The sequence below is a fragment of the Crocodylus siamensis genome, chromosome 6 (genome assembly GCF_052110815.1).
Source record: "Crocodylus siamensis isolate JL-2025a chromosome 6, ASM5211081v1, whole genome shotgun sequence".
Classification (NCBI taxonomy): Eukaryota; Metazoa; Chordata; order Crocodylia; family Crocodylidae; genus Crocodylus; species Crocodylus siamensis.
The window spans coordinates 12609134-12744067 of NC_143400.1; the positions used below are offsets into that span (position 1 = coordinate 12609134).

A 134934-nucleotide genomic window follows, 5' to 3' on the forward strand; every position below is an offset into this window, starting at 1 on the left:
CATCCTGTCACACTGCCCTGGGCCTCTTCTCACACTTCCCCTGCTGCTGGGTGATGGAGCCGCAGCCCAGCCCCGCCCAGACCACCTCTCCCTGCTTTATGCAGCGTTGCTTGCACTCGTGGGGTGCTCAGGGCCTGCAGGACTGACCGCTCAAGGGGGACGTCAGCCTGCTTCCTCCTTATTCATCATTTCTCAATCTGACTTCTTCAGCCTGGCCACAGAGCCTTGCTCTGCACCGCCTGGTCTGCACTCGCCTGCCCTGCGCTGCTCAGCCGGGATGAAGGGGGCTCTCGGCCCCCTCCTGCTCTCCCTCCTTCTGCTCCTCCAAGCTGGAGGTGAGTGACAAGGGGCTGCTCTTGCCCCGGGTGCAGCCTGGGGCGAGCTCACGCACGGGAGAGGGGGGTCTTTGGAGCAGAGACTGTCTTAGGGAGCTGTGTTTGTGCCCTGCTTTGCAGAGGGCAGCCCTGGGCTAGGACGAGGGTTATCATAAAGCCGCAGGAGCATCCAGGGCGATGCATCTTTTCTACTTGTTCTGTAAAAAGGCAAGACACGGCTTGCCTCTAAGTGCCCTTAGCACTGGAGAGAAGTGTGCGGCAGCCAGTTTTTCCCAAAGGAGCTGAGGAGTCTGCGAACCCTTCTCTCCCCCTTGCCCTTCTGCACCCCCAGGTTGTCAAGAAGTAAAAGTGTTTGCTGCTGTTGGAGACACGGTTCAGCTGCAGCCCAAGACACGGCCGTCGTCCTGGGTGGCAATCACCTGGAAAGTGAAACTGCGTTCAGAGAGCTACTGGATCCTCAGACACGATCAGAACGGCACCTCCTCGCTCCATTACTGGCCCTTTGGTGACAGAGTCTCTTTCCACCCTGGGAATCTCTCGCTGCAGATTAACTCCGTCACGGAGAAAGAAAGCGGCCTCTACACCATGGACCTGACGCTGGGGGATGGCTCTGCAATCACCAGTAATTTTCGGCTGTTTGTGCTTGGTGAGTTTGGGGGTGCCGCCTCCCCCCCGTGTTCACCCCCGGGGGAACCCAGCCCCTCTCACTGGGACTTTTGCTTCCAGACCGTGTCCGGCAGCCCAAGATCAAGGCATCTACTACCCAGGAGCGTGGACGCTGCTACATTACCCTGTCCTGCTCGTGCCCAGAGATGCCTGGGTCACCTACAGCTGGTCTCGGGGCGTATCTTCAAGTCCAGCCCCAGACGACCATCAGCTCCCAGAGGATGTACCCGATCTGCAGTTGGAGATCACTAAAAGCGGCAGCGACACCTTCTATCACTGCAATGTCAGCAATCCCGTCAGCTCGGGCGTGGCCACCATCGATGTCGAACCTCTGTGCAACTCCACAAGTAAGTGCCCCCTTTGCACCAGACATGTGAGGGGGGACAGGGATGTTTAGCATCTTCCTGGGTCCTGCGGAGCTGGTTCATGAGCCTGGCCTGAATGAAACCAGGGGAAGGGGCCGAGCGTCCCTGAGGATGCTCTAGCTGCCCCGGCCTCCATCCCGCTCCGGCTCCTCTGGGAGCCTGGCACACTGCTGGGGCCGGGGCTCCGGCCTCCGGCACCCTGGTGGGAAGCCGCAGAGCTGGGAGCACCGTTGTGCCAGCGCTGTGGCAGTCCCCCTGGGTGGGCTGCCCCAGAGCCAGGGACCTGAAGCCAGGGGTCCCCAGCCGTGGCATTCTCCCAGTGGGGCTGCCCCGGGGCCAGGCACGTGGCTGGTCTGCCTGGAGGTCTACACCCTCTCCCAGCCGCCCAAGGGCACCACCCAAGCACGTCCTGCCTCCCCCTCCCCCCGCACACGCCAAGCCCAGATGGACGCAGCAAAGCCGTGCGCCAGAGCAGTGGCGTGGGGGCGCCCTCGGCACGGCCTCGCTGCCTCCTTCCCAGGCTGGGCCATGCGGGGGGAGCAGGAGTAGGTTGTGCTGGAGCATGGGGCCATGGGGCCTGCTGGGAAAGGGCGTAGATGTGGCTCTAATGTCACCAATAATTTTCGGCTGTTTGTGCTTGGTGAGTTGCAGGGTGCTGCTGTCCCGCCCCCTGCCCCCTCCCCCCATGCTCAGCCCCCAGGGCACCCAGCCCCTCTCCCCGGCTCTGACCCACTGCCTTGCTCTAGTTCCAGCCTCCTCGCTGTCCTACTGCCGGGCCAAGGGGCTCGTCCTGCTGGTGGTGCTGGGGGCGCTGATCACCGGGACCGTGGCAGTGCATGTCATGGCTGGCAACCAAGAGAAACGGGACTGAGCAGGGCCCAGCCCACATGGACCCTGCTTCCCTCTGGGACCGAAAGCCTGGGGGAGGCTGCAGCACAGAGCAGAAGCAGGCTCTGGGTCTGCAGGGTCCATCTCTGAGTGTCAGAGGCCAGTCCCTAATGGAGTGCCCAGCACTACAGGCCCATGGGCACCCTCTGCAGCCTCTAAACAAACCTTTTCTCCTCTGTACTGCTTCTGCCTCTGAACCCTGTCAGGGGCAATGCTCCCCCCACCCTTGCCAGAGCCCTAGGGGCTGCCCCACAGCCCTCAGGGCACGCTCAGCCATCAGCATTGCCCATGTCACAGTCCCTGCATGCCAGGCTCTCCACTGGCAGGGCTAGTGCCCACAATCCACCCCTTACCCCACCCGTACCATTTCCCCTTTGCAGTGAACCCAGCCCAATCCACCCGTGGCAGAGGGGAGCTCCTGGCCAGCCTTGCCCCCTGCCCCTGCATTTCTTTCCCCTCTTGGATGCCTGCCCTGGGCACATGCCCTCCCAGGTGCCTGGCCTGGTCCCTGCTTCTGCTCCTCTACCCAGCCAGGACACTGCTGGGCCAGGGGACTCGTCCTGCTGCTCCTGCAGACACCGGCTCTGGGGCCTATATGGAGGCTTTACACAGGCTTGGACCCAGGAGCAGGGACCCCGCAGGGTGCTGTGTTGGGACCCAGAGGCCTTCAGGCCCAGGTTTTGATCTTTGTGCTTAGCTTAAGCTGCATGTTTAGCTTGTGGTTGAGACAAGCATCCAGGGAAAGGAGCAGATGGAACAATACTGTCCCTGGCTTAAAACAAATTGGAGAGTTGGCAAACTAAATTGAATAAATATAGCCTGGGCAAAATATAGCTTGAGCAAAAGAGGAACAGTGAGAGCAAACCTACCCCCACCTCGCAATGAAAAGATGACCTTGGAATAGAGACTCCCCATTAAACCGCAACCACATTTAGCAAAGCAGCCGGTACCAAGAGCAGTGCCTCAGGGGTCGGTCGTGGAGCCGGTTTTGTTCAAGGTCTTCATCAACAACCGGGAGGATGGGATGCAGCGCACCCTCAGCAAGATTGCAGATGACACCAAGCTGGGAGGAGCAGTAGATACTCTGGAGGTAGGGCTAGGATTCAGAGTGACCTAGACACATCGGCGGACCGGGCCTCCCATGAGGTTCAACAAGGACAAGTGCAAAGTCCTGCACTTAGGACGGAGCAATCCCATGAGGCAGGACAGGCCAGGGCCGACTGGCTGGGCAGCAGCTACACAGAAAAGGACCTGGGGTGACGGTGGGCAAGAAGACGGATATAAGTCAGCAGTGAGCCCTTGTTGCCAAGAAGGCTAACGGCACCCTGGGCTGCACTGGTAGGAGCGTTGCCGGCAGGTCAAGGGAAGTGATTCTTCCCTCTATTCAGCACTGGGCAGGCCACACCTGGAGTCCTGTGTCCAGTTTTGGGCCCCCCACTACAGAAAGGACGTGGACACGTTGGAGAGTGCAGCACATGACAACAAAAGTGGTTGGGGGGCTGGAGCACAGGACTTTTGAGGAGAGGCTGAGGGAAATGGGCATGTTTAGTCTAGAGAAGAGAAGACTGAGGCGGGGGTGTTGAATAGACTTCAGCTCCCTGCAGGGGGTTGCAAAGAGGCTGGAGCTGGGCTGATCTCAGTGGGGGCAGATGACAGGACAAGGAGCAACGGGCTCAAGCTGCAGCAGGGGAAGTTGAGGTTAGATTAAGATCTTTGTCATGAGGAGGCTGGTGAAACACTGAGACATATTACCCAGAAAAGTGGTGCAATCTCCGTCCAGGGAGGTTTTCAAGATCCAGGTAAACAAAGCCTTGGCTGGGATGATCTAGTCCGGGCTGGTCCTCCTTTGAGCAGGGGGTTGGACTAGATGTGACCCCCCAAGGTCCCTTCCCACCCCCATTGTCTGTGATTGCATGACTGTTAATATGCATTGGAGGGAAGGCTTGGGTTGATTTTCTGTATTAAGAAATGCAAGCGATCTGGTATGTAGAGGAGGGGAGGGTGCGCGCACTTCTGCACCTCGTCCTGGTCTCTCCGGTCGCGGATCTAACACCCATGTCGCAGACAAAAGTCGGGAGCTCGTGGATTGGCCATGCAGCGACGTCACCTCCGGTCAGGCTTGGGCTGGTCGCATCTTTTCTCGCCTTGCGCACACCGCAGCTCTATAATTACAACCGCTGAAAATGCTTCATTATTCATTTCGGGTTGTGTCCGACAGGGTGCAATAAACTTGCTTCTCATTTAGGACACCCGTGCCGTAGTCTCTGTACCTGGTACAAGACCCAGCACAGCCCCGTCGGACACAACAGCCCCCGCCACCCCCCTCGCAAACAGTCCAGCCAGCAATGTCTAATCTCTCCCCTGCCAGACCCGCCTGGCAGAGGGACACCTGGCACAGGCGCCGTCAGGACCCGGGGAAGGGAAGGGGCAGCGAAGCGGAGGTGGAGACCACCCCAGCGGGGACAGCGACGAGGACAGCAGCAGTGTCCGCCGCGGTGGGTCCTCCTGCGCAGGGGACAGCGAATGACCCGAGCGTGAGACCCCGCGCCCAGGGCCTGGGCTGAGGCGGGGCTGGAGGGAGACGGTGCCGCAGCGGGAACGGTGCCAGGCGTTGTAGAGTGACCACAAGGTGTGTCTAGACATCCCTTCATGTCTGTGCGTGGGAGACTTTTACAGCAAACCGTGAAACAAGCTGCGGCCTCGGAGCACCTCCCCCCGCAGGTCCGTGTCTGACCCGGCTAGGACCGACCCCCGCAGACCTGCGGGCCCCCAACCGCCCCGTGAGCCGGCTCGGCCCCCCGGCAGGCAGCCCGGGCGGGTGCTCGGCGCTGTGTGCCCGGCAGCCCCGGGCCCGCGCCGCCCCTGCCGCGGGGGGGGCAGGGCGAGCCCCGCAGCGGCGGGGGGGGGGGGGCGGTGTCCGCACGGAGCGGGGCCCGGGGCCCCCTCCCCCTGGCGCCGGGCCGGGGCCGGGGCCTGTCGGGCAGCCCGGAGCCGCTCCCGCTTCCCCGGCCGAGACCAGGGCGCGCAGCTGCGGGGACAGGCTGCCCGGGGCCGGCACCAGGCCCCTGAGTGCCAGGGCTTCAAGCTGCGTGCTGGCGGGGCAGGTCCTAGGTGCTGGGCTGCTCCGACCTGCCCACCCAAGCAGCATCAGCCAGTGCCGAGGGTGGAAAGGGGCAGGCGCCTGCAGCTTGGGGGCCAGTCTTGCATCCAGCAAGCAGCTGAATTCCTGGGTCCCGAGGGCTCGCTGCGCTGTGCCACTGCGCTGGATGAGGGGCCAAGCAGGGGCTGCCCCTGGGCAGCGCTGGTTTATGCCGCCCGCGTCGTAGCCCTTAGGGTTCGGAGGGACCTAAATGGCACGGGCCAGCTGGGCACTGTGAGCGTATCTATTTACTTGCAGGCTGGCTGGGTGCTGCCACTGTATCAGCCACTGGGCTGTTTGGTTCAGGATGGAGGAGGCAGAGTTGGGAGAGATGCAAAGGCAAATTTATTATAGCTGACACACACAACAGTTAACAGAAAGATAAATGCAATAAGCAGATAATGCAGTATTAAAGAGCTAAACTTGATCTGAGCCTTGAAGAGGCCGAGAAGCGATAATAATAACATCATGAATAATAACAGATAATAATAACAGACAAATGGATTAATCTGTCACAGGCCAGCTGGGCACTGCAAGGGTATCAGCCGCCAGGCTGTTTAAAACAACAAATAGACAGGCATGGATTGGCAATTTATTGGTAGTCCCTCAATGCCAGGGGCTCGCCAAGTGATTCCAGCAAAGGCAGGCGTCCCTGATTGAGGCTGTCGGAGGGATTACCAGGGAAGGTCCCTTGATCAGGATCCGATCCTCACTCACACCGGGAATTCGGAGTCGGGTGTGGAAAAGTAATGACCGTCCTGTTCCCTCCTTCCTGCTGGTCACCTGACACATGCACTTTTTGTACCTAGTTTTATGCTAATCTCTTGGCTTTAGAGCCACTCACAATCGTGCCCTATAACTGTTACCCTATGGGATTAAAAGGTGTTAAAAATTATTATAAAAGGTTACTACCCAGACTCGGGTTTATCCAATAAACAAATTACATTGCAGCATTTTTAGATTTGAAATTACCATTATTCAACCCCTTTTTGGTTTTCTCTGACTACACTTTCTTGAGACGTGCTTTCCTGGAATGTGCCGGGTGTGCCAGGCAGTTGAATCCAGTTTTTATCATCAAGGCTGAACTCTGAGCAAAAAACATTAGGTCAGCTAATCTTGCAGCTATAGCTTTGCCTTTGGGCCTAGTCAGTTCCACAAACAATTGGTTTTATCATTTTGGTTAAACTTATGACAGGCAAGTTACATTTGCGGGTTACAAACTTACAAGCTTTATATTAGACAAAAATTCCAAATGCCTCCAAGAAGCACATATTTATTGCTTATTAATTTCTTTGGTTCTGTCTGTCACACCTAAACAGGTCATCAGGTCCAACCCCCTGCCCCGGACAGGAACAGGTGCCGGGATCATATCACCCCAGCCAAACATCTGTCCAGCCTGCTCTTGAAGACCTCCAAAGTAGGAGAGAGCACCACCTCCCTGGGGAGCCCCTTCCAGAGCCTGGCAGCCCTCTGTGGCAGGCCAGTAGGGGGCGCTCCTGCATTGAGCTGGCCACCTCCCTGCGCCCGACCACCTGCCAGACTCCAAATGCCTCCCTAGGGGCGCCTTATGCTTGGCCGACCCCTCTCCCAGAGCACACTCGCTAGTCTGGGGGTAACGTTGCCACCACCACCCCGAGAAGGGACTGTCTCGGCCCTGTGTCCTCGGGGAAACACAGGCCTAGTAGTCCGACAGGTACTTGACCCAGTACAGGCACTTGGGGCACTTCCCCAAGTCGGGGGCCAAAAAGTAAAGTCTCCTTTAGTCCACAGACCTAAGGGGTCTCTTAGGCATAATTTAGACCCACCCTGCAATAAGTCTCCCACACCGGTCACAAAGGAGAACTTTATTGATTACAAGGGGTAGGGGAAACTAGGGTACAGGGTTGAGCAATATCTTAGAAATCCTAGAGAGCAAACAGTGTGGCTGAGGTAGCCTTTTGATCACACATCTGTGTTACTGCCAGCTAGATATCTAATCCGATTGAGTAGCTTCCTCACAAGCATCTTCCAGAGTTCTCCAGTTTCCCCTCTGGAGTCTGGGGGTGAGAGAGAGAGCTAGGTCCCGATGGTAAGGCTCCTCTGTCTCCCCTGCTTGGCTGCTGCTTCACCTCATGGCCGAAGAGAGCGAGCCTCCTCCCCCCCACAACCTATATAGCCCCTGTGACCTCATTCACCTGGGCCAGTGGAGGTCAGCCCCAGTTGGCTGTCAGCCAACCAATTTATATCACATCACCTGTTACCAGGCAGGTTCCAGCTCCCCAGGTAGATGCCCCTCACCCAGGTGGCGGATGCCAGTCACGTAGGCAGAGGGAGCAGGTTTCCCCCCTCCCTCAGGACTGCAGCCAGCTCAGGTTACCTAGAGAATGGCTGAGGTGTGACTCCTCTGCTGGCCCATCTAATCACATAGTCACAGGGCAGAGATTTTGGGGAGAAACCAAGGTGGCTTTCTGCCACACCATCACCATACAGTAATGTCTCCTGATGTCCAGCCCGAACCTGCTCCAACAATTTGTGGCTGTAATTCCTAGTAACCCCAGGTGGTGCTCGGGGGAACAGAGCCTCCCCCAATTCCCACTGGTCCCCCCCAGGTGAGTTTGTAAATGGCCACCCCCTCTGCCTTCTCTTGTGGAAGCTGGATAGATTAAGGCCCTTTAGCCTCTCTTCATAGGCCTGCCCTGCTGCCCCTTGACCGTGCAAGTGGCCTTTCTCTGGACCCTCTCAATGCTAGCCACATCCCTCCTGAAGTGCGGCGCCCAGAACTGGACGCGGTACTCCAAGTGCAGTCTGACCAATGCTGCATAAAGGGGAAGGATCACTTCCCTAGACCAGCTTGTGATGCATCTGTGGATGCACGACATGGTGCGGCTAGCCTTACTAACCACATCCTCACACTGGCGGCTCATGTTCGTCCTGGAGTCAGCAATGACTCCAAGATCCCTTTCTGCCACTGTGTTGACAAGAGGGGTGATCCCAGCCCATAGCTGTGTTGCTGGTTCCTTCTCACTAGGTGCAGCTCCTTACACTTGTCTGCATTGAACTCCATCCTATTCTCATCCACCCACCTCCATAACCTGTCTAGATCTAGCTGGATGCTGTCCCTCCCCTTCAGCGTGCCCACCTCGCCCCACATCTTGGTGTTGTCAGTGAATTTGGACAGCGTGCTTTCCGCACCCACATCCAGATCGCTGATAAAGATGTTGAACAGTAGAGACCCCAGGACCCAGCCCTGGGGGACCCCACGGCCCACATCCCTCCAGGTCGACAAAGACCTGTCCACCACCACTCTCTGGGTGTGACCATCCAGCCAATTTGCCACACATCTGCCTGTGTAAGCATCAATGCCGCAGTCACCAAGTTTTTGAAGAGAACGTGGTGGGAAACCATGTCAAAGGCCTTCTTGAAGTCCGGGAAGACGACATCCACCCCAACACCCATGTCCAGGGACTTCGTGACCTGATCATAAAAAGAAACCAGGATAGTCTGGAAGGACCTGCCCTCAATGAACCTGTGTTGGTTGTCCCTGAGCATTACCTGCCGTGCTGGGCCCTTGCAGATGTGCTCCTTGACAATTTTCTCAAAGGTCTTCCCAAGGACCGAGGCAGGACTGACTGGCCTATAATTGCCAGGGTCCTCTTTTCTCCCCTTCTTGTAAATGGGGACCACATCGGCCCTTTTCCAACCCTCTGATACCTGGCCAGTGCCCCACTATGCAAGTATTTTTCAAGCGCTCATAGAGCCATGCCAGGGGCCCCACTATGACCCCCACCAATTCCCACAGCACCCTCGGGTGAAGAGCATCTGGACCTACTGATTTAAACAAGTCCAGCCCCTCCAAAAATTCCCTAAATAAGTTGTCCCTGACCCTAGGCATCGCAGTGCCTCCCCTCGGTCCGTCTGTAACCCTGCTCAGGAATATGGAGGCAAAGAATTAGTTAAAGAGGTCAGCTTTTTTGTTTGCTGCAAGCACCAGATTGCCAAGCCTATCCTGTACGGGCCCCACACTACCTGGTGCCTTCTTCTTACTTCTTATGTTTTTGAAAAAGGACTTTTTATTAGCCTTAATTCTGGTCGCTAGCCCTAGCTCCAGCTCTGCCTTGGTCTTCCTAACAGCGTCCCTGCAATCCTGAGCAATGGAGGTGTAATCCTCCTTGGTGATAGACCCTTGCTTCCGCAGCTCTCAGCCTCTCATCATAAGGCCTGTTTTCCTGCCCTCTGATCATGCGCATGGCTCTCCTCTCGACTCTCTCAAGCTTCTTCACATCCTTTTTAAAGTGTGGACTCCAGAACTGGATGCAGTACTCCAGCTGCAGCCTAACCAAGGCCGAGTACAGCGGGAGGATGACATCTTGGGATTTCTTGGAGAAGCGTCTATGGATGCAAGACAGAGTTTTGCTCGCTTTGCTGGCTGCAACATCACATTCATGGCTCATATTCATCTTGTGGTCAGTCATGACCCCCACGTCCCTTTCGGCCATGGTGCTAGCAAGCGTAGCACTGTCGAGCTTATAAGCTTGCTGCACTTTTTTCTTCCCAAGGCAGAGTACCTTGCATTTTTCGGAGCTGAAGGCCATCAACATCAGAGTTGCCTCAGGTATCACCAAGCATGTGTCCTTCACTCACGTGCTCGTGGTGCAGGATAGTTTCTGCATTTTCTCTGGACTGCACACCTTGCTGGCACTTCTGTCTTGCTTTATGCTGTTTAATTGTATAGCTTCAAACCATTTTTCTTTGATGGTTCGCCGATTAAAGTCTGAACTAAGCAGAGAGGAAAGGAGTGAGCATCACATTACAATTGTTTAATTGGCTGGCTCCTGTTTTTGGAGAGTGCTGATACCAGTAGAAGTGCCTATGTGGCTGCAGCTCCCAGGAGTTCCCGTGCTGGGGCAGCACCAGAATGAACAGCACCATGGCAAGGCCAGAAACCATCCATGCTTTGTAGAAACAAGCAGCCTGTGTTCACCCCCAGGTTTCCCAGAGAGGTGGTGCAGTCTCCATCCTAGTGGTTTTTAAGGTCCAGGTAGACAAAGCTGTGGCTGGGATGATCTAGCTGGGGCTGGTCCTGCTTTGAGCAGGGGGTTGGACTCATTGAGCTCCTGAGGTCCCTTCTCACCCTCATTTTCTGTGGTTCTGTGACTTCTTCTGGCTGGACCAGGGCTAAATGCAGCCCCTGGGCACTTCCCCTGAGCTTGGAAATGCAGGAGGAGGCACAGCAGAAAGGGACAAAGAGCTTCTTCCATCATGGCAGGCATCTGAAGGGTGAGCAGGCAGGAGGGAGTGAAACTGGAAGGAGTCAGACAGAGACTTGAGTTAGAAGGAACCAGGCCAACATCTCCATGGAGAAGTGTGAGAACAGAGCCTTCTTCCTCCCCAGAACAGGCGTGGTGGTTGCAAGTGGGGACTCCCCACAGGCAGCCGCGGTGACGTCAGTGGCAAGAGTGGGCTGAGTGGGGGCCACCCACAGGTGGCCGCGGAGGTGTCAGTGGCAAGTGCGGAGTGGCGAGCAGGGACCACCTGCAGACACCGGCAGCAGTGTCAGCAGTGACCAATCTCCAGGGGTGCATGTACCCTCCCTATACATCACCTGCGACATTAGTGCATCCAGCAGGGAGGACATTAGTAGAAAGCAAAATTGCTCCCGGTGAGACTGACCCACACAGATGCCCTGCTAAGAACAGGAGACCTGAGTCAGGAGGATGTGATTACAAGCCAGGAGAGGTCTGAAATACAGTGGATTTTCAGCGGGGGCCTCTGCCCTTGCCCTGGTACAGTGGGAGCTTGCAGAGACATGACTGAGTGGCATCTTCCACGCTGCAGACACTTCCACACCAGGGCCATGTGCTTCCTGCCTCAAGCTGCTTCTCCTCTGCGGTCTGGCACTGGCCGAACAGGGTGCAGGGCGCTCATGGCAGGGTCAAGAGATAGATTCATAGTTTCATAGTTGTGAAACATAGATGTGCACAGCTGCAGAGGAGAAAACCTCATACTGGTTCTGTCACCTCTGTAGCACGAAGTACCGGCACAGAGACAGGAGTGGAGGTGGGTGGTGGGTATTTCTGCACGACCCGGGTCCGGGTACTCCCCCGCCAAGAAAGTGCTGCTCCCCTAGGAGGAAACCCGCCGGCCTGGGCACAGCATTTCCCTGCTAGGCGAGGTCAGGAGGAACAGGAGACGGCGCAGGGCCCCGGGCATCCTGGGCTGGTGGCAGGGCCGGGGCCTGGAGGCGGCGGGGCAGGGACACCGCTCCCGGGTGCACATGGAGGCCCCTGGCACGGACTGCCCACAGGGAAGGTGGCGGCACTGAGGGCAGGAGCTGCCTTCGCGGGGGGGGCAGTGCGGAGCCCCACGGGCCACGTCCAGTGTCTGGCCCCCAGCTCTGCCGGTGCCTCTGCCCTGCAGCCCCAGCCTGGACCGGGCACTGAGCGCGTCTCAGCCGGAGCAGCCGTGTCCAGGGTGCAGAGGACCCACAAGGCAGCCGGTGCCCCCGGGGGTTGCCATAGGAGGCACCAGGCAGCGCAGCCTGGACAGAGGTGGGCACGGCTGCGTGCCGGGGGCATCTCTGCTGAGCTGGGGGCAGGGAGGCAGGAGTTAGGCAGGGGCGGGGATGCCGGCTGAGGGCCCTGGGGCTGTGCCAGGCAGCGATGTAGTGCCCACCCTGCTGGCACTAGGCCGGGCTCTGCTGGGGGGTCCCCAGGACTGGCAACTGCTGTCTGAGTGCCAGGCAGGGGCCAGAGGAGCTTGAGGCAGGAGCCATCCTCCTCCTGGGGACAGCATCAGTCCCCTCTAGTCCAAACTGGTCTGGACGCAGGGACAGCAGTGCCCCGGGTGACACGAGTGCGCGGGGGGGGGCGGGGAGGCTGTTGCATCCAGTGACACTGTATTGAGACTTGTACCAGGTACAGATACACAGGTTTCCTAAATGAGAAGCAAGTTTATTGAACCCTTACAGATACAACCCGAAATTAAAAATGAACTGTATTTTCAACAGTTACAAACTATAGTAAATCCAAAGCAATAAAGTGTGTGTTGGGGGTGGGGGCGAGGTGCATGGGCATTAGCCCTGCCAGTGCAGAGCCTGCTTCCCCGGGACGTTGGCACCCACAGTACTGATGGCTGAACAAGTCCCGGGGGCCACGGGGCAACCTCATGGGGCTCTTGGGGAGCGGGGGCAGGACTGACCCTGAGGGTTCAGACACAGACAGTGCGGAGGAGGGAAGGTCGGTTTTGAGGCTGCAGCTGCCCCCGGGACAGCGGTGTGGTGTCTTGCCCGTGTCTGCGGGCCCTGAGCCCAGCCGGTTACTGCCCTGCAGCCTGGGGGCCGTGGGCTGTCGCCCGCGCCGGGCAGGGGAGGAGGCAGCGATGGGGTGGCACTTCTCCAGGGCGCCCGTGCCGCTTTAGGAACTGGTCTCCGACACGTGGAGTTGGACCCTGCAGCCCACCGGCTGCTTCTCCTCCGCGCTGCAGCCTCCCCTCGTCCTTCCCTCCCGGAGCGGAGCAGGGCTGGGGTGGGCTGGGCCCTGCTCAGTCCTGTTTCCGCTGCTTGCCAGCCATGATGTGCACCGCCACGGTGCCGGTGATCAGCGCCCCCAGCACCACCAGCAGGACGAGCCCCTTGGCCCGGCAGTAGGACAGCGATGAGGCCTGGGCAGACATGTATGCTGGAACTAGAGCAAGGCAGAGGGTCAGAGCCAGGGGGGAGTGACTGGTGCTGCCCCGCGCTGTTTGCCCTGGGGGGCAGCAGGGATAGGGCCAGCCCCTGGGGTCCCTCTAGAGTCTGGAGGAGCCCTGCAGGGAGCTCCAGGGCTGAGTACTCCCTGCACAGAGATGGTGCATGTGGCTCCCTGGGTAGCAGGGTCAGAGCAAATCTGCAGGGGAGGGATTTGGGGGGGAGAGCGGTGCAGCATCTGCCCAGAGTCAGATGTCTTGAGGCCCCCCAACACCCTGCACCCCGAGGCCCATTCTCCCCAGGTGCAGGCCGCGTGGCGCCGCCCCACAGGGCATGTTACCTGCACAAAGGGCCTTGACCGAGGCCGTCGTGGAGTTGTTGCTGGCGGGGTTGTGCGCTGTGCATGTGACGTTCACTGGAAGATCTGGGTGAGAGATGACCGCGGTGGATCCTTGAGGGGTCGTACTGGGGGGTTGTGGGGGGCTCCAGCTGTAGGTCATGTTGTTGCCTCCTCTGGGGATGGTGCAGCTGAGGGTGGTGTTACAGAGCCCATTCGCACAGCTCTGGGCATCGCAGTAAATCCTGGGCTGGGGCAGCCGCTCTGCAGGTAGAAGAAAGGAACTGTAAATGGGAGGATACAGGTGTGAAGGAAAGTAAATAGCACCCTGCTGTCCTGCAAGCAATTACCTGAGACACTTCCAGGAGAGCAGAGCACCTGAGACACCAGGTGACAGAGAAGAAAAGATAAAGGTCTATTAGCGCCCCCCCAGGCGATGTTGGATGCTCCCTGTAGGAGGCTCTGGGGGTGGAAGACCCCCGCAGGGATGTGTCCCGTGTGAGATACCCCTGAGGACTAAGATTTCTATCCAAGGGTCCTTGCTCAGAAATATCCACATTTGTGTGCTATTAGAGTGGAGGTGACAAGGGCGCTGCACAATGTGTCTTTATTCCAGCTGCAGCTGTAATGCTCAGAGCCTGGATCTGTCCAGTGCCCCCCTCTTGGCAGATGTAGGGAAAGCAGAGACTGCTGCCCCGAACTGGGCACAAGGACGAGTGCTCATCCTGCCCCTTCCAGGGAGGGGGATTCACATCCCCTGAGGGTATCCATACCCATTCCCGTGCCCTTCCAGACCTTTATATTAACTAGGCTGTTGCATTTCAACTGCAGAGGAGAGACTGGTGCAGGAGCTTGCTGGGCAGGGACTCTTTAACTCCTGCATTGTCAGTGTTACTTTTGGTACACAATAAAATAAGCTAGCACTCACCATAGATGTCCAGTGTGAAAAGCCTGGTGAATAGGCTTTTATCTGTGTTGACTTTAACTGTGTAGGACCCTGCGTCCTCCGGCCTCGTGTCCATGATGTGCAGTGAAAGGCCATCACTGGGGACATGCAGGCGGCCCCTATAGCGCCTGTCTGCGACATCAACACTCGGGGGGTCTCCTGGTAGCACCGTTGCTAGACTCTCTGTGCCAATCATCCAGGCAGCGTTATCTAATGTCTCCCCTGCCGGGATCTCGAAAGGAAACGTGACCGTGTCTCCCCAACTCCTGACCAGCTCTGTTGGGGCGGCGTCTCCACCTGCTCCAGACCACCCTGCATTTGACGGGGAACAACACAGATTGAGGGCAGCGGTGCTGGATCCCATGCACACGGGCATTGCCTTTCCCAGCCCAAGGCACCCCTGACTGCAGTGCCCAGGACTTTGCCAGCTGCCAGGAGCAGGAAGAGATGCGGGACCCCAAGGCCGGAGCCCCAGCCCCACCTGTGTGCCAGGCTCCCGGAGGAGCCGGAGCAGGATGGAGGCTGGGGCAGCTAGAGCATCCTCAGGGACGCTGGGCCCCTTCCCCTGGTTTCATTCAGGCCAGGCTCACGAACCAGCTCCGCAGGACCCAGGAAGATGCTAAACATCCCTGTCCCCCCTCACATGTCTGGTGCAAAGGGGGCACTTACCTGTGGAGTTGCACAGCGGTTTGACATTGATGGTGGCCATGCCCCAGCTGATGAGATTGCTGACATTGCAGTGATAGAAGGTGTCACTGCCACTTTTAGTGATCTCCAACTGCAGATCGGCATGCTCTTGGAGCCAATGGTCCTCTGGGGCTGGACTTGAAGAGACGCCCCGAGACCAGCTGTAGGTGACCCAGGCAGCTCTGGGCACGAAGCAGGACAGGGTAATGTAGCAGCGTCCACGCTCCTGGGAAGTAGATGCCTTGATCTTGGGCTGCCGAACACGGTCTGGAAGCAAAAGTCCCAGTGAGAGGGGCTGGGTGCCCCGGGGGTGAACACGGGGGGAAAGTGGCACCCCCAAACTCACCAAGCACAAACAGCCGAAAATTACTGGTGATTGCAGAGCCATCCCTCAGCGTCAGGTTCATGGTGTAGAGGCCGCTTTCTTTTTCCGTGACGGAGTTAATCTGCAGCGAGAGATTCCCAGGGTGGAAAGAGACTCTGTCACCAAAGGGCTGGTACGGAGCGAGGAAGGTGCCGTTCTGATCGTGTCTGAGGATCCAGTAGTGCTCTGAACGCAGTTTCACTTTCCAGTTGATTGCCACCCAGGACGACGGCCGTGTCTTGGGCTGCAGCTGAACCGTGTCCCCAACAGCAGCCACCACTTTTACTTCTTGACAACCTGGGGGTGCAGAAGGGCAAGGGGGAGAGAAGGGTTCGCAGACTCCTCAGCTCCTTTGGGAAAAACTGGCTGCCGCACACTTCTCTCCAGAGCAAAGGGCACTTAGAGGCCCAAATGTCTTGCATTTTTTACAGAGCAAGTAGAAAAGATGCATCGCCTTGGAAACTCCTACTACTTTATGATAACCCTCGTCCTAGCCCAGGGCTGCCCTCTGCAAAGCAGGGCACAAACACAGCTCCCACAGACAATCTCTGCTCCAAAGACCCCCCTCTCCCGTGCTTGAGCTCGCCCCAGGCTGCACCCGGGGCAAGAGCAGCCCCTTGTCACTCACCTCCAGCTTGGAGGAGCAGAAGGAGGGAGAGCAGGAGGGGGCCGAGAGCCCCCTTCATCCCGGCTGAGCAGCGCAGGGCAGGCGAGTGCAGACCAGGCAGTGCAGAGCAAGGCTATGTGGCCCGGCTGAAGAAGTCAGATGGAGAAATGATGAATAAGGAGGAAGCAGGCTGACTTCTCCCTTGAGCGGTGAATCCTGCAGGTCCTGAGCACCCCACAATTGGAAGCAACACTGCATAAAGCAGGGGAAAGTTGGCTTGAGCAGCGCTGGGCTGCGGCTCCATCGCCCAGCAGCAGAGGACGTGTGAGAAGAGGCCCAGGGCAGTGTGATGAGATACTGGGTCTCCCTTCCAGCACCCTCACAGCCTGATCCTGCTGGGGCTTGGCAAAACCCTGACTCAGCAGTGCCACGTCCAGCATAGAAACTCCCCCCCAGAACCCAGCCCGCTGCCACTTCCGCCTGGTTCCTTCATAGCTGCACAAAGGGGGAACAGGCAGAGAAGTGCAGTGACAGAGTGAAACCTTGTGGAGCAGATTTCTTTATTGGAGATTCACTGCCCAGGAATAAGGAAGGGGGCAGGTTGGGCGATGGGAGCGGTTAACGGAGGGCAGGGGGGTTAATACTGCCATCCCCAGGCAGCTCAGCCAGGGTCCATGGGGCTGCCCACCCTTCCCCTCTCCCTCGCTCCGCTCCATGCTGGGACAGGAGCCAGCCTCAGCCCCGGCATAGCCAAGAGCTTCCTGCGCTGAGCTGGTGCAGTACAGGCTATTCCTGTTGTTACCTGCATGACGGCCCCCGGGCCAGGTCGGCCAGTGCCACAGAGGCAGGAAACAGGTTGCAGCCCAACTGTCCACCGGTTGCACCAGATGCGTGAGATGAACACGGATCCAGGGGCTGATCTTACGTCAAAGTGCCACTGCTCGTGCTTGCCAGTACATTGAGGATGAGGTATGTACTGGCCATGGGATGTCTGGCTTCCCCTCACCAGGTCCACCTCCCTCATTGGCTCGAAAGAGCAAATCCTGCTTGGCCGGCTGAACCATCTCAGTGTTTTCAGGATCCCACGGCTCTAATCCACACTGGGTCCTGTGTGCACGGGGAAGCTGCAGGTTGGCATCCGAGTGAAACCGCCCGGAGGATTCCCCGTCCCCTGGCTCACTGACTTGAAATGCCCCTTGTTACCCCCACAAACGTGCTGCCCCATTACACTTGTGCGCTAAATGCTGAGCAGTTGGGCTGAGACTGCTTCCCATGAATGCACAGCTGCAAAACCATGGCACTGAAACCATGCAAGGAGGCTAAGCTCACTTCTAATTTTTTTTTTTAAACTAATTCTGTTTCCAGGCCAAATCTGTTCTGAATTAAGTTCCAAATTTCCAATGAGCAGAGCTCAATGTTGCCAGTTTAAGTGGTGCTACCACCAGCCTGTCTCATCCCTCCCAGGCTCTTCACCCTGGGTCTTCAGATACTTCCATAACCCATGGCAGGCTCCTGCATGCAAGCTCCAAGCCTGGAGGCCTTGGGCTTCAGATGCCTCCTCATCTCGCTTGCACTGAGCCAGAAGGGGGAAGCTAGAGGGCGAGCCTCACAGCAACCCCTCATCACTATGAACTGTGTAGACAAAATCCTTGCCTGGGAGGCATTTCTAGACTCTTGCAGGGCTGCCACCCCACGGTGCAAGGGACAGGCCTCCACCCTCAACAACAGCTTACAATCAGAGGATCATAGAAAAGGAGGGTGTGAAGGGACCTCAGGAGGTCACATCTAATCCCACCCCCTGCTCAAAGCCAGAACAGCCCCAGCTGCATCGTCCCAACCAAGGCTTTGTCTAGCTGGGTCTTAAACACTTCCAAGGATGGAGATTTCACAACCTCTCTGGGAAAACTATTCCAGTGCTTCACCACCCTGCCAGTGAGAGAGCTTTTCCTAATGTCTAACTTAAACCTCTGTTGCTGCAGCTGGAGCCCATTGCTCCTTGTCCTGTCATCTGTCACCACTGAGATGAGCCCAGCTGCATCCTTTTTGCAACCATCCTGCAGGGAGTTAAAGGCTGCTATTAAATCCCCTCTCAATCTTCTCTTCTGCTGACTAAATAAGCCCAGTGCCCTCAACCTCACTTTACAAGTCGTGTCCCCCAGCCCCTGAACTATTTTCATTGCTCTCCGCTGGACTTTCTCCAGTGTGTCCACCACCTTTCCATAGTGGGGAGCCAAAACTAATGCAGCAGACTATGGCATTAGCCATCTTGGCACCAAGGGGACACTGCTGGATCATATTCATTTCCTTTTCCCCAGGTCCTTGTCTCTGCAGCTGCTGCGCAGCCAGTCTGCCCCGGCCTGTATCGCCGCATGGGATTGCTCCGTCCTAAGTGCAGGACTTTGCACTTGTCCTTGTTGAACCTCATGGCACTCCTTTTGGCCCAGTCCTCCAATTTGTCGAGGTCACTCTGAATCCTAGCCCTACCATCCTGTGTATCTACTACTCCCCGCAGCTTGATGTCATCGGTGAACTTGCTGAGGGTGCATCACATCCCATCCTCCAGGTCGATGATGAAGACACTGAACAAAACCGGCCCGAGGCCCCATGCATGGGGCACTGCTCTTGATACCAGCTGCTTCTGTTTGTCAGATGTGGTTACCTTTAACTGGGAGTCTCTATTCCAAGTTCATCTTTTCCTTCTTAGGTGGGGGTAGGTTTCCCCTCACTGTTCCTCTTTTGCTCAGGCTATGTTTATTCAATGTTGTTAGCCAACTTCCTATCAAGTTTTAAGGCAGGGACAGTATTTTTCCATCTGTTCCTTTCACCAGATGCTTGTCTTGACCACAATTCAAGCTAGGCAAGCAGTTTGAGCTAAGCACAAAAGTGAAACCAGCCCTGAAGGCCTCTGGGTCCAAACATAGCACCCTGCAGGGTCCTTGCTCCTGGGTCCCAGCCTATGTAAAGCCTTCCCCTGGGCACCAGGGCTGGTAGCAGCAGGATGAGCCTCTTGGCCCAGCAGTAGGGCACTGCCCTGCCTGCATGAGAGAGCAGAAGCAGGGGCCAAGCCAGGCACCTGGGAGGGCACATCCCCAGGGCAGTTGTCCGAGAAGGGACAGAAGTGCAGGGGCAGGTGGGAAGGCTGGCTAGGAGCTCCCCCCTGTCGGGGCTGGACTGGGCTGGGCCGGGCTGGGCTCACAGGAAAGGGGAAATAGTGTGGGGGGACCTGGGGCACTATCCCTGCCAGTGGAGACCCTGTGCCCTGTTTAGTCCCGTTTCCACTACTCATCAGCCACGATGGTCCTAGCGATCGGCGCCCGCAGCAGGACGAGCCCCTTGGCCTGGCAGCAGGACAGCGATGAGGTGCGGGTGGGCGGTTGTGCTGGCACTAGAGCAAGGCAGCAGGTCAGAGCCGGGGGGAGCAGCTGGTGCTGCCCTGTGGTGTTTGCCCTGCGGGGCAGTGGGGTTGGAGCCAGCCCCTGGGGTGCTACTAGGGGGAGGAAGAGCCCCACAGGGAGGTCAGGGCTGGGCCCTCCCTGCACAGAGATGGTGCGTGTCACTCCCTCTCTAGCAGGGTCAGTGGAGATTTGTAGCACAGAGATTTGGGGTGGGGAAGGGGCAGCATCTAGAGTCAGGTGCTTCCTAGCAGCAAACGTGTGGGCCTGATGCTTGTTCTCCCCAGGTGAGGGCTGCACAGAGCTTCCCCGTGAAACATGTTACCTGTGCAGACGGCACTGACAGAGGCGGCCGTCATGGAGTTGTTGCTGGCGGGGTTGTGCGCTGTGCACGTGACATTGACTGGAAGATCTGGGTGAAAGATGCTCACGGTGGATCCTAGAGCGGTCATACTGGGGGTCTGGAGCGCTTCAGCTGTAGGTCACGTTGTTGCCTCCGTTGGGGATGGTGCAGCTCAGGCTGGTGTTACAGAGCCCATTTACACAGCTCTGGGCATCGCAGCGAATCGTGGGTTGGGGCAGCCGCTCTGCAGGGGGAGGGAAGGAACCGTACATGGGAGGGTACAGGTGTGAAGGGAAGTAAGCAGCACCCTGCCGTCCTGCCAGCATCTCCCTGAGACACTCCCTGGAGAGCAGAGCCCCTGAGAGCACCAGGCGCCAGCAGACAGGAAAAAGACCTATGAGCCCCACCTTGGGCGATGCTGGGTCCATGCAGGAGGCTCCCGGGGCTGGAAGACCCCCGCAGGGATGTGTCCCTGTGAGATGTGTCTGCTGACTGATATTTCTATGCAGGCTCCTTGCTCACAAATATCCACACTCGTGAGCTCTTAGAGCAGGGGTGACAAGGGCGCTGCACAACACGCCTTCGCTCCGGCTGTGTGGTGAAAGCAGAGACTGCTCCCTCGGCCCGGGGCATAGAAACAGCCATGCAAATCCTGCCTCGTCCACACAGTGGGATTCACATCCCTACCAGTGTATCCATCACTGTTCCTGTGCGCTTCTAGGAATTTTTCTCTAATTCGACTGTTGCAATGGGAGGGGAAAGATTGTCTTTGAGGCTCGGTGGGCAGAGACTGTCTAACTCCTGTCAAGTTAGACTAATTGTCACGTTATTTTTGCTGCAGAGTTAAAGAAAACTGCCCTCACCATAGAGGCGCAGTGTGAAGAACCTGGTGAATTCCCTCTTGTCTGTGAGGACTTAGCTGTGTAGGACCCCGCGTCCTCCAGCCTCAGGTCGGTGATTTGCAGTGAGAGGCCGTCGTTGGGGATGTGCAGGCGGCCCCTGTAGCGCTTCTCTGACACAAGGGCACTCGAGGGGTCTCCTGGTGCCATGCTCGCTCGACTGCCTGTGCCAACAGTCCAGCCAGCAATGTCTACTCTCTCCCCTGCTGGGGTCACAAGGACAGAGGTGACCATCTCCCCCAGGGTCCCGATCAGCTCCATGGGGGCTGCATCTGCACCTGCTCTGGACCCTCCTGCACCTTGAAAGGGAACAACATAGCTTCAGAGCGATGGAGCTGGACCTCACCACACACACGGCCGCTGTCCTGCCCAGCCCCGGCATCTCTGCCCGCAGAGCCCCAGATGCTGGCTGATGAGAGGGCCCTGTCCCTGCCTTGTCTGTGGGGCCGTGGCACAGCACCCCCAACCCCGGGCACTCATGCCTGCTTCTAGCTTGGTGCCAGGACCACAGGGTTCAAGGCCCCTATCTCACAGCCAGGGAGGAGCAGCTCTGGGGCTCTTGTGCCTCCTGTCCCGGCCTTTACTCCCCGCCTGGCTCCCCTGAGCTGCCGGCCTCGACTGGCCCCACTGAACTCTCCCTCACCTGTTTCCCCCAGTTTCTTCCTCTCCCTGCCCCTGCTGCGGGGCTTGGACCACCCAAGACCTTGGGGCTGCCCGCACCCTTCCTGCAGCCCTACCCTTGCCCAGGCAGCACCAGGATCCTCCTCACCTTCCTTCACCTTTGCCCAGCCCAGGAGCAGGGAGCATCGCAGCCAAAGTCCCCCTGGGCCCAGGCTGAAGGCAGCAGCACCGGGGGCAGGACCTCCCCACAGCCACCCTGCGCCTTCCCCATGCCTGGGATCACCCTGGAGCCGAATGGGCCACGTCTAGCACCAAGCACTGGGACTTCCCTCAGCTCCAAGAGCCCGGTCTGGCCCCGAGCTCTGCCGGTGCCTCTCCCCTGCAGCCCACAGCTCCCCCCACCCAGCCCCAGCCCTCCAGGGCTGCTGTTTGCCCCCTGGCCTGGGCCATTCCTGGACAGGTCCCCTTAGGGCAGCACCTTCTGCACAGACCTGGGAAGGGAGGCAAGGGGTGGCAGCTCTCAGGATGCAGGAGTTGGTATCCCCATCCGGATCTGCTGGGCACATGGCACCAGGAACTGAAACAGCCGATAGTACGCATCCCAGCCCCCAGTGCCATGACTGAGGCTGCTTGAAAAGGGAACTGGGGGGTCATCTGGCAGCGGAAAGCCTGGCACAAAGGGAGTTGGGCATGGGCAGTGTGGATGGCTGAGCGGGCACTGAGGGCTCCTCACCTGGGAGAGGAGCAATGCCAGATCGGCAGGGGAACGCCAGCAGCAGGAAGAACACAAGCTGCCTGCATCAGGCACCTGCCCCAAAGCAGTGCAAAGAGGAGCCCAGTTCCCTGCGCCACCTCCTGCTCCAGCCTTCAAAGCATCTGTGCTGATACGGGGCCAGGAGGACGGGGTGTGACCCCTGCAGACACACCGGCAGCTGGGACACAAACCCCTTGTAAGCTGCAGGCACAGGCCCACCCTCCCAGGTCCCCTGTGGCGCACATCCCTACCAGGGTATCCATCCCCATTCCTGTGCCCTTCCAGACCTTTTGATTAATTAGCCGGTTGCATTTCAACCATAGGGGAGAGACTGCCATGGTGGCGTGGTGGGCAGAGACTGTTAACTCCTACATTAATGAGTTAACTTTGAGACAGGTTTAAAAAATAGCACTCACCATAGATGTGCAGTGTGAAGAGCCTGGTGAACTGGCTTCTATCTATATTGATTTGAAAAATTTTCCTTTTAGAGGAAACATCAGTCTTATTATTTTATGGCTGGCATCTTGTATTAGGTGCCTGAAGCGTCACAGTCTGTAGCCTTAATGGGTTGCGGCCACGGTGGAGACTTGGGTTTTTCCCCCTTGTGGCAGTCTTGTCACTACAGCCATCTTGCCTCAGCCACTGCCTTGCATTTTTCCGCAAGAGACACTGTCCAAACTTTTACTGCCAGCACCCATGGCATGAGAGCAACCCTGAGGGACCTGCCCTGCAAAACTTTCTCATTGGGCCTTATTGCCCATGCACTGCATCAGGATACGGCCTCAGGCACTGGGACTTGCCCCCCCGCAGACCCATCAGCTGCTTCTCTGGGATGCCGCTGGGACAGGAAGCCCTTGAAAGCTGCAGGCAAATGCCTCCCTCAATCCCCCTCTCCCAGAGGGGTGCAGGGACAGTTTGCTGGGCCCCATTCAGTCCCTTTTCGGCTGCTTGCCAGCCACGACATGCACCACCACAGTCCCGATGATCAGCAGCCCCAGCACCAGCAGCACGACGAGCCCCTTGGCCTGGCAGTAGGACAGCGATGAGGCTGGAACAGAGCAAGGCAGCGGGTCAGAGCTGGGGGAGCAATCAGCCCGTGGCAGGGCTGGGGTCCCTCCCCGGCTGCACCTGGGCAGGAGCGGGCAGTACCGGGGAGTGGGGAGCCCTGGGCTGTGAACGTGGGCCAGAGTGGGACGCACCTGTTGGGGCCGGGCCCAGAGTGGGGCAGTCCCGGTGCGCGATGCCAGGTCTCTCACAGCACCGCTCGGAGCAGAGGAAACGCCCTTTACTGTAACTGCAGTGAGGGTGAGCCTAGGCCTCAGTTTCTATGGGGCAATGGAGAAGTGGTGCTCAAGCAGCAGCTCAGCTGGCCACCGTGGGGCCAAGGAGTCACGGCACAGCTGGGCCACCTCCTTATGTATCCAGCTGTTTTCAAGCTGCTCCTGCTGCCAGGACCAGGGCTAGAAGGCAACCCTGTGCCTTCCTCTGTGGCTGTGTTAAAGGTCCGCTCAGTGCATCCCTATGGTAGGTTGACCTGTAGCCTGGGGAGCCATGCCTGGTGTACAGGTCAACCCAATGAATTCTTATTGTGGGTCAACCTGTTGTCCAACACTATCCAAATCAATATGGGTTATCACTTGACAGCATTTAGGTGCCTAATGCTCTTTATATCCACAAAAGGAAAGTGTCTAAATACCCCCCAAAGGCCCAGCCCTAAGTGTCTGGCCCATGAGCATGCAAAGCTTGGGAGCAGGGAGGTGCAAGTCTCCAGCGAATATTGTTCTCTGGGTTTCCAGAAACAAGAACTTGCTTCCAACGGGAAGCTCATTTCTGCTTCTGGGGTGACTCAAAGGGGCTCTTAGGCTAGGCAGGGACAGCCCTTAGTCAGGTTCCTGCTAAGGGACATTTACCCGTGGCTGGGAAGTGGCACACTGTTTTGACATCGATGGTGGCCGTGCCCCAGCTGGCTGCATTGCTGGCATTGCAGTGATAGAAAGTGTCATTGCTGCCCACAGTGATCTCCAGCTGCAGCTGGGACTGATGCCCCGGGAGCTGCTGGTCCCCTGTGGCTGGACTCCAGGATGCACCTCGGGACCAGCTGTAGGTGACTCTGTCAGCACCCTGCACCTGGCAGGACAGGGTCACATTGCATCGTCCGAGGTCTGGGTGAGCAGAGAGTGCTGTGAGGTTGGGCTGCTGGACTCGGTCTGGAAGGAGAAGTCATGGTGAGAGGGGCTGAGGGTGGCAGGTGCCCCCAAACAGGTGAGACTGGGGGGAAGCAGGGCCCAGATACTCACCAAACACAGACACACGGAAGCAGATGGTATCGAGACTGCCGGATGCAAATGTCACATCCATGAAGTAGACACCGCTGTCCAACTTGTTAACCAGCTCAATCTGCAGCGAGAGATTCCCAGGGTGGAAGGCGATTCTCCTGACTAGCGGGGAGGCTGTGTTGAGGTCCACATAATTGTTGTTCTTAACAAGTGTCCCAATCCGATACTGCCTTCCAGAGCTGAGTCTCACTCTCCAGGTGATTTCTTCCCAATCCAACAGTCGATTCTCTGGCACTAACAGCATGGTTTTCTCTGTAACTGCAGCCACTTCCACTTCTCTACAACCGAGTGCTTCAGAAAAGACAGGCAGCAAGGTGTTAACACACCCCTGTGCACAGCTGGGCACCGTGGGGTGTAGCAGGGATGTTCCACGCTCTCAGCAGAGGCTACCACCCTTGCACGTTTCATCCAAATCAGACAAAAAACAACAAAGTTATAGGTATTTCATTGATTCCCTATTATACCCTATGGCTGGATCTCCAAGGTGGCTCTGAAGCTTTGGAGCGGCATCGGCCTGATCAAAGCAGAAACCCGGTCCGGAGCTCTGGACTGGATCCCTGCCAGCAGAAGCGGCCGGATCCAAAGCCAGATCCAATAGCACAGGCCTGGCAACCACCTCTCGGGGCTGAGACAGTCCTTGATGAGCAACGGCCAGGTAACTCCACAGAGCACAGTCCGATTTAAATACCAGCTGCCCAGCCCAGGGCTGATGGTGCTGCTCAGTGGCATGTATGAGGGGCTTTTAACTTTCTGACTTCTGTCCTAACCCCTCCGTCCCCATGCACCCCACAGACCAAACAAGCAGCCCCTTCTCCCTGCACACTCCTCCTGCCCGGAGACTTCCAAAGCTGCAAAAGCTTCTTTCGAAAATGCACCCTCTCACCCCCACAATTTCCCATTTTGAAGACACCTGAAATCCAGACCTCTTTGACTGAGGTCCAGGAGACATTGAGAACAGAAACTTCCAGGGGACAAGGAGCTGATGTTTCCAAGCCCACTAGGCTGTTTGCAGGCTGCCTGCCTTGGGTGTCTGTGCAGTGCTCGGTGTGATCCCCTCACGGCCTGGTATGAGGGACCGTGCTAATACTCCTGGAAGTGCCCATGCGGCTGCAGCTCCCAGGAGCTCCCGGCTGGGGCAGCGCTGGCGCAAACAGCACCATGGCAAGGCCAGAGACTGTCCATGCTTTGCAGAAGCCAGCAGCCTGCGCTCACCCCAGGGTTACCCAGAGGGGTGGTGCAATCTCCATCCCTGGAGGTTTCTAAGGCCCAGCTCAACAAAGCCTTGGCTGGCATGATTTATCTAGGGCTGGTCCTGCTTTCAGCTGGCGTTTGGACTAGATGTGACCTCCTGAGGTCCCTTCCCACCCCCATGTTCTGTGGTTCTATAACCTCTCCCGGCTTCCACGGGGGTAAATGCAGCCCCTTCCACTTACCCTGAGCGTGGAAACGCAGAAGGAGGCACAGCAGAAAGGGACAGAGAGCTTCCTCCATTACAGCAGGCATGTGAAAGACAAGTATACAGCAGGGAGTGAGGCTGCAATGAGCTGTGGTTACAAGCCAGGACGTATGTGAGGTACAGCCCCTTCTTAGGGAGGGCCCCTGCTCCTCCCTGCTTTGGTAATGGTGGGAGCATGCAGAGACTGGCCGAGAAGCATCCTCTGCGCTGCACACACTCTCACCGCAGCGGCCGTGTGCTTCCTGCCTCACGTTCGTTCTTGTTTGCAGTTGGACACTGGCCATACAGGGTGCAGAGCGAGACATGTGTGAAGCTGCAGAGGAGAAAAGCTCACGCTGATTCTGTCACCCTGTTGCACAAACGGCGGTTCGTTTCCCCGGAGGCGCGCTGAGATCACAGACACACAGCCATCAGTCGGGGAAAAAGGATCTATTTGTTTGCAAACAAAGGTTAGTTTGGTGCTCAGATCACCTCTAACGAACTAATTGTGTTTGCAAGTGGCATTTATCTTCTCTCTCCTGGGCACGTGTGCAGACACAGGAGTTTTTGCAGCCTACTTCCGTTTCATACAAACATACATGTAACTACATCATCACATACATCGCATGTATAATATAATTCGCTATTTGAGTATACGGGGCGGAGAGGTAAATATGCAACAGCTCATTAAGCATGCTCAAAACCACAAGAGTTCATCAAAGGTTCATTCCCCCGCAAGGCCATGGAGTTGAATTATAGCCTAAACTGGTTTTTGTAATCAGCATGTGAAAGGGTAAGGAGGGACTGGGGGACAGAAGCCTTGGACAGTATTTCTTTCTTATCAAGAGTAAGATGCAAGCTGTGCAATTCTAACAACCCCTTCCGCAGAAAATAATAGCACAGAGACAGAGGTGGAGGTGGGAGCTGGGGGGAGCTGGAGGATGGAGATGGACACCCTGTGCCTGCAGCTGCACCATGAGGTGAAGGGGAACACTGCCCTTGGCACCCATGGCATGAGAGCAACCCCGAGGGACCTTCCCTGCAACACCTTCTCCACAGGGCTTATTGCCACTTTCTTGGTGAGGAAGTTTTAAGAGACTCAGCACCCCTGCTGCTTGTTGCACTTATAAAGAGGGTTTTTAAACCTAATATTTTAAGAAGGACACAACACAGAAAGGCTTGCTTTAATAACTACCAACAAGCTAGAAAACTAAATGACAGAAAGACCCTTTCCCACTATGAAATGAGCTATTAGTCCTTGCATTATCTTAGCTACAAGAGATTTTTACCCAAGCAGGCAGGAAGCAGTTGATGGCACCTTTCACCAAGCGTGGGTCCTTCACTCATGTGCTCGTGGTGCAGGATGGCTTCTGCATTTTCTTCGGACTACACACCTTGCTGGCACTTCTGTCTTGCTTTATGCTGTTTAAGTGTGTAGCTTCAAAGCATTTTTCCTTGACAGTTGACTAATTAAAGTCTGAACAAAACAGGGATGAAAAGGGTGACCATCACCTTACAATTCTTAAATTGCTTGGCTCCTGTTTTGAGATTTGTCCAGGTGTGCAGATTTGTGTTTCTTGCAATTAAATAGGATGAGCCTTGAGTGACCAAACAGGATGCTTGGAGGCATTGGTTACCAGACCTGACTTTGGGTATTTGTTTATCAATGGGGCAAATTTGCAATAGCTTGTACCAGGGACGGTCTGCTTACAAAGCTCCAGACATACATTGAACAATTCAGATATTTGTAACACTTTAGACATTGGATGACTGCTGTGAGAAATGCAAGGATGTCACATACAGGACACTTTTCCTGTATTCAATGCACCTTTTACAGGTTTTGCATGAAATGTATATTTAGAGTTTCGTTGCTAGTTCAATTGAAATCTATATGTAGTTTCCTTTTCTTTTCTAGTTACACTGACTCACTCATTCTTTTTCTTGCTCTTTTAGCCTGGATATATGCGTGATGAGTGTATATCCAACTATTTTCCTTTTAGAGTCTTATTATTTTATAGCTCAGGTCTGGTATTGGGTGCCTGAAGCTCTACTGCCTCCAGTGCCTTAATGGGTTGCAGCCATCGTGGAGACATGTCGTTTTTTTTTCCTCTTGTGGCTGTCATGTCACCACAACCCAGTCTAGCCCCCACCACTGCGGGCCCTGCCCTGTAAAGCTTTCTCCATGGGCCCTATTGCCACTCCATTGGTCAGGAAGTTTTAAGAGACTCGGCAGCCACCGCTGCCATGGGGCGATCTGGACCCGGCGTGTGGGCAAGCACTTGGTGGGGCCAGATGGACATCACACAGCCCTGAAATCTCTGCACCGAGCCAGCGGGACACTGGGGAACAGCTGGGCCTGGACCGACGAGGCTGCAGTAACAGCAGTCGTCTGAGCTTGGCGTGTGCCAGGGAGGGGGAGGCAGGACATGCCCGCGTGGTGCCCTTGGGTGCTGGGAGAGGTTGTATAGCCATGCTGAGCCCACTTCCAGGAGGATCAGTCAGTGCCCCTGGCTCTGGGGCAGCCCCGTGGGGACACGGCCAAGGCTGGGGACCCCTGGCTTCATGTCCCTGGCTCTGGGGCAGCCCAGGCAGGGACATGGTGCTCCCAGCTCTGTGGATTCAAACCGGGGTGTCACGGGGCGCGGGGGTGGGGGGCAAGCCCAGGGACCCAACCCCACTGCTCTGCCAGTCTCTCAGATGACCCACGCCAGGGTGGAGGGTGGTGCAGCTGGAGCGTCCTTAGTGCCGGGTGTAAGACACCAGTCCATTGTCGTGCCGCCGCGCCCGCACACTGCCCTGTGCGTCGTATCCTTACGTGTCGGCATATCGCCGCCGACGGCCCTACCAGGCAACGGGCCCGTGCGGCCAGCGTGGAGTCATCGCGTGATTTCAAGTGATTGAGCGCGCCAGTAACTCCCGCACTTTTTAACTGCCGCACTCTTCAGATCAGGCCATGAACACAACGCCTGAAGCTGATCGGGTGAAAGCGCACCGCGGGGCTGCGACGAGCATACACAGCGGTGGTTAACGCCGCTCGGGGAAATCCACCCAGCGTGCGACTTCCACACACCGCAGGGACCGGCCACCCCCGCGCCTCCTGCCATCGCAAACTCCCGGCGTGCCCCTTCCCCGGTGAGCGCCTCGAATCCTACGAGCAGTTCTGCTTCTCGGTAACTAGTGAACGGAAAACGAAGCGAAATCTTTCTAAGAAGTCTGCAGCCTGCACCTCCGATGCGGAGTGTAAGTAAAAATAAACTTGTTTGAAACCATACGAGGGAGCTCTCTGCCTGCCTTGATAAGTCCAGATACCTGACGAGCACGCGCCCCTCTGCGCCCCCATCGGGGAGCAACACCGGGCAGCTCTGCGAGGCCCCTTCCTCTGCTTTCACCCGGGCCAGTCTCAGGAGCCAGCTCCATAGGACCCAGGACGGTGCTGAACACCCCTGTCCCTCCTGGCACGTCTGGTGCGAAGGGGCACTTCCCTGAGGAGGCGCACAGCGGTTTGACACCTGTGGTGGCCGTGCCCCAGCCGGCATCGTCGCCGGCCTCGCAGCGATCGGTGTCGCTGCTGCCGCCGACCATCGCCCGCTGCAGCTGGGCTGGGGAGGCGTGCGCGCAGGTTGGCTAAGCTTTGAGGGGAGCCCCAGGGATTGAGGGCAGTGCCCGCGGGGCCTTCGCTGTGTGCCATGCACAAGCAGGGCATTGCTGTGGGTGCAAGGCAGGCCTCCAGGCCTCGGGTCCGATCCCAGCTCTCTCTGGGAGGACCCGAGTCACCAGGTTGTTCCTGACTCTTCCTGGAAGGGCCCGAGGTCTGTGCTCAGCTCTTCCAGCAAACGCTTTGATAGCCTCCTGGTCCCCAGGAGCTGCACGGGGCCTTGAGGGTCAGGACCCCCCGTGGCTGATCAGCTCGCCTCACCTCACCCACCAGCCGCCGACACGCTCTGAGCCACGTCCCAGGACGAGGCTCCCCTGATCCCCCCAGCCCATGAGCTGCCAGCCCGTAGGGCTCCTGCCCTGGTATAGGCAGGTCTGGCTTCCAATGTGCTTCCTCCCAGTTGGGCCCCACGGGCGGGCCGGCGGACAGCTCCCTGCTCCCAGCTCCCAGCCCAGCCCTTGGGCCTGAGGCAGCCTGCAGCAGCCCCTTGGTGGGACATCAGAGCTGGCAGGAGAGAGCCCCTGGGGAAATGGCGCTGGGAGTGGGGAGCCTGGCATGCAGGGACCTAGACGGGGCGATGCTGACGGCTGAGTGTGCCCTGAGGGGCCACAGAGCTGGGCCTGGACTCCGACACTTGGGATTTGGACCTCAAAGACGCACCAGCTGCTTCTCCTCCATGCTGCATCCTCTGCCAGTCCTTCCCTCCCAGAAGGTGAGTAGGGCCGGGGTGGTCTGGGCCCTGCTCAGTCCCAGCTGACCGTGATGTACACCGCCAGGGCTTCAGCTATCAGAGCCCTGAGCACCACCGGCAGGATGAGCCCCTTGGCCTGGCTATAGGACAGGGATGAAGCCTGGAAGGGCGGTTGTGTTGGATCTAGAGCAAGGCAGGGGGTCAGAGCCGGGGGGAAGCGCCTGGTGCAGCCCGCAATGTTTGCCCTGGGGTGCAGCAGGGACCAGCCAGCCCCCGGGGTACTTCCGGAGGGTTCTGCACCGTGCACATGACATTTATCAGAAGATCTGGGTGAGAGATGATCACAGTGTATCCTTGAGCAGTCGTACTGGGGGGCTTCAGTTGTTGATCACGTTATTGTCTCCACTGGGGATGGTGCAGTTTAGGGTGATGTCACAGGGTCCATCAGTTTGTCTCCCTGGCCCAGTATCAGTACAGCAGCTTCAAAGGTGGAGCAGGAGGAAGTGTAGGGAGCACCCCTGCACTCCCAGCCCTGCAGCCTGTCTCTGCCCAGGCAGGCTCAGTCACCAGCACCAAGAACAGGGCACCGTGCCCTGGGCTCAGAGCTGTGTTCTGGATGGGGCAGGTCCTAGGTCCTGGGCCACTGGGACCTCCCCACCCCCAGCAGCACGAATCTGGGCAGACAGTGGAATGGGGCAACTCCTGCAGTGTTGGGGCCCTTCCTGGATCCACCAAGCAGCTGCACTCCTGGGCCTGAGGCTTCGCTGTGTTGTGCTGGGAAGTGCTGAGCTGAGCTGGACCAGGGGCCAAGCAGGGGCTTCCTCCAGGCACCAGCGCTTTGTACTGCCCATGTCTGTAGGTCTCTGTGCCCGGGCAATCCCTACCCTACAGACTGGGTGCTGTGGTCTGTTGGCCCCACTGGGCAGAGGAGGAGGCAGGTATGGGGGGACCCTCTGCTCCAGGGTATCCACCCTCTGGAAGGGCTGATCGATGATAGGGAGGGGCTGTAGGGGAGCCTTTCTCTTGTCCCCACTTTTGCCCGTCTGTTGGCATGTCTCACACAATCTGTGGTAGTCTGTCACATTATGGGCCAGCCTGGGCTAAGAAAAGTTTGCCTGCAGCTGCTGGCAAGTCCAGTCCCTGGCCATGTGGCCAGCACAAGGTAAATCATGAGCAATTGCTGCCTGAAGTTAAGAGGTACCACGAGCTGGCAACAGGGCTCCCAGGACTCAGCATGGGTCCTAGCACCCACAATCTATAGAGGAGTCCCTGATCCCAGGTTACCTGTTCCCTCTTATTGGGGTGACCTCTGTCTCTTGCTCCTGGCCATCCGCCGGAGTTCCTCCAAGCTGGGGTCAACTAGGACCTCCTGCTTGAACTCCTTCTGCACAGCTAAGCAATAAGCAGGGAGTTTGGGCACTCCTATAAAGAGCGCACCTTCACTCATGCAGATAACCTCTAACTTCTGCCCAAGAATTTCCTCCGCCACTGACTGACTGGGCTTCTCCCTGGGGCTGTCACTTAACCCGACCTTGAGGTTGCCAGTTTCCCCAGTGACTGGCAAATGGCTGCAGCCCGGGGGAGTCCCTCCCTTCTCCTCCTCTGCTTCCACACCCAACTGGGTGACTGGGCCCTGAGAGGTTTCTCCTCCTCCTGCCTTAGCCTGTCTGCTCTGTTCAGGACGCTAGGGCTCAAGGAAGTGGTCCGCCTCTGTCTGCAGGTATTCGAGCTCCATAATATCCTGCCCCACCAAGACGGGGGCAGGAGCCTCTTCCAGCACTCCTAGCTCTATGCACACCCCGCAGTCCCTCCACTGGACGGGGAGACGGACTACTGGTACCTAGAATGACTGGGGCCCCATGCCTTGTAAGGTAAGGGTCCTCCCCGGGGCTATATCCGAGGGTGAAACGAGGTTGGCTTTAATCAATGACACATTGGCCCCTGTGTTCATTTCCTCGATGAGGGTTCTCCCTCGTACCATTATCGCAGTCCAGTGGATGGCCATCATCTCCTCTGGGTTTGTGATCCTGTAGCAACAGGCACGCCCCTCAGAGGGGCTCGGGTCTCCCCCCTCACTGCTTGCTGCTGTGGCATGGGTGACAGGCTTGGCGGTGTTGCTTAGCTTTGGGCAGATAGGCCTGAGGTGGCCAGACTCCCTGCAGTTGTGGCAACTCCTCTTCTTCAAATTGGGTGGCTTGACTGAATCTGGGGCCACCCTGCACTCTGCAGGAGGCGGCCTCCTTTCCCATTTCGGGCTTGGCCCGCTCCTCCCTGCTTTTGGGAACCCTTTCTGTTCCTTCCCGAGGGAGGGAGGCCTTTTGTCCAGCCCCTCTCAATTTATCCAGAGCTGGTCTGCAATTTCGGCAGCCTCTTGGATTGTTTTGGGGTCCCTGTCCTTGACTGTCGATGTCCCTTGGGCATCGGTAATAGAATTGGTCCAGCGCTATGGGGTCCAGCACCTGCTCTCTGGTGGCAGCTTTGGCTCTGTCTGCCCATTTAAGGAGTGAGTCCCACAGCTGGGCCCCAAACTCGTTCATTGACTTTCCCGGCTGTGGGGTGGCATTAGAGAATTTTGTCCGGAAATAATCCGGTCCTAACATAAACCATAAACGCACAGCCGCTTTAAAGGTGTCATAATCATCCACTGACGCAGTGGGCAGGCTGTTCAAGATAACAGACAAGTTGCCCGTTACCTGTGCAGCAATATGTCTCATGAACTCATTCTTTCCCAGCTTCCACCCGCGCGCTTGGTTTTCAAAGTTACTTAAGAACACTTCTGGATCAGCTCCATCTTTGTAGTGAGGAAAGACTGGGGTGCTCAGTCTGGAGGGTGCGTCTTGCACCTGCTGGATCGGATCGAGCGGGACACCGGTGTCTGGCCGCTTCTGAATTAGGTCAAGCGCACGCTCGTTCTTGAACCTTGCCTCTTTGGCTTCATACTCATGCTGTGCTGCCTCCTCCGCTAGCTCTATCCTCTTCACCTCTAGCTCGTGCCTGCACTGGGCCTCCTAAGCTAGCTGCAGCTGGTACCTCCAGAGGTCCCACTCAGAGGGTGACCCCTCGCAGCCCGCAGCAGTTGCTGATTGGAAGCATGGAGGAGATGTTGAGGCCCGATCATTATCGCACAGGACCTTAGGCAGGTCTTCGTTCTTTTGCTCCTTCCTCACTGGAAGGCCAGTCTCTTTCACTGCCTCTCTCAATTCGGCCATGGTCATGTGGTCATTCTCGTCAGCCATCCTAGCTATCTACACTGTCCAGTTGACCCGATGATAAATTAGAAATTGTTTGCTCAAGGGTTTTCAGTGGCTCTATTCCCTACCCCAGATTATGCCTCCATTGGGGCGCCTCACATCTGGCCAACCCCCTTCCTGGAGCACACCCGCTAGCCTGTGGTTAAAACTGCCACCACCCAGGGCTGGGCTTGATTCTGGCTCCGCGTCCCCTGGGTAACGGGGCCTTGTAGCCCTCGAGGGTACTTGTCTCACTTTAAGCACTTGTGGGTGCTTCCCTCAGCCAGAAGCACAAGTAGTGGTCTCCCTTAGTCAGCCGAATCAAGGGGACACCAAGGCATAATCTAGACCCACTCCAAATAAGTCTCCCACACTAGCACCCGCACGGCAGATAACATTCACTCCCGTCCCCGTGCCCTGGTCTGGGCTGCTTGAAAGGGGACCCGGGGCAGGGGCAGCAGAGAGCCCCGCACAGAGGTGGTTGGAGGGACCCTGAGGTTTGTGGTGCAAGCGGGTGTGGCCGTGGGGGGAGGAGGCCCAATCCTAGCAGGGGTCAGACATGGACCTGCAGAGGAGGAAGTTACTTAGAAGCCGCAGCAGCTTTTTTCTTCTTCTTTTATTTTTATTTTTTTGTAAAATTATGTGCTTTATATATATATATATATATATATATATATAAGTTATGTATATACACACCTTGTAGTCCCTCTTCATTACCTCCTTAACCCACCAATAGAAAGTCCAGCACTGTTATAATAGTGGCACCCCAGAATGGCGCTCCCACGCAGGGTCTCGAGGCATCGTCTCCCTGCAGCCCCGTCTCAGCCCAGGCCCTCGGCGCGGGGTCTCACACTCGGGTCATTCGCTGTCCCCTGCGCAGGAGGACCCACCACGGTGGACACTGCTGCTGTCCTCGTCGCTGTGCCCCCTCGGGTGGTCTCCACCTCCGCTTCGCTGCCGCTGCCCATTCCCTTCCCCGGTCCTGACAGCTCCTGTGCCAGGTGTCCCTCTCCCAGGCGGGTCTGGCAGCATCCTCACCGTCCTCTGCTACCAATTTCTAGTAGTAGCACTGAAGTTTACTCAAAGCCATTTTAACACAGTCTACCACCTCGAGGTTCATGTGCCCGTACTTCAGGAGGTGCCTGGACTTCCACCAGCAGCAGGATGAGCCCCTTGGCTTACAAGGGTGTGGGGGACAAGGGGGAGTGACCCGTGCTGCCTGGCGGAGGCTGCTCTGGGAGGACAGGGCCAGCGCCCAGGCTGCGTCCAGAGGGAGATGAAGCCCTGCAGGGAGCTGCTCGGTGGCATGTCTGGGGGGCTTTAACCTTCTGAGGCACCAAGCGCTCTCTTCCCCATCAGCGCTGGATTTAGGTTTAAGCTACTTAAGCTACAGTTTAGGGCAGGGGTGGGCAAAATGCAACCTGGGGGCTGGATGCAGCCCTCCAGGCCATTCTATCTGGCCGGGGGCCCCTAAAAAATTTTTAAAATTAATATTAATCTGCCCTGAGCTGCCTGTCATGCAGCCCTCGATGGCTTGCTGAAACTCAGGAAGCGGCCTTCTGCCCAAAATAATTGCCTGCCCCTGGTTTAGGGCCTCTCAATATGAGGGGCCTCTAAATAAAAAAACCCAGCAAAACTGGACATTTTAATTCTGGCAAAAATATACATATATATGGCTCCACGCTTATTATTCATACTGAGTTCATAAATTTGTGCAGAAATAACAATTATTCATCTTAAAATTTCATGAAAATCCTTTTTTGTGGATTTCATGGATTCTTTTTGTTGTATGGAGTTTCTTAAAATGGGCATAGCTTAGGGCCTCAACATGTCATAATCTGGCATTGCCCCCACACACCCAACAGACCTGAGCAGCAGCCCCCCACCTGCAAAATTCTCCCACAAGGAGATTTCCAAAGTGGCAAAAGCTTCTTTCCAAAATGAAAAGAACTCCCCATCACCATAATTTCCCATTTCAAATCCACATCGAGACCCATCCCTCTTCGACCGAGAACAGAAACCTTCAGGGGACAAGTAGCTGATGCTACCAGGCCTGCTAGGCTGTTTGCAGGCTGCCTGCCTTGGGTGTCTGTGCAGTTCTCGGTGTTATCCCCTCACCCCGGTACAAGGGACAGTGCTAATATGGGTGCAAGTGCCCACGTGGCTGCAGCTCCCCAGAGCAGCCTGCACTCAATTCAGGGATACCCAGAGAGGTGGGGCAATCTCCATCGTTGAAGCTTTTAAAGGCCTGGCCACACAAACCCTTGGCTGGGTAAATGCAGCTCCTTGGCACTTCTCCCGTGTTTCCAAACTCAGGGTAGGGCACAGCAGAAAAGGACAGAGAGCTTCCTCCATCACGGCAGGTGTCTGAAGGGCCAGCAGGTAGCAGGGAGTGAGGCTGGAAGTAGTCAGAAAGAGACATGAGTGAGGAGAAACCAGGCCGACTTCCCCATGGAGGGCCCCATCCGCCGGCCTGGGCATGGCATTTCCCTGCCAGGAGAGGACAGGAGGAGCAGGAGGCCACGTGGGGCCCCGGGCATTCTGGGCACGGCGCTGGGCAGGCGGCAGGCCTGGGACCTGGAGGTGGCAGGACAGGGACACCGCTCTCGGGCACACACGGAGGTGCCCGGCCCAGGCTGCTCATGGGGAAGGCGGTGGCACCGGGGGCAGGAGCTCCCCGCGCGGGGGGCAGCGCTGAGCCCCATGGGCTACATCCTGCACCAAGCACCGGGGCTGCCCTGCTGCCGGCCCAGCGCCCGGCTCCAAGGGCCCGGGATGGCCCCCGGCTCTTCTGGTGCCTCTGCCCTGCAGCCTCGGCCTGGACCGGGCACCGAGCGCGTCTCAGCCAGAGCAGCCGTGTCCAGGGGACGGAGGACGGACAAGGCAGCCGGTGCCCCCAGGGGTTGCCACAGGAGGCACCGGGCAGTGCAGCCTGGACAGAGGTGGGCACGGCTGGGTGCCGGGGGCATTGCTGCTGAGCTGGGGGCAGGGAGGCAGGGGTTAGGCAGGGGCGGGGATGCCGGCTGAGGGCCCTGGGGCTGTGCCAGGCAGCGATGTAGTGCCCACCCTGCTGGCACTAGGCCGGGCTCTGCTGGGGGGTCCCCAGGACTGGCAACTGCTGTCTGAGTACCAGGCAGGGGTAGGAGGAGCTTGAGGCTGGGGCCGTCCTCCTCCTGGGGACAGCATCAGTCCCCTCTACTCCGAACTGGTCTGGACGCAGGGACAGCAGTGCCCCGGGTGACACGAGTGCATGGCGGGGACTGTTGCATCCAGTGATGCTGTACTGGGACTTGTACCAGGTACAGATACACGGGTTTCCTAAATGAGAAGCAAGTTTATTGAACCCTGTCACATACAACACTAAGGGGAAAATGAAGCATTTTCAGCAGTTGCACTTTTAGACCTGTAATTAGTCAAAAGCAAAAAACAAACGCTCCCCACCCCAAGGTTGAACGGAGGCGACGTCACTGGACGGGCAGTCTGTGAGGGTTTGTCCGAGGTTCCCGACTCCTTCGTCTGAGTTCTGGATCTTGGACCAGTGACCGCATCGCTCAGGACTAGGTACAGAAGGGTCCGTGCCCTAATCTTTCTTACATACCAGCTTGCATTTCTTAATACAGAAAATCAACTTAAGCCTTTCTCCTAGTCCAGATTAATAATTTTGCTTGCCTTTGCCAAATATGGCGACCTTCAACTGGGATCCTCTATTCTGAGGTGATGTTTGCATTCTTAGGTGGGGGTAGGGTTGCTCTTTTGTCCAGGCTATATTTATTCAATTTAGTAAGCCAACTTCCCAATGTGTTTTCAGGCAGGGACAGTATTTTTCCACCAGCTCCTTTCACTACATGCTTGTCTCGACCACAATTCAAGCTAAGCACAAAGCTTAAGCTAAGCACCAAGTTCAAAACCCGGCCTGGAGGCCCCTGGCTAATAGCACACCACCAGTCCCAGTGGGGGTGTGGAGACGCAGAGCGGGACTCGAGCCAGCTTCCCCAGGGGGATCTGCCGAGGGGCAGCAGAGACCACCCACCTGCTCCTGTGGCTCTGCCCACACACAAGGTAAAGCAGCTGTGCCAAGAGCTGGCAGAGCTCAGTCTGATGGCGAGGGAGGCAGCATTGTACAGACACCTGACTAAACATCAGGGGACCCCGGCAGCCCCTTTGGACCAGTTCATGTGCTGCATCGGGCATGAACAGCAGTGCCCCCGGCAGCGGGGGGGTGGGGGCACGGCTGCGCTGGCAGCGGGGGAGTGTCGGGAGCTTGGCTGCTGCCAGTGGGGAGCTCCCACAGATGCTGCTGCTGCTGGGGGGGGGCGAGCACCCACCAGGGGCCACCGACCACCTGCAGCCACCGCCAGCACTGTCGGCAGCAGGCAGCGGTGGTCACAGACCGCCCCAAGGTGCCGCCGGCAGTTGGGGGTGCACTGCCACGCTCAGGGGGTGCACATGCACCCACATGCACGCATAAATGTTGCCACTGCCATGCGGGGCCCTGCTCCTGGGGCCAATCCTGTGTAAAGCCTCCCCCGGGTGCCAGGGCCAGTGGCAGCAGGACGACCCCCTTGGCCCAACAGTGGAGCCGTGCCCTGCCTGGGTGGGCGAGCAGGAGCAGGGGCAGGAGCAGGAGCAGGAGCAGGGGCCAGGCCGGGCACCGGGGTGGATGCAGCACAGGCTTTCAAGGAGGGGCAGGAATTGCGGGGGCAGGCAGCAAGGCTTGTTGGGAGCTCCCCCCGATGGGGCTGGGCTGGGTTTGCTGCAAATGGGAAATGGGGGGTGGTAGTGGGGGATGCTTGGGCATTAGCCCTGCCAGTGCAGAGCCTGCTTCCCCGGGATGTTGGCACCCACAGTGCTGATGGCTGAACAAGTCCCGGGGGCCACGGGGCAACCTCATGGGGCTCTTGGGGAGCGAGGGCAGGACTGACCCTGGGGGTTCAGACACAGACAGTGCGGAGGAGGGAAGGTCGGTTTCGAGGCTGCAGCTGCCCCCCGGACAGCGGTGTGGTGTCTTGCCCATGTCTGCGGGCCCTGAGCCCAGCCGGTTACTGCCCTGCAGCCTGGGGGCCGTGGGCTGTCGCCCGCGCCGGCCAGGGGAGGAGGCAGCGATGGGGTGGCACTTCTCCAGGGCGCCCGTGCCGCTTTAGGAACTGGTCTCCGACACGCGGAGTTGGACCCTGCAGCCCACCGGCTGCTTCTCCTCTGCGCTGCAGCCTCCCCTCGTCCTTCCCTCCCGGAGCGGAGCAGGGCTGGGGTGGGCTGGGCCCTGCTCAGTCCTGTTTCGGCTGCTTGCCAGCCATGATGTGCACCGCCACGGTCCCGGTGATCAGCGCCCCCAGCACCACCAGCAGGACGAGCCCCTTGGCCCGGCAGTAGGACAGCGATGAGGCCTGGGCAGACATGTATGCTGGGACAAGAGCAAGGCAGAGGGTCAGAGCCAGGGGGGAGTGACTGGTGCTGCCCCGCGCTGTTTGCCCTGTTTGCCACTTTTATCCGTGTTTATCCCCCAGCTCTGGGCACCGCACTTCAGGAGGGACGTGGCCGGGGGCAGCAGGGCAGGCCCGACGAGGGGCTACAGGACCTGAACCTGTTCAGCCGCCACAAACAAAGGCTGAGGGGGGACCTGGTGGCTGTCTGTAAACTTACTGGGGGGGACCAGCGGGGAATGGGAGAGACCTTTTTCGCCCGAGCAGGTCCCCGACTAACAAGGAATAATGGCCAAAGATTGTTAGACAGTCGCTTCAGACTACACATGAGCAGGCACCGCTTCAGTCAAGGGAAGTGGTGCTGGCTCCTACCCTGGGGGTCTGTAAGAGGAGGCTTGATGCCTACCTAGCCGGGGTCATTGGAGGCCGTTTTCTCAGGGCAGGGGTCGGACTCGGAGATCTGCAAGCTCGCTCCCGACCCCCCCTCTATGCATGTGTGCCTTCAGCTGTGTAGGACCCCGCGTCCTCCGGCCTCAGGGCCGCGATGAGCAGCGGGAGGCGGTCGGGGGGGACACGCAGGCGGCCCCTGTAGCGCCTGTCTGTGACAAGGGCACTCGGGCGTCTCCCGGGAGCACCGCTCCCAGCCTGTCCTTGCCGATCCTCCAGGCAGCGTTACCTCACGGCTCCCGGCCGGGATCCCGAGACCAACCGTGACCGTGCCCCGGGCTCCCGACCCGCTCCGCGGGGCCGCGCGGCACCCGGCCGGGAACAGCGCGGGGGGAGTCGGCGCCCCGGGACACGGGCATTGCCCCCCCCCCGCCCCGCCCCGCCCCCCCCGCCGCTGCGGGGCTCGCCCTGCCGGAGTCGTGGCCCCCCCCCCCCCGCCGCAGCGCCCGGAGCGGCGCGGGGCCCGGATCCCGGCCACGGCCTGCCCGGCGGCTGCGGGGCGGCGGCGGCGGCGCCGGGGACGCTGCTCTCGGCTCCTGTCGGGCAGCCCGGAGCCGCCTCCCTCCCCGGCGGCTCCCACCGGGCGGCCCGAGGCCGGAGCCCCGGCCCAGCAGTGTGCCAGGTCCCGGAGGAGCCGGGGCGGGATGGAGGCCGGGGCAGCTAGAGCATCCTCGGGGTCGCTCGGCCCCTTCCCCTGGTTTCATTCAGGCCAGGCTCACGAACCAGCTCCGCAGGACCCAGGAAGATGCTAAACATCCCTGTCCCCCCTCACGTGTCTGGTGCAAAGGGGGCACTTACCTTCGGAGTTGCACAGCGGTTCGGCATCGATGCTGGCCACGGCCCAGCTGACGGGATTGCTGACTTTGCAGTGATAGAAGGTGTCGCTGCCGCTTTTAGTGATCTCCAGCTGCAGATCGGGTACATCCTCTGGGAGCTGATGGTCCTCTGGGGCTGGATTTGAAGATACACCCCGAGACCAGCTGTAGGTGACCCAGGCATCTCTGGGCACCGAGCAGTTCAGGGTAATGTAGCAGCGTCCATGCTCCTGGGTAGTAGATGCCTTGATCTTGGGCTGCCGGACACGGTCTGGAAGCAAAAGTCCCAGTGAGAGGGGCTGGGTGCCCCGGGGGTGAACACGGGGGGGAGGCGGCACCCCCAAACTCACCAAGCACAACCAGCTGAAAATTACTGGTGATTGCAGAGCCATCCCCCAGCTTCAGGTCCATGGTGTAGAGGCCGCTTTCTTTCTCCGTGACGGAGTTAATCTGCAGCGAGAGATTCCCAGGGTGGAAAGAGACTCTGTCACCAAAGGGCAGTAATGTATTGGGCAAGGTGCTGTTCTCTTTGTGCCTGAGGATCCAGTAGGGCTCTAAAGGCAGTTTCACGTTCCAGTTGACTTCCACCCAGGACGGCGGCCGTGTCTCGGGCTGCAGCTGAACCGTGTCCCCAACAGCAGCCACCACTTTTACTTCTTGACAACCTGGGGGTGCAGAAGGGCAAGGGGGAGAGAAGGGTTCGCAGACTCCTCAGCTCCTTTGGGAAAAACTGGCTGCCGCACACTTCTCTCCAGTGCAAAGGGCACTTAGAGGCAAGCCGTGTCTTGCCTTTTCTACAGAACAAGTAGAAACGAAGCATCGCCCTGGATGCTCCTGCCGCTTTATGATAACCCTCGTCCTAGCCCAGGGCTGCCCTCTGCAAAGCAGGGCACAAACACAGCTCCCACAGACAGTCTCTGCTCCCAAGACCCCCCTCTCCCGTGCCTGAGCTCGCCCCAGGCTGCACCCGGGGCAAGAGCAGCCCCTTGTCACTCACCTCCAGCTTGGAGGAGCAGAAGGAGGGAGAGCAGGAGGGGGCCGAGAGCCCCCTTCATCCCGGCTGGGCTGCGCAGGACAGGCGAGTGCAGACCAGGCGGTGCAGAGCAAGACTATATGGCCCGGCTGAAGAAATCAGATTGAGAAATGATGAACAAAGAGGAAGCAGGCTGACGTCCCCCTTGAGTGCTCAATCCTGCAGGTCCTGAGCACCCCACGAGTGCAAGCAATGCTGCATAAAAAGGGGAAAGTTGGCTCGAGCGGGGCTGGGCTGCGGCTCCATAGCCCAGCAGCAGAGGACGTGTGAGAAGAGGCCCAGGGCAGTGTGACGGGATGCTGGGTCTCCCTTCCAGCACCCTCAGGCCCTGACGGTGCTGGGGCTTGGCCAAACCCTGATTCAGCAGTGCCACGTGCAGCGTGGAAACTCCCCCCCAGAACCCAGCCCGCTGCCACTTCCTCCTGCCTCTTTCGTGGTTGCACAAAGGGGGAACTGGCAGAGAAGTGCAGTGACAGAGTGAAACCTTGTGGAGCAGATTTCTTTATTGGAGATTCACTGCCCAGGAATAAGGAAGGGGGCAGGTTGGGCGATGGGAGCGGTTAACGGAGGGCAGGGGGGTTAATACTGCCATCCCCAGGCAGCTCAGCCAGGGTCCATGGGGCTGCCCACCCTTCCCCTCTCCCTCGCTCCGCTCCATGCTGGGACAGGAGCCAGCCTCAGCCCCGGCATAGCCAAGAGCTTCCTGCGCTGAGCTGGTGCAGTACAGGCTATTCCTGTTGTTACCTGCATGACGGCCCCCGGGCCAGGTCGGCCAGTGCCAGGGGGGCACTGATCACACCCGATGCATGAGACATACAAGGATCCAGGGGCTGATCTTACGTCATAGTGCCACTGCTCGTGCCTGCCAGTACAGTGAGGATGAGATGCGTACCAGCCACGAGATGTCCAAATTCCCCCCATCCAGGCCCACTGCTGGCAACACTTCTACTAATGCAGCCCAGTATGGCATTAGCTGTCTTGGCACATAGGGCACACCGCCGGCTCATATCCATCTTCTTGTCCCCAGGTCCTTTTCTGCATAGCTGGTGCCCAGCTAGTTGGCCCCTGTGGCAGAAATGCCGCCATCTATGTCCCTCCCCAGGAATCTGGCCCTGCCAGCTTGAGACACTGGGGACGAATTCCTGAGGGAGCGGGCATTTTCCTTCCTGCCTCCATGACAAAAGCCTGGTGCCGAGGCTGTGGTCCCTCTGGTCGCCTGAGTGGGGAGGAGGGAAAAGCCCCTGCTCACCTGCCCAGTTCACCAGTGATGCTTTTCAAATTGGTTGGCTAGTTGCCAACACTGCTGGCTCCTATGAGACTGGGCTGCTGAGGTCAGACAGGCGATGTAAGGGCCTGGCCCAAGAAGAAGGGGACGAGAAGCCATTTTTCCAGCATGGCACAAGCCTCAGGACACCGAGAGAGAGTCAGATCCATCTGAAACGCTCTCTGTGGAAATCTCCGAGCCAGATCACTACCATATTCTGCACGATACCTGTAAGTGTTTCTAGAGAGCTAGTCAGCTCCCAGTGAGGCATTTGCGCATCAAAAGGCTACCTCAGGCACGCTGTTTTGCTTAATGGTCATCCCTGATAGTGCTCTACCTCTTTCCCTGTTCTACCTCACCCTGTCAGGAGCAATACAGCTCTCCTTTGTGACCGGTGTAGGAGACTTATTGCAGGGTGGGTCTAAATTATGCCTAAGAGGCCCCTTAGGTCTGCGGACTAAGAGGGACTTTCCTTTTTGGCCCCTGACTTGGGGAAGTGCCCCAAGTGCCTGTACTGGGTCGAGTGCCCGTAGGACTATTAGGCCTGTGTTTCCCCGAGTACACAGGACCGAGTCAGTCCCTTCTCGGGGTGATGGCAGCACGTTACCCCCGGACTCTGTGGTGGGGCTCGAGAGCAGGTCTGCCCGGGCTTAGGTGCCCCTGGAGAGACACGTGGAGTCCAGACGTGGACGGGCGCAGTGAGGTGGGAGGCTCAATGCGGGAGCACCTCCTACTGGCCCGCCAGACCCCCGCCTGTACCGAAGCATGGGATTGCTCCGTCCTAAGTGCAGGACTTTGCACTTGTCCTTGCTGAACCTCATGGGACTCCTCTTGACCCAGTCCTCCAATGTGTCTAGGTCACTCTGAATCCTAGCCCTGCCCTCCAGTGTATCTACTACTCCCCCCCAGCTTGGTGTCATCTGCAAACCCGGTGAGGGTGCGCTGCATCCAATCCTCCTGGCCAATGATGAAGACATTGAACAAAACCAGCCCCAGACTGCCTGGGGCACGGATCTTGATACATAGAATCATACAAGTCGGGTGGGAAGGACCTTGTAGATCTTCAAGTCCGACCCCCCACCCCGGGCGGGAGAAAAGTGTGGACTCAAATGACTCCAGCCAGGTAGGCATCAAGCCTCTTCTTAAAAACCCCCAGGATAGGGGCCAGCACCACTTCCCTGGGAAGTTGGTTCCAGCTCCTAGCCGCCCTGACTGTGAAGTAGTTCTTGCAGCTGTCTAATCTAAACCTACTCTCTAATAATTTGTGTCCGTTGTTCCTTGTCATGCCAGGGGGACGCTAGGGGAAACAGTGCCTCCCCTAAACCCTTCTGGTCCCCCCCAGTGAGTTTATAGACAGTCACCAGGCCCCCGCTCAGCCTTCTCTTGTGAAGGCTGAACAAGTTTAGGTCCCGCAGTCTTTCAATGTAGGGTCTGCCCTGCAGTCCCCAGATCATGCCAGTGGCCTCCTCTGGACCCTCTCCATGCTGTCCACATCCCTCCTGGAGTGCGGCGCCCAGAACTGGACGCAGTACTCCAGCTGCGGCCTGACCAGTGTTGCATAGAGGGGGAGGATCACCTCCCTGGCTCTACTTGAGATGCACCTGTGGATGCATGACAGGGTCCTATTAGTCCTGCCAACCGAGACCTCGCATTGTCGGCCCATGTTCAGATCCTTTCTGCCTCCGTGCTCTCAAGAAGTGAGTTTCCCAGCTTATAAGTGTGCTGCTGGTTACTACTGCCCAGGTGCAGCACCCTGCACTTGCCAGTATTGAAACGCATCCTGTTTATGTCAACCCACTCCTGTAACCTATCCAGATTTTGCTGCAGTCTTTCCCTCCCTACTAGCGTGCTCACCTCACCCCAAATTTTGGTATCATCAGCAAATTTAAACAGGTTGCATTGCACCCCGTCGTCCAAATTGCTGATGAAGGAATTGAACAGCGCAGGCCCAAGAACCGAGCCCTGGGGGACTCCGCTGCCCACTTCTCCCCAGGTTGAAAATGACCCGTCCACCACCACCCTCTGGGTGAGACCCTTCAGCCAATCTGCCATCCATCTGGCTGGGTAGGCATCAATGCCACAGTTGCCTAGTGTTTTAATGAGCATGGGGTGGGAGACGGTGTCAAAGGCCTTACTGAAGTCTAGAAAGACTACGTCCACGGCGACATCTGCATCCATTGCCTTTGTGACCTGATCATAAAAGGCAATCAGGTTGGTCTGACATGACCTGCCCCTAATGAAACCGTGCCGGTTGCCCTTGAGCATCATCCCTGAAGCCGTACCACCCCTGATACCGGCTGCTTCTCTTTGCTTATGTCGACCACAGTTCGAGCTAAGCACACTGCTTAAGCTAAACACAAAAGTCAAGACCCAGGCTTGAAGGCCTCTGGGTCCCAACACAGCACCCTAGGGGGTGCTTCCTCCTGGGTCCGAGGCTGTGTACAGCCTGCCCCTGGGGCCAGGGCCGGTCTCTGCAGGAGCAGCAGCCCCAGCCCCCGGGCCCAGCAGTGGGGCAGTGCCCTGCCTGGATGCAGGAGCAGGGCCCAGGCCGGGCACCTGGGAGGGCACATCCCCAGGGCAGGTGTCCGAGGAGGGACAGAAGGGCAGGGGCAGGTGCCAAGACTAACCAGGAGCTCCCTTCTGCCGGGGCTGGGCTGGGCTCACAGCAAAGGGGGAATAGTGTGGGGCGACCTCGGGTACTAGCCCTGCCAGCGGAGACCCTGGCACACAGGGGCATTGGCACAGGGAAGGCTCAAGTTTCCCCTGCTTTACGCAGGGTTGCTTCCACTCGTGGGGTGCTCAGCACATCCAGGATTCAATCCTCGGGGGGGGGGGAAGTCAGCCTGCTTCCTCTTTATTCATCATTTCTCAATCTGACTGGTTCAGCCTGGCCACCTAGCCTTGCTCTGCACCGCCTGGTCTGCACTCGCCTGCCCTGCGCAGCTCAGCCGGGATGGAGGGGGCTCTCGGCCCCCTCCTGCTCTCCCTCCTTCTGCTCCTCCAAGCTGGAGGTGAGTGACAAGGGGCTGTTCTTGCCCCGGGGGCAGCCTGGGGCAAGCTCAGGCACGGGAGAGGGGGGTCTTGGGAGCAGAGACTGTCTGTGGGAGCTGTGTTTGTGCCCTGCTTTGCAGAGGGCAGCCCTGGGCTAGGACGAGGGTTATCATAAAGCGGCAGGAGCGCCCAGGGCATGCATCGTTTCTGCTTGTTCTGTAGAAAAGGCAAGACGCGGCTGCCTCGGCTCGGTCGTGAGCCTGGCCCGAATGAAACCAGGGGAAGGGGCCGAGCGACCCCGAGGATGCTCTAGCTGCCCCGGCCTCCATCCCGCCCCGGCTCCTCCGGGCCTGGCACACTGCTGGGCCGGGGCTCCGGCCTCGGGCCGCCCGGTGGGAGCCGCCGGGGAGGGAGGCGGCTCCGGGCCCTGGTCTCGGCCGGGGGAAGCGGGAGGCGGCTCCGGGCTGCCCGACACGAGCCGGCCCCGGCTGCGCAGCGGGAACCGGCCGGGCCCGGCGCCAGGGGCGAGGAGGACCCGGGCCCCGCTCCAGCCCCCCCGTCGTGTCCCTGCCCAGGCGGGCTCAGACCCGGCCCCGGCCCCGCGGCTCGCACCCGTGTCCCGGCTGGGGCCGCTCCCGGGGCCGCGGCCGCCCGCGTCCTTCCCGCCGCCGCCCCGGCCCGCTGGGCCCCGGCAGCCCCGGGCGGGCACCGGCTCCGTCCCGCCGCCGCCCCGCAGCCGCCGTCCAAGCCACGCCCTGGATCCGGGGCCCGCCGCCCCCTGCCGCTCCGGGCGAGGCAATGACTGGGGGCGAGGCAATGGGCGGGGCAATGCCGGGGGAGGGGCGGGGCAATGGGCGGGGCAATGCCGGGGCGGGGCAGTGGGCGGGGCATTGCGCAGGCTGGAGCAGTGCCGGGGCCGGGTCCCGCTCCGCCGCCCTCAGCCCGCGCTGTCCCCGGCAAGTGCAGGACGGGCCGGCGCAGGCGCAGACGCCGCCCCCGCGGAGCTGGTCCGGACCTCAGGGGACGAGGTCACGTTTGCTCTCGAGATCCCGGCGGGGGAGACGCTGGATAACGTTGGCTGGAGGTTTGGCACAGGGACTCTAGCAATTGTGGCACCAGGAGCCCCCTCGGGAGTGGTTGTGTCAGACAGGCGCTACAGGGGCCGCCTGCGTGTCCTCACCGACGGCGTCTCGCTGCTCATCGCGGCCCTGAGCCCGGAGGACGCGGGGTCCTACACAGCTATCATCCACACGGATAAAAGCCAGTTCACCCGGTTCTTCACCCTGCGGGTCTACGGTGAGTGCTGGTTTTTGTTCCTGTGTTTGCTTTTTTATCTCTCCCAAAGGTAACCTGACGGTGTCAGAGTGAAACGGTCTTTGCCGGCGGAGTCTCCGTGTCTCTCTCCCCTAGGGCTGAAATGCAGCGGCCTAGTTATGCTACCTGTCTGGGCGGGCCCAGGGATGGGGGGATACCCCGGCAGGGATGTGAACCCCGCTCTGCGGAGGGGCAGGACGAGCTCGTGCTTGTGCCCGCTCCGGGAGCGGTCTCTGCCGCGCGCACCTCAGCCGCGCGGGGCACCGGGCAGACCCGGGCTCTGAGCCTTGCAGCCGCGGCCGGAGTGAACGCGCGGTGTGCAGCGCCCTTGTCACCTCCGATCCAAGGGCTCCCGAGCGTGGCTATCTCTGAGCAAGGAGCCCCGCATAGAAATCTCAGTCCTCGGGCATCTCACGCCGGACACATCCCTGCAGGGGTCTAGCACCCCCAGGGGCTCCCACAGGGCCCATCCGGCATCGCGGGGGGTGCTGAGAGGCCTTGCTCCTGTCTGCTCTGTCGCCTGGTGCTCTCGGGGACGCTGCTCTCCCGGGAGTGACTCAGGGAGATGCTGGCAGGACGGCAGGGTGCTGTTTTCTTCAATTCACACCTGTATCCTCCCATTTCGGTTCCTTCCCGCTCCCTGCAGAGCGGCTGCCCCAGCCCAGGATTCGCTGCGATGCCCAGAGCTGTGCGAATGGGCTCTGTAACACCACCCTGAGCTGCACCATCCCCAGCGGAGGCAGCAAGGTGACCTACAGCTGGAGCCCCCCACAGCCCCCCAGTACGACCGCTCAAGGATCCACCGTGGTCATCTCTCACCCAGATCCTCTGATAAACGTCACATGCACAGCGCACAACCCCGCCAGCAACAACTCCACGACGGCCTCGGTCAAGGCCCTTTGTGCAGGTAACATGCCCTGTGGGGCGGCGCCACGCGGCCCGCACCTGGGGAGAATGGGCCTCGGGGTGCAGGGTGTTGGGGGGCCACAAGGCACCTGACTCTGGGCAGATGCTGCACCGCTCTCCCCCACAAAACCCTCCCCTGCAGATTGGCTCTGACCCTGCTACCCAGGGAGCACATGCACCATCTCTGTGCAGGGAGTACTCAGCCCTGGAGCTCCCTGCAGGGCTCCTCCAGACCCTAGAGGGACCCCAGGGGCTGGCCCTATCCCTGCTGCCCCGCAGGGCAAACAGCATGGGGCAGCACCAGTCACTCCCCCCTGGCTCTGACCCTCTGCCTTAATCTAGTTCCAGCATACATGTCTGCCCAGGCCTCATCGCTGTCCTACTGCCGGGCCAAGGGGCTCGTCCTGCTGGTGGTGCTGGGGGCGCTGATCACCGGGACCGTGGCGGTGCACATCATGGCTGGCAAGCAGCGGAAACCGGACTGAGCAGGGCCCAGCCCACCCCAGCCCTGCTCCGCTCCGGGAGGGAAGGACGAGGGGAGGCTGCAGCGCGGAGGAGAAGCAGCCGGTGGGCTGCAGGGTCCAACTCCGCGTGTCGGAGACCAGTTCCTAAAGCGGCACGGGCGCGCTGGAGAAGTGCCACCCCATCGCTGCCTCCTCCCCTGCCCGGCGCGGGCGACAGCCCACGGTCCCCAGGCTGCAGGGCAGTAACCGGCTGGGCTCAGGGCCCGCAGACATGGGCAAGACACCACACCGCTGTCCCGGGGGCAGCTGCAGCCTCAAAACCGACCTTCCCTCCTCCGCACTGTCTGTGTCTGAACCCCCAGGGTCAGTCCTGCCCCCGCTCCTCAAGAGCCCCATGAGGTTGCACCGTGGCCCCCGGGGCTTGTTCAGCCATCAGCACTGTGGGTGCCAACGTCCCGGGGAAGCAGGCTCTGCACTGGCAGGGCTAATGCCCAAGCATCCCCCACTACCACCCCCCATTTCCCATTTACAACAAACCCAACCCAGCCCTATCGGGGGGAGCTCCCAACAAGCCTTGCTGCCTGCCCCCGCAATTCCTGCCCCTCCTTGAAAGCCTGCGCTGCACCCACCCCGGTGCCCAGCCTGGCTCCTGCTCCTGCTCCTGCTCCTGCTCCTGCCCCTGCTCCTGCTCCCCCGCCCAGGCAGGGCACGGCTCCAGTGCTGGGCCAAGGGGCTCGTCCTGCTGCCACCGACCCTGGCGCCCGGGGGAGACTTTAGACAGGCTTGGCCCCAGGAGCAGGGCCCCCCAGGACCCAGAAGCCTTCACGCCTGGACTTTGAGCTTTGGGCTTAGCTCAAGCCTCGTGCTTTGCTTGGATCGTGGTCGAGACAAGCATTAGGGCTGTCCAAAGCTTTGGATCACAGTTCAAGTTGAGAGATGTTTCAGATGATTCACAGGCTGAATCTACTAATACGAATCGCATCGCTGGAAGCTATAGGCTCTCCGAATCAATTTAGAAAAGATTAGGTGATTCGGAGATTCAGGCGTAGGGTATAATGGGAAATCAATGAAATATCTACAACTTTGTTGTCTTTAGGCTGATTCAGATGAAACTTGCAGGGATTGTAGCCTCTGCTGAGAGAATGACGTGGGCCAAGCTTCCCAGAGATAGATGCAGGGGCTTCTGGGAAACTACACCTCAAACTTCTGAAAGCAAAACTGATGTCACCTGTGGGTGTTAAACCAACGATCTCCAAAGTGGAGTGCACAAGTCGATCCAAGGGGGTGCGGGAAGAAAATATTAGAACTTCGATTGCAGTTTACGTGTGCCCGGTTAATACATATACTGGGGGTGCATGCTCAAAAATGTTTTACTGATAGGGGTGCACGGTCAAGAAAGTTTGGAGACCACTGTGTGAAACCACAATGGGCTGACAACTGCAGGAATGGTAGCTCTTGCTGAGGCCACGAATCTGCCATTTCAAGGAGATCGGTGCAGGGGTTTTTGGGAAATTGCATCTCAAGCTGCAGACAAGCAAAACTGGGGACACGGGTGACACTGGTTGTGTTCAGGCGCAGCGGGATGACAGCTTCAGGGGTGGTGGCCCCTTCTGTGCCGCCTGCTAGCTGTGGAGGAAATCAGTGCAGGGAGGTCCTGGGGCCCGGCGCCCCGAGCTGCTGACAGGCAAAACTCGTGACATGGGTGCTCATGCAGGCTGCAGACTTCTTAGAAAGATTTCGCTTCGTTTTCCGTTCACTAGTTACCGAGAAGCAGAACTGCTCGTAGGATTCGAGGCGCTCACCGGGGAAGGGGCACGCCGGGAGTTTGCGATGGCGGGAGGCGCGGGGGTGGCCGGTCCCCGCGGTGTGTGGAAGTCGCACGCTGGGTGGATTTCCCCGAGCGGCGTTAACCACCGCTGTGTATGCTCGTCGCAGCCCCGCGGTGCGCTTTCACCCGATCAGCTTCAGGCGTTGTGTTCACGGCCTGATCTGAAGCGTGCGGCAGTTAAAAAGTGCGGGAGTTACTGGCGCGCTCAATCACTTGAAATCACGCGATGACTCCACGCTGGCCGCACGGGCCCATTGCCCGGTAGGGCCGTCGGCGGCGATATGCCGAGACGTAAGGATACGACGCACGGGGCAGTGTGCGGGCGCGGCGGCACAACAATGGACTGGTTTCTTACACCCGGCACTAAGGACGCTCCAGCTGCACCACCCTCCACCCTGGCGTGGGTCATCTGAGAGACTGGCAGAGCAGTGGGGTTGGGTCCCTGGGCTTGCCCCCCACCCCCACGCCCCGCGACACCCCGGTTTGAATCCACAGAGCTGGGAGCACCATGTCCCTGCCTGGGCTGCCCCAGAGCCAGGGACATGAAGCCAGGGGTCCCCAGCCTTGGCCGTGTCCCCATGGGCACTGACTGATCCTCCTGGAAGTGGGCTCAGCATGGCTATACAGCCTCTGCCAGCCCCCAAGGGCACCACGCGGGCATGTCCTGCCTCCCCCTCCCTGGCACACGCCAAGCTCAGATGACTGCTGTTACTGCAGCCTCGTCGGTCCAGGCCCAGCTGTTCCCCAGTGTCCCGCTGGCTCGGTGCAGAGATTTCAGGGCTGTGTGATGTCCATCTGGCCCCACCAAGTGCTTGCCCACACACCAGGTCCTGATCGCTTCCTGGCAGAGGGAACTGCTGAGTGCCTTAAAGCTTCGTGACCAAGAAAGTGGCAATAGGGCCCATGGAGAAGGCATTGCAGAGCAGGGCCTGCAGGGTTGATCTCACAGATTCATAGAAGTACGGTCGGATTACCTTGTAGATCATCAAGTCCGACCCCCTGCCGTGGGCCAGAGAGAAAACCGGGCTCAAATGACCCCAGCCAGGTAGGTGTCAAGCTTCCTCTTAAAGACCCCCGGGGTACGAGCCAGCACCACTTCCCTGGGAAGTTGGTTCCAGATCCTAGCCGCCCTGACTGTGAAGTAGCGCCTTCGGATGTCCAGTCTAAACCTCCCCTCTAACAACTTACAGCCATTGTTTCTTGTTACCCCGGGGGCACTAGGGGGAACAAGGTCTCTCCCAAACCCTGCTTGTCCCCTCTAGGAGTTGATAGATAGCCACCGGGTCCCCTCTCAGCCTTCTCCTGCGAATGCTGAACAGGTTCAGGTCCCATAGCCTCTCCTCCTAGGGCCTGCCCTCCTGCCCCCGATCATGCGAGTGGCCCTCTGGACCCTCTCCATGTTGTCCACATCCCTCCTGAGTGCGGCACCCAGAACTGGACGCAGTACTCCAGCTGTGGCCTGACCAGTGCTGCATAGAGGGGGAGGATCACCTCCTTGGCCCTGCTCGAGATGCACCTGTGGATGCACGACAAGGTATGGTTAGCCCTACTGACCCTGTCCTCGCATTGTCGGCCCATGTTCATCTTGGAGTCAATAATGACTCCAAGATCTCTTTCTGCCACTGCGCTCTCAAGAAGGGAGTTTTCCATCATATAAGTGTGCTGCTGGTTCCCAGTGCCCAAGTGCAGCACCCCGCACTTGTCAGTATTGAAACCCATCCTATTTTCATTAGCCCACCCCTGTAATCTCTCCATGTCCTGCTGTAATCTGTCCTTCCCTACTAGCATGCCCACCTCACCCCAAATCTTGGTATCATCATCAAATTTAAACAGGCTGCTTTTTACCCCATCGTCCAAGTCACTAATAAAGAAATTGAACAGCACAGGCCTGAGGACCGAGCCCGGCGGGACTCCGCTGCCCACTTCCCTCCAGGTCGAAAATGACCCGTCCACCTCTGAGTACGACCCTTTGGCCAATCTGCAATCCAGCTGGCTGTGTAGGCATCAGTGCTACAGCAATCTAGTTTTTTGATGAGAATGGGGTGGGAGACGGTGTCAAAGGCCTTGTGAAGTCCAGAAAGACTACATCTACCACAACACCTGCGTCCAATACTTTTGTGACCTGATTGTAGAAGGCAATCAGGTGGGTCTGACAGGACCTGCCCCTAATGAAACCGTGCTGGTTGCCCTTGAGCATCATCTCTGCTGCTGGCCCATCACAGATGTGCTCCTTGATTAACTTCTCAAAGAGTTTCCCGAGGATTGAAGTCAGATTAACGGGCCTATAGTTGCCCGGGTCCTCCCTCTTCCCTTTTTTGAAGATGGGGACCACGCTGGCTTTCTTCCAGTCATCTGGCCCCTGGCCCGAGCACCACGAGTGCTCATAAAGCCATGCCAGGGGCCCTGCAATAACCCCTGCCAATTCTCTCAACCCCCTGGGGTGAAGAGCATCTGGACCCGCTGATTTGAACACGTCCACCCCTCCAGAAGCTCTCTAACTCGGTCCTCCCCGACGTTAGGCCTGCCGGCGTTTCTCCCAAGTCCGTCCATAATCCTGGTCGGGGAGTCCCGGTCCCTGCACAGGAAAACAGAGGCGAAGAATGTGTTAAAGAGGTCTGCTTTCTCTTCTGGTGCAACCACCAGATTGCCAAGCATATCCTGCAGGGGCCCCACATTACCCGGTGCCTTCTTCATCCTCCCTATATATTTCAAAAAGGACTTTTTATTATCGTTGCTCCTTGACGCTAGCCCTAGCTCTGTATCTGCCTTAACTTTTCTAAGAGACCCAAGCGGTGGAGGTATACTGCTCTTTGGTGATAGCCCCTCCCTTCCACCGGGTGTACGCCTCCTTTTTGGCAATCAGGCATTCACGAATGGCTTTGGTGAGCCAGGGGGGCTTTTGGGCACGCTTGCCTCCCTTGCGTCTTGTTGGGATGTCACCCCTTGGGCCCTGAGTATCGTCTCCTTAAGGAACGACCACCCATCTTGGGCACTGAGTTCCCCTGCTCTCGAGGACCCCAGCGCCTCTCCCACTAATCTCCTCAAGTTGTGGAAGTTGGCCCTTTTAAAGTCGAGGGCTACCGCCTTGCTGCAGGCCCCTGGCGCCCTGCGCTGGATGGTGAATTCCAGCGAGCGATGATGGCTATCGCCCAGGTGGTTGAGGACCTGGAGCCCTCTTACCAGGTTGTCAGCTGTGGTCAGGACCCCCTGGCGGGACCTTGCACCTCCCGGGTTAAGTGGAGGTCCTGTATCTCAGCCAGGAACCCCCGGGAGCGCTCAGACCTGGCTGCCTGCTCCTCCCAGCAGATGTCTGGGTAGTTTAGGTCACCCGTGATGACTACATCCCTTGCCTTAAGTGCCTCCGCAACCTGACCCGAACAATCGCCGTCCAGCTCTTCCCCTTGGGTGGGAGGCCTGTAGTAGACCCCCACCGTTAAGTCCCTTCCCCACAATGCCCCTGTATCCTGACCCAGAGCACTTCAGCCTGCCCCTCCTCTGACCCCATCCTGCTGCTGGAGGATGTGTATTGCCACACCCCGGCCTTTCCTCCCCGCTCCATCCCGCCTGGATAGTCTGTAGCCCCTAATGTTAACTACCCAGTGGTGGGACGAATCCCACCAGGTTTCTGTGAGCCCTATTATGCCTGGGTTTCAACAGGCTATTTGGAGAGCGAGTTTCTCCTGCTTATTCCCCATACAACGAGCATTTGTACAGAGCCATTTAAGGCCTTGGATTGCTGTGTGTGGGTGCCACAGGTGCTAGCTGTAAAAACCCAAAGACAGGTCATTTAGTTTTCTAGCTTGTTGGTAGTTATTAAAGCAAGCCTTTCTGTGTTGTGTCCTTCTTAAAATATTAGATTTAAAAACCCTCTTTATAAGTGCAACAAGCAGCAGGGGTGCTGAGTCTCTTAAAACTTCCTCACCAAGGAAGCGGCAATAAGCCCCATGGAGAAGATGTTGCAGGGAAGGTCCCTCGGGGTTGCTCTCATGCCATGGGTGCCAAGGGCAGTGTTCCCCTTCACCTGACGGTGCAGCTGCAGGCACAGGGTGTCCATCTCCATCCTCCAGCTCCCCCCAGCTCCCACCTCCACCTCTGTCTCTGTGCTGATTTTTTCTGCAGAAGGGGTGACAAAATCAGCGTGAGCTTTTCTCCTCTGCAGCTTCACACATGTCTCGCTCTGCACCCTGTATGGCCCAACTGCAGAGGAGAAGGAACGTGAGGCAGGAAGCACACGGCCGCTGCGGTGAGAGTGTGTGCAGCGCAGAGGATGCTTCTCAGCCAGTCTCTGCATGCTCCCACCATCACCAAACCGGGCAGGAGCAGAGGCCTCCGCTGAGAAGGGGCTGTACCTCACATACATCCTGGCTTGTAACCACAGCTCCTTGCAGCCTCACTCCCTACTCCATGCACAACCTTCACATGCATGCAGTGATGGAGGAAGCTCTCTGTCCCTTTCTGCTGTGCCTCCTCCTGCATTTCCAAGCTCAGGGGAAGTGCCAAGGGGCTGCATTTACCCCAGGTGCAGCCAGTAGAGGTTATAGAGTCACAGAAAATGAGGGCTGACCTCCCGGTTCCCTTTTCAAGCACATGGCACGGAGGCTCGAGCACACATTATCTGCTGTTTCAGTTCCTGGTGCTATGTGCCCAGCAGATCTGGATGGGGATACCAAGTCCTGCATCCTGAGAGCTGCCACCCCTTGCCTCCCTTCCCAGGGCTGTGCCGAAGGTGCTGCCCCAAGGGGACCTGTCCAGGAATGGCCCAGACCTGTGGGCAAACAGCAGCCCTGGAGGGCTGGGGCTGTGGGGGGAGCTGCGGGCTGCAGGGGAGAGGCACCAGCAGAGCAGGGGGCCAGGCCAGACTCTTGGAGCTGAGGGAAGTCCTGGTGCTTGGTGCTAGACATGGCTACCCAGCCTCCAAGGCAATCTCTCCCCTATAGTTGAAATGCAATAGCCTATTTAGTAAAAAGTCCTGGAAGCGCACAGGAACAGTGATGGATACACTGGTAGGGATGTAAATCTCACTCTCTGGAAGAGGCAGGATTAGCACGGCTGTTTCTGTCCCCCGGTCTGGGGGAGCAGTCTCTGCTTTATCCACGCATCAGCGAAGCGGGAGGCACTTTGCAGGTCCCGGCTCTGAGCATTGCAGCTGCAGCCGGAGTGAAGCCGTGTTGTGTGGCGCCCTCGTCACCTCTGCTCTAAGAGCTCACGAGTGTGGATATTTGTGAGCAAGGAGCCTGGATAGAAATATCAGTCCTCAGGGGCATCTCATGCTGGACATATCCCTGCAGGGGTCTTCCACCCTCAGGAGCCTCCTGCATGGACCCAGCATCACCCAAGAGGGGGCTCATAGGCCTTTTTCTTGTCTGCTCTGTCACCTGGTGGTCTCAGGGACTCTGCTCTTCTGGTAGTGTCTCAGGGAGATGCTGGCAGGACGGCAGGGTGCTGTTTTCTTCCCTTCACACCTGTACCCTCCCATGTACGGTTCCTTTCCTCTCCCTGCAGAGGGGCTGCCCCAACCCACGATTGACTGCGATGCCCAGAGCTGTGTAAGTGGGCTCTGTCACACGCAGCCTGAGCTGCACCATCCCCAACGGAGGGAACCACATGACCTCTGCTTCCCCACACCCTCCCCGAGAGCCCTGCTGTCTGAACCACAGTCCTCAGGGCACACTCAGCCATCAGCCTTCCCTGTGCCAAAGTCCCTTTGGTGCCAGGCTCTCCACTGGCAGGGCTAGTGCCCAAGGTCCGCCCACACTATTTCCCATTGCCGTGAGCCCAGTTCAGCCCAGCCCCAGCAGAAGGGGAGCTCTGGGCCAGCCTTGCCACCTGCCTCTGGCCTTCTGTCCCTCTTTGGACACCTGCCCTGGGCATGAGCCCTCCCTGGTGCCGGCCTGGCCCCTGCTCCTGCTCCTCCATCCAGGCGGGACACTGCCCTACTGCTGGGCCAAGGGACTCATCCTGCTGCTCCTACAGACACCGTCTCTGGCTCCCAGTAGGAAGCTTTACACAGGCTTGGACCCAGGAACAAGGACCCCGGAGGGTGCTGTGTAGGGACCCAGAGGCCTTCAGGACTGGCTCTGGACTTTTGCAGCACACCCTCAGCAAGCTCACAGATGACATCAAGCTGCGGGGAGTAGTAGATACGCTGGAGGGCAGGGCTAGGATTCAGAGTGACCTAGACAAACTGGAGGTCTGGGCCAAAAGGAGTGCCATGAGGTTCAACAAGGACAAGTGCAAAGTCCTGCACTTAGGACGGAGCAATCCCATGTGGCGGGACAGGCCGGGGCCGACTGGCTGGGCAGCACGTCTGGAGAAAAGGACCTGGGGACAAGGAGATGGATATGATCCAGCAGTGTCCCCTTGTTGCCAAGACGGCTTATGCCATAGTAGAAGTGTTGCCAGCAGATAGAAGAAAATGATCCTTTCCCTCTTCTCTGCACTGGGGAGCCCACATCTGGAGTCCTGTGTCCAGTTGGCCCTCCCACTAGAGAAAGGAGGTAGACAAATTGGAGGGAGTCCAGCAGAGGGCAATGAAAATGGTTCGGGGGCTGGGGGACATGACTTGTGAGAAGAGGCTGAGGGCACTGGGTTAATGTAGTCTGCAGGAGAGAAGATTGAGAGGGGACTGAATAGCAGCCTTTAACTCCCTGCCGGGGGGCTGCAAACAGGCTGGAGCTGGACTCATCTCAGTGGTGGCAGATGACAGGACAAGGAGCAGTGGGCTCCAGTTGCAGCAGGGGTGGAGGGCGGTGAAGCACCATTCCCTATTCCTGTGCAGTGACTCTCCAGTAAAGCAATTTGATCCATGCAGTTTTGCCCCATCACTGCACTTCTCTCCCCGTTTCCTCTTTGTGCAGCCACAAAGGGGCCAAGGAGGAAATGCCAGGGGGCTGGGTTGGGAGTGGGTTTCTATGCTGCAGAAGGCACCACTGGGTCAAGGTTTGGCCAAGCCCCAGCAGGATCAGGGCCTCAGCGTGCTGAAAGAGGGGGACCCAGCATCCCATCACACTGCCCTGGGCGTCTTCTCACACGTCCTCCGCTGCTGGATGACAGAGTCACAGCCCAGCCCCACTCGAGCCACCTCTCCCCTGCTTTATGCAGGGTTGCTTGCACACGTGGGGTTATCAGGACCTGCAGGATTGAACACTCAAGGCAGAAGTCAGCCTGCTTCCTTGTTATTCATCATTTCTCCATCTGACTTCTTCAGCCTGGCCACATAACCCTGCTCTGCACCGCCTGGTCTGCACTCGCCTGCCCTGCGCAGCTCAGCCAGGATGGAGGGGGCTCTCGGCCCCCTCCTGCTCTCCCTCCTTCTGCTCCTCCAAGCTGGAGGTGAGTGACAAGGGGCTGCTCTTCCCCTGGGTGCAGCCTGGGGTGAGCTCAGGCGCGGGAGAGGGGGGTCTTTGGAGCAGAGATGGTCTTTGGGAGCTGTGTCTGTGCCATGCTTTGCAGAGGGCAGCCCTGGGCTAGGATGAGGGTTATCATAAAGTAGTAGGAGCTTCCATGGGGAGTCATCTTTTCGACTTGTTCTGCAGAAAATGCAAGACACAGCTTGCCTCTGAGCTGACGAGTCTGCAAACTTTTCTCTCCCCCTTGCCCTTCTGCACCCCCAGGTTGTCAAGAAGTAGAAGTGGCGGCTGCTGTTGGGGAGACGGTTCAGCTGCAGCCCAAGACACGGCCGTCGTCCTGGGTGGCAATCAACTGGAAAGTGAGATTCAATTCAGAGCACTACTGGATCCTCAGACACGATCAGAACGGCACCTTGACCAGTCCGTTTCTGCCCTTCAGTGACAGAGTCTCTTTCCACCCTGGGAATCTCTCGCTGCAGATTAACTCGGTCACGGAGAAAGAAAGCGGCCTCTACACCGTGGACCTGACGCTGGGGGATAGCTCTGCAATCACCAGTTATTATCGGCTGTTTGTGCTTGGTGAGTTGCGGGGTGCTGCTCTCCCACTCCCCTGCCCCCTCCACCTGTGCTGAACCCCCGGGGCACCCACCCCTCTCCCCAGCTCTGACCCACTGCCTTGCTCTGTTCCAGCCTCATCACTGCCCTACTGCCAGGCCCAGGGGCACGTCCTGCTGCAGGTGCTGGGGGCACTGATCACTGGGACACCCCAGTGTCCCGCTGACTCAGTACAGAGATATCAGGGCTGTATGATCTGGACCCAGAAAGTGATTGCTCACACACGAGGTCCTGATCACTCCATGGCAGAGGGAACTGCTGAGTCTCTCTAAAACTTCATGACCAAGAAAGTGGGGAGAAGGCATTGCATGCAGGTCCCACAGAATTGCTCTCCTAGACTCATAGATGTGGGGTCAGAAGGGACCTTGCAGGTCTTGTAGTCCAACCTCCTGCCCTGGGCAGGAGAGAAAACTGGCCTCAAATGACCCTGGGTAAGTAATCATAAAGCCTCCTCCTAAAGACCCCCCAGGGAAGGAGCCAGCACCACTTCCCTTGACTGTGAGGTAGTGCCTGCTGATATCTAGTCTGAACCTACTCTCTAACAACTTATGGCCGGTGTTCCTTGTTACTCCGGGAGATGCTCGGGGGAACAAGGTCTCTCCCATTTCCCGCTGGTCCCCCCCAGTAAGTTTATAGACAGCCACCAGGTCCCCCCTCAGCCTTTGTTTGTGGCGGCTGATCAGGTTCAGGTCCTGTAGCCTCTCATCGGGCCTGCCCTGCTGCCCCCGGCCACGTCCCTCCTGAAGTGCGGTGCCCAGAACTGGGGGATAAACACGGATAAAAGTGGCAAACAGGGCATACAGCGTGGGGCAGCACCAGTCACTCCCCCCTGGCTCTGACCCTCTGCCTTGCTCTTGTCCCAGCAAACACGTCTGCCCAGGCCTCATCACTGTCCTACTGCCGGGCCAAGGGGCTCGTCCTGCTGGTGGTGCTGGGGGCGCTGATCACCGGGACCGTGGCGGTGCACATCATGGCTGGCAAGCAGCGGAAACAGGACTGAGCAGGGCCCAGCCCACCCGAGCCCTGCTCTGCTCTGGGAGGGAAGGACGAGGGGAGGCTGCAGCGCGGAGGAGAAGCAGCCGGTGGGCTGCAGGGTCCAACTCCACGTGTCGGAGACCAGTTCCTAAAGCGGCACGGGCGCCCTGGAGAAGTGCCACCCCATCGCTGCCTCCTCCCCTGCCCGGCGCGGGCGACAGACCACGGCCCCCAGGCTGCAGGGCAGTAACCGGCTGGGCTCAGGGCCTGCAGACATGGGCAAGACACCACACCGCTGTCCCGGGGGCAGCTGCAGCCTCGAAACCAACCTTCCCTCCTCCGCACTGTCTGTGACTGAACCCCCAGGTTCAGTCCTGCCCCCGCTCTCCAAGAGCCCCATGAGGTTGCACCGTGGCCCCCGGGGCTTATACAGCCACCACCGCTGTGGGTGCCAACGTCCCGGGGAGGCAGGCTCTGCACTGGCAGGGCTAATGCCCAAGCATCCTCCACTACCACCCCCCATTTCCCATTTGCAGCAAACCCAGCCCAGCCCCATCGGGGGGGAGCTCCCAACAAGCCTTGCTGCCTGCCCCTGCAATTCCTGCCCCTCCTTGAAAGCCTGTGCTGCACCCACCCCGGTGCCCGGCCTGGCCCCTGCTCCTGCTCCTGCCCCTGCTCCTGCTCGCCCACCCAGGCAGGGCACGGCTCCACTGCTGGGCCAAGGGGATCGTCCTGCTGCCACCGACCCTGGCACCCAGGGGAGGCTTTACACAGGCTTGGCCCCAGGAGCAGCGCCCCCCAGGACCCAGAGGCCTTCATGCCTGGACTTTGAGCTTTGGGCTTAGCTTAAGCTCCGTGCTTTGCTTGGATTGTGGTCGAGACAAGCATGCAGTGTAAGGAGCAGGTGGGAAAATACTGTCCCTGCCTGAAAACACATTGGGAAGTTGGCTTACTAAATTGAATAAATATAGCCTGGACAAAAGAGCAACCCTACCCCCACCTAAGAATGCAAACATCACCTCAGAATAGAGGATCCCAGTTGAAGGTTGCCATATTTGGCAAAGGCAAGCAAAATTATTAATCTGGACTAGGAGAAAGGCTTACGTTGATTTTCTGTATTAAGAATTGCAAGCTATGCAAGAAAGATTAGGGCACGGACCCTTCTGTACCTAGTCCTGAGCGATGCGGTCACTGGTCCAAGATCCAGAACTCAGACGAAGGAGTCGGGAACCTCAGACAAACCCTCACAGACTGCCCGTCCAGTGACGTCGCCTCCGTTCAACCTTGGGGTGGGGAGCGTCTGGTTTTTTGCTTTTGACTAATTACAGGTCTAAAAGTACAACTGCTGAAAATGCTTCATTTTTCCCTTAGTGTTGTATGTGAAAGGGTTCAATAAATTTGCTTCTCATTTAGGAAACCTGTGTATCTGTACCTGGTACAAGTCCCAATACAGCGTCACTGAGATGCGCTTGGTGCCCGGTCCAGGTCAGGGCTGCACGGCAGAGGCACTGGCAGAGCCAGGGGCTGAGCCGGCAGCAGGGGAGCCCAGGTGCTCGGTGCTGGACATGGCCTGTGGGGCCTGCAGGTGGGTTGCCTGCTAAAGGATTTGGAAATATCTGAAGCCCCAGGTGGGGGTGGAGGATGTTTGCAGGTAGGAGGGCCACATATGGGTCTTCAGTGACTCACAGATTTGTAATTGATCTGGCCGACTGGACTTGGGATATGACATATTTTCCTGGCAGACCCGTGGGGTTGGGTCTCCAGCCTTGGAGCAGCCCCCTGGACAACCCGGCGGGAAGGTGCAGACCTGGGAGCACCATTTCCCCAGCACTGGGGCGGTTCCCCTTGGCTGGCCTGCCCCAAAACCAGGGACCTGGAAGCCAGGGGTCCCCAGCCTTGGCCTGAGCGAGGGGCACTGTCTGGTCCTTCTGGAAGTAGCAGGGCTCAGGGTGGGTCCCAGCCCTCCTGAGGGCACCCCTCAGGCATGTCCTGCCTCCCCTTCGCCCTGCATACGCCAAGCCCAAATGATTGCTGTTACTGCGTTCTCGTCGGCCCGCACGCAGGCCCATGCATGTTCCCCAGTGTCCTGCTGGCTCAGTGCAGGGATTTCAGGGCTGCGTGATGTCTGCTTGGACCCAGAAAGGTCTTGTCCAGACACCAGGTCCCAACAGCTGCGTGGCAGTGGGAACTACTGGGCTGAGTCTCTTAAGACCTCCTCACCAAAAGAGTAGCAATAAGGCTCATGGAGAAGGCACTGCAAGGAAGGGGCCTCAGGGTTGCTCTCATGCCATGGGTTCCCATTCACCTCAAGGCTTAGCTACAGGTGCTGTGTGTCCATCTCCATCCTCCAGTTCCCCCCTCCTCCATGCCTTTCTCTGCCGGTATTTCCTCCTAAAGGGACGACAGAACCAGTATGAGGTTGTCTCCTCTGCAGCTTTACACACCTTTCGGCACTGCTGCGAGCGCTCTGCACCCTGTATTGGGAGTGCCCCCCCGCAGAGGAGAAGGAACAGGAGGGAGGAAGCACACAGCTGCTGTGGTGGAAGTGTCTGCAGCATGAGCATGCCTCTCGGTCATGTCTCTGCAAGCTCCCACTGTATCAAGGCAGGGGCAGAGCCCCCCCGAAAAGCCACTGTATGGCACAACTGGCCTAGCTTCTAACCACCTCCTTCCGGCTCACTCAGGTCCCCTTCAGTACTTGATGCCTTCGCTAGGCAAGGGTACCTACATGCCTCAGTCTCACTGAAATCAATTCTGCTCTCTAGTAATGTCCTTGCTGTTGGATGCACCCGCAGGAACTCAGGACCTGCAGGATGGAGCCCTCCATGGGGAAGTTGGCCTGGTTCTTCCTCACTCGTGTTTCTGTCTGACTCCTTCCAGCCTCTCTCCCCGCTGCCTGCTTGCCCTTCACATGCCTGCCACAATGAGGGAAGCTCTCTGTCTCTTTCTGCTGTGCCTCCTCCTGCATTTCCAAGCACAGGGTAAGTGCCAAGGGGGGGCATCTACCCCTGGTGCAGCCGGTAGAGGTTATAGACCACAGGAAATTGGGGTGGGAACAGACCTCTGGAGGTCGCATCTAGTCCAAATCCCTGCTCAAACTGGTACCAGGCCCAGCTACATCACCAGCCAAGGCTTTTCCTAGCCAGGCTTTAAAAACCTGCAAGGATGACGATTTCAGCACATCTCTGGGTAACTCTCGGGTGAGTGCAGGCTGCTGGTTTCTGCAAAGCAGGGACGGTCTTTGGTCTTGCCGTGGTGCCATTTTTTCCAGCACTTCCCCAGGACAGGCGCTCCTGTGAGCTGCTGCTGCATGAGCACTTCCAGGAGTATTAGCACTGTCACTTGTGCCAGGGGCGAGGGGATAACACCGAGCACTGCACAGATGCACAAGGCAGACAGCCTGCAAACAGCCTAGCAGGCTTGGAAGCATCTGCTTGTCCTCTGAAGGTTTCTCGTCTGAATGTGTCCTGGACCTCTGTCAAAGAGGATTGGGTATTTACATGTGTTTGAAATGGGAAATCGTGGGGGTGTGGGGTTCTTTCAATTTGGAAAGAAGCTTTTGCAACTTTGGCAATCTCTGTGCAGGAGCAGTTTGCAGATGGGTGGGGGCTGCTGCCTACATGGGGTTCAGCTCTGTCACCCTGAATCCATGTTGTTCCTTGTCAAGGTGCAGTATGGTTTGGAGGATTTCCAGACATAGCACCCAAGGAGCTGGTTGGGTCACTGGCATTGATGGTCACATTTCCTCCCAGGATCCTGGCAGGGGAGAGATTTGACGCTGCTGGCTGCATTGTTGGCACAGAGAGGCTAGCAAATGTGATACCAGGAGGACCACTCCCGAGAGTCATTGTGATAGACAGTCAGTAGGAGGGCTGCCTGCAGCTCCCTGAGGACAGCCTCTCACTGCAAATTACTGACCTGAGGCTAGAGGATGTGCGGTCCTACACATCAGAAGTCATCACAGGCACAAGCATATTCATCATGCTCCTTGTACTGCACATCTATGGCGAGTGCAGTTTTTTTGTTTTAACTCTCTAGCAAAGATAATTCTGAAAATGTAGGGGTTAAACAGTCACTCCCCATCCAAGCCTCCCTGGCACTCCTCCCCTACGTTTTAAGTGTGGCAGCCTATTTAACATAAAGGTCTGGAAAGCCACAGGAATGGAGATGGATGACCCTGGGGATGTGAATCCCCCTCCATGGAAGGGGCAGGATGAGCACTCAGGCTTCTGCCCCAGTCTGGGGGACCAGTCTGGGCTTTCCCCACACATCAGCGAAGTGGGGCGCACTGGACACATCCAGGCTCTGAGCATTGCAGCTGCAGCCAGAGTAAAGACCCTTGTCACCTCCAATCTAAGAGCTCACAAGCATTGATATTTCTGAGCAATGAGCCCTAGATAGAAATATCAGCCATCAGGGGTGTCTCACACTGGACACATCCCTGCGGGGGTCTTCCACCCGCAAGAGCCTCCTGCAGCTCCACGATGGCAACCTCTGTCAGTGCCCTCTGCACAAGTAACATGTCTTATGGGGAAGCGCTGATCATTGGGACTATGGAGGTGCACGTTGTGGCTGGTAAGCAGTCGAAACAGGACTGAATAGGGCGCAGCCCATGCAGGCCCTGCTCCCCGCTGGGAGGGAAGGGGGCTGAAGCGCAGAGAAGAAGTTACCGGTGGGTGTTTGGGGTCTGAGTCCCAGTGCCAGAATCCCTGATGCAGCATCTGGCACTGCAGACCCACAGGCACCCTGGAGAAGAGGGTCCCCCAAGGCTGCCTCATCCCCTGCCCAGTGGGGCTACCAGACCCTGGCCCCCAGTCTGCCAGGCAGGGACTGGCTGGGCTCAGGGGCCCACAGACATGGGCTGTACAATACACCGCTGTCCTGGGGGCAGCTGAAGCCCCTAAACAAACCTTCCCTCCTCGTCCCTGTCTGCATCTCTGAACCCTGCCATGGACTATGCTTCCCTAGCCCCCTCCCAAAGAGCCCTACTAGCTGCACCGCAGTCCTCAGGGCATGCTCAGCCATCAGCCTTCCCTGTGCCAATGCCCCTGCATGCCAGGCTCTCCACTGGCAGGACTAGTGCCCAAGGTCCCCACACTATTCCCCCTTTGCTGTGAGCCCAGTGCAGCCCAGCCCCGGCAGAGGGGAGCTCCTGGCTCGTCTTGTCCCCTGCCCCTGCCCTTCTGTCCCTCCTCGGACACCTGCCCTGGGGATGTGCCCTCCCAGGTGCCTGGCCTGGGCCCTGCTCCTGCTCCTGCATCCAGGCAGGGCACTGCCCCACTGCTGGGCCAAGGGGCTGGGCCTGCTGCTTCTGCAGATACCGGCCCTGGCCCCAAGGGGAGGCTTTACACAGCCTCGGACCCAGGAGCAGGGACCCCGCAGGGTGCTGTTTTGGGACCCAGAGGCCTTCAGGTTTTGACCTTTGTGCTTATATTAAGCAGTATGCTTAGCTCAAATTGTGGTCAGGACAAGCATCCAGTGAAAGGAGCTGGTGGAGAAATACTGTCCCTGCCTTAAAATTAACTGGGAAGTTGGCTAGCTAATTTGAATAAATTCAGCCTGAGCAAAAGAGGAACAAATTCAATCAGAGCAAACCTACCCCCACCTCGCAATGAAAAGATGACCTTGGAAGAGAGACTCCCCATTAAACCGCAACCACATTTGGCAAAGAGAAGCAGCCGGTATCAAGAGCAGTGCCTCAGGGGTCGGTCGTGGAGCCGGTTTTGTTCAAGGTCTTCATCAACAACCGGGAGGATGGGATGCAGCGCACCCTCAGCAAGATTGCAGATGACACCAAGCTGGGGGGAGCAGTAGATACGCTGGAGGTAGGGCTAGGATTCAGAGTGACCTAGACACATCGGCGGACCGGGCCTCCCATGAGGTTCAACAAGGACAAGTGCAAAGTCCTGCACTTAGGACGGAGCAATCCCATGAGGCAGGACAGGCCAGGGCCGACTGGCTGGGCAGCAGCTACACAGAAAAGGACCTGGGGTGACGGTGGGCAAGAAGACGGATATAAGTCAGCAGTGAGCCCTTGTTGCCAAGAAGGCTAACGGCACCCTGGGCTGCACTGGTAGGAGCGCTGCCGGCAGGTCAAGGGAAGTGATTCTTCCCTCTATTCAGCACTGGGCAGGCCACACCTGGAGTCCTGTGTCCAGTTTTGGGCCCCCCACTACAGAAAGGACGTGGACACGTTGGAGAGTGCAGCACATGACAACAAAAGTGGTTGGGGGGCTGGAGCACAGGACTTTTGAGGAGAGGCTGAGGGAAATGGGCATCTTTAGTCTAGAGAAGAGAAGACTGAGGCGGGGGTGTTGAATAGACTTCAGCTCCCTGCAGGGGGTTGCAAAGAGGCTGGAGCTGGGCTGATCTCAGTGGGGGCAGATGACAGGACAAGGAGCAACGGGCTCAAGCTGCAGCAGGGGAAGTTGAGGTTAGATTAAGATCTTTGTCATGAGGAGGCTGGTGAAACACTGAGACATATTACCCAGAAAAGTGGTGCAATCTCCGTCCAGGGAGGTTTTCAAGATCCAGGTAAACAAAGCCTTGGCTGGGATGATCTAGTCGGGGCTGGTCCTCCTTTGAGCAGGGGGTTGGACTAGATGTGACCCCCCTGAGGTCCCTTCCCACCCCCATTGTCTGTGATTGCATGACTGTTAATATGCATTGGGGGGAAGGCTTGGGTTGATTTTCTGTATTAAGAAATGCAAGTGATCTGGTATGTAGAGGAGGGGAGGGCACGCTGGAAATCTGACTAAGGATTGTCCCTGTCTGGTCTGCGGGCCGCTTTGAGTCACCCCAGAAGCAGAAACGAGCTTCCCGTTTGAAGCAATTTCTTGTCTCAGGAAACCCAAAGAACAATATTCGCAGGACACTTGCACCTCCCTGCTCCCAAGCTTTGCATGCTCATGGGCCAGACACTTTGAGCTGGGCCTCAGAAGATATTTAGATTATATGGATTAGATTATATGGATTAGATAGATTATTCACTTATATGGATATAAAGGGCATTAGGCACCTAAATACTGTCAAGTGATGGCCCATGCTTATTCCATGCCTCAGTTTCTCCACTTGTACAGGCAAGGTGATACTGATGTTGATAGTGCTGGACAACAGGTTGACCCACTGTAGGAATTCATTGGTTGGACCTGTACACCAGGCATGGCTCCCCAGGCTACAGAGCAACCTGCCATAGGGATGCACTGGGTTGACCTTGAATGCAACCACACAGGAATGCAAGGGGATGATGACCTGTAGCCCAGGTCCTGGCAGCAGCAGCATGAAAACAGCTGGATACAACAAGGTGGCCCAGCTGTGCCGTGACTCCTTGGCCTTGCGATGACCAGCTGAGCTGAGCAGGGACCAGCTGCACTCTGGGGCCCGCAGACACGGGCAACACAAAATATCACTGTCCTGGGAGCAGCTGCAGCCTGTAAATAAACCTTCCCTCCTCCGCACTGTCTGTGTCTCTGAACCCCCCCAGTGGCAATCTTCCCCCCACCCACCAAGAGCCCCATTGGGCTGCATCACATCCCTCAGGGCGCCCTCAGCCATCAGCATTGCTCATGCCAAGGTCCCTGCATGCCAGGATCTCCACTGGCAGGGCCATTTCTCGTGGACCCCTCACATTTCCTGTTGCAGCAAGCACAGCCTGGTCCCGGCACCACTTCTGCCCCTGCTTGCATGCTTGCCCTGGGCACTGCACCCTCCCAGGTGCTGGGCCTGGCCCCTGCTCCTGCTCCTCCCCTGCCTTGGCATTGCCCTACTGCCAGGCCAAGAAGCTCGTCCTGCTGCTCCTGCAGACACTGTCCCTGGTGCCCAGGGGAAGGCTTTTCATGGGGTTGGACCCCACAAGGTGCTGCCCCCCATCCCTGGGGACTCCTGTCACCAGGGCCACTGCCATCCCAAAGCTGCAACCAGCTCCAAGTAGGGAGCACTAATGCTGTCCCCAGGACGAGGAAGGCTCTAGCCTCATGAGCCGGCTGCCTGCCTGGCACTCAGACAGTGGCTCTGGGATCCAAGAGTCCTGCAGCAGTCACCCACTCTGGAGACCCCCCAGCAGAGCCTGGCCTGGATCCAGCATTGATGCAGGGTGGGTGCTACCTCACTGCCTGGCACAGACCCAGAACTGCAAGTTGGCAACCCAGCCCTGCTCCCAGGAATAACACAGTTAGCCCCCCTGCACCCCAGCCCATCTACCTCTGTCCCCAGGCTGTGCCAGCTGGCGCCCCTCGTAGCAATCCCTTGGGGGCACCAGTGCTGGGGGCTTCTCACCAGCCGGGGCAGGGGGCAGCTGCAGCTCATGGGGCCAAAGCCGAGTGCTCCCAGCCCTCCATCCCAGGTGAGCCCACTCCTGGCTGGCTTCCTGGCCATCTTTCCACCCAGCAGCTGCCTCATTCACCCAGGCCAGGGGCCAGAAACCCAGGGGCCGGACCCGCCAGCTGCCTCCTCCATCCCTCCTTGCTCTGGAGGCTGCTGCTCCACTACGGCTCTCAGAAGCTGCTGGTCTCATGCAGGGGCTGAGATGCGATCAGCGCCCTGTAGGCAGCCATTCCCCGTGCAGGGCAAAGCCCTCCTGCCTGTTCCGGTGCTCGGTGCTGTCTTCCTGACAGATCAGGATGGGGACACCAACGCTTCCTTCCTGAGAACGCCCAGGCCCCAGTGGGCCCTCGCCTCCCTCTGCAGGGCCCTGCGAGAGGTCATGCACTGCTTGGGAAGGGTGCAAGCCAGGGGGCAAACACATCAGCCCTAGGGGGCCGGGGCCAGGGCTGGGGGGCTGTGGGCTGGAGTTGTGAGGCACTGGCAGAGCTGCGGGTTGGATGATGGAGCTGCCAAGGGACTTTGCAGCTAGAATAGCAGGAGGGAGGAGAGTGAGGATGAAGGGGCCTCAGCTGATGGGGTGGGAACCCAGCACTTCCCCAGTCTCCAAAGCAGGAAGTTGCTCCACTGCCCCATGAAACACAGGCGCACACATGTGTGCACATATGTACTGCACATGGGTAGCACACAGTGTAGGACACAGGGAGCCAAGCCCTGCTTTCCTACTTGGCTTTGACCCCAGGGAGGTCTCTCCTGCGAGCTCTGATGTCCCACCCAGGGGTCTGCTCCAGGCTGGCCTCAGGCCCAGGGGCTGGGGCAAGAGAAGGGAGCAGGGTGTTGTCTGCCGGCCCGGCAGTGGGGTCCAGGTAGGGGGAAGCACATTGAAAGCAAAACTTTCCTATACCAGAAGCAGGAGGCCTGGGGGGATGGCAGCTCAATGGGGAGCAGGGGAGCCTCCTCAGCTGGCTGTTGGCTAGTGGTGGGCAAGCTGATCATTCACGTGAGGGCCTGACCTCCAAGGCCCCTGTCCAGCTTCTGGGTACAAAGAGGCTATCAAAGCTTTTCAGGGAAGAGCTGAGAACAGACCACGAATGCCTTAGGTCTTGCCAGAAAGAGCTGGGAAGGGACCTGAGGCCTGGAGGCCTGCCTTGCACCCACAGCAACGCCCTCCTTGTGAATGGCACAAGGGGAAGGACAGGCACTGCCCTCAGTGGCTGGAGCTTCCTTCAAAATCTGGCCCACCCCATGCACACGTCTCCTGCAGCTTTCCTCAGCTCAGAGGCACCGTTGGCCACCGCAGGTCTCCATCTGCGACCCCCTCCCCGCCCCCAAAAATCTGTCATGCTCAGTGGGGCAGGGAGCCCTGCAGGCAAGGAGTGCAGCCTTATCGCATCCCAGCAGCTGCCTACAGCATGCATCCTTATCTTGCCACCTCGTCTGGTATCACCCTGAAAAATCTGCTGCGCCCAGAGATCTGTCTCACGCTGTTCACTTTTCCAGAGCAGCAGCATCCCTGCTGCCCCTTCTGCCAACGCACAAGTGGAGTCAGGCTTGGACCGACAGTATGGGCAGCACAGGATGTCCTGGCTGCAATGAGGAACAAACTGTTCCTCTTGCAGGATTTGCTGGTCTTGCTGGGTTCAGCCACAGGGATTCTTGCCTCCAGGATACGTGCAAGCACCTGGCACCTTGAGATGGAGTTCAGTGCCAATCATAGAGTCACAGACTCAATGAGTGGGAAGGGACCTGGACAGATCATCGAGTCCGACCCCCTGCCATGGGCAGGAAGGAGCACTGGGGGTGGCAGGGGCCATAAGACTCCAGCCAGGTGCCTAGCCAGTCTCCTCTTGATTTCCAGGGAAGGTGAGAGCACCACCACTCTGGGCAGCCTATTCCAGGCTCTGGCCACCCTTACAGGGAAGTAGTTCTTCCTAATATCTAACCTAAATCTATCCTCCCTCAGCTTGTGGCCATTGTTCCTGGTGACTCCAAGGGGGGCCCTGGTGAACAGACTTTCCCCGAGTCCCTGCTGCTGGTCCCTGATAAGCCACAAGATCCCCCCTCAGTCTCCTCTTGTGGAGACTGAAGAGATTCAGGTCCCTCAGCCTCTCTTCATGGGGCTGGCCATGGAGGCCCCCAGCCATACGAGTGGCCTGCTCTGGACCCTCTCCAGGTTCCCCACGTCCCCCTTAAAGTGCGGCGCCCAGGACTGGACACAGGACTCCAGCTGCGGCCTGATCAGTGCCGCATAGAGGGGGAGCAAGACCTCTCTGGACCTGGTAGTGATGCTCCTGTTGATGCAGGACAGGGTGCGGTCAGCTCTGCCTATTGCTTCGTCACACTGGTGACTCATATTCATCCTGGAGTCAATCCTGACTCCAAGATCCCCCTCTGCCTCTGTGCTGCCGAGAGGGTCAGCCCTAACCTGTAACCATAATGCTGGTTCCCTCTCCCCAGGTGCAGCACCCTGCACTTGTCCTTGTTGAACCGCATCCTGTTCAGATCTGCCCGCTTCTCCGACCTGTCCAGGTCTGCCTGGATGTGGTCCCTGCCTGCCGGTGGAGTCACTTTACCCCACAGCTTGGTGTCATCAGCGCACTTGAGCAGAGTGCTCTCCACACCCTCGTCCAGGTCGCTGATGAAGATGTTGAACAGCACCGACCCAAGGACCGGGCCCTGGGGGACTCTGCTGCCCACACCTCCCAGGTCGACATCGACCTGTCCACCACCACCCTCTGGGTGCACCCCTGGAGCCAGTTTGCCACCCATGTGACTGGGCATTTGTCCATGCCGCAGTCCCTCAGCTTGCCCACCAGAATTGGGGGGGACACTGTGTCGAAGGCCTTCTGGAAGTCCAAGAAGACGACATGGACTTCCTCCTTCCCATCTAAGCTCTTTGTTACCTGGTCATAGAAAGAGACCAGGTTGGTCAGGCAGGATTGGCCTGGCATGACCCGTGTTGGTTACCTCTCAACATCACCTCCCCTGCAGGACTCTCACAAATGTGGCCCTTGATAATCTTTTCAAAGACCTTCCCCAGGGTAGAAGTGAGGCTGACTGGCCTGTAGTTGCCAGGCTCTTCCTTCCTCCCCTTCTTGAAAATAGGGACCACATTGGCCCTTTTCCAGTCCTCAGGGGCTTGGCCCGAGCACCAGGAGTCCTCGAACAGCCGTGCCAATGGCTCCGCAACAACACCAGCCAGTTCCCTCAGCACCTGCGGATGAAGGTCATCCAGGCCCGCTGACTTGGACACATCTAAGCCCTCCAGGTAGTCCCTAACTAGGTCTGAACTAACAGTCCGGGGACTCGCATCCTTCCCGGGCCTCTCTGCGCTGTCACGCGAGAGCGCCCCATTGTCAGCAGACAGGAGCACGGAGGCAAAGAACTTGTTGAAGAGTTGTGCCTTCTCTCGCGCGTCCGTCACCCACTGCCCTGCCCTGCCCCGGAGGGGTCCAATGCTACCCTGAGACTTCTTCTTGCTACGTGTATACTTGAAGAAGGACTTTTTGTTATCCTTAATCCCAGAAGCTAATCTAAGCTCCAGTGCTGCTTTAGCCTTCCTCACCAAATCCCTACACGCTCGGGTCAGGGAGGTGTACTCCTCCTTGGTCCCTGCCCCCTGCTTCCACCGCCAGTACGCTTTTTTCTTTGTCCTCAGGCCAGCCTGGATATCCGCACTCAGCCATGAAGGTTTCTTGGAGCCTTTTCCCGCCTTCCTGCGCAGAGGAAGTGCGTCCTGCTGCGCCCCAAGGATAGCCTCCTTGAGGAAGAACCACCTTTCCTGGACCCCCAGACTAGTGACCCCCTGGGCTCCGAGTGCCTCCCTAGCTACTGCCCTGAGCACATCCAAGTTGGCTTTCCTAAAGTCAAGCATTTGCGCTGTGCTAGTTACCATCCCCACCTTTCTCTGGATAGAAAACTGGATCATTTCATGATCTCTGTCCCCTAGCCTCCCTTCTACTAGCACCTCCCTCACCAGGTCATCCCCAGAGGCTAACACCAGATCCAGTATGGCGTTTCCCTAGTGGGGACGAGTACATCCTGCACGAGGTGTAGGTCCTGGACGCAAGTCAGGAACTGTCGTGAGTGGCTCGACCTGGCCGACTGCTCCTCCCTGTTGATGTCAGGGTAATTCATATCCCCCATGACCACAACATCCTTTGTAAGCGCGGCCTCCCCCAGCTGCCTGGAGAAGTCCAGATCCAGCTCTTCCTCCTGATGTGGTGGCCTGTAGTAAACCCCTTCCACCAGATCCCTCTCCCCCCACCCTCCTTGGAGCTGGACCCACAGAGTCTCAGCGAAGCCTTCCTCTGGTCACTTTGGGAAGGTAGAACTGGTGTACTGCTCCCTAACATAGAGCGCAACCCCCCCACACACCATTTTCCCCCTTTCTATCTCTTCTAAACAACCTATAGACCCTCTATGTCTACTGCCCAGTCAAAAGTTTCATCCCACCATGTCTCCACTAGGCCAACCAGGTCGACCTTACTACTTGCAAGCAGGAGAGCAAGCTCCTCCTGCTTGTTCCCCATGCTTGTAGTGTTAGTGAAGAGACACCTTAATCCCCCTGTTGGAGCCCTGGGCACCCTCCCGATATCTCGGTGTTACTGCACCACAGAAAAGGGGAGGGTTGAGATTGCTGTACCTGTACTGAGACCGGGCAGGGATCCACCCTAAACAAAATGGGAAAATGGGGGATGGAAGGACTTGCCCAGGGTCACTCGGCAAGCCAGAGGCAGAGGCAGGAATAGGACACTTGTGTCTCCCCAGAGGTCATGTGGTCTCCCACACCCTTCCCCTCCCTGGCATGGAAGCATGCCCGGTTTCTGGCACCCCGGTGCCCCATTTATAGGCCACGCAGCTCCTGCTTCGCTCCTCAAGCCTGCAGGGTGCAGTCAGCAGAACTGTGCGCAGCCCAGAGATCCTCCCCGTCATCTGTGACCTAGAAAGCCTGATGCTGGGGAAAATCATCTCCCTGCAGCACCCAGGGGAGCTCGCACTTGCCCCAAGAGCCCACATCCTCTGGCCTGCAGAGACCAAAGCCCACCATGTCTAGGGGAGTCTCCATCACTCCAGCACCTCCAGGTCCCGTCTCCACGTGCTTCCACACCAGAGCTGAGTTCAGCAGCAGTTGCACAGACTTCCAAAGGTCGTGTTGTATTAAGATTAGCAAAACCAGGCATATGGGCCATTTGTACAAGCCCGCTGGGCCCGGTCCAAACTTCGTGCTGACTAAGCTGGAGTTCAAACTTTTAATCTTATGTCACAAACATCCCCTTGTATGGGCATGGTGGGAATGTAACAGGAAGGGGGGGTAGAAATTTGAGCCAATGGGTATGCGGACATTAGCATAAAACATGTCTTTGCATTAGATATGGTAAATCAGATAATAAAAGACTCTGGTCTAGAGAGCATGCTCCCACATGCTTCGAAGACGGCGGAAATGATCCTGTATATCTTAAGAGCCATCTTTTAGGGGAAAGTGTTCACTTAGCAAGGTACCCCGCTCATGGCCGGGTAATGCCTTGAGCTGTCTCTTCTAACCCGCTCCATTGAGCCCAACTTGTCTCTCCTCGTAGGTCTCCACCTTGACCACACCTAACCCTAGGACCTAGAGGAGTTGGCAGCACCTTGCTCCTTCACCTCAACCCTGAAAACAGCTGCTGGAGACGGGACATAAGGCTGGTTGGACTTCGGGTTGGACCCTGAGTTCCTGTGGCCTTTATCTAGAAAGAAGACAGAGGGGACCTAGCAGCGACCGTATCTAGTACAAGGCCACGGTAAGTGATCTCCAGCACGGAAATGGTTGTTATCAAGTGCATGGGGATTGAGGGTCCTCCGGGGCCCTGCGTTTGCAGCACGACTGGCTCTTTGGCTGTCTCAGATGCTGGAAAACCTCTTTTGATGGAGGTCTTGGTCTATCCCCTCTCTCCAGGACAGTCCCGGTGTCCACAGCTTTGCTTCATGCCGAGAGTCAGAAGGAGGGTGCATCCTGGCTCAGCATGGGTGGGAGGAGGGGAGCGCTCTCTTGAACGGCAACGGCGCTGTGGTGCCTGAGCTGGGTGGCACTGGCACATCACTGGTACTGGCCCCTCAGAAGAAACTTTTTGACTTGGAAACTTCCTCAGACCCAGCAGCAAAGCTTTTAGACAAGCCCGGGAGAGCCGCCAGCTGAGAGGGTGGAAGGGGTCCTAGAAGCAAGATCATTTCTCACACATGACACTTTACAGCTGGGAACAGACCCGTTAACCCCCAACCTGGCCAAAGGCCACCCTACACTGGAGCTCTGACACATCCCCCCTGCCCACACCAGCCAGCATCCCGGGGCCTCGCCCCAGATTTGCTACCAGCAACTGAAGAAGGAAGTCACAAGACATCGCTTGTTGCTCCTTATCACTTTGTGCAGAGTCCTTCCCAGCTGACCTGCAGGCAGAGCCCTTATCAGAGCATCCTGCCTCTGCCTCTGCCCCACTCTCCAGCCAGCCACAGCAGGATGGATGCCCAGATGTCCAGTCTCCTCTGCTTGCTCCTACTTGCAGGTAAGTCCCAAGCCCTTGCCTGGCTTGTCTGACCACTCAGGAGGGGACAGGGTATTCCCAGAGCCATGTCTGGCACAGTTGGTGAGGCTCATAAGTCACCCACTCCCTTATCCCAATGGGTCATCCAGATGTGACCAAGTCAGGGGAGGGGGGACATTAGGTTGTGCTGTCCCAGCTGTTGCAACAGGAATGGTTTGCTGTTCCCTGAGCAATGACAGGGCAAAGTGAACCTGCCCCTCTGACACTTTTAGGAGAGTGTGGGGTCTAAGCTCATTGTAGAAAAGGGTCTTGCTGGGTTCCTCGTTAGCTCTGGGTCCTAGGACCATCAGGCCATCTGCTTGGTAGCTGCACTTTCGAGGGGGGTGAGGAAGCAGGCCGGATCTCAACTCCAGAGGCAGCCTGGACCCATTTTCTGTCATCCAGGAGGCCAAGATTCAACCCCGCTTTCTCCTGTTGGGGATTGTGAGTTGAAGCCCTAAGTCACATACCAGCGGCTCCAGTCGGCTAGGGTGGGAGGGAGGGCGGGCCCGTCACATAGGCCAGCAAGATTAGAACAGCCAAACGGCCCCAGCACGGCCCCATGGTTTGGATTCACTGATGCCTGGAAAACCCCTCCCCTGGAAACTCCCCCGCTCATGTGGAGTTTACCCTGTGCCCTAAGGACTTTCTGCTTATGCCACAGTCCATTACCCTTTGCAGCCCTCCTGCCGTCACCCCTTCACTTTGCACCCGCATCCTGCAGGGGAGAAGCAGTGTTTGGTTCCCCTCCTTGCAAGTCAAGGGGCCAAAAGGGTCACAGAGACTCTGACCCAGGGCTTTGTTCTGCCCTGTTATGAAAGCCCTGGGCCTTGCCCTGCTTCCCATGGGAGCCAGTTGGTCCCTGGACGGCAGGTCTGTCCTGCCAGGAGAGGTGCCCAAGTCGCTTCACCCCCCTCTTGCAACCCAGCTCTGACAAACATTGCTGACAAACACAATGATGCAATCCCCCCCACCGCACAACCCCACACCCAATTCCGACACTGCGGGTTTTTCCCAGAGCAACAGGAAAAGGCATGGTCGACAAGCCATTGCTGCTCTGAGCCTGGAAACCCCAGGGCAGGGAGGCAGCAGCTGTTGAGTCCCAAACCTCTGCCCTCGGGTCAATAGGATTTGAAACTGATTTGTCTGATTTGACCCGGAACATGAAATATATTCATTAAAAAAATACCTCTGCCCTTGGGGAAGAGATGGGTAGAAGCAGCCCATTGTCAGAGCAGATGGGACCAGAAGAGGGTGAATGGGGCATTGGGAACAGGAGCCCCTCAGATGATTCAGCAATGAGTGTGGTGTGGGTGCGCACGTGTGTGTGCATGCATGTGACGCACATACCCCACTGCCCTCTGCCATATGGAGTCCGAACTCCCCAGCTCTGTGTCCAAGACCCTCCGCTGCTCACAAAGATTCCCCTTTAACTCAAGCTGCCTCTTGTATTTCAAGCCAGGCACCTCCACCCCGAGGCATCCAAAGTCACACTGGGAGACTCCTAAAATAGCAACCTGGCACCTTCTGGGCCTCAGTTGCCCCATGGTGATGGTATTCCTTCTCTCATCTTGCATTCTCTCTGTGATGGGGATTGCCTTGGAAGTGTTTGCTACAGCATATGAAATCGTGCTTCATCCAAAATGGGATATCATTTATTAAAGCAAGCTATAGCTAAATGCACACAGGGCACTGCTGGGCTTCCACCCAGCTTGGCTCCACATGGGTCTGCCCTGTTTACCAGGGAGTCTCCATGTCTAGTGGGCCTGTGCCAGTCGACAACGATGCTATCTGGCTTTGGGTCTGGCTGCTTCGGTTGTCGGCGATGCGATGCGATGCAATGCGCACCGGGTTTCTGCCACGATCCAGCCAAAGCTTCAGAGCCGCCTCGGAGATCCGGCCATAGGGTATAATGGGGAATCAATGAAATACCTATAACTTTGTTGGTTTTTTGTCCGATTTGGACGAAATGTGCAGGCATGAAGCCTCTAGTGAGAGCATGAAGTCTGCCAAGTTTCAAGAAGATCGGTGCAGGGGTTGAGGGGAACGGCACCCTAAATTCTTGAAAGCCAAACTCAAGTCACAGCTGTGTGTCACACCACAGGGGGGTCAAAACTGCAGGGCTGGTAGCTCGTACTGAAGCCACAAAGCCTGTTAAATGTCAAGAAGATCATGCAGGGGTTTGGGGGGAACTGCCCCTCAAGCTGCGGACAAGCACAACTGGTGCCATGGGTGACGCTGGTGTGTTCAGGCGCAGCGGGGTGACAGCTGCAGGGGTGGTGGCCCCTGCTGTGACGCCTGCCAGCTGTGGAGGAGATCGGTGCAGGGGGGTCCTGGGGCCCTGCACCCCGAGCTGCTGACAGACAAAACTCCTGCCAAAACTGTGTCTGTCCTGGGGCAGTTGATTGTCTGTATTGAGTCTTTCCTCTCCTTAGCCTGGGTTTGTAGGTGCTAATTGCTGTTCATTCAGTAGCTATGTAGTAGCTGGGTCCTGTGTATTGAGTCCCTGGTCCCTGAGTGAATCATGACTGATTGGTTGGTAACCGGGAACACAGCAGCTTTGCAGCCGGCAGCAAGCAGTGTGTCCCCCCCTGCCCCAGGACAGACACAGCCAGTCCCACAGCGCCCATGGCACCAGTTGTGCTTATCCACAGCTTGAGGGGCAGTTCCCCCCAAACCCCTGCACCCATCTTCTTGACACTTGCCGGGCTTTGTGGCCTCCGTAAGAGCTACCAGTCCTGCAGTTGTGATTCCCCTGTGTGACAGGAGTTTTGCTTTCAAGAATTTGGGGTACAGTTCCCCCCAAACCTCTGCACTGATCTTCTTGAAACCTGGCAAGCTTCATGCTCTCAGCAGAGGCTACCATCATGGCAAGTTTCATCCAAATCAGACAAAAAACAACAAAGTTATAGCTATTTCATTGATTCCCCATTATACCCTGTGGCCGGATCCCCGAGGCGGCTCCGAAGCTTCGGCTGGATCACGGCAGAAACCCGGTCCTGAGATCTGGATCAGATCGCATCACATCACCAACATCCGAAGCGACTAGATCCGAAGCCAGATTGGATCGCCGCCGACTCGCACAGGCCCACCGTCTAGCACTGGGGCCAGCAGGCCGAGTGCAAAGCAATGCACTGCAAGGTGTCTTTGTGGCACTGAGCACAACGGGGGTGCAGGCTCATGGAGGTATGGCCATGCTGCCACTAGTAATAGGGGCAGGGCAGAGGAGATTGCTGGGCCTGGGCCCAAAGCAAAGTCCCAAAAGCAGCTGGGGACCCACACCAGAGCCAGCTGAGAGCTTTCCCCTGTCACCTCATGCTAAGGGTAGAGTTGTCCCTAGTTGGACATGAGACTCAGGGCTGCAACATGTTCAAATGAAAGCTGGATAGAAACCAGCTGTGGAGTTGTTACACACTTTCCAGTGTTAACTGGATAGCCCGTTGACTCCTTTTTGTAACTGGACAGCCGTTTTTATCTCGTGTGTGTGTCGCTGGTCTAAATGTATCGCACCATTAACCAGTTCTAGGCGTAACAGATATAATGTCTAGCAGGGGCCTCGTTTGTGCTGGTTGCCACCCTGGACCCTCAGACTCTGTGCTTTGAACAGAGTGCAGCACTCTTCCCTTCCTACCCTGAGCTGCTGCTTTGTGCAGCAATGATCCTCCCCAGAGCTGGCTGCATTTCCAGGACCAAGAGCCTTTAAGCACCTTCCTATGGCCTCTTGTGTGTTTCTCCAGCTCTGGGCTGTGCCGTAGTGGTCTCACTCACTGAGGAGATCACCGTGCTCCAGGGCACGGAGACCACATTCCCCCTGAACGTGAGAGACGTCTCCACGTTCAACTACCTCATCTGGACTCTGCACGGCAACGCGGTGGTCCTCAAGGAGCAGGGAAAGCCCACCCTCACGCTGCTGCCAGCATTGGCAGGCAGAGTGACCCTTCAGGAGCCCAGCGGCAGCTTGCAGATCCGCAACGTGTCACTGGCGGACAGTGGCCTGTACGTGGCAGCCGTGCAGAAAGGGTCAGAGCGCCGGCCGCTCCAGCGGTATTGCCTGCTCGTCTTCGGTAAGTCGTAGCCAGTGGGGTGCATGCATGGCCACAAGGCCAAATACCATGGGATTCCCCATCAGGGCAGCTGGTTTCACCTGGCCTGTAAAAGCAGTGCCAGGGAAAGAAATGAGATATCCATGGGCAAGAGATACCATCATGCTCCGGGCTTAGGAAGGAATATCTAGAGGGGCTGTGGGGGATCATATCTCCCCTCCAAAGCAGGAGGCAGCAGGGGCAGAGACGAGGAGAGTCAGGCACATCCATGGCACAGCCCCAACCCAGAACAAAGGAACCCTTGGGGCCTTGCAGATTTAGGGGGAGAGGGGGTTTGCAACAGGCAGTGGGCCCACTTCCATGCCAGAAGGGTCCCCCAGGTCTGCTTGTGGGTTCACCAGCCTGGTTCCCCCCCACCCCCTTTTCCCTTTCCCTGCAGACATCACGAGCACTGCCGTCACCTGGCCCAACGGGAGCTGCAGCTTGGAGCTGACCTGCCATGTGGCACGAAGCCAGGACCGCAACATTACCTACAGTTGGAAACGTACAGACGTGAACAGAGATCCCTCCACCCAGGGTCCCAAACTCTCCCTCTACCTGGACCCCTCGAGCAAGAGCCTATCCTACAATTGCACGGCGCAGGACACCAGCAACTCCAGCTCCCTCGGCATCAAACCCTACCAGTTCTGCTTCCAGGCTGATCTCACCGATTCCTCTTCCTTTGCTCCAGCCCACTTCATGTCCAGCACGATGCTCTCCTGCCTGCTGAAGGCCTTTGCCCTGGCAATGGCGGTGGCCCTGCAATGACTGTGCCCCACTACAAACACCAGGAGGGAGCTGCACCAGGAGGGAGGGATGGATGGACCGGGAGGAAGGTCCCAGCCCAGCTGCTGCTTGGTTCAGCTCATGTCTCGTCCTGGCATCATCCTGGCTGAATGCGCCTCTGTCCTACAGGGCTGCTGCTGCTTTGGGAAGCCTCTGTATCCATAGTTTCATAGTAGCTAGGGTCAGGAGGGACCTGAACAGATCATCTAGCCTGACCCCTGCCACAGGCAGGAATGAATACTGGATTCACAAGACCCCAGCTCCCACCTCCCATGGGAGCCTCCCCTCTATCGCATTGGGACTTAACCCAGTTACACCCACAGGGGCGCAGACCCATGACCCAGACTCAAAATGCATTGCCCAACTTCTTCCTCTGTATAAAACCCATGACCCTGTCCTCTCCCGCTACCCCACATGGGGGTAACCCTGCCCTTCCCCTTGCATAGATACAGGACCTCACCCATAGCTCCCTTAACACCAGCTTTGCACCTCCTCATGCCTACAACTCTCTCAATAAACCAAGGGTGGCATTTGAGCAGCTCTGTCAGATGCATCCGGGTGTTTGCCAAGGGCCTGTGGGCACTGCCTCCAGCAGGTTCTTGCCTTTCTGGGAGGGGGGTTTAAATTGGGCTTGAGATAAATGGGAGGAAAAGTCCTAAGCAAACAATGTTGCCAGAAGAGCCAGAGAGGCCAAAGTTGTTGATAGGTTGCTTGGATTTTTGCAATGGGTTGAGGGCAGCCAAGGAAAGGCAGGGATGTAATGAAAACAGATCCACTATTCGAAGGAAATCATAATATTTGCGCCTCCCCGCAAACTGCCTGAAAACTGAAACAAACCAGGTGGGAGGGGTGAAACAAGGTAAGAGCCAAAGCACATGGGCGGCAGGTTTGGCTGGAGCCAAAGTTGCCCATTTTGCCCCAAGAAGGTTTCCGAAGACAAAATCCCTCCCAGCTTCAAGAGCTCAGCCCAGCAGATGGCAGCACTCAACCAGTTTTGCCGCCGGCCGCTACCGGGCTGTGAGTGGTAGCACTGGGACGGGTTTGCTTCCAGGACTGGGTTCTTTGCTGTCCTGCCCCCTGCCCCAGTGCAGCAAGGGGTCTGCATGGGGTCTGCTGCTGCACCCTGGTGCAACTCGCTCCAGTGATCTCCCCCCCAGGCCTGCTCCCATCCATGATAAGGCAAAGGGCTCAGGCAGCTCTGGAAACAGGCATCACAGCCTGCCCTGCTCATGGGGTGACCCTCAAGAGGAGTCATAACTCCTGCCCCTTTGCTCCTTTTCCTAGAGACACTCACTGCAGGCAACTGCCCGCTGCACCTGTGCAGAGCCGCAGTGGATATATGACCTGTATATCCACCCTGGGTTATCCCTGAAAGAATCAGGGTGAAAACAACCCTGGTGAGAGCTGCCCCAGGAGTCCATAGTTTCATAGCTGGTAGGGTCGGAAGGGACCTGAGTAGATCATCTAGTCTGACCCCCTGCCCTAGCAGGAAAGAGTACTGGGCTCAGACAACCCCAGCAAGGTGTTCATCTAACCTCCTCTTAAAGACCCCCAGGGTAGGAGCCAGCACCACTGCTCTTGGAAGCTGGTTCCAGATCCTAACCGCCCTGACGGTGAAGTCGCGCCTCCTGATATCTAGCCTAAATCTGCCCTCTGCCAGCTTGCGACCATCCAGCCTTGCTCTATCCCCTAATCCACATTGCTGCAAGCAAGCCCGGTCCATTAGACACCCCTGGCACTCTCCTACATGCTGCCAACCAAGCGATGCCCCCAGAACCAGCCCCCATCACCACCTCCGGCAGCCACAGCCCTCCCTCCACTGCCACCAGCCCCGAGCAAATTTCCTCTCTGCTCCTTGCTGAAAGATATTGATCCTTGGTGGAAAAAGAGGAACAGAGACCAGCATCACGCTGGCAGCATCCAGCCAACCGCAGCTTCCCCTGAACTTCCCATGCCTGTTAGGCAGCTGCTTGGTCCCCCACCCAGAGCCAGGGCTGGCTCCCCACAGCACAGACGTGCCCAGCCAGGGGAAGCTGGAGGGATGTGGCTGTGTCTGCTGCTCCTGGCTGTGGGGGGTAAGTAGCAGCTGGTTCCCTCTGGGGCAATGGGTCACCTTGGCTTGGCAGCCTGGTTCGCAGGGGCTGGGGGTGCCAGGGCCAGGCATTAGGGAGCTGAAGCCTGGGTGGCACGGAGAAGCCTCCAGGCTAGAGGGGTCCAGCTGGGAACATGAGACCCCCAGACCTGGTGAGAGCTGAGAAACGCCCAGCAGCCAGAGCCAGGGAAGGCACAGATCTGAGGAAAGTGCTCTGCAATAAACCATCTCCTTGGACTGAGGTTAGCTTCCCAGTGCCTGGACAAGGGCTGGGGAGCTTGAAAGCCAGGCCCTCAGTGCAGACAAGCCCTGGACTACTGGGTTGTGGGAGAGAACCTGATTGCAGGAGCTGGGGGCTGGGCACGCTGGACTCCTGGGTTCTCTGCCGGGCGTATGCACAAGTTCCCACTCCTCTCTGCTTTGTAGGGTCTGGGGGTATAAGCCCCAGTTGCCTTGTACCCACCCCCAGCCCCTCACAGGCTGCTTCCCCCATGCTCCACAGCTCTGCAGCTTGCCTGCAGCCAGACACGGCTGGAGGGCTTCACGGGGGAGTCCTTGTCCTTCCCTGCCCTGCGCCCCGTGGCCCCAGACATTGCACGGATCATCTGGTTCTCGGACAGTCGTGGCACACACATTGCTGAGGCCAAGCCGCTGAGCAGGGAGTTTCGCACCGACTACGATCCTGTGCTCCAGCCCCGCTTGGCCCTCCACCGTGGCAACTTGTCCCTGGAGATTATGGCATTGCAGCTGTCGGACAGCGGGGTCTATCAAGCCACTGTGGACGTCCAGTCCAACCCCACCCAGCCACAGATGTTCCACTATGAGCTGATCATCCAAGGTGAGTCCTGCCAGACCTTGCATCTCGTGTCGTGGCGCTTGCTGGAGCCATGGGGCTGAGTCCTGGCTCTGCCACTGCTTCCCTGCAGGACCCTGATCCAGTCCCTTCATCTTGCAGAGGGTGGGGGAAATGCTCCTTCCTGTGTTTCTCAGGGCTGAGTGTCGGCCCCCAATCTACATGCCAGGGGGAGGTTGGGTGAGGACTCTCGCCCTGCTCTACAGAGGAGGAAACAGGTACCGAGCAAGCGGGGCGATGTGGGAAGGGGAAGGAGAAGTTCCTAGATGAAGCCATGCAAGTCGTAGTCCTGTGACCCACGGGGGCTGCCAAGCTCAGTCACTCTCACAAGGCCCCCACGTGTCCCCCTGGGCCATGGCGTAGGTGGTTCCTTGTGTTGCCCAATATGGAAGGAAGCCAAAGGGCACTGCCGGGAGCAAACTGGCTTTCATCACTGCCCTTCTTCCTCTTTCCTCACCGCCCTTCTTCCTCTTTCCTTACCTCCTGTTCAGCAGGACGGAGGTAGCAGCTGGGCCCTTTGTGGGGGTGCAGCCCACACCACACTCCCCCCACCCAATGCTACCCAAACTTGGACCCCAGCAGCAACCAGACACCTCCCTGCCAAGGCCCCGTGTGTAACACAGTCATGTTTCTCACCCCCCGGCACAGTGCGTCAGCTGGACCCACCTGGCAGCACATGGCCACCTCCGCAAGGACCGACAACGCCGGTGGACAGCAGAGCCAGGACTTCCACCAGGGACCCCGAGGGGACACCCAGGCCTGGAGAGGACCCAGGGCATGACAAGAGCAGATGTGGAGCCTGCTCCTGCGCTCTGAAGGGCTACGTCATTGCCGCTGTCTACGGGACCCTCCTGCTCACGGTGGCCATTGTCCACATCAGGACCCAGAGCTGAGATGCCCCCAGGCACCCAAAGGGGCAAAGAAATAGAGCGGGGGCTTGGAGGGACAGATCTTGGACAGCAGCAGAGGAACAGGAGGGTCTATACCTTTAAGCAGGGGTAGTTGGCCCTGTTGAGGGCATCCAGCTGTGGGGCATCTGAAAACGGTTTGAAGGCCCCGGGGAGGCGACTGAGAGAGGGCTTGCTTGCAAAGGGGAAAACAAGCTGTGACTGCAGGCTCCTTTGGGAGCTGGGCTTTGTTTTGTGGGCTTATTCTTTCATGTCTTTGCTACCGAAGGACTATGTGGCTTACAAGAGCTGGCTCCTAAGAAATCACAGCTGCTTGCTCAAGCCAAAACCTACTGGGCAAGAAATCACAGCTCCCACTGAGCCCTGCTTGGGCACTACGTGGGCCTGGCATGGGGGCTGCCCGCACCCTGCCCAAGGGGGAATGGCTGTGGGCTTCGAATGGGGCCCCAGGGACCCGCTGCCAGGGGCTGTTTGATCACAGCTGGCGACCAGGTCTCCAGAGCTGCAGGCAGGCTCGGCACAGTAAAACACAACACCACTCAAATGCAAACCCAACAGGGCCTTTTGCACCACAGGGGCTTTTCATTTCCCCCAGCGTTCCCATTTTTCTGTCCTGTTTCTCCCCAGAAAGGCCCTGAGGTGCTTTCTGCTTTTCCTGGTGTTTTTAGCAAAGTTGTGGGGATAATAAGGTCTGTTTTTATCCATTCCCCCCTACCCCCTACCCCATGCCCTGCCTCAGCATTCGCAGAGGCAGTACATGGCTCTGCAGGGGCCCCATCCTGGGTGGGGAAGGAGATGCACAGGCTGCATGGGAGGACTTTGTCCTGACAGTGGCATCGGGGCAGCTCACAGGCACAATTGCTCCTCCAGGGCTGGGGTCCCTGCGGGCAGTGCCCACGTGGGCACGTCCAGCTAATTCGAAGCCCAGCACTTCCCTGCTCCAGGGTGTTGCAGCCTCCCCTGTTCTGGGGGATGCACCAGAAATGACATTTCCACCCCCTGTTTTTCTGGAGGAAACAGCAGAGGGGAAAACAGCAACCCCTGGTGATGGAGGGGGGGAAGGCGGCTGGTTTTGTTCCACCCCAGGCGAGACAGATGGAAGCCAGTGAGCTGGGACGGGCTGGCGGGGGGAGGTTGTCTTCAAACTTCATACTCTAGTTTTTGTTTTAACCCTTTCCCTCTGGCATCCAGCCTCAGATGAGGCCCTCAGGAAGGGGAAAGCCAAACACGCCGGTGTTTTTTCTCCTTCACTTTCATCCCAATTTTCTTCCTCAGGTTCCTCCGCCTGTTGGCAGCGGGTCTCAAGCAGCCCTGCTCAAGGATGCTTTTCCTAGCAGCTGGGCCAGGGCTGGGTGACCAGCACCCATGGGCTGAAGGGTTCAATTGGGGGCCAGACACCACCACTGTTCACCCCCACGTGGGCCTGGGGATAAGCCAGGATCAGGGCTGGATCTGCTGCCCCAGCCTGAGATGAGACTCCGGCCCAAAACGGCTTCAAGGCACGCGCAGGCTCCGGCCCTTGGCAGAATCGGGGCTGGGCCCTTGGCGAGCAGGGCAGAGTCCTCTCTATTAAGGACCCGTCGCGGGTTAGATATTTACGGCCCCGCATCGGGCACGGGATCGTAATTCACTGCATCATAAAACATCCCATAGTTTGTAATAAGTGAATTATTTACTGGTGACCCTGGCTAAACGCCGCGCGGCATCAATTATTGAGCGCCAGATCTGTCAGGAAGTGCTCATAAATAAGTGATCAGGTGCCGTCTCAGTGTGCCCAGTAAATTACTCATTCAATCTCCTGTCTAAATGCCCTCCTGGGGAAATTGCTCGCGCCTGCCGATTCAGGAATTAGGACTGGGCAAAAAGGCCCGATGCCACATCCGAGCCTTTTTAGGACGTCCCGGGGCACCGGGCTTGGTTGTGACGTCTGGCTCCATGCATGAGGAAACGGGGGTCTTGAGCCAGCGAGGCAAAGTGACGTCAGGCCCAGCCTGGTGTGGGTGGAGGGTGTAGCTGAGCTTGCTTTCTCATGCCTATGCATGGTGGCTCCTATTGCAGGAATGTCCGGAGGTGGCAGCAGGGACCAGGGAGATGCCTGGGCAAGGCCCAAATGCAGCAGTGGACAGTCCTGGCTTGCAAGAGGTCCAGGAGGGGAAACGGAGGTATGGAGAAGGGGAGAGACTTGCCCGCGTCACCCAGCAGAGCTAGGTTCTTAGAAACCATAGAGAAGTGGCGCTAGAAGCGAGGTCACATCTAGTCCAACCCCTGCCTGAAGCAGCATCAGTATCCAAACCCTCCTATACCCATCCATCATCTCCACTCTTAATAAAATTATCATCTGCCCTGACACCCTTTGCCCTCTTATCTCAGCTCTCCTCGCCATTCAGGTCCCAGCAATGGTTGGCTCATTAAGGCAGGCATCCTGCTGGCAGGAAAACTGTGCCCTCCACCCCTAGATTACTTGGACCAACACACTAAGAGTTGATCGGGTCCTGTGATGGCTTTCTTCAAACTGGGCTTGTTTGGTGGATCTCAGGCTAAGGTTTCAATAGCAAGTCAGGCTTGACAGCTGTGCCGAGATACTGCTATGCTCTGGCCTTGCTCTGAGCCACTTTTTCACCGTCTTACATGCAGTCACAGCCACGGGTTTGTTAGGCTATTTTATCAGCTTATATATTACATGCAACGCTTGCCGTAAATTTGCCTGGTTCTATCCCGATTCCCCGGCCGACGTACCTTTCTGTCTCTCCTCTCCCATACGGCTAAATCTTCCCCCTGAGTTCAGCGCCTCTCTAGTGCTCCAATAAATATATTTTACTGGTCGGATCATAATTACGCCAGTGCGTTATGAGCACCGTAGTCAATAGTGACCCTGATACAAAGGCAAAGTTATGCTCTCCATATACATCGACTCATAAACTGGATTGCACACCCAGGAGGGAATGATTTCCAGGTTTATATCGGCCCATATTTCACCTGCAAATCCATAATGGGCACCAGACTTCTACGCATCAAGAGACAGATGAATCTCCCTTCTGAGGAGGGCAGCGATGCCCAAGCTCTGAACTGTCAAGGCAAGGAGAAAAAAGGCTCTTCAGAGGCCTCATCTCCAACATTTCCTAGACTGTACCAGCAAAACCTCCAGTGTGTTTGTGCTCACAGCTTCGCTGCAGCAGCAGCACTGACCCTCCTCCTCCTCCTTCTCCTCCCTTCCCTCCTGTGGTCCCAAAGATGATTTCTGCCACCCCACAGCAGCCAGCAAAAGGTGCAGACAGAGGCTCCCACATTTGGCCAGCACCAGTATGATCTAGGATCTCTCCTAGATTGCAACAGGCCTTGGAAATCTGTTAGGCTGAAAAGTGTCGGCCCCTGAGTCCTGGATCCAAAAGCAACCCCAGCCCTGGCTGAAATCCGCAGCCCAAGCTCTCACTCTTTCAGATGCAAGGAAAAGAGCAGCCAGGAGGTATCATTGGGCATGTCTATATGAGACACTTACCATGCATCAGCCAGGGATCCTGGTTTTCTCTGATGAAAAAAAATCCCCAATTTTCGGTTGAAATAACCTAAAATCCACTTTTTTCCATGATTAAAATGAAACACCACTAATGTATAGGTATATATACAATTAAAATGAAGCACCACTAATATATAGATACTAGTCAACCCATGCTTCACTGTGGAAGATCAATTTGAGTTCTAAATTTCTGACAACCTTTTGTCGTAATCTCCATCCTCTTCACTTTATGGTTTATGCATCATTGCAACGTTGAATCTTGAGCGAAGTATTTACTGAACACCCCTTATCGTTATATCGCAATGAATTGCATGTAGGCCAACAGATCTGGCCTCTGGAATAAGAGATGTAATTTATATAGATATATATAGTGGTATTTCATTTTAATCATGGAAAAATTGAATTTTAGGTTACTTTTTTATACTGAAAGTAGGGATTTGTTTTTATCAGAGGAAACCAGGATCCCTGCTAATAACACTGCACAGTAGCGTGGCAGTTAAAACCCATGCTAATAGCCTACTGCGCAGTGTTATTCTGCTAATGTGCAGTAAGTGTCACCAAAACAACATGCGCTGGCGCTACTGTGCAGTAACTCTAGTTACTGCACATTTAATTAGTAAATGTTCATTAAACAGAGACTAAAATAAACGCACAGTAATTAAGGTGCATTAATAAATGTGTAGATGTGCCCAGTGAGACCAACTGGAGGACCAGCCCAAGGCGAGAGGCACGACAAGGCATGGAGCTGGTCACGAGGAGTCGTGAAGGCAAACGCAGGTGCTGGGGTATCAGGAGCTGCTTACTTGGACTGGAGGCAGAGAGCTGGGGGAAGGAGGGAGGAGCAGGGCCATTCAGGGGAGCAGAGAGATGGAGCTTCTGGGGCACAAAACTCTCTGGAGCAGCAGGCATGGGATTGCTACACCCAGTTGGGTTCCCTTCCATGGTGGCCAGGGAAAATATACACTGCAGACAAGACGGTGATGAAACGAGTTTGCACCAAGCACAGATCTGACCCATCCCGCATGACTCTCCTGACACCAATAGCTGCTGGAGCCAAAAAGGATGAGAAGCTGGGGCAGGAGTGGAGAGGAGACCGGGTGATCTCCCACACTGGGAACAGCACCCAGAGGAGGTCAGGGTGGGGACGCAGGGCACAGTGGGAGTGGTGGAGATGGGGTTTCTCTAACTGAACCTGCACTTGGTTTGCTGCTGATTTATCTTCATTCTCCAGGAGGCTCCCAGAGCCAGGGACATGCAGAGATAAATCCTGGAGTCCACCCATCGGAGTCGTCGCTGGTCATGAAACTTGACAGGCCATGCCTGGAGAGAACCGGCTCCCACGGCATCGAGAACCGGCTCCCGCACGGCCGACTCCTGCTACCGTCTCCAGAGCTGCATCATCCACGCACAGCAATTGCTTTCAAACGGTGGGGGAGCAGCTGGAGTGCGACGGAGGGGAAACTTCCCCAGATGCCGACTCTCCTGCTGCGGGGCAGGATAATGGAGCAACTCAGCTGGGGTATCACGGCTCAGCCACTCAATGGGGTGGAATAGCAATAATCATTTCTCCCCCCTAATTCTGGACCTGGAGAAACTGAGACTCAAGGAGAGGCGGATGCCAGGGGCACAGCTAGGCTGATACCCAGAGGCCCCCTGAGACCCAGGCCAGTGGTCTATCACCAAGGCCAGGGTGGGGGCAACCTTGTTGACAGGCATGCCCCAAATGACCACCTCCCTCAGAGCCACTCCAATCCCCTTCCCAGTCGACCTCTGTGCTCATCTCAGTCTCTCTCCCTGTCTCTGCTGGGAGCAGAGCTGATTAAAATAACATATCAGCCGCCCCTCCAGCTCCGGCAATAATGGGATAGAGAAGAGTATCCCTCTGATGAGCTGCGGACTGCGAAGGAGGCAATTACATCCATCACGGAGGATGGGGAGCTGGAAGGAAGAGGCCGAGGCGAGAGAGGAGGGAGCAGCAGGGAGCGGGACGCCTTCCCTGAGGGTGCATGGTGCTGCCAAGCCAGGGCTGAGAGACAGCCGCCCCAAAAGGACAAGCAAGACATGGGGGCACAGATGCTTACAGGCACCACAATGGAGACCCCCTCTCTGTGCCTGATCCCAGAGCCATCAGGACTGCTCTGCCACGTGTCCTAGGGTCTGTAGTGCCACAAGCCTGCGGGGAGTTCCCGTTGGCTCCAGGCATGAAGGGACAGGGCTGAAGGCTGAGTTGCAGGCGGGCAGCTGGCTCACAGGACGAGACCCCAAAAGCTCCTGGGGTGTTTGCAGAGTTTCCCTGTTGCTGTTCCTCTCTTCCAGCTCCATCATGCAAGGCAGAGAGGAGCTGGGACGGCCCAGAGGCTCCCCCAACACGGACCTTCACAGGGCCCCGGGGCTGAAAGGGACCTCCTTAGGTCACATCCAGCTGCCTGGGGCAGGATCAGCCCTGCCCAAACTACCCCGGACGCATCCCGTCAGCCTTGACCCGACACCAGACATCACACCCGAACCTGCCCCCAGCAAAGCGGGGGGACCGTGGCAGCCAGAACGAAGCCCCACCGCCTCTGCCTGGCGGGAACAGCCGGCCGAGCCCTGCGTTTTGTTGAATCATTGAGTGCAAGTTTGGGGACAATTATTTATTTACAGGCAGCAGCGTGTTAACAAGCAAATGAGCTAATCCCATGTGACGGCCTGTCTGCTGTGTTCGCACCTCCATCCATGCGCCAAGCCCACCAGCGGACCAGCTCCACAGCAAAGAGGGGCCTCGTTAGGAGAGGCCGGCACAGGCTGGAGATGGCTCGGGGAGGGCAGACGGGGGTCAGGCCTTTGTCACAGCCCCACTCAGAGGATAACAACCTGCCTCAGAGGATAGCTGCTCAAGGAGCTCAAGCAGAAGAGGCCGCTGGTTCGGGCTCCGCTTCACCCAGCTGGATGATGAGGCTTTGAGCTTGCAGCCGAGAGAGGCTTTCGGTGCGGTGGGGGGATGCTTTTTAGATGACTCAATGGGGTGGCAGTCCCCCCGCCCCCAGGCCCACGGTCCCTGAAGACCCCCAAGGCTATGAGACTTCCCTGGGTGCCCCCAGAGTCATTGGCACCTTTCTCTTCCCTTGGTTTGGAGGGCAATGAACCCAACCCTGCACTTCAGAGGAGTGCTGGGGAGGCTAAATGAGGTGCCCAAGGATACTCAGGAGGTGAGTGGGAACACAAGGGCCCGAACTCCAGGCTTGACCTCGGGGCCACGACGCATCAGCCTTTTGCAAGAGTCCATGCTGCCAGCGCTGGTCCCCTCCATCTCCTTGCCCTTTCTGCCCCCTCATCAGGGCATCCCCGGGTAGCGAGCAGGGATGTGACAGCATCTGGCGCTCCAGGGGCAGGGTGGAGGGCTGTGGGCGGACAAGCACCCCTCCCGCCCACCCCCGGGCCCAGACTGTTACGGAGATGAATGCAACGGTGCTTGGTTCATAACGGCTTGGTCGGTTTTTTTGCCATGCAAATGAGGCTGGCGCTGCTGAGACAGGCGGGGGGGCGAGCGCTGCCTGACAGGAACACGGAGCGCCCGGGGCCTTGCGTTTCATGGCGGCTCCATTCCACGGCGCAGCCCTTTTGTGCACAAGGCTTTGATAAACCCTGTCGCCTCCCCGGTTCCCCCTCCTCCGCCAGGCTGCAGCGGAGGCAGGCAGGGCCTGCCAGGGACATTTTTGGGGCTGGGATATCCCACCCCCCCTCCTCATTTGGAGAAAAGGAAATAGAGAGCGAGCTGATTTGGGGAGTTCCTGAGCTGGGGGGCCTGGTGCAGCTGGGCCCCTGCACCCTGCTGCTCATAGACCCCGCAGGGAGGGGGCTGCTAAGAGACAGGCCAGCTGCTCCCCTAAACAAGCTGGGCATGCTGGGGTGCAGGTTGCCTCCGTCACCAGGAGAAGCCAGGGTGGCTCACTCCCTGCCCTCAGAGGCCTGCCTGGGTTCCCCTTCCCTCCCTGCCACTGACTCCCCAGGTGCCCTTGGGCACATCCCTTTGCTGCTCAGTGCCACAGCTCCCTCCTGTTGAAAGGGGAGCATGTCACAGTCTCCAGCACACCCCAGGGGGAAGCGTTATGGCTTATGTACCTCATTTCCCCAGCAGCTGGGGCGGCTCCATCTCAGCACCACAGCGCCGTGCCTACTGAGCGATAGATGGGGCAGAAAGCCAGCAGTGCATGGGCCTGCCTGGGGTGAGGGGCAGGCGAGCGGGGGGAAGAGACCCAGAGCCAGGCTCCCTGCAGTGGGGGCTGGGGGCCTGAACCCCTCAAGTAGAGCATCCCTCAGGGCAAGAGAGGAGCTTCACTGGAGCCCTCCAACCTGAGCTGGGAGAGGTGTATTGGGGGGAAGGGCAGTGTCTGGCTACCCCAGCCCAGGATGGGGTGCTGGGGTCACGGCTGGCCAAGGGATCCCTGGATCCCATGTCCCTCCAGTGGGCCAACACCCCTGAGAAAAGCCAAGGGGCCAGGCAGGTATTCCTACCAGGGGGCCTGCACGGAGGTCCAGGGCTCTGACCCTGGCTCTCTGGCTGCAGACTGGGATAGCAGTGCAGCGAGAAATTCACAGCTGTTATTTCCCAATGCCAGAGCCGGATGGCGACGCAGCAGGTACTGCTGAATTACATGCTTATAAACATGCTGGAGGAGGCAGTGAAGATGCCTTGGTCCTGGGGTCTCCAGGCCAGCGATAAAGCCGGATGTCACCTCCAGCTCTGAGCCTGGCAAAGGAAACCCAACCCTGGCACTGAAAGGCAGCTGCTTCTGGGGTGAGATGCCTGGAGGAGGAAGCAGGTTTGCCCTGGGGACAGCAGTGATTGAGCTACTGATGGATGTGCAGCATCGGCACGTGCCCCTCGGGGCCACTCAGCGGCTCCCCCATCTGCCAGCCTTGCATTCAGGAGACGGCTCCGTGAGCACCAGCTGTGGGCTGGCATTGGTGCCTCCCAGGCAGGGGAGCGGGTGCCTGGCAGAGCCAGCCCAAGCCTCTCCCTCCCCCCTGGCTTCCCTCCCCAGCTTGGAAAGGGGAGTGGGGGTTAGGGGATGGAGCAGGGAGGGGCTAGGCACAAGGGCTTGGGGGTCCTGTGCCCAGCTCTGCAAGGGAAGGACTCTGTAATGGTTAGAGTAGGTGGGCTGGGAGCCAGGCTTCCTGGGTTGGGCTGCGAGGGGAGTCAGACCCAGCTGGGAAGCCCGGACTCCTGGGTCCTTTCCCCAGCTCTGCACAGGCTGTCACCTTGGGCATGTCACTTAACCCTCTAATTCTTGGAAACCCTGGGGTACTATAGAGAAGGTAAATGCTCCAGCTCCCACTGGCTTAGAAACCCCCCAGCCCCCATAGCCCCCTCTCATCCTCTCTGAGCTCAAAAAGAAAATAGGATTTTAGCCCAGCTCCATGGAACAGGCAAAGCCCTGCAGCCCAAGCTCTGAGCAACCCCTCCTGACAAAAAGGTAATTACCACCAAATAGAGGTCACCCCCTAATTGCCTACCTTCCCCCTTATTAATCAGGGAAGGAAACTCCCCTGTCTCCCCCCTCCCCACATCTCATGAGCTCACACATGATGTCTCTGCTGCCTGTTGTTCCACTTCAGCAAGTGCAAAGCTAAATCCGTTCCCCTTAAACGGATGTTTTTCCACCCTCCGCATGCTGCTCAGTCACGGCAGGGCTGTCTGCGAGCTCCGGGAAGGTGCACAGGGGCTCAAGCAAAAGTGGATCTGCTTCTGCTTGCTGGCAGTCCCAGAGAGGTGGGTCCCAGAGCGGGGGGCTCAGGGATCTGTCGGGCTGGAGGGAGGTCAGCACAGAAGTGTCCAAAGATTTTGGACTGCTTTGATGTTATGTCTCCCTTAACAACTTTCAGAGGCCCGTGCTAATGAGATCAGTGGGTGGCACAAGACGTGGGAGGCATGGCCCACATGGAAGAGGATCGTACTATCACCTGGGAAGAACCGGAGACAGAAATGAGGGGCTTTCCAGAGTGTGGCCACTGCTTGGAAACCTGGGGAGGTGAAAGAGCTGCAGGAGCTCCAAGTTGGTGCCTATTGCACCCCTGGGCCAGATCCCTGGAGCACAGCACCCCCAGTACCAGGCAGAGTATGTCCCCAGAAAGAAAAGCCCCAATCCCCGGGGATCCCCAGGCCCAGCCCCTGGTTTCCTCCTGAGACCTCAGCCCGTATGTTGCTTGGCTAACGAGCAGGGTCATTATCGGCTCCATCTCAGGGCGCATGGCTAGTTCTCACCAATGACGGTTATTACTATTGGCACAGATGGGATCTCACGGTCGCCGCGTGCCACGGGAGCTCCGGTTCCGCCGGCACTGGGTGCGCTGCAGCTGCCAGCCCGAGCTCATGAGGAGGTCCCCGGAGGGCTGCGCCTGAGGAGGTCCCAGGGCTGGGGGTCAGATGCCACGACAAGGGGCCTAGGAGCCATAAGACTGTGACTTAGTGGAAAGAAGGCATGGCATGGGGCTGCTGCATTCGCTATGCCCACTGCAGCCACCTCCTGCGGAGAAGCCGCCTTATTGCATTTCATAAAACACCCTTGATTTCCAGCTCCCTTTATTGCCATCATTCGTCTCCTCCTGGATCATGTCCCGGCGCTTCGGTGACAAACTATCAGCTGCTCCGGGGCTGCCTCGGAGCTGGCAGCAGGATGGCTTGGGGGGCTTTCAGCACCACACCCTGTGCCCTCTGCCTTGGCCTGGTCCCTGCCTTGGGCCCCCTGCAGCGTCCCCAGCCCCATCCCAGTGAGGACGCTGCTGGGCACGGAGACAGGCAGGGGGTTGAGTTGAGCCAGGTACAGGTAGCAAGAGGAGTCCCACACACTGTGCTTTTCCCCGGAGCCTCCCCCTCTCTTCTTCCTCTTGCTCTGGAGAAGAGTGGGGGCAGGGGGGTCTCCTGGGGGCTTGGGCTGGGCTTGGAAATCCCCAGGGAGATGCAGCCGACAGCACCAGAAGAGGCAGCGGCTGTTGCAGGTGCTGGGCCTTGAATGCACACACCGGGGGCAGGGTGTCACACACCTTCCCTCCCTACCAGGAGCACAAAAATGGGCCCTGTCAGCTAACAGCACCACCCCCCCGCCACACACACACGCACGCACACACACGCACGCACGCACAAATATACATGCTGCTCCAGATGTAGCCCTCCAGGCAGAAACCCCCTTGGAGAACCACTGAGGCACAAGGAGACCCCTGGCCAGCACTGCCGGGTATACAACAGAGACAGGAGATGGAAGTGGGTCAGGGGCTTCCTGATGCAAATCCAGTGCCCAAGTGCACTGAACCTGGGCCTTCGATATCAGTGCATGGCCGGATGGGGCTGGGGTGAAAGGGAGATTCGTTTCATGGACAGAGGATGCAGAGAGAGCAGGCAGGCATGATACAGGGTAGACTGTGACCCAATTGGGGAACAACAGCACCCTGTTCTGAGCTGCGGCTTGGGGGGCTGAGCAGGAACAAAGACAAGCATGTGAGCTGGGTCTTCAGCTTCTTAAAAAGAGCTTTTTGCCGACTGTCGCTCCATCTGCCGCCTGCATGAGCCGCTGGAGCCTGTATGAGGAAGGGGCTCCATTCTGCACTGGCAGATCTGGTCTCGCTTCCCTGACTGAAATGCAGCCACTTGTGGAGGTCGGCACACCACAGTGGGGCTCTTGGAGGGCTGTCTCTGGCAGGCGATGTGGCAGCCACTTTAGTGCAGCCCTGTGCTGGAGTGCAGCCACTTCTGGGGTGGAACCAGCTGTTTCGCAGCTTCCTGCACCGCTGCACGAAGGAGGCCAAGGAGCATCCTGCAGCTAACTGACAGCGGCGATGGGGCCGATGACACATCTGGCTGCCGGACTGAGTTACCCGCAGCAGCAGTGCCACCAAACCTCATCTTGCACCAAGGGTGGCTGGGAGGGCTGCGGTGATATGATGCTTGCTGCCCCCCGGGCAGGCTGGACGCCAGTTTGCTCAGCCCCATCGCCCTGCATGCCCACAGGGAGACCCAAGACCAGCAGCACCAGCCCTCCCTCCTGTCCTGCCGGGCACACCTGGGCTGTGTTGCTCTCCTTGCCACTGCTTCGCTGCCCTGCTTCCTTGTCCAGACACCATGGTAAGGGGGGCTGTGCCCCTGGCAGACCTGCGTAGGGCTTTCCCCGGGAACGTGCCAGGTTTCAGACAGTGGAGGGCAGCAAGGAGCTACCAAAGCTCCACACTGGGGAGGATTTGAGGCCAGGGGTTGGGCTGAGGGCAGGCTGGAAAGGACTTGGCAGCTGCCCCAGAGAGGGGAGGTGCCAGCCCTGCCAGTCCTGGGCCTTTGGGGATGAAGCTGGTTTCTGGGGGGGTTGGCCCCATCTTGCAGACCAGGTCTGAAGGAGGCAGCTCCTCCCAGCAAGGTGCTATGTGGCTGCCAGTGACAAGATGGGGAGGTCAGAGCGGAGCTGTTTTCCCCCCTCTCCCCTCTTTTCTCCACAAGCGCCTGTATTTTGGGACTGGGGTGGGGCCCTGTAGGAACTGCCAACCCTGAAGCCCCCCCCCGGTATTGGACGGCTGTGAACTTGGGAGCACGGCAGGGGTCAGGTCCTGCCCAACCCTCCAGCCGCCCTTCTCCCCAGCTCTGTCCCCCTCCACCCAGCCCCCTGGCATCTGCTCCTCTCGCCCAGGAGGCTCGGAGGGGAGAGGTTATGGGGAGGAGGATCTCTTCCCCCCGGCACAAAGGCCACCCCGGAGAGAGGCAGCAGGACGCTGCTGTTTTAAGCCTTTAGTTTAACCAGGCAAAGCCGGTCCCAACCTCCTCCCCCGTGCACCGGCCGAAGAAAGCCAGAGCAGCCTGTGGATCACCCCACCAGGCCAGCTGCAACAGGGGAACAGGGCACAGCAGGTCACCGCCTCAGCGACGGGGGCAACAGATCCACCCTGCGCTTGGGAGGAACCCACTAGGCCAGCGCAGCTGGGAGAAGCAGGGCTGCAGCTCCAGGCCCCCCTCCCTGCTCCCCACCTGCAGCAGCGGCTGGAGTCCTGCCCGGGCCCAGGAGACCCCCGGGGTGCCCCAACGCAGCTGTGCTCCTCTGAAAACACCCAGGCACCACTGACCATTTTTACAAGCAAGGGAACCAAGGCATGGAGCAGGCCAGGCACCACCACCCATTTTTGCAGATGAGGAAACTGAAGCATGGAGCAAGCCATTTTACAGGTGAGGAAACGGAGGCACAGAGCAGCCTGGGCACCACCGCCCATTTTACAGGTGAGGAAATGGAGGCACGGAGCAGCCCGGGCACCACCGCCCATTTTACAGGTAAGGAAACGGAGGCACGGAGCAGCCCGGGCACCACCGCCCATTTTACAGGTGAGGAAACGCAGCCCGGGCGCCACCGCCCATTTTACAGGTGAGGAAACGGAGGCACGGAGCAGCCCGGGCGCCACCGCCCATTTTACAGGTGAGGAAATGGAGGCACGGAGCAGCCCGGGCACCACCGCCCATTTTACAGGTGAGGAAACTGAGGCACGGAGCAGCCCGGGCGCCACCGCCCATTTTACAGGTGAGGAAACGCAGCCCGGGCGCCACCGCCCATTTTACAGGTGAGGAAACTGAGGCACGGAGCAGCCCGGGCGCCACCGCCCATTTTACAGGTGAGGAAACGGAGGCACGGAGCAGCCCGGGCGCCACCGCCCATTTTACAGGTGAGGAAACGGAGGCACGGAGCAGCGCCAAGGTCACAGCCGAGCCCAGGTCTCCTAAATGCCCGCCCTTCCCTCTTCCCCCTGCAAGGGGTCTGAAGCCCGCGCCCCCGCCAGGCCCTGCCGGTTAACCCCCTCCTCGCCGCGCCCTCCCCAGTCGGCCGCCCCGCCCCGAGGGCGGTGGGAGAAGCCCCCCCTCCCCCTCCCCTTCCTCCTCCCCCTCCCCTCCCCTCCCCTCCCCTGCCCGGCCCGGCCCGGCCCGGCCCCGCTGGCTGGAGACGCGGCGGCGGCGGCGGCGGCGAGCGCGGCGGCCCCGGGGACATGGTGTGAGCGGCGCGGAGCGGAGCGGGGCGCCGCCGACCCCGCGGGCCGCGGCGGGAGCATGCGGATCTTCCTCCTCTGCATGGTGACTCTGGCTGACACCTACTCCCGAGGTGGGGGCCGCGCGGGGCGGCGGGGCGCAGCCCCCGCAACTCGGGCTCCGGGGGGAAAGTTGGGCGCGAAGTGCGAGGCGCGGGGTCCCGGCCCTTCCCCCGGGGCTGCAAAGTTGGGCCGGGGCCGGGGCTGGACCCCCGAGCCCCGCCACCCCGGGCCGCGCCGGGGCTGCCCGCGGGGTGGGGGCGCCCCGCCGAGCCCCGCAAGGTCACGGCTCTGTCCCGGGCCGTGAGGCTGCCGGGGCTCAGCGGAGGAGGGGGGCCGGCTGGGTCCCCCCAAACCCTGCTTCCAGGCAGAGATCAAGGAGGGGAGGCGGGGGCCAGGAGCAACACAAGCTGCCCCAACACCCCCCAGCCAGCCCCCTCCCACCAGGCCCAGCTGGGGAACAAAAGCTGCCCCCCCGCCCGCAAAACAGAGACATGTGGATCTCATTGGGAGGCAGAGGCAGAAAGCGCTGGGGAATGGGCTCTTCTCGCTTATTTTTGTGTTTAAAGTGTGGGGGGGGGGGAAGAATAACTTGGAGGAGACCGAGTCCGGGGGCAGGACGTGGGCACGGGGGGGATTGGGCCCCCATATCCCGGGCAAGGGGGGAGATGGAGGCGACAGGGTTGGGGGGCTGCTTGGCTTCCCGCTGGCATGAACCCCTCTGTTTTCGTGGCTCTGCTGCTTGTGGTTTTCCCAGGACCGGGGTAGGAAATTATAAGCTGCCCCCTGGCTTTCCCCCCACCCCAAAGAAGCGGTTGTGGGGTGGGCAATAACTTGGAGGAGAGGGGGCTCAGGGCTGGATCCGGCCCTGACACCCTGGGTGGTGGGGGGAACTGGGGGCTGGGGATGCTTGGTCTTCCGGGGGGGGGAATCGTGCCCCCACCCCATAAAGCAGCTGTGCGATGGGTTTCTCTCTATGCTGGCTCGTGCTGCCAGATCAGAGCAGTCTGGGCAGAGAGGCCTGGGGAGGGGTTTGCGGGGGGGGGGGGGGGCCCAGACCTGGGAAGATTGAGACTTTCTTTGCCTTCCACCCCCTGCTTGTGCCAACGAAATGTATATAAATGGACTTGTTCAGCTGAGTGGGGAAGGGGTGGGGGGCCGGAGTGGTGTATGGGGGGGGGCCGTGCCATTCATGTGGCTGTAACACACGCGCGCACACACATGCACGCACGGTGCTGCTGAATGGGTTTCATCACTCTTCATTTCTCACTAAATAATTTTCTGTATCTTATCTAAATGAAAACCATTATTCTTCCCCCCATTTCAATCACTCGCTGTGATTGCGCCTCAAATTGAAATATTTATTCATTTTCCGGGCGATTCTTTTTTCTCTCTCTGTCTCTGGGTCCACCCCCCCCCCCCCCCCTTCTTTCCTTTCAAGGAAAAAACTGCAAAATTGAAACAGAAAAGATTACAGCTAATTAGGAGGGGGTTGTGTGTGTGTAGGGGGTGGGGGGAGAGCAAATGTTTCATGCGGTGTACAAAAATCTTTAAGGGTTCATGCACTTCTCAGCTCTTTCCCTGCCCCCCCCTTCCCCCGGGCCAGGGACACGGACAGCTTTGCCCCTGCAGCAAGGGAAGGAGGGGGTGTTTGAGACCTGGCTCATTCATTGCATGCAACAGAGCTGGCTTTAGGGCACCGATCCCCAGATCTTTGAAGGCCTCACCCCCCGGGCATGCGGAAAGGAGCCGTGGGAGGGGCTGGGAGGTCGGCAGTCTTCCCTGCGGGGGACGGGGGCCTTGTGGCTCGGGGATGGGGAATGGCGGGTAGACGCCTGGGTTCCTATCCTAGCTATGGGGACAAAGTGGGTTTAGGAGCACGACTGTGGCAGGGGGAGACTGGCTGTCTTGGAGACCCTCACAACCCCCCAGTGATGCTGCCCTTGAGCTGTGGGTCCTATCCTAAAGGATAATTTCACGCATCCTGGGCTGTTTGCCCCCCTACCCTGTGCCCTCTCCTTCCCGAAGCTGGTCGGTAGAGCATGGCACTGCCAGCAGCTCTGGGTCTCAGGGTAAGAGCAGGGTGGTCTGGGAGTCAGGACAGCTGGCATGTGCCATGCAGCACTTCCACCCGTGTCCCCACATGCACAGCGGGCATCAACCCGCCCCCCCCCTTTCCAGCTGTGGCTCACATGTGTGTCCCAAGGAAGTGCATCCAGGCACCCTCCTCCCCTTCAGCCTGGGGTTTCCCCTCCTCTCCGCCCTGTCTGCAAGCACATTCCTGGGCCCTCCATCCCCTCCCTGCACCGTGACCCTGGCACCTCACGTGGTCTGGAGTGTGCGGGACCAGGCCCTTCATCAGTCCAGGGGATGGCGGGTGGGGGGAGAAAGAGAAAGAAAGGAGGAAAATAATTCCCGTGCCGTCGTGAACTCAACTGTTATTTTTCCATCTGCCACAGAGTACGTCGTCGGTGAATGAGGTTTTCAGTATTCAGTCTAGATGGATAGATAGAGAGAGGTGGGGAGGGAGGGAGGGAGGGATGAAGGGGTGTATAAGGATGGTGACAAAGGAGCATTTCTGTGGGGGGGGGATGGACAGGAGTGTATTTGGGGCTGGGGGGATAGAGGGGTCTGTCTGGGGTGGATGGCTCCAACACTACAGGGTGCCATAAGGGTACAGACAGACCGACAGAGGGCCGGATGGGGATGATTGGGGGGGGGACAGCTAGCCGCCCCCCCCCCCCGAGAAGGTCCTTTCCAGCGAAGCACAGGGGTCACTGGTGCAGAGAGTTGCTTTGAGTCTCGGCTCCATGCTCACTCCCTCACCACCACCCCCCACCCGCGACGCCAGTGTCCTCGCGCGCCTGCCAGACACCCCCTGGGGAGCACCAGGTAAATATTGTGAGCGGCGCGCGGGCGTAATAGCAGTCTGACTGCAGATTGATTAGTGCTGTGTGGAAACTCTGCCTGGCGCCCCCCACACACCCACCCACGCCTGCCGGCTGCTGCCTCTGCCGCTCACTGCCGGAGCCCCACGCCCAGGCCCAGCTGGGCCTGGGGTCCTGGGTCCTGCGCATGGGCCGGGGGGCAGCTTAACCCTCTGGAGACTGGAGGAAGATCACGCCAGTAGGTGCACATCTGTCTGCCCTGGGATGACGCATGTCCGTCTGTGCATCCGTGGCTGTCCGTCTTGCCATGCGTCGCCCCGTCTGGCTAGGGTGTCTGCCCACCCCCTGAGCCACTTGCCTCTGTCTGCCTGTGTCTCCCTACACACCTTTCCGTCCCAGATTTTTTTCCCCCTGCCTCTCTTCTTGCTGTGTCTGTCACCATAACACCTTGCTGGCTTCCACCCTCCACGTGCTGGCTGTGTCAGAGTGAAGGCAGCCTGCCTGGCCCTGCTAGGTCTGGTGGAGAGAGGGTTGCCCCACAGCCCAGCCCCTGTCCAAGGGGCCACACAAGCACCAGGGTCCCCTGCTTCACAGTCCTTGGGGAACCTCATGGGGCCACATCCACGGTCCCTGAGACAGTGAGCAGTGCTGGGAGGATTTTAGGGGAGAGGGTGGAATTGCAATTCCCCCGTGATGGAGCTGCAACCCACCAGCCTTGGAGCCCCCCAGCAGCATGGGGGAAGGGTCTCTGGGGCTCGAGGTACTGCTCTGGATGGCTGGGGATCCACTCTGATCTGGCCCAGCCCTGAGCCCTCCCCCCTGGCACCCCCAGGCTCGATGCATGCAGCCTGCCGTCCCTCCCGGAGCTGCTGGCTCGCAGATCGATGCCATCGGCTGCAGGCACATGGCTGGCCCACGGGGCCACTATCACGCTGGGGCTCTGACAGCCGCATGGGGGGGCGGGCTTTGGCCTGCAGCAGGGGGGGAGAGGCTTTAGCACCCCCCAGCCCCCACTGGTTCAAAGCCAGGGGTTTCCTGCAGCGCCCTGTCCTGCTCCATGCCAGTAAAGACACCCAGCAGGGCTGTGGCAGCACCAGGAGGAGCCCCCCATGTCTCCCGGGGAACAGAAAAGTGCTCCCCAGGCCAGACAGCATGGCTGTGGGCACTGTGCCCCGATCCCTCCTGGGAGCCTGCCCTCGGCTGTCTGCTCCTGGCAGGCGCTAGGTTCGTGCTATGCTGATTGCACCTGACACCTGTCAGGCAAGCATCCCAGTGCCAGCTCTGCCACCTCTGCTCAGCTCCCCCACCCCCAGGGGCTTCCCATGTTGCGCCCAGGTCCTCCGCTGCTGGCAGCCTCCCCAGTTCCCTGCCCCGGAGCAGCTCAGCTGGGTAGGAGGGGAGGCTTGGGAGGGCAGACGTCCCCCCAGAGAGGACCTATCCCCTGTCCCCCAGGCTGCTGCCCCCTCTGCTCTGCTCCGTGTCTCAGGCTAGCCCATGGCTCCCTGCTCCTGGTTTGGCGCTCTGTGCAATCAAGCCACTCGCATGGAGCTGCATCCGCTGGCTGGAACAGAGGAGATTTGCCCTGCTCCAAGCCAGGGGAAATCTGCTGCTGAAACCTTGGTGCTTTGCAGGGCTCCCACCACATAGCCACTGCTTTCCCTGGAGTCCTGGGGTTCACCAACCCCATCCTGGAGCCATGGCTGTGGGGGACCAGCACCAAGGGAGCAAGCTCAGCCCCACCGCCAAGCATCAGGGACTTGCGGGACCGTGAACTGCAGGAGCGGGGGCTGCCTAGTTCCCCATCCTAGGACCCTTGAGCCACTGTCAGCTACCTCCCTTCCTGTCTGGGCAGTGACGGTACCCTCGCCTGCTGAGGGTGCCTGTGTCATGCTGGGGGGTTGCCAGCTTGGTGCTGAGGGACGTTATCAGAGGTGAGGTTGCACTGGTGATTTTGGGGTTTGGCAGGTCACCATGTGCCTTCAAACACTGGGATGCAATGGCTGTGAGTTCTCTCCCAGCCCCGTGCTCGTGCGATTCCCCTCCAGCCCTGACCTGTTTCCGTCTCCAGCCCTCCCAAGTGAACTATGCCTTGCTGGCAGCTACCTGCCCCCGGGATGCCGCACTGCCCGGCCTGCCCATCTGTGTGTAGACATAACTAAACGCCCCCCCAGGTTCCTTGTGGAGAGTCCTCCTGGCTCCTCACGTGATCCAACTATGTCATCCTGCCTTTGAGGCCCAGAAGAACTTTTTTTTTGCCTTGTTATTAGCAGTTGTTGCATCTCCTGACGAACCCTCCTCCCCGCTTTCCCTCCTAATCTCCTATACAGTCGTATCATCCTCAGCTCTGCCAAGCACGGTGCCTTCAGCTTCCCTTATCATTGCTCTGCGCTGCCTGCCTTCATCTCCAGACTTGGCGATGCTCTGTCCCCTTGCTTGCTTTGAGTTTTCGGTCCATCTCTAGCTGCTGTCTTCCCCTCCCCTGTGGCCCAAGACTCTGGGTGCAAGAGCCGCGCTCCTTGGAGAACCCGCCTCGTCGTTCAGGTTCTTCCTCCCGCTCGGTTCCACTCATCGTTTCCCTCTGACACCCTCTGATGCGCCCGGTAGAGATGCTCCGGGTTGGGGCTGTCCTTTGTTTTGCCTTATTGAGCGTAATCAGGTCATGATTACTGGTCTCCAGGCAACCGCAAACTTCCCGTGATTAATTCATACATTATAACGAGGTCCAAAATAGAGTTACCGCGTGTTGGGTGCAGCCTGTCAGCGCTAGGAAATTGTCCTCTCGTGAGGTGTCTCACCCAGCATCACCTAAGACCAACTCCTTCAGCATGGTGTGCGTGACGGGGGTGCAAAGGAGCAGCAGCCTCTATGTGCCAGGCTGATTTTGGGGCCTGGGCAGTTTGCCCTGTGATCTCTGTGCAGAGACAGTTCAGTAGTGCCAAGTTATCTTTAAGATCCCCACAGGGACATGCGTGATGCACGCATGCCCTTACAGGGACATGCATGGGTATATGTGTGCACGCAGTGAGCATGCACCGTGCATAGGGCTGCAGGTACCCCACGAGGCACCGTGCCCCCCGTGCACAGCGCCCGTAGCCGCATCCCCACTGGAGGCCACGAGCATCCTCTGTCCGGCCTCCCTCCCGCTGCGCAGGGCACCCAGCCCTGGTAACACAGGGATTATAGCTAACTCTTCATAAAGATTCCCCTAATTGCTTGCCTTACCTCAGGTTTTATCATCAAAGCATCCGTTATTCCCTCTCTAGCCTCCTTTTCTTTTTATTATCTCTTAATTAATCACTCTGGCTTTCACACTTAGCAGATAATTACAGTCTCCTGGGCACACAGCTCATTTTCATAACCTCCTGCTCCCAGCCAAGAGTGGGCTTGAGGGGGGGGGAAGGGAGGAAAGAGGGAAGGAGAAAGGGGAAGATGGAGGAAAGAGGCAAGGGGGTGACCTGTTGGCTGTGTCAGGAAGGATAAGGGACCTACTACTGCTGCAGGCCTCGTGTCAAGCCCCACTGAATTCAGGCCTGAGGCACTGGGGGGCTTTGGGGTCTCTCCCCTGGGAGGTGGGGGTTGAGGGAAGGGTTTTATGCAGCATGGAGAGTGCAGCTGGGGGCAACACCCAGTTCGTGGGACCCAGCCTGGCATTGGCAGAAGTACCAAGCCCTGGGTTAGCCAGAGAGAGGGACCCCCCCTGTGCCCCTTGGGACTTAAGCCCTGCCCGCAGCCAGCCCCCCGGGCAGGGATGAGGGTGAGGGGCAGTGGGCAGGACACCAGCCTAGGTGTCAACCACACTGTATGAATGGGTGGCTTTTCCCAGCTCTGTGCCTCAGTTTCCCCTCCTGCCTTGTGCCTCTTAGCTTAGAGCCAGCACTAGAGCGGACTCCTTTGTGCATGGTGTATAATGGGTACAAAAGGCCTCTATTGCCTATTGAGATGGCAAGCCTTGGGGAGCTGTCTCTGCCCAGGCATCCGTGCCGGGGGCTGGGGTCTCCAGGGTGTCCTGTGGATGTCTGAGGGGGGCAGAGGTCAGAAAGGTTGGAGTGGAAAGTCCCAACTGGCTCTTCTCCGGGCTCAGAGGAGAGGATACGCACCAGCCCCATCCCTGCGTGGTATTTGGCAGGCCGCAGCAGCTGCCTGGTTTGTGTCTGAGGAGGCCACATCCTTCCCAGGCTGCATCTCGGCCAGGGGCTCGGAGACCTGGGGCCCTAGAGAGCCCTGGCACAGATGTGAGAGGCCTGCTGCAATCCCAGGAGTCTGGGAGCTGGGGCTCCGAGGCACAGCTCCACGGGCTCATGAGGCACGAGCAAGGCACTGGCACTTGATCAGCCTAGTCTGCAGAGGATCTGGGCTGATGCAGCGGGGTGTGTAGGGGAGATGGCATCAGCCCTGCCGAGCTCCCAGCTCCACACGCACCCATGCTGCGTCCGGTCTCCCCCCCTCCAAGCCCTCAGTTTTTCCCAGCGTGGGTGGAGTGGCGTCTCCTCTGCCCCATCGGCATGGCTCCAGTGGCCGCATGGCTACTTCTGCCAGCACGGGCCATCTCATCAGGCCACGGGCCCTGCAAGACCGGCTTTTGCACCCATGCAATGTATGCGCAAAGCACAACACAACCGGCAACACGTACCGGGGTCCTGCCAGCAGAACCGAGGCCATGCCAAGCTCCGAGCTATTCTTTGCCACCGTGACCTGCACGGGAGTCAAGTGATGCTCGGGCTCCCGGATCGTGCCAGGGCACCGGGGGCTGCAGCCGGCTCCGTCCAACCTGCGCCAAGGCCCGGGGACGCTCAGCGCCCAGGAAGTCCCATGCCGGCTGTATGTCTGGGGCAGACCGGAGGGACTTGGCATTACCCAAAGCACACAACTTCCCCGGGCGGCTGGCTGGCTGGGGGGTGGTCTTTGTCTCGCCTATCGGTCTGTCCGTCTGTCTGACTTTCCCGGGGGCCTGATTCTCATTTGCTCTTTGCAAGCTGCAAGGGGCCTTGGCAGGGCTGAGGGGGGAGCCGTGATTTATGCCCCGTTGCAGCAGGACGGGGCCGGCGATCGCGGCGCGGCTCCGCCCTCGTGCGCGTCTCTCAGCATAAAATAATATATTTAAGGAGAAGACACTTGGAAAAGAAGAAAGGGGGGGAGGTCTTTTTCTCGCCGAGGCTGGCGCATAATAGACTGCCAGCGCTGCCATGGCAACGGTGGGATTATGATCCAAATGGAAATCAAAATAAGGGGGGGAAAGAAAGAGAGAGAGAGAAAGAGTGGAGTAAAGGAGAAGTGTGTGTGTGGGGGGGAAACAACTTTTATTTCAAATCAGAGAGCAGTTGTATGCCTTGGAGGGGTTTCCATAGAAACGGCGAAGAAAAGGAGATAGCGAAGTGTGTGTGCACGAGTGTGTGTGCGGAGGGGGGGGGTGCGGCGCAGGCAACAACCCAATCGGAGTAAATGTTTAAAGGCATGAACAAACCCATTCAGTGATAATTAAGTAAGAGACAGCAGGTCCTATAGTCTGTGCCATTGTGCAGGGATCCCGGGCGCTCTCCCTTCCCTCCCCGCCCGCCGCCCGCCCGCCCCGAAGTAATAAAGTCCTTGAGTGCATAAACACCCGCCTGGGCCGCATCGGCATCCCTCCTCCCGGAGGGGCTGGCGCTGCCCACCCCGTGCTTTTGGGGGGTGAGGCGAAACCCCTCTAGCTAGCCCAGCTCAGGGGCTGAGAAGCACTTCTGCTGGCGGCAGCAGAAGTAGGGCTGTTATCCTTTCGAAGTGGGGTGCTGGAGGATGATGGAGGGCAGGGAAGTCTGAGATGAAGTTTGGGGTGGGGGGAAGGTGTTGTACCCCATTTTCCCATCCTGGGCACTGGGACTGGGGGGATGTTCCCCAGGCTGGTCTGAAGCAGGAGTTTGGGCGTGGGGCTCAGCTCCCCCGAACTTTGCAGACCCCCCACCTGCAAACCTGAGGCTGGGAGCTTTCCCCTGGAGGCTTCGGAGGTAGGGGAAGCCGGGGAAACTTCTGGCATGGGCCAAGATTCCCCAGCATCAAGCGGCCAAGCCCCCGGAAGGCATTTCCCTGCCTGCTGTTCCCCACTCCCGGCCTCCTTAACTCTTCCCCAGCAGGGACTCGGCCTCTGCCCTCCCTGGCTTTGCTTTCTGAGATGAGGAGGACTCGGTGAAGGGTGTTAAAGTGGCTCTTTGGGTGGGGGTGGTCCTTTTCAGCCCCGCTGCAGCAGCCTGATAAGGGGAGAAGCCTGCCTTGACCCACAAGGGTGTCGGAGAGGTCCAGCCCGGGCAGGCTCTGTGCCTCAGTGTCCCCTCCTGTGAAAGGGGCTGCTCCAAACCTCAGCACCATCTGCCAGCCCTCAAATTAGGGTGGGGGCCCCTCTCCCTTGTACATCTGGTGTTGCAAGTGCATGGAGGGGTGGGGGGGCTGCATGGCTGAGCCCGGCCGGTTGAGGGGGGAGTGGAGTAGGTCTCTTTATCAGCTGAGGAGGGGGATCTGGATCAGCCCATTTCAGTGCCATAGATGGGGGTGGCAGAGGGGCAGGTCCTGTCCCCCCCCCCCCCCAGCCCATGGGGTGGGGGGCTGTGATCAGCCTTGTCTGCGAAGGTTTAGAGGGCTCTTATGGCATTTCTGAGGGATGGAGCTGGGAGGGGGGTGGGGGGGGTCTCACCCAGGAGCCAGCTTCTGACTAGACCCAGCTCTGAGTGGGGAAACAGACCCCCGTGCCACTTGGGGACAGCTGGGCTTGGGGTCTCAGGCTGCCCTGGGAGCCAGCTGGCTCTGCACAGGCTCGCCCCCTTGCAGGCACTGGCCCATGGGGGATCTGTGCAGGGGAGAGGACCAGCCCCACAGCCCGGTCCCTGGGGTCAGCGGCATCTTTCCAAGGAGGCTTTGGCCTGGCTGGGAAGCCAAGTGGGGCCTCTGCCCTGAGTAGGCAGGAAGAGAGGCTGCAAGAGCAAGCCGGACCCAGGCTTGGCCAGGAGGGTTTGGCCAGGGCAATGTAGCCTGGGACGGAGGCTGGGTGAGGCTCCAGCCCAGGGACCCTCTGGCCTGGGGTTCCCAGGGTAACAACCCCTGCTTTTCCCCTTGCTGTTGCATGCAGGCATCAAGTCCCCTGTGCCGGGCCTGGAGCCAGCACCCACGCTAGCTCCACGCACCCCAGCGCAGCCACTTATGCCCCGGGCAGGAGGATGTGGCCGTGGGCAGGGGGGTCTTGTAGGACCAGCTTTTGGGTGCACCCAGCTTCCCAAGCCTGATTCTCCCGCACCTGTGGCCTGTTCAGACACCCAAAGGACTGCTCGGCTCCCAGCAAGCAACCCCCCCCACACCCTCCCCCCGCACCCTTTCCTGCTTTTGGGGGATTTGGGTCTCATCTCCCAGCAGCATCCTCCAGCTGGCAGCTAGCAACAAGCCATGCAGTGTGGCCCCCCAGACTCCATATACCCCTTTGCTTCGAAGCCCAGAGCCCAGGGCTACCTCGTCTGCCCCCTTGGACCACCCACCCCAATGAGCAGAGCCCCCGAGGTGCCGTGTGGGGGAGCAGAGCGGAGCCGGGAGGGTTAACGGCTTTGGTTTCCTTTCTCTCTCTCTCCTTCCAGAGGGCCTTGGCAGGAAATTCCTCAAATTCCAGGCTTGTAGGATCATTGCTGGGCTCCGACCGCAAGAGCGAGGGAGAGGGGGAGAGAGGAGAGGAGATAGCTGTTCCCTCTCCATCTTTCTCTCTGCAGGATTTGCAAAAGCCGGAGGGGAAGGCGGGCACGGGAGGAGCTCTTCCAAGGGGCAAACCCCAGTGCCAAGGCATGAGCAGCTAGGTCTGCAGAGAGAGCTTGGGACTGGGGTGGGGGGGTACCCCAGGCAGCTCCCACCCCTCTGCAGGGCAAGAGCCATCTTGTCCCTGGAGCCAGCATGGCCCATCCTGGCATCTTCCTGGTTTCCCTGGCCCCGGGACAGGGGCTGGGGCAGGGAGCTGAGCTCACTTGGGGCTGGGGAGAGAACAGGCCCGGCGGGCAGTGTGTCGGAGCAGGGGGGCGGTCAGGCAGGGCCTTGTGACACGGTGCTAGGCACTGTACGTGTGGGTAGCTCCAAGCCCAAAGCTGAGAGTCACTGGGGTGGCCCCATAGCCGCTGTGCCTGCTCAGAGTGGGGCAGGAAGCTGACCCCATCCTGATGCTGACCCCCCTGCCCAGCACCCTGCTGCGGGACTGGGGTAGTAAAGTGCAGGGCCCAGGCGACATGAGCTCTCCATGAGCTGCAGCTACTTCTTACCCAGCAGGGCAAGAGGCAGCCACCTCTGGGGTGAAACACAGCAGCTGACTGCTAGCACACGACTCGCCCCGTATGGCAGCCCCCCGCATGGGGTTGGGAGTAGCCCTCGGAGGGGCGCCACAGGCAAACCTAGGTGTCCCATCCCTGTCCCAGAGGCCTCGGCGAGCGGGGCTCCGGTGCAGAGGTCCAGGGTCAGGGCTGCGGGGAGCGCGCCAGGCCCACTGCGCACTGATGACTCTGCAGCCGCCTCGGTTAGGGAGGAATGCGCCGAAATTCCTTCCCATCTTTTCTTCCCAGCGCAGCAGATTGGCGGGGTGGAGAGGGGGGAAGGGAGCGACTTTGCAGGGAGGAGGACAAAGGGGAAAGGAACGAAGGAGGCAGCGGGGAGGGAGGAGAGATGAAGGCGAGGGAGGGGAGCCTGCCTGCCTGCCTGCCTGCCATGCTCGGGCGAGCTGCCCTCGCCTCCCACTGCCCTCACTAATTACCAGCCTGGGAGAGGGGCTGGGCGTGGGGACCACCCCATAGAGCTCCCCCGCCCTGGATGGGGTGATGGGTGGATGGGGCTGGGGGGGCTCTGTGGTGCCTCTCAGTTCCCAGAGCTGCTCCCATGGCTGTCTGCAATCAGGCCCAAGGGGCTTGGGCACCTTCCTCACCCTGCTGTGCCAAGGGTGACTCTCTCCAGCTGCAGTCCTGTGGTGACGGGAGGCAGGATCTGGCCCAGTGCTGGCCTGCAGGGCTTGGGAGGCATGGGAGAGAGCAGACGGGGCAGCTGGGAGCCAGGAGGTGGCAAGCACCCTTGGGGCTTGGCAGTACAGGGCTCAGGACACAGTTTTGCCCTTCTGGCTCTGTCTAGCAAGGTGAATTAGCCTTGCTAATGGGGCCAGAGCAGGCCCTAACCACAGAGCAACACAGCCCCACCTCTCCCCCTCCCAGGGTGGGCGATGCCCCATTATCAGAAGACATCTGGGGGGGAGTGGAGTGGGGGTGCCCACCCCCCCCATCCTTCCTGCCATTAATGAGCACAGCGGGTTTTTTATAATAATAATAAAAGAAAGGCAGCAAACAAAAGTCTTAATTAGACATTGTTCCTGCCAGGGCGATTACCCAAATTAATTAAACCCCAGCCAATAACCGCAGCGCTGACAGCCCCCAAAATGAAGAGGAAGCAACGAGATGGAGGCGCTGTCAGTTGCTTCCCAGATAACCCAGACAGAGGCAGGGCTGGGGGGTAGCAGGGAGAGACTGGGACGCCAGTAAGGTGGGTGGGGGTCTCCTGGTGGGGTGATGGGGGGCAGATGTCTGGACACCTGGGTTCTCCTGATAGCTGTGGGCTAGCAGGTGGAAAGCTACACTCCTGAGGTCCTTGCCACTGGTAAACCCCTTCCCTTCTCAGTGCCTCAGTTTCCCCAGCTGAAAAACATAGCCCTTCTGCCTGCCTTGTAGGGAATTGCATTAGGATGAGCTGCATGGACCTGGTCTCCTGACACCCCCGCCCCGAAACCCACCTCCTCACCTGTCCAGAGGGCAGTTCATTGTCTTTGGGACCCAGCGGGTGCTGGAGACAAAGCCTGGCCTGGCAGGGATTGCAGCAGGATGGGAGGACAGGGGCTGCCATTCAGCTGGCTCTGCTGGGTTTAATTAGGGGGCTCTGCCGGGGCTGGCTGCAGAGGGGCCCATGAGAGGGTCTCCATGCTGCCTGCCCAGGCCGTGGGCTCTGTCTGCCCCAGAAGCATCAAGTTGGCACAGGGGGGCCACGGCTTGTGAAGCAGACTGGGGGTACGTGCTCGGCAGACCCCTTCTGCTCCACGTGTCCAGGGGTTTTCAAGCCTCCCCCAGAAGTGCTGGGTTCTGGCAGCATCCCGGGATGGGGACCAGGCTGTGCCAGTAGACCTGCTGGCACCCACCCTGGAGGGTCCTGGCTAGAGGGTCTTGCCCTTCCACTCAGGATCAGACCAACACAAGATGTGGGGTTAGGAAGGGATTTCCCCCCCTGCTCAAACTGGTATGGATTTGGGGGGGCTTGCCTTCCTCCGCAGTGGGGGCACAACCTCTGCCTGGGATCTTTGAAGCGTCTATTAGTGCTTTATCGAAGTAGGATGTTGGCCGTCCTTGGTGGCACATTTGGGGGCAACGTCTCAAGTTGCGTTGGGGGTGACGGCAGCATTACAAAGAGCCCAGATGCTGGTTTGTCTCCAGTGGTTTGAGCTGCTCCTGCCTTGGGCAGGGGGTTGGACTGAATGTAACCTCTGGAGGACCCTCCTGATGACCCCACAGAGCCCTCGTGCCCTGCTCCTCCCTGTGTGGCAGTAAACTGGAGTAGCCAGGAGCAAACCCTCTGTCCCTTTGCAGTCCAGGGGGGCTTTGAGGCAGGGATTTCTGAGCAGGCAGCAGGTCTTTCTGCTCTGGGAGCAGCAGGCACCCCCCCCTGCCCCTGCCATGGTGGGCTAACAAGATCCACCACCCGCTCTCCCTGCTCTGACAGCTCCTCTCTCTGCCGCCCATATCGCAGCTGGCAGGAGCACCAGGAGTGCCGGCTTCGCCACGGCAGGCCCGTCAGCTCCCATCCAACTCAAGCCCGGGGCCCGGCCCCTCCGCCTGCCACCGCCCCCTGCCCCGGCTGGGACTTGGCAGCTGGCAGGGGGTGTCAAAGTCCACTGCTGCCAGGGGCGTGAGGGCTGGCAGGGATGGAGATGGGCGTGCAGGGAGTGGGGGGTGGACTCTAGGAAGCGGGGGACCTTGCATGCATCTCATGTCCACTTCCATGCAGGAGCTGGGATCCTCCGCAAGCTGAGAAAGGCTGGGCGGGCTCTTCGGGTTGCAGGGGTTTGAGCCCTACAGGGAGCTGGTCAGGCTACCATCGGGCACCCCCAAAGAGCAATGCACTTCTGGGATGGGCTTTTCAGGGCCCCTCAGAGCAGAGGGGTTTGGAATAATCCCTATGGGGTGCCTGCAGCTGTGCCCCCTCTCTGAGCCCTGGGCTTGGGCTCCCACTCTGCAGCTTCATGGGCTTTGCTTTGCTGTCCTCTGCTGCCTCTTCTTCATTCCCAAGGGTGGGAGCTGGGCTCTGGGGCAAGCTTTTAGGGGTCTAGATCATGGGGGATTTATCCGACTCAGCCCCTCCTAATGCCTTAGAAGCAGAGCTCTCACCAGCCACCTGGGGAGGGGGTTTTCCCAGGGAGCGTCCTGCCTGCTGAAATGCAGCCACTTCTGGGGTGTAACAGAGCAGAGGGGCAGACACAGGCAGCTGAGTGGGGGAGGGGGTGGGTTTGGTGCTTCCAGGCTGGCACTCAGGGCAGGCCCAGGAGCAAGGGGGCGAGCGGTGGTGCCTCTGCCAGTGATCTGGTGGCTCCCGGCAGGACAGCAGATGTCCCACGTTGGCGGCTGACACATGGCAGCCCCTCCCTAGTGTGTCTTAATAGATGAGTACCCCCTGTTTCCTCTGTGACATCACAGTCTGTCACTATGGAAACCGTGGCCACATCACAATGACATCACGTGGGAAGAAGCTGGTGGGGCAGAGCATGGGGTGGGGGGAGGTGTCAGAGTACCTGGCTCTGTTATGGGTTGGGTTAGGTTAGGTTACGTGCATCTTCACTCTTGTGCCTCAGTTTCCCCATCAGGCCAGGCACTCTATGGCACCCAGGAAGTGAGGCAGACAAGGTGGAGGTTGTTGCAGACAGCCAGGGCAGGGAGGGGCCTGATCCCAGAGCCGGGCTGCCCACAGCCCTAGTGTAGACAGTGCTCCTGGAGCCATTTCTTCCATCACTCTCCGGGCTCATGGACAGGGATGTGCTGGACTCCAGGCCTCTTCCCAGACCAGCCCTGAGACTGGGACTGACCAAAGGAAGCTGATCCACTGGGGGGGAGGAGAGGAGAAGGGAGGGGAGGGGTGGCAGGTGTCTTGCCTCCAGGCTGGATAGGAAAGGCCCTGCTGTGCCCAGGGTGGGGGGCACATCTGCAGCTGGCGGCGGTACATCTGCAGCCAAGACCTTTGTCTAGCAGGGCACAAAGGGCACCAGCGCTCGCTCCTCCTCCCCTTTCCCGTCCCTTCCCTAGCTAATCCCCTTGTCCACGACATCCCTCCCACAGTGGGGGCACCCCCAGGACTGCCCCCAGCCATGCCCACCCACGGTCCTTTGCACGTGCCGAAACACCTGCTCTCTTCCCCTCCCCCCGAGTCTTGCACCCCCACATTGGGGCACACACACGGTTGTGCCCATGGGCTCCCAGCCCCCCTGCTCTCCCCCTCCCCCAGGCCCCTTGCCCGGCCTGCAGACTCCTTTGTCTTTCTGCCTGGCTGCTCCTTTTCACAGGGATTAAAGGGGGGGCTCAGAAATTCCAGCCTTGCAGAGGCCTCCCCCCACCAGAGGCAGGTGGAGAGAGACAATAAGGCCTTGCAGCCCAGGCCCAGTGTCGGGGGCAGAGCGGTGCCCGCGCAGCGTGGGGGGTCATGCATTTATGGGGGAGGGGAGGGGGCACTCGGGGATTTTGGGGGTCCCATGGGAGCTCCACTCCCTCAGATTGAAAGGGCCAAGAGCTGGTGCTCAGGTGGGGGAGGGGCTGGGGGCTGGGGATGGTGTCCCCTGAACCCCTCCCCATTCCTCCTGCTGCCCCGAGCTGGGGCAGGAGCTGGGAGCAGGACATCCTCCTGCATTGTGGGGAAGGAGGGGCTCTGTTCGGGGGGGTGGGAAACTGAGGCACAAAGCAGGGGACGATGGGGAGCGATGCATCACTAGTGGAGGAAAAGGTGGGCCGCTGGGTGGGTGCTGCAGCTGGGCTCCAGGCTAAAACTCCTTGCTGGTCCTGGCACCGGGATGCAGAGCTGCCTGGGTCTCCGGACAGCCCTGCTTGTTTGCTGTCCCCGTCTCGGATGCCATCAGAGCAGCTCAGCTGTGTGTCAGGAGCCCTTTTCTGCTGTTTTGGGGCTTCCTGTTAGCTGCCATGAGTCCCCTCCCTGGTGCAGCACAGGGGCACGCTCCCAGGGAAGCCCCTTCTCTCCCTGGCTGGGTGCAGTGAGCTGAAGGGGGGTCTTGGGGACCCTCCTGAATCGGGGAGGAGGGGGATGAATGTATGCAGAGATGACTGAGCTGCATCTGCAGAGCCAGGCAAAGCAGGGAGGGAAGAAGCCGGGGGGTGACGGGGAGCAGGAGGGGGACTGAGCAGGCGTGAGAGCAGCCCAGGGGTGGCTCTTTGTTTCCACAAGTTGCAAATGGGGCAGAGCCAAACAGATTCAAAACCTGCCCCTGTCCCGGAAAAGGGGAGACTTGGCTCAGCCTCGATCCTGGGCAGGCTGAGTCAGGCCAGGCCAGGCCCCGGGGGCTGCGCTGTCCCTGCAGCCCCTCACGTGGGCTCTCGGGAGCATGGCACAAGCTGGCGGCCTAAGAGGGCTTGGGCTAGAGCTGAAGGTCGGAGGCGATTATCCCCAAGGCGGGCAGAGGCTTTGAAGTGGCTGCTTAGCTCCAGGGCTGGCTGTCGCAGAGCCAGGGCTTTGGGCAGGGAGGGCAGAGCTCCCTCGTGCTGTGAGTGGCTCCCTGCCAGGGTGCCCCTGCCTCTGGGAACCGCTGCAGAGGACCCAGGGGTGCCCGCAGCAGGGGAGGGAGCATGCTGTGGGTACAGCAAGCTGGGGAGGGGGCCCCAGGGAGCCCCCCATGTCCCCCAGCAAGCTGCCCTACCAGTCCCTGGTGCATGGGCAGCACCCCTGGCCTGGCCGCAGAGCCCAGCTCCCACGCAGCGCCTCCCGCCGGTGGACCCAGAGTCTGGAGCTGAGCTCAGCACATTTAGGCAGGCCAGGCAGCATCCCTGCAGCAAAGGGCACCGCTCCCAGCTGCCTGCCACGGCACCCAGCCAGGGGTGCCGGCGGTCAGTCAGACTGAGCCCTGTTTCTGCCTCGGGGCCTGCTCTTCTTGCAGGGCATTTGCATGTACGCGTGTGTGTATTTTTGTATATATGTGTGTGTGTACACATTTGTTTAAGTGTGAGTTCATGTGTGTACATTTATGTTTGTGCATTTATGTGCATGCATATGTGTATACATGTACATCTGTATGTCTGCCTGCATGCATGTGTACGTGTGTGTATGTATACATGCATCTGGGCGTGCACATGCATCAGCTTGTTGCTACAGGTGGCTTGTGCCTGTTCCTCCGGAAAGAGCAGGGGGCTGGGAATCGGGACTCCTGGGTTCTCTCCCCAGCTGTGGGGTGGCACTATGCCAGGACTCTGGGGTCCTATTTTCAGCTCTGCAGTGCTACCCTGAGCTCCCTTGCCCTGCTCCGTGCCTGTCTGCAGCAGCCGAGCCCTTGCAGTGTTGGGTCCAACATCAGCTCGGTGTGGTAGGGACACTGCTCTGGGCCAGGGGCTTGCCTTGGTCGGCTGCTGTCAGACCTGCCAGATTGTTATTTTAGGATCGGTCTGTTTGCTGGCACCATTCAACTCTATGCAACTTGCAGCCATCGTCCAACCCCTGCCCCTCCACGTCCCCCCGTGCCCTCACCCAGCTCTCCCTTCTCCCTGGGGCCCTGTGCCATGCTTGTGGGTAAGCATGGCAGTGCAAGGCACGTGCCCCCTCCCGATACCCCCAGCAGCTCGAGTCGTCTGCTGGAAGGCAGCAAAGCCGTGGGTTTCTCTCACTCGATGCACACGTGGAGAGAATGCTTCCCCCACCGGCGCTGGGTTGTGTTTTACCGGCCTTGCCACGGCCCCGCGCTTGATGTAATTATGCGGGGAATTCATGGGCAGCGTTGCGAGCCCGGCATTCATTTTCCGGGATGATTAGCAGGATGAGGCCAGGATATTATGGAGAAGCAGAACGGCCCTGCCGTGCCCCCCGCCGGGGATGTCTCTTCCCAGCCAGCTTTTAATAGGTAGCCACCCCATATGTGCCCATTTTGGGGTAGGGATGACGCTGCTCCCCCCCACAGCTTGGGGTTGGGATCTGTAGCAGCAACAGTTCCCCTATTGCTAGACCCACAGCCAAGGCTGGGGCTGAGCTCTGCATGGTGGCGTTTCAGGGCCGATTGGTACTGGGGAGAAGCACGTGAGGGCTCTAGCCAGGCCCGGGGGAAGGGGAAAGCTAATAATGGAGCCCCCCAGGGACCCCCAGGACGACCAGAGCTCTGCCGCTGCCTCAGCCTCTTGGCCCCGCACAAGGCCCTTCCTTACTTTGCTGTGCCTCAGTTGTCTCATCTGTAAAATGGGGGTGACTGACTGTCCTTAACCTGGGGTGAATTGGCTCCGGTCGCTTCACTTGGCAGCAGGGAAGAGACCATTTCTCCATAGTGGTGCGGGAAGGAAGCAGGGGGCCCCATGGCGAGGGTGGGTGAAGTGGGGCCTCTGTGTCCCTTCCCACCTGTCGGTCAGGCCAGACTGGGCAGGGGCCATCTCCTCCTTAGTGCATGTACAGCACCAAGCACCACGGGGCTAGAAGCACCACTGTGCTCCGCTCTCACGACATTGACTGGGCAGGAGTGAGGTCTCTGCCTCCTGTTACACCCCAGAGGAGGCTGCACTAGGCCATTAGTCAAGAGCTGCTATGTTCCACCCCAGAAGTGGCTATATTTCAGTGCTGGGCAGGTGAGCCTTTTCCTGTCTGGATGGCAGGGGTGCAAAGCAGTCTGAGATCTTCTGGGACAAGACCTGAGGCCAGACTGGCATAATGGGGGGCTCATTTGGAACCGCCAAGCTGTCACCTGTCTGGCTGTCCAGCACCCCTCTACCATCCGTCAGTCCCTAGCTGGTACCCCACCCCCCCAGGGGAGGCAGTGTAATATAGTAACACCCCCGGGCACTAATTACATCCAGCAACCCCTGCCCCAAAGAAGAGGGTATGGACCAGGTGGGATGATTAGACCCATTCCAATGGGGAAACTGAGGCAGGGAAAAGCTGAGCGACACTCCCCTGCCCCCCCATGGCAGAGACTATTGCAGGTCAGGCTCAACCTGCTTCTTATGCATCTGTCTTCTCTTCTGGGGAAGCTGTCAGGGCCACGGCAGACTGGGCGCTAGATCCCCCCCAGCCTGGGGGATGCTCTGCTCCTGCCCCCCAGAGCTCTTCCCAGCGCGGGGAGCGGTGAGCGGGCCCCAGTTGTCGACGTTGCACAAAGCCAAGGATCCAGGCTCCGCACTCTGCCACCTGCGCCGCCCCCCCGCCACGCCCAGCAACCCGTGGCATGATGCTGATGGAGGCTGACGGGCTGTGGAGGGGCCCGGGTGGCGCGCCGCCCCGTCTCCATGGCCGGGAGATAATCGAGGTGGAATATTTGATCGGCCGGGAAATGAGGTGCTAAATTTGTTGTGAGATTGGTGTCACAACCAATCAAGGTTGCTCTCCTCTGCCGGCGATGGGCAGCAAGAGGAGGAAGTGGGAGGCTCTCGTGAGAGCAGCGGGGAAGACGGGGTGCGTGTGCGCTGGGGGGTGGGGGGGCGCGTGTAAAGGGATATCACAGGGACCCGGACAGCTTCAAGGCTTTGCTGGAGACAGAGAGAGGAGCAGGATGCTGCCGGCCCTGTCTGCTCTCAGCCCGCAGATCAGCAAGGATTGGGGCCGCAGCAGTCTCCGGCAGTCCCCAGGGGCGCAACAGCCTGGCAGGGGAGGAGACCGGGGTTGTGCAGACTCTGGGAGCTGGAGCCTGCAGGGGAAAGCTGGGCAGGGGGTGATGCCCCATGGCAGGAGCCAGTCTCCATGCAGGGGAAGCTGCCGGCTGCCGTCTGAAGAGGGTATGGCTGGCTGCTGCCCCCCAAACCTTGCCTGCTGCCTTTGCACTGGGACAACACCCAGCCAGGTCCCCCCACCCATGATGAGAGGCCCCAGGAAGGCTGGACCCCGCTCCCCAGCACAACAATCGCTGCATCTTTCATTGGCACCGATTGCAGTCCTGTGAACTATTTAATCCTAATATCCCAGCTCTGCAACAAACCCCAGGCACTGGGGGTAAGGCACTGGGGCGCTCCGGTGCCTGTGGCAGAAGACAGAGTGCGCCCGTTGGGTTTCACCAGCCCGGCAGCTGCCTCCTGGTCACGGCTCCGCGGGGTGGAGGCAGCCTCCGGTTATTACGAACATCAGTAAATGCGCTGGTATGTCGGGGGCAGGCGTGAGCGGGGGAAGAGCCAGAGAGGCCGAAGGGCAGCAGCTGGAGTTAATTGAGGGGCTGACCCCGGGCTGATCCACCCCTGTCAAGGCAGCGCAGGTCATTACGGTAATTGGTTTGCTCGTGTCCTGCGCGGCCGTGGGTCAGAGCCCCAAACCGGAGGAGCCGGCTGCACATGGGGGAGAGGGAGGGCTACCCTGTGACACACTGTGTGTCCTAAGCCCTGTACTGCTGGGTGCTGGTGGGGATTCGCCTTCAGCTCAAACGGCTGAAAAGCCGGCCTGGCCAGATTCTGCTGCAGCTTCCAGGGTGCAGGCAGCTGTAGATTTGTGACAGTCTGGGATGGGAAAATGGGGCAGGGTAGCTGGCCTTGGAAGGGGGAGGTGCTGGGTGCAAGACAGCCCCTGACACTGATGGGTAGAGAGGGAGGAAGCCCCATTTTATAGATGGGAAAACTGAGGCACAGGCAAGGAAAGCAGCTGGCCTGCAGATACCCAGCAGGACAGGGCAAGAGTCAGGGACAGGATGCAGGACTGGGAGTGTTTTCCTTCTGCCTGGCTGAGGCAGGCCGGGACCCCTGTGCCCCCAGTGCTACCCGCCCCAGAGACAGAAGGCTTGGACTCATCTGCACAAAAAGACCCTCCCCTGAGCTCCACAACTGCAGTTGGAGCTGGCCCCAAGAGCTCAGGGTGCCCCTGGCATGTGTCTTGCTGCCCCCACCCCTGCCCCTGCCTCCTCAGGTGTTTTGGGTGTAGCGAAGGGGATTCCTGCCTTCCCCAGATGCCACCCAGCCCTGCCACCCCTTCTCCCCCAGCCGTGCCCCAGCCCTGCTGGGCACATCGGCCTCATCATGGGGCCCAAATTGCAGCTCCTAAAATAGCCTCCTGCTTCCTGCAGAGCCAGCACAGCTGAGAGGAGGCAGGGATGTGCCACGCGAGATCCCAGCCCTGGAGTCGGTCCGCTGGGCACAGGACCGTGCCGTGGGGCTGTGTGGGCCGGGGTCCCCTCCAGCCTGGTCCCCACTCCAGTCCACATCACCGCAGCTTCAGCTGCCCCTTGCAAAGCCCTCTGCCCTCCTGGCACTGCCCGACCCGCAGCAGGCAGGCAGGCAGGCAGTGGGTGAGAGGGGCTAGAGTTGGCACTGGGGTGGACCATGCCAGCAGGAAAGGAGGCCCCCACACCCTCCCTGCTGCTCCATGGTTATTTCCAGCTCCTGGTGGGTTATTTCAGGGATGGCTTCAAAGCTTTTTCACTCCCGGGCTTTGCACTGAATCGTGCTCGGTGACACAGCGGAGTGCCGAACCGTGGGCTGCGGAGGGGCCCCACCAGGCGGGCACTGGAGATGGAGCTTGGCTGGGGCACGAACAGGGTCAGGACCTGGGAGCCGGACTCCTGGGTTCCTTCCCCAGGTCTAGGAGGGGATTTCCCGCTGAAAAGAGCAGGGGGCTGAGTGTCAGGACTCCTGGGTGCTCTCCCCAGCTGTGGGGTGGCACTATGCCAGGACACCAGGGTCCTATGTTCAGCTCTGCAGTGCGACCCTGGACTCCCTTGCCCTGCTCCGTGCCTCAGTTTCCCCACCTGCTGTTCTCTGTAGCAACCAAGCCCTTGCAGTGTGGCGCCTGGCACGGGGGGGTGCCAAGCTGGGGGTGCCTGGCAGGAGGGGTTCATGCTTCCCCCTGTTCCTAGTACCCCGGTCAACAGGCTCCCCCATCTCCAGTGCTCTGCTCAGGAGAGGGAAGGCCAAGCATGAAATGAGGAGCAGGAGGGAGCAACCAGGCTCGGACCCCCAGCTCCGCAGGGCATGGGGTGCTTATGGGGAGTGAGACCATCATCACCACCCTGCTCCAGGTTTTGGGGTTAGGGTCACTCAGCGCAGCCCCTGGGATGCTCTAATGCCCTCTCTATTCTCCAGAGCTGCAAAGAAGCTCAGGAGCTGCCCCAGACCCCAAACTGAGGACATGGAGCCTTGTAGCTCCCCAATCCCTTGGGCAGGCCCGGCAACAGCCCCTCCATCCGGCCGGCTCCTACCGCTGCCCCCTCATCTGAGCCGAGCTCCGTACGCGCTCCTTCCCTCCCTCCCCGCCGCGCAGCAATCCCGCCTTCCTCATCCAGCGTGCAAATCTCTGCCTTTCTGCTCTGCCGGGCAAGGCCGCAAGGAACCAAATCCTCTTTTCTCTCTTGGAGAATAAACCTGGCGTCTCCCCCTCTCTCCCTCTCTCTCTCTCTCTCTCCCTCTCTCTCTCCCTTTTTTTTTCCCCGTGTATTTTTTTTAATATAAATAGAAGCAAACGGCTTGGGAGGAAGGAAGAGGGGAAGGAAAAAGAAAAAGGCTCCAACGTGCAAGCGGAGAGAAGGGGAAGCTGGAGCGGGGGGGAGCGCGGGGAGATTTACTTCCATCTGAAAGCTGTCGGTGCGAATAAAAAGCTTTTCTTTGAACCCTGAGTTTAATAGCAAGAGGAGAGAGAGGGAGATTGGAGCCTCAGCCCTAGGGTTTAATCAGACCTTCATTTGATAAATAGAGGGAGACAGGGCCTGGAGTGTGCATCGCCGGCCGGTCCCCCCCTTCCCCTCGCCGCGTGCCCTTCTCCACGCTCTCGCCGGGCGCTTGCTCTGGCCGCCCCGTCTGTGCCAACTGCTGCATGCTCGGGGTACATGCATGCGTACGTGTGAAGAAGGGAGAGAGCCAGGTCAAGAAGCACCCCTGGATGCACACGCGCGTGCAGAAACACATGGAGATGGGGGTAGACAGAGGGGCACACACAGGAGTGGATGCACACAGGCACCTGCACATGTGTGTTCATGCAGACCAACCTGCCTGCTGTGACACACGTGGCTGCTGGCATGCATACGCATGCAAGGTGAGACAGGCATACATGCCAGCACATGGTCTCACACATACACCCAGAACAGAGGCGCACACATGCTTACACACACACACACACACACACACACACACACACACACACCAGGGCCACAAGCCTCCTCGAAGCAGGGCACCCATGCCATGCCCTGCCGTGCCCGGGGAGACTGGAAGAGGAGTGGAGCCGGCTCCCCAAAAGGTGTGAATAATTTATCCGGCGCGGCAGCCGTTGCCGGCAGCGGGCGAGGTGCAGCCGAACACGGCTTGCCTTTTAAGCAGCCAGCCCTCCGGAAGCCGCCTGTCTCCTTAGCATAATGTCAAGGCCCCACGACAAGGAAAGACTCTCAGCTTGCTCGGCCGTGCAGACACCGCCGGCTCCCGCGCGCTGCTCTGACCCCTGCGCAGCCATCTCCCCAGCTTCCCAGACCCCCTAGCAGAGGGGAAGCCCCTCGCCCCTTAGCTTTCACTCCTTGGGGGCCCCTGGGTTGGGTGTTGGGCAGTGCCCGGGGTGCAGCTGGGAGGGTCGGGGTGATTGCAAGCTCCAGGGAAGGGCAGTGGGGAGAAGTGGGATCTCATCTGCATCTCATTTGCATATGCAAATCAGCCTGGGGTTGGGGAATTCACCAGCACCCCTCTCTAAACCACAGCCTCCCCAGGTGGCTGCAGGTTGCCCTTGCTAGAGAGCCACGGAAAGGGCACTGGGGGTGCTTCTGCCCCTGGGTTTCTGCATCCTGGATGGGTTTGGGGAGCACAGCCAGGTGCCAGGTCCTTACGGCGATACCATCACCTGTCTCCCATCCCAGGCCACAAGAGAAACCCCCTCTCCGCATCTCCCAGGGTTGGACCCAGACACTATGCCATTACAGCTACCTGGCAGCACCTGGGTGGGGCAGAGGTGTGTTTTTGGGGGGTGTCTTTTGGGTGCAATAGAGGATCCCCCGTTTCGAGCCGCGGGCAGGGAGTCCCGCACCGGCCTGGCCAGGCGGGGCTGCAGCGCGGCACCGGGTGGGGGGGTGCCTCCATCTCCCCCGCGCTGGGGGCTCTGATCCGCCGCTGTCTCCTGCTCTCCTCCTCCCACCTGTCTCCGCTCTGATCTTCCCCCACACTCTCCTGGCAGCTCCTTTTGATCTCCCTCTCCCTTGCCTTTCCCTCCTGCTCCCCTTCCTCCCTCTCCACCCCACCTGCCTCCCCCCAGCCCTCTTTCCCCCACCCCATGCAGTCGGGGGTCCGGAGCCGGAGCAGCACTGCAGGTGCCCGGCTGGTGTGGGGCAGCCAGGTTCACTGCATCCCCCGCACAGCGGATGTCCCTGGCTGGGGGCATGGGGAACCCGTCTGCAGACGAGGGGCTGTGGGGGACTTGCCCCAGCTCCTGCCTGCACCCATATCCCGGCCAGCCCTGGTGTCAGCTGGATCCACACCTCTCCCTAAACCCAAAGAAAGAGCTGCCCTGACCTGTCCCACCCCCAGCAAAGGGCTGGGAGCTCCAGCCTCTCCTCCCCAAAGCAGAAAGAGGAGCTGGACGCTTGGGTTCGTCTGACCACAGCTGCCCTCTGCTCCCAGCCAGGAATAGAAGCCAGGAGTCCTGGCCCCGGCCCCGGCTCGAACCGCTGCGTCCCCTCCTGTCCCGTCCTGTCCCCTCCCTTCCCACAGCTGGAAATAGGACCCAGGCATCCTGGCTCCCAACCTCCCCCACACGAACCCACAAGACCCCACTCCCATCCCGGGCCCAGGCATCCTGGCTCCCAACCTCATGAACCCACAAGACCCCACTCCGGACGCAGGCATCCCGGCTCCTGGAAGGCTCTGTTCATACAGGGGCCTGTACCCAGGAGAGGAGCTCCCAGGCGCAGGAATAATATGCAAAAACCATAGTAATTAATAACGGCGGAGGAGCAGCCAATGAGGCCAGGCCCTGCCCCAGTTCGCCGGGTGGCAAAGGGGCCCTCCATGGCGTGCGCCTACAAGCAGTGAACACGCATGCACCCCGCGCACCCACTGCTCCTGCTGTGCATGCATCTCACACGTGCGTGTGCACCCGCACACACTCATCCCCTGCCAGGATATGCTGCTGCATGCGTGCAGACAGCTTCCTGCTGCACTCGCCCCCCCTGCCGGGTATGCACACAGCCCCCGCCACCCCCACGCGCCCATCAATACTGCAGCCGCCACGGGGCTGGCTGTGAGCGGGGGGCATGTGACTGCTGCTGCGGCTGCTTTGGTAGCGGTGATCGATCCCAGGAGGGGGCTGGGAGCCCATGGCTGGGCCCGTGGCGCCTAGGGGTGGCAGGGGTGGGAAGGAGCTGGCTGAGTTTGGGGAATGGGAGTGGGCACGATGCTGAGCCCTGCTCTTTGTCTCCCCACTGCAGTGGCACCGACACAGTTCACGGAGGAGCCTGAGGACCAGACGGTGGTGGCCGGGCAGCGCATCGTCCTGTCCTGCGTCGTGCTGAATTACTCCGGCATCGTGCAATGGACCAAAGACGGCCTGGCCCTGGGCATGGGGCAGGGCCTCAAAGGTAGCTCGGTGTGTCCCCCCCCATCCCAGCCCCTCTCTGCGGGTCCGACCCCTGCCCAGCCTGGTGGAGAGAGAGATGGGGACTGACCTCCTGCCCTCTCCCCCCTTGCGGCTGCAGCGTGGCCACGGTACCGGATCATCGGCACGGCCGACTCGGGCCAGTACAACCTGGAGATCACGGACGCGGAGCTCTCCGACGACGCGCTGTACGAGTGCCAGGCCACCGAGGCGGCTCTGCGCTCCCGCCAGGCCAAGCTGACAGTGCTGAGTAAGGGGCCACGCTCCCTTGCCCTCCTTCCCCTCTCCCCCTGCCCCCTTGTGCAATGAGCCCCATCCCTTTGGGGGGCCGCAGTTGCCAGCTGCACTGTGGGGCATCCGGGCATCACCCGCACTGCAACACCCCCAGGCCTCAATGGCCACAAGGTGCCCGGGACTAGGAGGTTTAGGGCCCAGGGTGGCGGGGCAGTGTTGGTCCTGGGTCCCCTGCAGCAGCACAGAGCTCCAAGCCCACGCCTCACCCCAGCCGCACTCCGGCCCCCTGCCCCAAATCCCCCCTCCTCGCTAGGTTTGTGCCAGCCACGTCCTGACAAAGACAGTCATGCTATAGAGGGATGAAGCCCCTGCTACCCCAGCAGGCTGGAGCATCATCCTGCCTGAGGCTGGGGAGCACCAGGGCCAAAGCAGCTGTCCGGGAGGGGGATCCAAGCTCTGGGCAACATGCTTCCCTCAGCCCCGTCTTCCTGCCGTGCTTGGGGCTGCACATACGTCACGGGGGTGGGTCTGGTGGAGGCCTCAGGTGGGGAGTTCAAGGGCACCCACGTGCTCCTCACTCTCTCCTCCCAGTCCCCCCTGAAGACCCCGTGATCGATGGAGCCCCCAAGATCCTGCTGCGGGCAGGGACGCCCCACAACCTCACCTGCCGGGCACGCAGCGCCAAGCCGGCCGCCACCATCATCTGGCTGCGAGACGGGCAGCAGCAGGAGGGAGCTGTCACCACCACGGTATGAGCCCAGGGGCAGGGGGGGATGAGGCACCAAGGCAGGACTCCTGGGTCCCGTGGACAACTCTGGCAAGGCGTGGGGTGTAGAGATAGCAGCAAGGCCCCTGGGTTCTTCTCCCCGCCTCGGGACAGGGTGGGAGCACAGCCTTGGAGCCACAGCAGAGGTTTCATGCCCCTACCTCTGCCACCAATGTGCCGGGTGGCCTTGGTCACCTCCCTCTCACATCCTCATGAGTGGAGCAGTGATGACAGCAAATCCTGCAGACCCCAGGGTTGTGGGGGCTGATTGGATTTTATTTCCACCCCATGCTGCAGGAGGTGCTACCAGATGGCAAGAGAGAAACCACCACCAGCCTGCTCCTCATCAACCCCACTGACGTGGACATTGGGAGGGTCTTCTCCTGCCGCAGCGTGAATGAGGCCATCCCGGCCGGCAAGGAAACATCCATCCAGCTCGACGTTCACCGTGAGTCCAGCCCGCCCCCTGTAAAGCGTCCTGACCCCTGCCACCCTGCACCTCTTCCCCCAGCTGGGATCAGGGAGGGGACACAGGGGTGTTGTCTGCACCCAGCCAGAAATCGTGTGGATGGACAGTTGCTCATGTAGGGGGGACAGTTCTCGGGGTCCCCAGGTTTTCCAGCCTGTGTCCCGCCCTTGGCATGGAGAGCGATGGTTTCCAGGCCAGGTCTGGGGCACCGCCATCCCCCGCCCAGCCTGGGCCCGGCTACCCCTCAGCGGGGAGAGGAGACCCCCCCACCCCATGGGCAGAGGCCGGCTGGCCTCTGCAGGCCAACACCGCCACCCCGTGGCCACCACGGAGAATCACCGCTCGGTAGCAAGGATGCCAAGAGGTAGCCTCATCCTCCGGCCCACCGGCCTGCTGGCTTGGCAGGCCGGGAGTAGGATCACCCAGGGACCCCGGTCTTAGGACCAAGGGAGTCTCCACAGGCATCTGCCTTCGTGCCCAGATTGGCCTCTGCTAGGCAATGGAAGAGGGTCTGGGGCCCCCACGCCAGCCTTCGGTGCCCGCATGGGGCTCTTTCCACCCCTCCGCGCCTGTGACAGCCGTGCCGCTGTGTCCATCTCCCCCCGGCAGATCCACCCACCGTCACCCTCTCCATCCAACCCCAGACGGTGCGGGAAGAGGAGCGGGTTGTCTTCACTTGCATGGCCACCGCCAACCCTGAGATCAAGGGCTACAGGTGAGATGCTCGCGGCCGGCAGGGACGGGGCTAGAGCCGGCAAGCCCTAGGTTAAACCCCACCCCCCACAACCCCTTGCTTCTTCCCCCAGTCTTGTCCGGCTGCAAACAGCTGTTGCATGTATCCTGGGGTAAACCAGCATATCCCAGGACAGACGTCCGTGTCCGTGTCCGTTGCCTCGGGTTTAATGCAAAAAAAAGCCTTTCTGGAGAAGATGTCATGGCAGCTTATCCCAGGATAATGCCAAGTGTGTCTGCACTGTTATCCCAGGATTGCGTCGTTCAATCACCAGCGCAGTCAGCCCTGACTGACAGGGCGATGGCACCAGTCCCGGGTTGTTTTGGTCTGGGGACAAACCCAGGCGCAGGTTATCCCTGGATAAATGCGACGTCTGTTTCTGGCCTGATGGGGCTGCCTCCTCACTTGCCAGGTGGGCCAAGGGTGGGCTGCTGATCGAGGATGCCACGGACAGCCGGTACGAGACACAGGTGGACTACACCTTCTTCACAGAGCCTGTCTCGTGTGAGGTGCACAACAACGTGGGCAGCACCAACGTCAGCACCTTGGTGGACGTGCACTGTGAGTGGCACGGCCGGGGCGGGTTGGAGGTGGCAGGGGCAGCTGGCATAGCCCCGTCGGGCTCACAGTGGCCGCCCACTTGCAGTTGCCCCCCGCATCGTGGTGGAGCCCAAGCCCACAACCACTGACCTGGGCTCGGACGTGACGCTGACCTGTGTGTGGGCTGGCAACCCCCCGCTTACCCTCACCTGGACCAAGAAGGGCTCCAACATGGTGAGGTCCTTGCCCCACCCCGCTCCTGCCCCTGCCCCCTGCGGGACCCCCCTCAGGGCCATGGGACTGATGCTGGCCCTATGCCCATGCCAGGTGCTGAGCAACAGCAACCAGCTGTACCTGAAGGCAGTGACGCAGGACGAGGCGGGGCAGTACGTCTGCAAGGCCATCGTGCCCCGCATCGGCGTGGGCGAGCGCGAGGTCACCCTCTACGTCAATGGTACGGCTGTCCCGGCCCCTTGGCCGCCAGGGGGACATGGGGCCCTGGCAGTGCTGCCTGGGGCTGGGCATGGGACCCCGGTACTGATACTCAGGGTACAGTGCCCCAGTATTGATGCCCAGGGCATGGTACCCCAGTACTGATGCTCAGAGTACAGTACCCCAGTCCTGACACCCAGGCACGATACCCCAGTCCTCAAGGCACAGTATCCTAGGGATCAAGAGTGAGGATACCCAGGGCTCAAGGCATGGTATCCTAATACTAATGCCCATGACTCAGGGCTTAGGGGCCACTACTCAGACCCATGGCGTGGTACCCAGGGGGCAGGACCCCTGTGTCAACAACCTGGCCTGGGCACCCACCGTAATAGTGCTCATGGCCTATCATCCCCATGGCTGAGGACTCCTGAATGTATCCCCTTATCGCCCCCTTATCCGGCCCCACGCCTCGATGACCAAGTCACAGGCGCTCTGCGGGTGCACGTGTCACGAGCCCCTGGCCCTGAGCCCAGGGCTCCCGGCAGCCTGGACCCCACCGCAAAGCCCCCCACGCTGAGCTGTGCTCCATCCCCCCACAGGACCCCCCATCATCTCCAGCGAGGCTGTGCAGTACGCGGTGCGTGGCGACCGCGGCAAGGTGGAGTGCTTCATCGGCAGCACACCACCCCCCGACCGCATCGTGAGTCACCCCGAGTCCGTCTGTCCGCCCCACAGGCTCCCTCCATCCATCCTGCCCCATTGGTCCTGTCTGCGGACCCCAACCCACAGCCGGGGCAGGAGCTGGAAGTCATGCAAAGAAGGGGAGGCAGTGGGATCCCCCCTGGACACCAGGGTCCTATTGGGGTGCTGGGGGGTGTAGAGGCCCCAGGTCCCCCCCCCCCGTGCTGATGGGCCTGTCTCGCCACGCCCGCCAGGCCTGGGCGTGGAAGGAGAACATCCTGGAGACGGGCACGCTGGAGCGGTACACGGTGGAGCGCAGCGCCACAGGCGCCGGGGTCCTGTCCACCCTCACCATCAACAATGTGATGGAGGCTGACTTCCAGACCAGCTACAACTGCACTGCCTGGAACGGCTTCGGACCTGGCACCGCCATCATCCGCCTCGAGGAGCGGGGTATGGGGCCCGGGCACCAGGGTTTGCATGGGTACAGCAGGGAAGAGGGTTGGGGGCAGCTTTAGGAGCCAGGACTCCTGGGTTGTCTCCCGAGCTCCAGGAGGGGTGCGGGAGGGTGTGCTGGGTGCCAGGGGGTGGACATCAGGTCTCCTGTCCCAGGTCTGAAAGGGGAGAGAGGTCTAGTGGTGAGAGCTTGGAGGGGAGAGATGGATCCAGGACCCCTGGTTCCATTCTGAATAAGACATGGGGGCCCAGGAAGCCTTTGGCTCTTGGTCCCCTGCCCTCGAGACCCCTGGGCCCTGCCTCAGCTCACCCCATCTACCCACTCCCCACAGAAGTGCTGCCTGTGGGAATCATTGCCGGAGCCACCATTGGGGCCGGCATCCTCGTCATCATCTTCCTCGTCGCCCTCGTCTGCTTCCTCTACCGGCGCCGCAAAGGGAGTGAGTTGGGGGGCAGGGGGACATGGCGGGGTCTGGACACTGGGGCTTGGAGGGGATCCCCCTCCATTGGGGGGCAGGCACAGCCAGTAGAGCCTGTCCGTGCATCCATCTGCCAGGCCGCAAGGACGTGACGCTGCGCAAGCTGGACATCAAGGTGGAGACGGTGAATCGGGAGCCGCTAACCCTGCACCCGGACCGCGAGGAGGACACGGCCAGCGTGTCCACCGCCACCCGCGTCATGAAGGCCATCTACTCGGTGAGGGGCTGCAACTGTGTGCATGGGAGAGTGTGGGGCTCAGTGCCCGGTGTCTGGGAGCCCACACTCTTGGGTTCATGGAGGGGCCCCTGCTGGGACCCCCGTGGGGGCAGGGAGGGATTGGGCCCAGGCTGGAGGAGCTGAAGCCCATCCCCCCACCTCTCCCTGCGCAGTCATTCAAGGATGACGTGGACCTGAAGCAGGACCTGCGCTGCGACACCATTGACACGCGGGAGGAGTACGAGCTTAAGGTGAGCCAGGGGGGTACACGCGTGGCACATGTGCCCAAGTGACTGCCTATGCATGCACGCTGGAGGGGTGCAAGCCAGGACTCCTGGGTTCTTCACCCGGCTCTGGGTGCGGGTGGGGGTGGGTCTTGGCATGGAGGCCAGGACTCTCGGGTCCTTCTCCCAGCTGGGCACAGCCCTCGACTCCAGCCGGTCACCCAGACTCCTGGGTCCTTCCCCCACCCCCAGCAGCCTCTGCTACTCTCCCCCCACTAGGACCCAACCAACGGCTACTACAACGTGCGCGCCCACGAGGACCGGCCGGCCTCGCGCTCGGTGCTGTACGCTGACTACCGTGCACCAGGGCCCGCCCGCTACGATGCCCGTCCGGCCTCACGGCTCTCGCACTCCAGCGGCTATGCCCAGCTGAACACCTACGCACGGGGGCCAGGCTCTGAGTACAGCGCCGAGCCCGCTCCGGGGCCTGCGCCTGGCCCCGCCACCGGTGACACAGCCAGCCAGCTGTCCTACGAGAACTACGGTGGGCACGCTGCCTTCCCGCCCAGCGCTGGCTATGCCACCTACCGCCTAGGCTACAGCCAGCCACCCCCGCCCAGCCTGGACCGCGCCGCCTACGACGCCATGGGCAAGTACGCCAGCGCCACCCGCTTCTCCTACACTTCCCAGCACTCGGACTATGGGCAGCGCTTCCAGCAGCGCATGCAGACTCACGTCTGAGGACGGGGCGCCCGGCTCCGGGGGGGCCGCGGAACCTCGCCACTGGCCCCTGATATTCAGGGGCTTCTTCCTGACCCCCCCCACCGCCGCCCGCCTCCAGGGAACCCAGGCGTCCGGCGGCCCCATGGACACGCCCCGTACTTGAGCTTCCATCCCTCCGCCCGCCGGGGCTTCCTCCCGGCCGCGGTCCGGCCTCTGCAGAATGGGGTTTGGAGGGAAATACTTTGGGGGTCCTGACTGTGCCGATTTTGGCATGAAGCACCATGGCTCCTCTCCCATCAGGACCCCCCCAGCACACACATTCTCCCCGCCCACACACACGCACCCACGAGGGAGAGGAACCATTTCCCTACTACGCGCCGGAGCCTGGAGAGGCAGAAGGGCTGGGGGGACCCAAATACCTAATGAGGGGTTAACAGTCCCACCAATGAGGGGTAACAATGAGGCAGGGGTGAGGGGCACTGGAGTCTGCCCCAGCCCCAGAGCCACCAGGGGTGCACACAGTGAGTCCTGGGGATGCTGGAAGCAACCGGGGGGGGCGGAGGGGGGTGTTGAACATGTGAACATGCCAGAGGCCTGTAGTGGCACATCTGGGTGCCCCCCATGCCATCACGATCAAGCCCACAGGCAGCCACAGGAACCACCTGTAGGGGGCCAGACTAGGCCCCCAAGCAGCTCAGATCCCCCCCCACCAGCAACAGTGTTGGAGGGGAGCAGGACTGTGATCCTGACCCATAGCCAGACCTTCCCTCTGGCACTGGCCCTACACAGAGTGCTTCCATTGCTGAGCAGAGCCATCCCCACCCCCGCATCCCAGGGGCCCAAATCCCTGCCCGCCCCCAACACTGGCCCCTTGAGAAGAAAAGGGAGACACCAAGGACCCCCCCCCCCCCCCCCCCCGAGCACTTTGGATCCGTCCGCCGGGTTGATTTGGGGCTCATATATCTCTATTTTATATATTTTTCTGTTTTGTTTTCCTCAAGAAAGGACCAAGGGGAAGCCCCTGCCCCCCCAGCCGGGACACAGCAGGGAGAAGTCCCCCTCCCCGCTCCAGGTCCGGCTTGGAGGCTGTTGTGGGGGAGAAGCCCCTGCAGCCCTGTATGCACACCCTCGCCCCCAACCCTCCCTGCCCCACAGCCGAAGGGACCTTCAGGCCCCCACGTCCTTGCCCAGCTCATGACGTCGGGCCTCCAGCCCCAGCACCCGGAGTCCCGCTATTTCCAAAGAGTCTCCCGAGCCCTTGGGGGTGGGAAGAAAAGCTTGAATCCGTGCCCCTTGCCAAAAAAAACTCAACGTTCCTGGCTTTCAGGAGGCCATGAATCCCCCCGGGGCTGTGCTATAAGAGCTGGACTTGAGGGTCCTGTCCATGCCGAGTGGGTCTAGGGAGGGGCCTGGCCTCACCAGCGAGGATAATAACCCATGCCCACCAAGTGATGCTGTCTCACCCGAGGGCACGGGCTGTCCGTGTGGGACGAGGGTGGGGGGAGGTTTCTTTATATGAATGTATATAAATATATATTTTATATAAATATCTTGCCGATGCAAACTCTTGCAACTTTGCGGCCGGTGTTCTTCTTGCCCGGAGATCTGCCCGAAATGTCTGGGCGTCCGGCAGGGAACAGCCAGCCCTCGACCTGGCGGGGGAGTTTGGCCAAGAAGCATGCAAAGGGCATTGGGGGCGTGCAAGGAAGCTGGGCCGAGGGGCTCGGGTTGCATGCAGGCATGTGAGAGGGGTCGGATCACCACTCCATAGACCTCAAGCGCCTCTGACCTGGGGGAGCTGGTTCAAAAGAGTGTCGTGGTGCAAGAGAGCTGGGGACCCCCACTCTCCAGAGCCAAGCAAGTGATTTGCGTTTGGGGGTGTCTCCCTGCCCCTAGGCATCCAAGTCTTGTGGCTTGGGGTGGGCAGGATTTGGCCCCTGCCTTCCCTGCCTCCCCACTTTGTGAGCAATATTCCAGCCACGCTCTCCAGCACCACCCCCCGCCACCCATGTGCCCCCAGCACTCTCCGCCGCGTCGACTTTGATTTCCTCGCGGGCGCATTTTCTACCGCAGGCGGCCGGATGGCAGCAGTGCGTGGTTGCTGATGGATGCCGAGAGCCGTACAACGAGCTCCGGGGGACTGAGGGCGGATGCTGGGTCCTGGAGTTGGGGGCACCCTGGGACCCTGATCTCCACTGGGATCCCTGGCAGCAATACCCCCTGCCTCCATCTCCGCTGTCACACCTCAGCCTCCTTCCCCACCATCCCCTCCCTCACCAGCTCCCCTGACCCATTTCACAGAAGCTTTTAACGGTGAGCGGGTGCCAGCAAGGGGTGCACAGGGGCTCAGGGCCTCATTCCACACCGCGGCGTCCGGGGAGCCCTGTGAATGGGTTGGCTTAATGATTTTGTTTCCCTACAAATGTAGCCTATTACGTGGCGTGTTTCCACGCCTGGTTTATTATGCATGAGCCAGGCAATTTGCTCGCAGCTCCCGGGACCCATCTGAAAAACAAAAAGGTGCTTTGTCATTCTTAATGGCTTTTGCTGGAGCGTGGAATGAGAGAGAGAGAGAGAGAGAGAGGGAGGGAGGGAGGGATAGACGGACGGATGGATAGATAGGTAAGTAGGTAGGTAGGTAGATGGATACCTGGTCAGATGCGTACGTAGCTGGATATATAGACACACAGATAGATAGATAGGTAAGTAGGTGGGTGGATGGATGGATAAATAGGTGGATACATGGATGGATGGATATGCAGATGGACAGGTGGGTGGGTGGATGGATAGATGGACTGATGGATACAAAGCTGGACACATGACCAGATGGACAGGTGTGTGGGTAGGTAGGTAAGGTAGGTGGATGGATAGGTACATAGATGGGTGGGTGGATGAATGGATGGATAGGTAGGTAGGCAGATAAGTGGATGGATGCATGCATAGATGGACAGATGGGTGGCTGGACAGATACACATACAAATGGATGAATAGGTAGCTAAGTGGACAGAGGGACAGACGGACACTTGGATAGATAGATACATAGATGGTTAGGTGGATGGATACACAGATGGATAGGTAGGTAGGTAGATAAGTGGACAGATGAATGGACACAGCTGGATACATCAATGGATGGATACACATGTGCATGGATGGATGGATGCATAGAAGAATAGATGGGTGGATGAATGGATGGATAGATACACACAGGTGGATGAACTGATAGGGAGATAAGTGGACAAGTGGATGGATAGATAAATAAGTGAATGGATGGATAAATGGACACTTGGATAGATAGATACATAAATGGTTAGGTGGGTGGGTGGATGGATACATGGATAGATAAGTGGACAGATGGATGGACAGCTGGACACGTGGATGGATGGATACACACACACGTGGATGGATGGATGGATGGACGGGTGGGTAGGTAGATAAGTGGGTGGATGGATGGATGATGTGTGTCTGTGGGTAGATGGAGAGAGACAGCAGCAGGTGTATGGAGGTTGAGGAAAAGAGATGTGGACAAATGCAGACAGAGATCTATGCAGAGACAGGGGGACGCACAGCCCTGGAAGTGGACAGACACCGAGGCCAGGTCCCTTTTCACCTGAACCCCCCTGCACCCCACACGGCTGCAAGACTTGCACGACAGCAGCATCTGAGCCCCGTCTCACGGCCCCCCCGGCCTGGCCCGCACCGCCCGCCGGGAGATGACCTCATCAGCGCTATCGCCGTGCTTGCCTGATGACTAGATCATCTCTGCGATTCCAGCCCTGGAGGCATCTCTCTCTCTCTCCTCATGCGCAGCAGCATCATTTCCTGGGGAAATGAATCTCCCTTCCTCGCCATCCAGCTAATTTATTCCAGGCAGCCAAGATGTATTCTAATTTATTCCACAGGATGAAACGCGCATCGGGCCCTCTCCGCGGTGCCGTCTCTCGCCTTGTTCTCCCCTCCTGCTTTCATCCCCCGTCGCCTCCCCACAGACGCGACAAGGCTACGGCTGTCAGAAGCACCGAGGAGCAGGGGAGAAGGGAAGGGGCCTTTCGGGACAGCAGGGTGGGAGGTATCGTTCTTCTGCTGCGATCCCCGCGTGTTCACACTCACCTTGGTGCCACAGGCCCCGGGTGAGCACAGCTTCAGGGAACCACACACCTGGAAAAAGCAGAGGAGTTGTGAGCAATGCCACCGGGCCCAGACCCCGTAGGAGCATGGCTCTCCCAGGGCTGTCTGGCATGACACTGAGTCAGAGCTGCATTCCCAGGCAAGCCCTGACACCTCTGGAGCTTGGCCACCTCCAGGGTCCAACAAGTCCAGGCCCCTTTAGCTCACACACCCCCTGGGCTGCAAGGTCCCTGCGACAACCCTCCTCCCTCCACTGGGACACACTTAGGATACAGTGTCCCAGTACGGATACCCAGGGCGCAGCACCCCAGTACTGATACCCAGGGTTCAGGGCATGGTGCCCCAGTATTGATCCCAGGGCTCAGGGTATGTCAGCAACTATGTAACATGGCCAAGGTCACATAGGAAGTCAGTATCCGAACGGGGAATGGAGCCCAAATCAGGTGCCACTCCTTGAAGGACAGTTGTGGGGTGCGTTTGGGTGAGCTGAGCTAAGCAGGAGAGGCAATCCAGCTCGGCAAACCAGGCCAGGAGGCTCCCAGTCCATGGAGCCCATGTCCGAACCAGACCATGGGGGTCCATGGGGACCACCTCCTCCAGCCTGAGACAGTGTTGCTATGAAGACAGAAATGAGGGGTTTCTTTTTCTATGCTCCTGCCTGGCAGACGGAAGAGGAGAAATCACCTTTCAACCTCAGGCTCTGGCCCCTTCCTGACACCACGCACTCACAAGAAGCCCTTTCTTCCTTCTCTGCCAGCCATGGCCCCTGAGCCCACGCCTGAAATGCCAGGCCCTGCCCAGGCAGTTGCTCAGCCTCATCAGGAAAACATCTGCCATCAAGCAGGGTGGGAGCTGTCGATGCCAAGCAGCCCAACAGCTACAACAGGTTTAAAAAAAAAACCCAAAGCAAGAAAGCTCCCTCCAGAAAGCCATAATTTGTCTCTCTGAGCCCAGCGCCTGATAATAACCCACCGCAGCCCAACAGAGATAGGACGCCATCCTCGCACGCTACTTCTTGCTGTCATGCTGGAATTTAATCTCTCAGCCCTGTGCTACCCAGGCTGGCGATAAAATATAATTTGATTTCTTTCCTAATAAGTCAGGAACTCCTGGAAAGAAGACAGGCTGAGGAGGGAGGACACAAGGTCTTAAAGGTACCGAGCTGGCAGCACCATGACTACTTCTCTTGTCTGAGGATAAAAGGGGTCACATCCAGGAGCCCACAGCACCTGTGCAGGTCTGAGTTGGCAGGGAGGAGACTCTGGAACCATCCGGGACCCAAGAGAAAGCAAGGGGCAAGCCATCAGCATCATTTTGTTCAGGGAAGGGGGTGTAACTCGGGACAACTGGGTTCTCTTCCTGACTCTAGGAGGAAAGGGGATGTGGCAGATGGAGGACGAACCAAAACTCCTGGGTTTCCAGCTAAGTGGGGACTGGGAAGGGAAAAGCCAGGGGTCAGGACTCCTGGGTTCTCTTGGCAGCTCAGGGACTTGATTGTGGGGAAGCGAGAGCAAGAGCAAGGTGCTTGGATTCGACTCCCTGTCGGCATGCTCACAAGCTGCCATTCATCCTGTCTGTACCTCGGGTTCTCAGTCTCTCAGTGATAAAAGCACTTGTCTCCCAGGCAGACCCAGGAGTGGCTCATCCTCAAGGGTCAGGCACTGCTTTGCTCTCCACCACTCCCTGCAGCGCCCGGTTCCCAGCCAGGCACAGCACATGCCTTGCCTGGGAAACATTTCCTTTTTAGTGTTATTTATAGAGAAGACACACAAGGGCCCTTTGTGATGGAACACGGTCGCACTTTTCTGTGTGGGTCTCCAAGCCCTTTACATGGCTCTGTGAAAGGCACCTCCATCCTTCAGCTGGATATTTCACGTGGGACATGGAGCAGCCGGGAGTTGCCTTGAGAGGCCAAGTTGTCCGACGCTCAAGCAGGGAGATAACCCTTCTAGGGGCTGGCTGCGCTCCCATCCCCGTAGCTCCTGGACTCACCCAAATGCACCCCAAATGACCACTGTTCTGGCAGTTTAAAGCCCTCATGCTTCATTCAAGGTCCCTCATTGCCCAGTTCAGGGTGAATCCTAATCATGCCACCTTGTCATCGCTGCCGAAACACGTCTGCAGCCGACAGGATGTTTGAGGGCTGGCGCAGAGCCCAAGTCAAGAGCGATGCTCGAGCTGAGACTCCCGGCGCCACATCGGCCAGGCTTCCTGCATGGTGGAAGCGAAAGGCGCTGGTGCAGAGCTGAGAGCGGGCGGCAGATGCTCCAGACCTGCTCAGCCGGGCAGTTGCCGGAGCGGGCGGCCCCCTCCCTCTCCGCCGTGCCGGAGGGATGAGAGCGCCCCCAGGGCAGCACTCAATCGAGCGCAACTAAACGCGGAGCAAGCGATGCGCTCGTAGCAGGGAGTCCTCCGCGCTGCCTGGGGCAGGTCTGCGCCGTCTGCCCACCCTGCGCAGCCCCAGCAGCAGGGCGGGGGTGGGATCTCACCCCCTGCTCCTCCGGGGGGCTCAGCTCCAGTCCCCCATCTCCAGCACATGGGCGTCCTCGCTGCCCCTATAGCCTATGCGGAGCCCCATTGGGGGGGCCCACATTCACCCCCCCTCCAGCCCATGCTTCCATCCTTTGGAGGACCCCTGCCCTGCAAGCCCCCACCCCCTATCCCCTATTCCATAGGGACCCCCACCCACTATCCCATCGGGCCACCCACCGCTCCCCATAGGGTCCCCCCCAACCCCCTGAATCAGGGCTGCCCACTGCCCAGTACAGCTGACTGCCTGGCCCTGAAATCCCGCGAGATCTGGGCCCACGTCTCGCGAGAACAACCCCCAGCGCAGCGGTGGGCGGGGCTGAGTCTTCAAGTCTTCCTAGAAGCCCCGCCCCGCAGCAGTGCCTTGCCCCATCGTCATCAGTGAGCGCCCCAGGGAGCGGAGGCCTTGCGTGGAGGTGGGGGCTTCGCAGGTGCTTGGCGCTCTGGGGTGGCATCGGCAGTGCCTGACTTGGGGATGGCGCTGTGGCGCGGGATTGGAAAATCCCCGGGGGCGATGAGGGGGGTTCCTGGGGATCCGAACGGGCTCCCTGGAGCAGAGTCTGGGGGGGAGTTTCCGCTCTTTCGTTCTGGCGCGTTGCGGTCATCCCCTAGGCTGGGGGAGGGGGGCTTCCAAGTATCCCCCTACCCCAGCATAGGAGTTAGGTTCCCCTCCCCCACTGCAGCCTGCTGCCCATGCACTAGGGTCTAGACGCGTGCTGGAGCCCTCCTTGCATCCAGACCAAGGAATTGCGGCCTTTTCCTCCCTTCTCCACCCCAGGGTCTCATTCCAGGTCTA

At 59.1% G+C, this 134934-nt stretch overlaps 9 protein-coding genes across 14 annotated transcripts; 5 read left to right on the top strand and 4 right to left on the bottom strand.

The window, feature by feature from the left end:
• Nucleotides 1-224: 224 nt before the first annotated feature.
• LOC149861111 (natural killer cell receptor 2B4-like) lies at nt 225-2237 on the top strand. Of its 3 annotated transcripts, none has more exons than XM_090051392.1 (3): nt 225-335; nt 667-981; nt 2113-2237. In XM_090051392.1, exons 1-3 carry the CDS (start codon nt 278-280, stop codon nt 2235-2237), a joined length of 498 nt encoding a protein of 165 aa, XP_089907518.1. In that variant the 5' UTR covers nt 225-277. The 3 variants fall into 3 exon arrangements, 1 of the variants encoding a protein (XP_089907518.1); XR_016442927.1 differs by lacking the exon at nt 2113-2237 and adding an exon at nt 1062-1734 and having other exon boundaries at nt 264-335; nt 882-981; XR_016442926.1 differs by lacking the exons at nt 225-335; nt 2113-2237 and adding an exon at nt 1062-1751 and having other exon boundaries at nt 857-981.
• Nucleotides 2238-12309: 10072 nt separating this feature from the next.
• Nucleotides 12310-16141, bottom strand: LOC149861112 (T-lymphocyte surface antigen Ly-9-like). Its single transcript, XM_090055978.1, has 6 exons — nt 16019-16141; nt 15373-15687; nt 15009-15293; nt 14322-14651; nt 13397-13657; nt 12310-13054 (listed from the first exon to the last, which is right to left on the bottom strand). The coding sequence occupies exons 1-6, from the start codon at nt 16074-16076 to the stop codon at nt 12912-12914; spliced, it is 1392 nt and encodes a 463-aa protein (XP_089912104.1). The 5' UTR covers nt 16077-16141; the 3' UTR covers nt 12310-12911.
• An 847-nt stretch (nt 16142-16988) lies between these two features.
• On the bottom strand, nt 16989-28271 carry LOC149861113 (natural killer cell receptor 2B4-like). The gene is made up of 7 exons (XM_090055982.1): nt 25776-28271; nt 24304-24633; nt 23917-24213; nt 22423-23054; nt 20596-20930; nt 19715-19976; nt 16989-17104 (listed from the first exon to the last, which is right to left on the bottom strand). The coding sequence occupies exons 1-4, from the start codon at nt 26101-26103 to the stop codon at nt 22936-22938; spliced, it is 1074 nt and encodes a 357-aa protein (XP_089912108.1). The 5' UTR covers nt 26104-28271; the 3' UTR covers nt 16989-17104; nt 19715-19976; nt 20596-20930; nt 22423-22935.
• On the bottom strand, nt 19861-20892 carry LOC149861114 (SLAM family member 9-like). Its single transcript, XM_090053722.1, has 2 exons — nt 20619-20892; nt 19861-19976 (listed from the first exon to the last, which is right to left on the bottom strand). The coding sequence occupies exons 1-2, from the start codon at nt 20890-20892 to the stop codon at nt 19861-19863; spliced, it is 390 nt and encodes a 129-aa protein (XP_089909848.1).
• An 8380-nt stretch (nt 28272-36651) lies between the features above and the next one.
• Nucleotides 36652-45139, bottom strand: LOC149861115 (natural killer cell receptor 2B4-like). Its single transcript, XM_090055983.1, has 4 exons — nt 41033-45139; nt 40386-40700; nt 40019-40306; nt 36652-38754 (listed from the first exon to the last, which is right to left on the bottom strand). The coding sequence occupies exons 1-4, from the start codon at nt 41088-41090 to the stop codon at nt 38618-38620; spliced, it is 798 nt and encodes a 265-aa protein (XP_089912109.1). The 5' UTR covers nt 41091-45139; the 3' UTR covers nt 36652-38617.
• An 80-nt stretch (nt 45140-45219) lies between these two features.
• Nucleotides 45220-60184, top strand: LOC149861116 (SLAM family member 9-like). 2 transcript variants are annotated; one of them, XM_090055980.1, is made up of 5 exons: nt 45220-45343; nt 46290-46619; nt 47284-47544; nt 57449-57763; nt 58663-60184. In XM_090055980.1, exons 1-5 carry the CDS (start codon nt 45286-45288, stop codon nt 58797-58799), a joined length of 1101 nt encoding a protein of 366 aa, XP_089912106.1. In that variant the 5' UTR covers nt 45220-45285; the 3' UTR covers nt 58800-60184. The 2 variants fall into 2 exon arrangements, with proteins under 2 accessions (XP_089912106.1, XP_089912105.1); XM_090055979.1 differs by lacking the exon at nt 58663-60184 and adding an exon at nt 57875-58210.
• A 12293-nt stretch (nt 60185-72477) lies between these two features.
• On the top strand, nt 72478-79042 carry LOC149861117 (SLAM family member 9-like). 2 transcript variants are annotated; one of them, XM_090052114.1, is made up of 5 exons: nt 72478-72591; nt 72673-72873; nt 73500-73632; nt 77388-77714; nt 78133-79042. In XM_090052114.1, exons 3-5 carry the CDS (start codon nt 73587-73589, stop codon nt 78498-78500), a joined length of 741 nt encoding a protein of 246 aa, XP_089908240.1. In that variant the 5' UTR covers nt 72478-72591; nt 72673-72873; nt 73500-73586; the 3' UTR covers nt 78501-79042. The 2 variants fall into 2 exon arrangements, with proteins under 2 accessions (XP_089908240.1, XP_089908241.1); XM_090052115.1 differs by having other exon boundaries at nt 72509-72873; nt 73029-73632.
• A 1476-nt stretch (nt 79043-80518) lies between these two features.
• On the top strand, nt 80519-87988 carry LOC149861118 (uncharacterized). 2 transcript variants are annotated; one of them, XR_016443007.1, is made up of 4 exons: nt 80519-80593; nt 81113-81448; nt 82112-84533; nt 87117-87988. XR_016443007.1 is itself a non-coding variant. In XM_090051998.1 (3 exons), exons 1-3 carry the CDS (start codon nt 80560-80562, stop codon nt 82354-82356), a joined length of 615 nt encoding a protein of 204 aa, XP_089908124.1. In that variant the 5' UTR covers nt 80519-80559; the 3' UTR covers nt 82357-85142. The 2 variants fall into 2 exon arrangements, 1 of the variants encoding a protein (XP_089908124.1); XM_090051998.1 differs by lacking the exon at nt 87117-87988 and having other exon boundaries at nt 82112-85142.
• A 7808-nt stretch (nt 87989-95796) lies between these two features.
• On the top strand, nt 95797-129033 carry KIRREL1 (kirre like nephrin family adhesion molecule 1). The gene is made up of 15 exons (XM_090053349.1): nt 95797-95982; nt 121364-121513; nt 121631-121780; nt 122356-122513; nt 122828-122978; nt 123609-123714; nt 124145-124293; nt 124379-124506; nt 124600-124726; nt 125304-125404; nt 125640-125838; nt 126174-126281; nt 126398-126537; nt 126711-126788; nt 127041-129033. Exons 1-15 carry the CDS (start codon nt 95931-95933, stop codon nt 127500-127502), a joined length of 2259 nt encoding a protein of 752 aa, XP_089909475.1. The 5' UTR covers nt 95797-95930; the 3' UTR covers nt 127503-129033.
• Nucleotides 129034-134934: the final 5901 nt, after the last annotated feature.

Excerpts from the sequence above, each read along its gene's own strand:
- LOC149861115 (XM_090055983.1), bottom strand. The coding sequence starts at position 41,090 with ATGAAGGGGGCTCTCGGCCCCCTCCTGCTCTCCCTCCTTCTGCTCCTC. Across the intron at positions 40,307-40,385 it reads TTTTCAGCTGGTTGTGCTTG|ACCGTGTCCGGCAGCCCAAG; the intron begins GTGAGTTTGGGG and ends TTTTGCTTCCAG. Across the intron at positions 38,755-40,018 it reads ACCGCTGTGCAACTCCGAAG|CATACATGTCTGCCCAGGCC; the intron begins GTAAGTGCCCCC and ends CTCTTGTCCCAG.
- LOC149861117 (XM_090052114.1), top strand. The coding sequence starts at position 73,587 with ATGGATGCCCAGATGTCCAGTCTCCTCTGCTTGCTCCTACTTGCAG. Across the intron at positions 73,633-77,387 it reads CTGCTTGCTCCTACTTGCAG|CTCTGGGCTGTGCCGTAGTG; the intron begins GTAAGTCCCAAG and ends GTGTTTCTCCAG. Across the intron at positions 77,715-78,132 it reads GTATTGCCTGCTCGTCTTCG|ACATCACGAGCACTGCCGTC; the intron begins GTAAGTCGTAGC and ends CTTTCCCTGCAG.
- LOC149861113 (XM_090055982.1), bottom strand. The coding sequence starts at position 26,103 with ATGTCTCGCTCTGCACCCTGTATGGCCAGTGTCCAACTGCAAACAAGA. Across the intron at positions 24,214-24,303 it reads CTTCCGTGTGTCTGTGTTTG|ACCGAGTCCAGCAGCCCAAC; the intron begins GTGAGTATCTGG and ends TTCTCCTTCCAG. Across the intron at positions 23,055-23,916 it reads GTGCCACTTCCCAGCCACGG|CCTCATCGCTGTCCTACTGC; the intron begins GTAAATGTCCCT and ends GCTCTGTTCCAG.
- LOC149861118 (XM_090051998.1), top strand. The coding sequence starts at position 80,560 with ATGTGGCTGTGTCTGCTGCTCCTGGCTGTGGGGG. Across the intron at positions 80,594-81,112 it reads GCTGCTCCTGGCTGTGGGGG|CTCTGCAGCTTGCCTGCAGC; the intron begins GTAAGTAGCAGC and ends CATGCTCCACAG. Across the intron at positions 81,449-82,111 it reads CTATGAGCTGATCATCCAAG|TGCGTCAGCTGGACCCACCT; the intron begins GTGAGTCCTGCC and ends CCCCCGGCACAG.
- LOC149861111 (XM_090051392.1), top strand. The coding sequence starts at position 278 with ATGAAGGGGGCTCTCGGCCCCCTCCTGCTCTCCCTCCTTCTGCTCCTC. Across the intron at positions 336-666 it reads TCTGCTCCTCCAAGCTGGAG|GTTGTCAAGAAGTAAAAGTG; the intron begins GTGAGTGACAAG and ends CTGCACCCCCAG. Across the intron at positions 982-2,112 it reads TTTTCGGCTGTTTGTGCTTG|TTCCAGCCTCCTCGCTGTCC; the intron begins GTGAGTTTGGGG and ends GCCTTGCTCTAG.
- LOC149861114 (XM_090053722.1), bottom strand. The coding sequence starts at position 20,892 with ATGGAGCTGATCGGGACCCTGGGGGAGATGGTCACCTCTGTCCTTGTG. Across the intron at positions 19,977-20,618 it reads GACAAGAGGGAATTCACCAG|AGCGGCTGCCCCAACCCACG; the intron begins GTTCTTCACACT and ends CTCCCCCTGCAG.
- KIRREL1 (XM_090053349.1), top strand. The coding sequence starts at position 95,931 with ATGCGGATCTTCCTCCTCTGCATGGTGACTCTGGCTGACACCTACTCC. Across the intron at positions 121,781-122,355 it reads GGCCAAGCTGACAGTGCTGA|TCCCCCCTGAAGACCCCGTG; the intron begins GTAAGGGGCCAC and ends CTCTCCTCCCAG. Across the intron at positions 125,405-125,639 it reads CACCACCCCCCGACCGCATC|GCCTGGGCGTGGAAGGAGAA; the intron begins GTGAGTCACCCC and ends CACGCCCGCCAG.
- LOC149861116 (XM_090055979.1), top strand. The coding sequence starts at position 45,286 with ATGGAGGGGGCTCTCGGCCCCCTCCTGCTCTCCCTCCTTCTGCTCCTC. Across the intron at positions 46,620-47,283 it reads CTTCACCCTGCGGGTCTACG|AGCGGCTGCCCCAGCCCAGG; the intron begins GTGAGTGCTGGT and ends CGCTCCCTGCAG. Across the intron at positions 47,545-57,448 it reads GGTCAAGGCCCTTTGTGCAG|GTTGTCAAGAAGTAGAAGTG; the intron begins GTAACATGCCCT and ends CTGCACCCCCAG.
- LOC149861112 (XM_090055978.1), bottom strand. The coding sequence starts at position 16,076 with ATGAAGGGGGCTCTCGGCCCCCTCCTGCTCTCCCTCCTTCTGCTCCTC. Across the intron at positions 14,652-15,008 it reads ACCGCTGTGCAACTCCACAG|GGTGGTCTGGAGCAGGTGGA; the intron begins GTAAGTGCCCCC and ends CGTCAAATGCAG. Across the intron at positions 13,658-14,321 it reads TTTCACACTGGACATCTATG|AGCGGCTGCCCCAGCCCAGG; the intron begins GTGAGTGCTAGC and ends TTCTACCTGCAG.